At 44.4% G+C, this 144,179-nt stretch overlaps 3 protein-coding genes and 1 long non-coding RNA gene across 6 annotated transcripts; 2 read left to right on the top strand and 2 right to left on the bottom strand.

Moving 5' to 3' along the window:
• Positions 1 to 8,090: 8,090 nt before the first annotated feature.
• LOC146348512 (uncharacterized) lies at positions 8,091 to 33,892 on the bottom strand. 2 transcript variants are annotated; one of them, XM_084848338.1, is made up of 7 exons: positions 33,758 to 33,888; positions 24,432 to 24,605; positions 20,258 to 20,343; positions 18,655 to 18,755; positions 15,921 to 16,121; positions 11,543 to 11,583; positions 8,091 to 9,223 (listed from the first exon to the last, which is right to left on the bottom strand). In XM_084848338.1, exons 3-7 carry the CDS (start codon positions 20,275 to 20,277, stop codon positions 9,077 to 9,079), a joined length of 510 nt encoding a protein of 169 aa, XP_084704464.1. In that variant the 5' UTR covers positions 20,278 to 20,343; positions 24,432 to 24,605; positions 33,758 to 33,888; the 3' UTR covers positions 8,091 to 9,076. The 2 variants fall into 2 exon arrangements, with proteins under 2 accessions (XP_084704464.1, XP_084704465.1); XM_084848339.1 differs by lacking the exon at positions 24,432 to 24,605 and having other exon boundaries at positions 33,758 to 33,892.
• A 17,305-nt stretch (positions 33,893 to 51,197) lies between these two features.
• CTSE (cathepsin E) lies at positions 51,198 to 75,104 on the top strand. Of its 2 annotated transcripts, XR_014789929.1 has the most exons (10): positions 51,198 to 51,366; positions 52,740 to 52,896; positions 54,299 to 54,416; positions 56,000 to 56,118; positions 58,856 to 59,055; positions 59,903 to 60,025; positions 60,668 to 60,809; positions 61,789 to 61,887; positions 73,811 to 74,341; positions 74,379 to 74,951. XR_014789929.1 is itself a non-coding variant. In XM_084848336.1 (9 exons), the coding sequence occupies exons 1-9, from the start codon at positions 51,311 to 51,313 to the stop codon at positions 73,973 to 73,975; spliced, it is 1,179 nt and encodes a 392-aa protein (XP_084704462.1). In that variant the 5' UTR covers positions 51,283 to 51,310; the 3' UTR covers positions 73,976 to 75,104. The 2 variants fall into 2 exon arrangements, 1 of the variants encoding a protein (XP_084704462.1); XM_084848336.1 differs by having other exon boundaries at positions 51,283 to 51,366; positions 73,811 to 75,104.
• Positions 75,105 to 91,737: 16,633 nt separating this feature from the next.
• RAB7B (RAB7B, member RAS oncogene family) lies at positions 91,738 to 113,786 on the top strand. Its single transcript, XM_084853304.1, has 6 exons — positions 91,738 to 91,950; positions 100,835 to 100,896; positions 105,632 to 105,758; positions 106,548 to 106,763; positions 107,066 to 107,191; positions 111,502 to 113,786. Exons 2-6 carry the CDS (start codon positions 100,844 to 100,846, stop codon positions 111,580 to 111,582), a joined length of 603 nt encoding a protein of 200 aa, XP_084709430.1. The 5' UTR covers positions 91,738 to 91,950; positions 100,835 to 100,843; the 3' UTR covers positions 111,583 to 113,786.
• Positions 108,596 to 115,648, bottom strand: LOC146348509 (uncharacterized). Its single transcript, XR_014790655.1, has 3 exons — positions 115,543 to 115,648; positions 114,194 to 114,341; positions 108,596 to 110,390 (listed from the first exon to the last, which is right to left on the bottom strand). It is a non-coding gene; the product is annotated as an uncharacterized LOC146348509 (long non-coding RNA).
• Positions 115,649 to 144,179: the final 28,531 nt, after the last annotated feature.

Below are 144,179 nucleotides of genomic sequence, written 5' to 3'. Positions count from 1 at the left end.
AAAAATTCTCAAAGTGGCAGCTCTGCTAAATTTGTATGAAAGGAAAACAAAAATTCTCTTTAAGAAACTGCACATCACTTTACCTAGTTTTGTTTAAAAAATCATTCGCCTCGGGTGGGCTGGGGCTGGCTATCGGATTAGCATCCTTGGACAGCTGCTGAGCCTCTAGCACGGGTTGGCAACCTGGCTTTGTCCAGATGTTTTGGACCACAACTCCCAACTGCCCCAGCCAGCATGGCCCATGCTCAGGGGTTACGGGGGCTGTAATCCAAAATGTCTGGAGGGCGCTGGGCTGCCTACCCCTAGTCTAGCCCCTCAGGAGGGCCTGCCACCGTTGCCTTGGAGGACTGACAGCAGCACCCACCACTGTCGCTCGTCATCTCACCCTGCATGGGAGAAAGGGTTGTTTTGAAGGACTAGAGACTAGGGCCTCCTCCTTCTTGCCATGCCACGCCAATTCCTGCCCACCTGCTATACAGGAGGAAGAGGTGGCAGGGGCTGTTTGCCAGTGCTGCTCACTGGCGCTTCCTGCAAAGTGAGGGGTGATAACAGCAAAGAATGGTGGCGGCTGTTCCCATTGTCTGCCTGTGGCTCCTGTCACTGCTCCCTTGCCCATTTGGGATGCCAAAGGAGCTGAGACAGCTGCAAGGAGAAGGCACCCAGGACCTGCCTTCTCCATCCATGCAGTGTGCAGGGAGGGGATAGTCTTGGCTGAAAAGGATGAAAAACCTGATTTGGACTCCAGAGTAGGGCTGTGCACCGCTTTGGCCCAAGGCCTGAATCCCGAGTCGAAGCGGGCTGCTTTGGGTCACCTTCAGCCCCTTCTGAGGCAAAGTCGAGGGGGCACGAAGCGACCTGGAGCGGGTCAGGGGCTCTCCAAAGCACTTGGTGTGCTTCGGAGCTTCAGCCCCCCAGCCTAGCCCCCCCGGCACCTCCAGGTCCTTACCTGACCCGCCTTCTCCACCTTCCCCACCACTGCTGCCTTCTCCGCTGCCGCTGCCGCCACCTTCTCCTGAGGCCTGGACACGCGGCGACTTGTCTTCTTGCAGGGAGTTGCCATTTTAAAAATGGTGACTCCCTGCAAGAAGAGTCGCCACGCGTCCAGGCCTCAGGAGCTGGCAGCAGGGGCAGGCGGTGGTGGGTAGGGATGTTGGAGAATTCCGCCACGGACTCCAGTGAGGCCAGATTCTAAAGAATTCTCCCCCCCGCCACCCCCCAAAATCCCCCCCAGAACGGACCTACCTAGCGGCAGATGCGGCAGTGGAGGTGGATGTGGTGGCGGCGGTGGCTCCGGCTCGTCTTCCAGCCGCTGCTGGGCTGCTGCGGCCGTAAATGGCGGCCGCCATTTGCGTGCCTGCACTAGGCCATGATAGGCTACATAAATACTCACATAGCCTATCACAGCAAAGAGCAGGAGCACAAATGGCGGCCGCTACGCCATTTGCGCCTCCGCTCTTTGCCGTAATAGGCTACGTAAGTATTTACATAGCCTATCATGGCAAAAGGCAAGGACACAAATGGTGTAGCAGCCGCCATTTGCATCCCTGCCATTTGCCGTGGTAGGCTATGTAAATATTTACGTAGCCTATCATGGCCTAATGCCAGGATGCAAATGGCAGCCGGTATGATGGCTGCCATTTACAGCCGCAGCAGCCTGACAGCCGGCCAGCCCCAGCTGGAAGCTCCATGGCCTTGCCATGGAGCAGAGCCAGCTGGGGAGGATTCCGGGGGGAGGGACAGATCACCTCCCCCCCACCACGGATGCCCCGGACCAGAACAAGGTAAGGGATTCGTACATCCCTAGTGGTGGGCAATGGCGGCGCGTTGCACCTGCTTTCGCCGCTGCCGCCACTGCTGCCTTCTCCGTCGCCACCATCAGCTCCTGAGGCCTGGATGCGTGGCGACTCTTCTTGCAGGGAGTTGCCATTTTTAAAATGACAACTTCCTGGAACTTCCAGGGGCTGCAGGCGGCGAAGGAGAAGGTGGAGGCGATGGAAAAGGCGACCCAGGTAAGGAGCTGGGGGGTTGCGCGGGGGCATCGGGGGGCCAAAGCAGGCTTCGGTATCTGAATCCCGCTTTGGGTTCGGGGCTAAGTCAGTTCGGGGGGGGGGCAAATCAGCCCAAGGTGAATCAGGCCCGCCTCCGAAGCCGTGAAGCAGCTTCCGAGTTGGATCAGTGGGTCCCTGGACAGCCCTTCACTTCAGAGAAAGTTGCTCACTTGGCGCTTTCCAAGGTCCTGCATCTCCAGGCTTACCTGCTAGACTGCATCATCCACAGGTGAGCTGGGGTGCCCCCTGTGCTCCTGCTCAAACTCAGGACAGGCCAGCATGGAAGGGAGTTCTTTGGCTGGTGCAGCTTCTCCCACTATGGAAAAGTAGTGGCTGCACCATGACGCACTTACTTTACACATCTGTTAATTGCATAGAAGACTTCCGTCTGGTCATCTGAAAGAGGGGGCAGCCCTGCCTGCTTAACCCAGGAAAACGGCTCATTTAAAAGAGGAGTGCCAAATCCAGCCCATCTGGGGTCCCAAACCAGCCCTCTGGGGTTCTCCAGAAGGCCACATACCCCTCCCTGGCCCCGGCCCTTTCCCCCCTATTGCTGATAGTTTGATGGTTTCCCAGCTTTTGCACAGTTTTTTTCCATTCTAAATGGTTGAAATGCCTCTCCTAAGGCTTATTTACGGGCAGTAAGCATTTCAAGCTAAAAATATGCTGGTATTTTGAGGATTTCTTGGTATTCTGGCACCACCCCTTTTGCCTTCAGCCCTCCCACCACTCGAATGTGGCCCCTGAGATCTCTGAAATTAAATTTGGCCCTCAGGCTGAAAGAGGTTTGACACCCCTGATTTAAAAGAGGTCTGACACACCTGAATTCATTGTATTATTCCATGATGCCTCAAAGCATGACTGTTCTGTGCAGTCCCTTTTCCTTTTCCACCTGGATTTACCAATGTTTGTGACCAATTGGCCACCTGTACTATTTATCATGAGCTTCAGTTTTGCGTTCCACAACTTAACCCACATTTGGAAAGTTTGTGATGGCAGAACTGCAACAGATGCTTGTAACAACTGATTTAGACAACAGCCACATGCAGCCATTCAAACTTGGTACTCACGGAGGGGAACGGGAATGCACGCCGTACCCCTCCACCTGAAACCTTCCTCGGTTTACTGGGAAGGCCGGAAGGGGGAAAAGTGACTGCGTTGGGTGAACTCATTACAGAGCTCTGTGGGTTGGGAACCCTGAGGGTGAAGCCACAGTGCACATCCCTATTCCCATCCATGGATGCAAATTCTGGACACTTGCGTAGGACTAATGAGCTCGAGATTTTTCAAGAAAATCGGAGATATCAAGGGAACGTTTTGAGCAAAGACGGGCATGATAAAGGACAAAGAAGGCAGGGACCTAACAGAAGCAGATAAGATTAAGGAGGGGTGGAAAGAATATACAGAAGAACTATATAGGAAAGATCTTAATGTCCCTGATAGCCATGATAGTGCGCTCACTGAACTTGAGCCGGACATCCTAGAGAGTGAAGTTAAGTGGGCCTTAGGAAGCATTACTAACAACAAAGCTAGCGGAGATGACAGTATTCCAGCTGAGCTATTTAAAATCCTAAAAGATGCTGCTGCTAAAGTGCTGCACTCAATATGCCAACAAATTTGGAACACTCAACAGTGGCCACAAGACTGGAAAAGGTCAGTTTACATTCCAATTCCAAAGAAGGGCAATGCCAAAGAGTGTTCAAACTACTGAACAATTGCGCTCATTTCACATGCCGGCAAGGTTATGCTCAAAATCCTACAAGCTAGGCTTCAGCAGTATGTGAACCGAGAACTACTGGAAGTATCAGCTGGGTTTAGAAGAGACAGAGGAACTAGAGATCAAATCGCCAACATTCGCTGGATCATGGAGAAAGCAAGAGAATTCCAGAAAAACGTCTCTTTCTGCTTCATTGACTACGCTAAAGCCTTTGATTGTGTGGATCACCACAAACTGTGGCAAATTCTTAAAGAGAGGGGAGTACCAGACCACCTTACCTGTCTCCTGAGAAACCTGTATGAGGGTCAAGAAGCAACAGTAAGAATCAGACATGGAACAACCGATTGGTTCAAAATTGGGAAAGGAGTACGACAAGGCTGTATATTGTCGCCCTGCTTATTTAATTTATATGCAGAGTACATCATGAGAAACACCAGTTTGGATGAATCACAGGTCGGAATTAAGATTGCCGGGAGAATTACCTCAGATATACAGACAATACCACCCTAATGGCAGAAAGCGAAGAGGATCTAAAGGCCCTCTTGTTGAGGGTGAAAGTGGAGAGTGCAAAAGCTGGTTTGAGACTCAACATTAAAAAAACTAAGATCATGGCATCTGGCCCCACCACTTCCTGGCATATAGAAGGGGAAGAAATGGAAGCAGTGACAGATTTCATTTTCTTGGGCTCCAAGATCACCGCAGACAGTGACTGTAGCCATGAAATTAAAAGACACTTGCTCCTTGGGAGGAAAGCTATGGCAAACCTAGACAGCACAGTAAGAAGCAGAGACATCACCTTGCTGACAAAGGTTTATATAATCAAAGCTATGGTTTTCCCAGTAGTAACATATGGCTGTGAGAGCTGGAATATAAGGAAGGCTGAGCGCCGAAGAATTGATGCGTTCGAACTGTGGTGCTGGAGAAGACTCTTACGAGTCCCCTGGACCGCAAGGAGGTCCAGTCAGTCAATCCTAAAGGAAATCAACCCTGAGTGCTCATTGGAAGGACAGATACTGAAGCTGAAGGTCAAATATTTTGGCCACCTAATGCGAAGAGAAAACTCCCTGGAAAAGACCCTGATGCTGGGAAAGATTGAAGGAGAAGGGGACGGCAGAGGATGAGATGGCTAGATAGCATCACTGATGCAATGAATATGAACTTGAGCACTCTCCGGGAGAGAGCAGAGGACAGGAAGGCCTGGCGTGCTATGGTCCATGGGGTCACGAAGGGTCGGACATGACTGCACGACTGAACAACAACAATGAGCTCACTGAAAATCTGGGCAAAGAAGACAGAGCTTCTGACAAGCAAAATGATTGTGTAAGACATCAATAACTCCGGTCTGTTTTATCTTTCACACTCAACACCCCACCCCATCCCCACATATTCATTATATGGGAAATTTGCAGAAAGAACTCTACGGCCTGTTCTGTTTTTCCAGTCTCAAACACTAGATTTCCATCAAAAATCCACTGGCCAAATCAGTATGTGTCCAGTTCTTTCTTAACTAACACGATCTAGGCTTCAGATATTGGTCGGCATGCACTGCATCATGGATTTCAGTCTTCAAGCACTATGAACACTTACCTGTTTTCATGGGTGTATCTTCCATCCAATGTCATGCTGCATGTTAGGATTGGTAGTCTTAAAGCCAAGTCATTCTCCCACATGCAAATTTGGCCTTTCTGCATGATTTCCAGAAGACAGGGCAGTGTGGTGTATGGTTTAGGGACAGATGCTCCAGGAATGTATCTCAGTATGGGACCCACAAAGCCTTTACTCTGGTCCTGGTTAGAGGTCTTCTTCAACTCCCTGGCCCTGCTTGCAGTCATCAGCTTGCCCCCATATTCATGTTGGTATGGCCTAATGAGAATTAATTCTCACTCAAATTGACAGGTTTCCTTCCCTCACACAAGCTGGACTGCAAATGTTCCAACAGCCCCCCCCCCCCACGAGCAATTCAGAGGTTTATGAACATTCAAGGCATCACAGCAGCTCAATAAATTTGTGTCAGAGCTTCATTGCCACAAGCACAATGCAGCATTGATGAGCTGAGAATATTATGCACCACCTCAGTCCACATACCTTCCCCGATTTCAGTCATAGTTGCACCTGTTTGCAACAAGACACCACTTTGAAGGGCAAGATTCTGGCTCAGAAGCCAACTGCAGCAGGCTAGATACTGTTTTAGGCCAGTCATTCTTCACCCCAAAAAACATTTGGTCTGTCTCCTCATGAATATCAATTTAAAGTAAAGGAGAGAGATGCCAAGGAGAGAGCTGAGCGGTAGTGCTCTGGCCAGTGGATTTCAAACAGAATATTAAATGCTGGATCTGACTTCACAGTTGACGTTTCTAAGCCATCTCCTTGCTCTTTATAAATAAAAAAAGACAAGGGGAACAAGGACAAGATTCCAGGGAAAAGAAAAAAAGTGAATCAGCTACTAAGGTCTAGGGCATATTTGGAGAAAAGCTTAGGCATCAAAGAGAAGGGGGGTGGGAGGGATTTCAATTCTGTGAACTGTGAGCCTCAAGGTAAGTCAGATAAATAGCAACAAGTCAGATTTCAACTTCCCAAACCATAGCATGAAAATAATAAAACACTTTAGCCTAAGGTAAACTGTAACATGTGGATGGATGCTCTGAGTTGTTTCTAGAGAATGAAAGATACAAATATATGTGAGGTGATATTTTTACTGTCTAGATCAATCTCTATTGGTGTAAACTCCTTGTGCCTCGCTGTTTTCATGGCAGTGTGTTCTTCAGATAAAAATGCCATTCCCTTCAAGCCCCCTTGTAAGAAATCTAGCTGTGCTTGTGTCTGCCAGGGATGGTCTGTACCAGGGGTTTCCAACACAGTGCCCACGGACTTCTCCGATGGCACCCACAAAGCTCTCCACGCCCTGCTCCTCCAAATTTTTTTTTTTAAAATAAAAATCTTGGGAAACGTTAGAGTAGTCTTCTTTCTCTTTCTAGCTTCTAGCCTTGCTCTTGCTTTCCCCTCTACTCCTTACTCCCCTCTATTTTCCCCTCCCTCCCAGCCTCTGGACTCGCTATTCCTCCCCCCTTTTAACTCACTTTTGACTAGCCAGGCCCCCATAGCAGCCATTATGTGACCAGCCACATCCTCCATGGGAGGGGGAGCCATTTTGTGGTGGCTCCCTCAGCAATTTCTCAAATTCCCAGATGTGCCCACGGGTGCAAAAAAGGGTGCTACCTTGGACCAATGCTACCTTGGGTGTATAAAGGGGCTGCTGTCCTCCTATTCAGTCTCCCAAGTCCAGGCCGCCCCAACCTGGTGCTCTCCAGAGCTTTGGGACTTCAACTCCAATCAGCCTCAGCCACCATAGGCAATGATCAGGAATGCTGGGAGTTGTAGTCCAACACATCCAGACGAAAGCAGTCTGGGGAAGGCTGCCCTATTCAGTCTCCCAGTAAGGGTTCTTCTAGCTTTGCTTCCATGGCTTTCCTGGTTAAGCTGCTCCTACTTCCCCTTCCATGTCCCCATTCTTGCAGACAATATCCAGGCAGCACTTTCCCCAACCCGGAATCCTACACATGGCTTGGACTACAACTTCCATCATCCCCAGCCAGCACAACCATTGGCCATACTGGCTGGAATGGTGGCAGTCATAGTCCAAGACATCCTGAGGGCACCAGGCTGAGCAAGGGGCTCCACACCATCACGACCTCCGATACACAGCTGTTCCAGCTTCAGTGCAGATTCCCCCACCAACACATTCGGAGCAAGCAGCATTACGCAGGTCAAACAAAATGGCTTATTGGATGGCAGGGACTTTAAACATTTGCTTGACTCAAATAACCTGTATATATTTTTAAAACATCTGGATAGCCTGCCCTATCAAAGCCCATAATAACTATTATCAAAAGCAATGCAACACTTCACCTTTCATACAAGAAAGGTGTATACCTTTATACACCTTTCATACTTTATCTACTTGCCTTTTAGAAGGAACCCTAATTAACACCGCAACACTTACCTAGGAGTAAACCCCATTAAACTCAATGGGGCTTAGTTCTGAGTAGGCATGCATTGCTCTGAAAGACCCCAATCCCAATGCAAGGCAGCAAGTAGAGCAGAGCAGTCCATGCAGACTTTTCCACCCCTGTACCACAGCTGCTCTCTTCTGGGGCTGTTCTGAACTGTTAGAATGTGTTGAGTACAACCAGCCTCTTGCTACACACTGAGCATGCTCCTAGCAACTCACTGAAGGAGTCTATGGGCGGGAAGTGGGAGGGGCTCATAGTAGGAGTCCTTCTGCTGGTAATTGCAAGAAGGCTGCAATCTTATTAATGACAAATGTGGCATTTCTATTGATATTTATTTATATGGAACTTTTATGATAATAAATAATGAACAGATAATAAACAATTAATGATTTAAATAGGGTAGTCCCCCTAATGGATGAAAATAACCATTATTGCAACTAAACTACAAGAGTTAATTATCAACAAAAGTAGTTTAACTACTTAGTTTGAACTTCTTTCTGTAACATAGTTGTAAGTACTACATGAAAAGTAGTTTAACTAGTAGTTTACCTTCTTGTAGTTTAACTAATGCCCATCATTTTTCAATTAAGGCTTTCAACAAACCTTGTTGAATTGATCCAAGGGAAGCTTTTCCTAAAATCTATTTCCTCTAGTTTTATTTATTTATTTCAAATATTTATATTTTGCTGTGTATAAAAGTTCAAAACGGTTAGCAACAATAATCCTACAATACAATACAATACAATACAATACAAACACAAACTGTTGGCATGGATAACAATATCACATCATATTGGCCTTTATTATAAAACTAGATACATGCAATCAAAGATCTGGCTAGTTATTCTGAATGAATGTGTGAAATTCAGGTTTTCTTATCTTTCCACACCACTTCCTACCAATATCAAAGGGTCAATCCTTTCCTAAGCCCTTTGAGGCCCTTGGTACCATGCCAACCTGCTTAATCTTCAGCAGTCCATCAACAATCCTTTCCTTTCAGCACTTAGAATGTTTATGAATATTCTGTATCATCACAGCAGGTCTGCTAATGGCTGGGGTGGAAAGCAACAGCTAGATTGTAGCTTATTGCAATATATAAGGTATTACACTACCTGTCATTCACCACCAGGGGGTAGAAAATATATTACATAGAGAATTTGATACTTTCAGTTGCAATATTGGCTGGACTAAAAGATAAGATAGCAGGCTGAGAATAGGCTTTGGCAACTGTTACTGAAAATCTTTCATAGGTCCTTTGTTGTATAATCCCTTGAACCAGAAGCAACTAGACTAGAACATGGCTAGAAATCAACTTCCCTTTCCCAGGGAGACATGTTCTCATAATGATCCTTCACATTTAGCTCTTCATAGCCTCTCTCGGTGCTACTACCAGGCATGGGATCTTCAAACACAACCACTGTATAATTGACGTCTTCTGGCCCTGAATGCTGAAATATGGAGAAAACAAGCTAAAATCCAAACCTTCAGAGGCACGATCACTTCCAGTTCAAGAATACCAGGATACTAACACTAAAATTACAGTGCTAATGTATGACTATGCCAATCCACTACACTACGCAAGAGCACGTATAGTAGAGTGGGAAAGCATATGAAGTCTCAGGTTTGAATTTCACGTCAACCATCAACTCACTAGACTGCCTTAAGCAAGTTTTATCTCTCGGTATCCCGCCCCCATCCCATTTTCAATATGGGAATAGTCATACTGACCTATCTACCTTAGAGAGTTGTAAGGATTAGTGAGATAACCAGTATTGGGGAAAAGGTGGGATATAATAATAATAATAATAATAATAATAATAATAATAATAATGTATTAAGTGACTTTGATCACTGAAAAATGTTATATACATTCTACTGTTGTTACAGCATGCTTATGGAGAGAAAGGAAACCAATTAAAAATTGTATCATACAGCGCAAACTTATACATACTTACTGAGAACTTAGTACCGCTGTGTTCAATCAGGTTTACTCCCAGATAAGTGTGCACAGGATTGCACTTTCAGGCTGCAATCCAATATGTACTTACCTGGACATAAGACCCACTGAACCCAATGGGGATTATAATCAAGTAGACATGGTTTGCTAGATTCATAAAGACAAGCAAACTATATGGGGGAACAACAGTCCCTGTCCTGGTAGTTTAATTCACGTGGTCTAAGGAATTCCCTCATGTCAGCATTATTACACGACTATGCATTTTATTTTTGAATAGATAAAATAGCTGTAGAATTTGCTTTTTAAAACCCTTTTATTACTTATGATATGCACTTGCTTCCCAATAAAAAAAATCTATTTCACTGGCTTCCACTGCCCATTACTGTCACTCTGACAGGCTGTAGGTCTCCAAAATCTCAGGATGATACCTTTCCTGGCCCTTCTACTGAAGCTTCTAGCTGGGGATGCTACAGGTTGAACTTGGGACTTATGTATGCAAGGCATGTGCTCAAATGACTATGCTACAGGCCTTCTTAAGGGGCCATTTACATGTCACCAAAAAAGAGGATAAGAGAGGAATTGATCTGCATAAAATTTGTATATCCTAATTTATATGTACAGATGCACATATAAAAATGATTACTACAATTTCAACTGAAACGCAATACATCTACTCCTGTGACCAGATGAGCTGTGTGTGCCTGCCAAGTCTGCTGTCCAAGGGCTAACTTGATGGGCATCTTCAAGACCCCTCCTCTCCCTTCGAATGGTTCTTTATCTTTAAACCAGATTTAGACTGGAAAGCCTTCAAATATAGAATACTTTCAAATAGAGAATTGCCCTCTGACATCCCTTCATGTAGAGGACTGTCCTCTGTAAAGTAGGGCACTGGGCACCCTAGACCTTCTGCACAGCCCTCAGTAGCTTCCAGCAAAGGAGAGGGTAGAGTCTGACATGGGATAATTTATGCGTCATTAAAGAGAAGTAAAGGCTGTATCCATGACAGCCTCTTTCTTTCTGGGAGAAGGAAAGCCAAGCTTTTTAAATTACTTTGTTTTTTCCTTTCAAGTTCCTGTGCTGCTCTGGTCCACACATGCTAACAGGCTGTTTCAAATCACTGGGTGATCTCAATCATTCTGCTTGGGATGCGGTATAGACAGCAATAGCAGGTTCATATCCTGTGCACATTCTAGAACATATCCTGGGAAAACAACTAGGTTATAAATTCTCTGTTTTCCCTCAATGTCCCTGGCAATGCAGGTCTAGTGAGGAGGTCTGCAAGGATTATTCTAAGGTCTGGAAAAAGACATCACACTGATTCTCCATAATAAAGGGTAAGATACTGCCTAAAAATCCATGCATCAATTTCCTATAGCAAGTTAGCAGTCTCTTTCTGGTTCCATTTATTGTGCTTTTTCTAGCTTGAGTTATACGAGACTCCCATCAAGGTACACAGTAACATTTTGATTATCTGAACTTTGATGATCCACATCTCCAGATTACTTATACCCATTACTTATACTCACCATATACTTTAATGTTCGTACTAGGTAACCTTATTTATAAGTAGGTTTTTTTAAACAAATAGTTTGGGCTGCCCTTGAATTTATTTCACTGCTCTTTATCATACCTCTGGAGGATAGGACTATTCTTTTATCTTCATTTTAAAGAATAAAGGGGTGATTCAGAGTCAAAATCCTCACAAATTGCACTGAAGCCTCTAGGTTGTGGTATACTAGTGTAAGATTAACACTAGCGTAGCAGTTTCATTTGAATTCATGTGAGATAGTGGTGAAAGAAACTTCATTACCTGTCTGGTGAGGGAGTTCTTTGAGCCTCCTGATCTGCTACCTATGAGCAAAATAAATGTTATTTCTATAACAATTTGGGTATTTGAGATAAACAGAAGGAAGGAGACAAATGGAGAATAGATTTGGAAGTGGAGACAGACACTGCTAGGCCATGGGTGGATGAGGGCCAATAAACTGAAGCTGAATCTGGACAAGATGGAGGACCTATGGGTAGGTGGTTCTTGGGGTCTAATTAGTGCAAAATTTGACTCCCAGAATTTTAACTAGAACTGCCAGGTTAGTTCACATCAATCTTAAATGAATTGCACTCATTGCCTATTAGGCTCTGGGCCCAATTCAAGATGCTAGTGCTTACATTTAAAGCTCTAAATGGCTTTGGACCCAAATACTTGAAACAACACCTCTTCCTATTCCAGCCTACTCCATATTTTATGATCTCCCACCAAAGTCCTAGTCCAAGTGCTTTCTGTATCAGAAGTGTGCTATGCAATTACAAAGGAGGGGGCACCCTGGCTTTGGGATGGCCTCCCTGAAGAGGTACACCTGGCACTTAATTTACAATCTTTTTGGTGCCAGGTTATCATAGAATAGTAGGGTTGGAAGGGGCCTATAAGACCATCGAGTCCAACTCCCTGCTCAATGCAGGAATCTAAGTCAAAGAATCCCTGACAGATGGCTGTCCAGCTTCATCTTGAATGCCTCCAGTGTGGGAGAGCTCACCACCTCCCTAGGTAATTGGTTCCATTGTCGTATTGCTCTAACAGTCAGGAAATTTTTCCTGATGTTCAGCTGGAATCTGGCTTCCTGTAACTTGAGCCCATTATTCCATGTCCTGCACTCTGGGATGATCAAGAAGAGATCCTGGCCTTCCTCTCTGTGACAACCTTTCAAGGACTTGAAGAGCGCTATCATATCTCCCCTCAGTCTTCTCTTCTCAAGGCTAAACATGCCCAGTTCTTTCAGTCTCTCTTCATAGGGCTTTGTTTCCAGTCCCCTGATCATCTTTGTGGGCCTCCTCTGAACCCTCTCCAGTTTGTCTGCATCCTTCTTAAAGTGTGGCGCCCAGAACTGGACACAGTACTCAAGTTGAGGCCTAACCAGTGCTGAGTAGAGGGGAACTAAGATGTATCTTTTTAATTCAGGCCTTTTAATGTGTACAACTGCTCAGTCTGAATGTTTAATTGACATTTTAATTGCTGTTTCTTTATTATGAATCATACTTTGGTTGTATTGTGCCATATAGAGAGGGGGTGGTAGTATAAAATGACACAACAGCAAAGCAACAAGGAGGCTCTGGATCCACTGTTGGTGCTGTCAGTCTTAAGGTAAAATGTATAAGGAAGAAAGCAAGACTAACAGCAGAGTATTAAAAGTATATTTTAAGCTAAACATTTCAGCTTCTGCCACAGCTTCAGTAACTGCTGTTAACTGGTAGCAGGATATGTGTGTGTGTGTGTGTTGTGATAAAGGGTGGCATGGGAATGTTTTAAATAAATACATACATAAATGCAAGTAGGGAGATGTTCAGCTTGTGAAACAAGATGAGAGAGTTGTCCAGGCATGGATATGAGGTGGTGGGAAATGGAGGATACAAATTCCCCCAGCAGGATTGTGATGAACTGGCAGGGAATCAGTGGGGAATCCATGCAATGCATGTGTGAATTCATGTATAGGAGTGGAAGCTGGAACTGAAGTCCAAGGAGATTCAGCAGCAAGAAGGGCAGCAAGGATAAAGATTAAGAACAACAGGCCAACAGTCAAAGTGCGGTGAGGGAGGTTAGGTTTCTTGCCTGTGAGAGTGAGCAGAATGTTCAGAATGGGGACATCAAAGCCAAAATCAGCTCTGGGAGGTATGCTGTGTCTGTCTTGGGGCTATTGCTGACAGCCTCAGGGGCAGGATCCCAGAGAACATAGAGCCAACAAGGAGAGAACGTACGAAAAGAACAAAACTATCATTATAGCTCAGAAAAAAAAGAAGTCTGAGAGGCTGAGAAAGCAGCATCGGGAATGATTTTGTTAAACAGACATGGATTTTAAAACAACAACAACAGTATCCTGATACTTATACTTAGTCTGGCCAATCCAGAGATGTCTTACCACTTTCCTATCAAACTGGCTGACAAGCTCTTGTCCCTACTGGGCTTGAAAAGGACTCTGAGGAGTGTGATCCCAAACAAGATTACTAAGGAGTACGTTCTACAGGATATACTTCCTAGTGAGTGTGCTTAGGACTAGGGCTGTGCACAGACCCCACTTCACTTAGATCCCTGTTTTTGCGCCGTGGCTGCACCCATGAGTGGTGGATTCTTGATTTTTCTGGTTCAGTCCATAGAGGCAGATGTACTCTGTGACTGGACAGTGGTTTGGGGAATTTGCTCTGAAAAAAACATATGAAATCAAGAGGATCCCTGCCAAGGACCCATGTTTTTGTACCATGGTTGTGCCCACGAGTGGCGGATCTATGATTTTTCTGGTTCAGTCTGTGCAGGCTCTGTGATATGATGGTGGTTTTCTGGGTCTTCCCTTTAAAAATCATATGAAATCATGAGGATCCCTTTTTGATTTTATGAATCCTTGTGTTACCCAGTCCCATCGGCTGTCCCTGACAGCCAGCCAGGTAGGAGGAGAAGGAGGTGTGGCGCATGCCCCCCCCACCACTAGCCCTCTCCTGCTCACAAGGAGAAGACAGCTAGCAAGCAGCAGAGACGTGCGCCATGCCTCTTCCTCCTCCTGCCCCGCTTGCTGGTCCCTCCACCGCAATCACCACGCTTTAAAAAACATGGTGATTGGAAGTCTATGTGCACATAGACTTATACACAAAAAGCACCATGAATCTTGAATATATGGGCGATTCACAGTGCTTTTTGCATATAGGTCTGAACACACATAGACTTATATGCAAAAAGTGCTGTGAATTGCCCATATATTCAAGATTCATGGTGCTTTTTGTGTATAAATCTATGTGCACATAGACTTCCAATCACCATGTTTTTTAAAGCGTGGTGATTGCGGTGGAGGGACCAGCAAGCGGAGCAGGGGCTCGGGGGGGGGGCATCCAGAGAACCCGGACAGGGGAGGGTTCTCACATCCCTAAGTAACACCACTAGATTGATCTCTGTCTCTGAAACGCAGCCATTTTTCTCCAGTTATTCAGTCTTCCCCCCTCCTCCACCACTGTCACTGATTGGAGATTGCTGGGTTATGTTCAGCCCTGATTTGGCAACTAGAGTTTCCATTCTCGAAAGCTCCCTCCCTCCTCTTCCTCCTCCTCCCCCCTTCCCTCCTCCCTCTTCAACCCCTTGCTGAACTTTCTCAAGTTGATACTTTTGGAACCAGGCTGTTTGGGTTGCTTAGAATGAATCACCAAGTCAGACGACGCACTTCGTATACAAGCTGCTTCGCTTTGGCGTGCCTTTTGGAACCAGGCTGTTTGGGTTGCTTAGAAGGAATCACCAAGTCAGATGACGCACTTCATATACAAGCTGCTTCGCTTTGGCGTGCCTTGTTGTTATACTACTCCGCCTTGTATCACGTGGAGGCACCTCCAAAGCAGACCACTCTGACTCATTGTTTGGGCTTTGGACCGAAGTGGTGCACAGCCCTACTTAGGACTGTATCCACAGAGTCCTAGACAGCTCACCAAGCTTTATTCCCAGGCACAGTTCCTGAGGCCCCTACTTCTAGAAGAGAAAGAGCTTGTATAGATCTTAGCAACTCAAAGGAGCAACTCAAGATATCCTATAACCGTTGGATAAAATCCCAACATTTATTAAGCAGTTTAGTTTTTGTCTGGAAGACCATGACATATCCACAGGTATCACCGCTTGACTGTGGCCGAGGATAAGAGATATCACTGTATTTTTATTTCACTGTATTGTACTCATGTCAATGTATCCAATACATTTTCAGAGGCTACATAGCCATGTTAGTCCACTGCAGAAAAAACAACCAAGAGTATTGTGGCACCTGAAAGACTAACAATTCTATTATAATATAAACATAATCCATGAAAACTTCTACACCATAATAAATGTGTTACTCTTTAAAGAGCTACAAGACTCTTGGTTGTTTATGCCAATGTATGTTGGTGGTGTCAATGAGTACTTGCAGAGGGATGATTCTCAGAGAGCAAGCCACGTCTGGAAACATGTTGGAGAAGTACTGTTTCTCAGTGCAATCATCCTGTACTCACAAGTCATCCCTACTGAGTTCTATGGGGCTTACTCTGAAGTAACTGTGTATACAATTGCAGCTGTTGTCAGTGTGTCTATAGTTGGAGGTATCATACATTTTCAGACATGGAAACAACCATTTGGGGAGTGCTCCCATAATGTTAATTGTGATATAGGAAGCTAGTTTTCCAAGTGGAGGACTTACCTGTCATGAAGCTCTTGATTTGTACATTTGGCTCCTGCACCTGTTGGCCTTGGGTTTGCTCACTTAGCCACTGAGAGACAAACACCTGCTGAGAATCAGACATTTTCTCAGAACCTATTTCCTCTCCAGCTAGGGCACTCTCAGGCTTTTTTGCTTTGAGTCCACACTTTCTTCTTGCTGTATGATTACATGAGTGTTTCTCTGAAACAGAGGTGCAAGCCTAGTTAGCTCAATGTGCCAGTAAGAAACAAGCACTTCCCTTTATCATCTCCAACTTGTGAAGTCCACAGCTGCTTATCTTCTATGGTGGTCAGAATCAAATGAGGACAGGAACCCGTGCTTTTAATGGTGCTTGCATGACAAGCTACACCTGCTGAATTTTCCCCAAGACTTAGGGTGGCCATGTGTCCTCTTTTACAGAGTACTGTCCTCTACTTGAAGGCGTCCTCGATTTGAAGGGCTGTCCATCTGCCAAGGTTCCACTTATGACCGGGACCCCTTGAGCAACTCCTTAAGGAACTCTTGCCTCCTTAAGAGTCTCACCTTCCTTCTTTTACCTTCCCCTTTCCAGTAACATGAGCTTTAGGCTGTAGACATGGGGTGATTGACACCCACAACAGTTTACTCGTAAATTAAAGCTAGAAAATTACAGCTAACGGTATTTACATGATAGAGCTGAGTGATACAAAAGGCATTAAAGGAAAATAAAAGTTGCAAAATGCAAGTTCCTTTACCCTAGCTGTCCTTAGACTTTCCTAGGCTGCTTCTTCCTGCTCACTCTTCAGACTCTGCTCACTCTTCAGACTCTGGCTGTTTCTGCTCTTACTGGCTCTCACCCTCTCTTTATATACCTCCTCCCTCAAAACCAAAAGTACCACTTCAAACATGAAGAAATGAAACTTAAGTGGAGCAAAAAAATTGACACTTAACCAGAGAAATGAAACTACTCCTCTCTCAGAGTTACCCCCTCCCCTCCAATCCTGTCTTTTTTCCTTTTTGCCTCTGTAGGCCTCAAACCTTCACACCATCCAATTTCAGTTTAAAGATAAAGAGACTTAAGAACTGTTGCCCATCAATAGTTAGCAGCCAGACAGCAGGCAGGCATACAGGACAACTGGTCATGATTTCCCACACTATGGTGAGATGCACTGTATTTCTGTTTGAATTATAATAATAATTTCTAAATTTGTATATATACATAAAATTAGCATATGTACGTATGTCTGTCTGTTGGTCTGTCTGTATTTATTTAAGAACGCTACTGGCCAGCTGATGGAAAGCTAGCTCGCCCTCTTGTGGTGCAGCAGTGCAACAAAGACTAGCAGCTACCGGTGCCAGTATATCTACCATGTAAAAACACTGTAGACTCCCTGGCAATGTGTGCCATATGCTAAATAAAGCATATGTAAATATTATGCAAATCAGTTCCGTCTTTTGTCCTCCTTTTTGGTGATTCATAAGTGGCCACCCTACCTTCCACACTGCTGTTAAAGGTGCTGGAGGCTTGTCAGTGTCTGCATCTGGCCACCCTATCCAGCTCCCATCTCACCATGGCATAAGCATCAAGGGTTGGAATCACCAGGCCCACAGCCAGCCTCACAAGCCATCTGGCCATAGCTTCTGTAACTGCTCCTGCCTCTTACTGTTGTACCTGCTCACCTGCCAAGCTTGAGTGAGAGAGCAGCAGGGCCAGCCAAAGATATTTTGCTGCCTGAGGTTAAGGACAAGATGGCGTCCTCCCCATTTCGCATATAGAAGCTGACTGGACTGGCAGCTGAATCTTACTTCAACTTTGATGATGGAACAATATACCCCACTGCATGATCTGAGGGCAGAAGGCTAGCTTGGGGGACACAGGACAGGCTGCAAAGCACACACAGTTCTTTTGTCCTTCAACACCAGGCTGCTACTCTCTGCCCTCTTGTATCTGCTGCCTGAAGCGGTGGCATGAAACTGTCTCATGGCATGGCTAGCCCTAGTGTGCAGTGATGGGAGTGAGGAGAAGGACCATGGCCTCTGCTCACCTGCTCCTCTCCATAAGGGAGATGTGTGGATTGGGCCCAGTAGAGGAAGGCAAGTAAATGGACAGCAGTGCCAAAGTCTCTGGGGAGGAGCAGGACAGCCAACCCACAAAGGTGACCTCAAAGCCTGGGGCTAGCACTAAGCATAGCTGGCCAGGCATTGTTGAGTATTTCCTGATTGTCATCTCTCTAGCTAGGTTGGAGTGTTGACTTTCCCCAGAAGTAGTGAAGATTTTTCTCCAGCATTACTATTTGTTCCAAAATATGTTGATCCTGACCTACGACCGTCTTCTTATATCACCACCACCACCACCACCACCACCACCATGATTATTCCCTCAAACAGCTCTGCAATTGCAACTGCTTTCATATGCAGCTCTAGCCAGTGCAATTCTGTGCAATGTTCCTGGATGTCAGCTCCACTGAACTCAGGGACTCTTATGTCTGAGTAACATGTATGGAATCATCAGGCTTCCCCTGTTCATTCTTGGCATAAGTCGTACACACATGAATGGGAAAATGATAGTCTAAGTGCCGCTACTTATGGTATATAAAGACAACAAGCTGCTGAATTGCAGAGAGCTTTGGCTTGCCTTTCTGTAAAATGGGAAAGCTCAGTCTCATTAAAATGTCGTAGCTCAGGAATGCAGTAGAACAGACCGAGACCAAGACGGAACTCATTTTAAAGCAAAACGTGTAGGACAGCAAGTTACCTATTTTCTTGCAGAGTTTGCCATAGACCACTATTAGCAGAAGAAGAGAGAACATAGAAGTTATGGTCGATACGATGATGTCTTGCCACAGCTCGGTACATCTAAACGAGAAGAAAACACGCAGAAATATTAAGCCTCAAAAGTGCAGGCAGATTCACTGGTATATCTGTAGGCAAATTCACTGTCCTAATTCAATTGCACAAACACACACTGACCTGGTTTGCACTATCACTGCAGCCCACCGTGGCTTAAGCCATGGTGGGCTGCAGTGCATGCTGGGAGGCTTTTGAATATTCAAGCAGCAACTGTGGCTTGTTGTGTTGTCCAAACATTATTGGGCTGGGTTGTGTGAGGGTTAAATAATCCTCACATAATATAACCCATGGCTTGTAACAACCTACCCCTGCCGGGTTCAGAAGACATGACAAGCTGGCTGTGGCTTGAAATGGCTGTTGGTGCCACAGCGCACTGTGGCTTAAATAAACCATGGTGGCCTCTCTGTGTGAACCGACCCACCCTTTCTGTTTCAGAGAAGTATCTGAGCCAGCAGCTCACTCTTCAGAATATTGCCTGTTCTCTGTTGACACTGCTTCACATTGGCTTCAGCAAATCTCACAATATCTGGACAGTAAGTACATAGATACAGGGAAACATATCCTTCTGATTTGTTTCTGTTAGGATGTTGTTTTACTGTTTTATTGTGACATTGTTTTATTCTTTACATACCTTTTGTATAGTGCCTGGTATATATTGGGGTGAAGGGTGGATTAAAAATACTTTGAATAAATAAAACATATAAATTACATGCTTCCAGGGCATAGTCTGAAGGCACATGAGGCCTTGCTGAAGCTAGCAGTCTGGTCAATGCTTGGAGGGGAGATCACCTGGGAACCACATGTAGCCACTTGAGTTTCACAATGGAAGAAAGGTGGGATATAAATAAAATAAATAAATAATAAATATCTTTAAGCATGATCTACAACTTGGCCTCATTTATTTTCCTTATGATAATGGAGGTGCAGCCTGGCTTGGTCCCATGGGGTTTCCAGACCCTGGTAAAATGTACCCTTCCCCATGACCACCATGCATGGGCTCTGAAAGTATAGTAGACTTTGTTTGGGCTGTCATCCTGCCATATTTCAGAGGCTTGAGGCAGATTAGTTCTGATTGGTTGGCCTTTGTGGCAATCGCAAAGATACCAACACCAACACCCTATATTTTTAAAATGTTTTAAAACCCCCAAAGTGATTTCCTTCTTTTTAAAACAATGCTGCTAAATATACACTGTAATGGATAGATAAGCTAAATGCCTGGAAAAAAATTGTAACCTCCCCCCTCCCCCAAACCTTCAAAAGTCTGCTTGCAGCATGGGGGTGGAGAAAAAAAAATCCACAATGGCATTTGAGGAGGTATGTATGAAAGTAGAGAAGGGTATGGGACTCTCAGCAGAAAAACTGGCACCCACGCCTGGAAGATTTGCTTGCCTTGGTCCATTTGTCACTCACTAATGCGCTTAATGTGAATCTTTAACACAGTGGCAATAACAACCAAAGGGGATTGCCGTGACGGTCTGTGTGAAGCAGCTCCTTTATACAAAACTTACATGCTTACGCCTGTAGCCATTCTTTTGGCAAAGTGACTTGAATCAGCCCTTCAGCTTCTCCTGCAATTGCTGATTTGCTCCAAATCCTAGCAAGGGGTAAATATAAATCAAAACAGCCAACATGCTTGTAGATAATTATTCCTTAGACAGATAGAACTAATCCAAACTGTGATAGAGAAATTCATGGCTACTACCAATGGCTGCTGGCCTATGCCTCTGCATCCAAGTTGCTGGGGAACATGAGCAAGAGGGTGCTTTGGCATGTGTGCCCACCTTGTGGGTCTCCCAGAGGCAGCTGGTTAGCCACTGTGGGAAATGAATGCTGGACCAGATAGGCCTTCGATCAGATTCAGCATGACTCTTCTTACATTCTTATACGTGAGGTTGTGTCTAGCACTGTGCCAAAAAATTAATCCCACATTTTTTTTGACCATTCTCATTCAATTTGATGGAAGAGAAATTGCGTTCGAAAAGAAATTCAAAGGAAGAGAGATTTCAGAGAAATTCTCAAGGGTTGGGTTTGGGTTTCTGGGGCTTACCTTACTTAGGAGGTGGCCGAGGAATGAGCTCAAAAGCTCATTTTGTAAGCTCAAAACCCCACAAAAATAAATGATAAAACATCCTGAATTAGGCAGAACAACGGATGCCCCTTTCATGGGGGAAGAAAACTTTCTGGAAACTGGAGGACAGATTTTGGCAAAGCACTAACTCCACCTCATGCCTGGAGTCTGACACAACACTCAAGACACAGATGAAAGGATTTCTTTTCTTTTCAAAGCTTTAATCCTTTTACAACTTAATGACTCTTTCAAATGCTAATCACCAGCAACTAAAGCAAGGAGCAGCAGAGTGGCCTAAGCTTCAAGTAGGCAGTTGATCCCCGTTTGAAAGAGAGTCACTTGAAGACCCAGAACTTATGGGCTAGGGAGAGATCCTCCCTATTTCCCTCGGGTCCATGGGAGGCGGCCGTTGCTTGCGCGCCAAATGGGTGCTATGCCTCCTTTCCGCGCCCTCCATCGCTTGTCGCTCTTTGCGTCTGCGTCGAGCATCTAAGAAGCCCCCCTCCCGTACTCCCTCACTGCCAGGGTCACTATCTATCTTAGGAATGCTGGCAGGAGGAATCTCTGCCAGGTGCTGAGCCTGTGAGGGATGAGCTGGCCCCTCTCCCACAGATAACTGTTCCTCCTCAGAATCTGAACTGCTCTGAGGCTCTCTGGGCTCAGTTTCCACCCTGACAGCCTCTGAGGCAGCGTGGAAGTGGGGGGTGGTTGGTTCCTGGAAAACCAGATATCCTATGGCCGCCTAGCCGCTGTCTAGCAGCCGTAGGATTGCTCCCTAAATTTGTTAGTCCTTAAGGGCACAATCCTATCCATGCTTAGACAGAAAAAAAGTCTTACAACTCCCAGCATAGCCCAGCCACCATGGCTGGCTGCCGCATACTGGGAATTGTAGGACTTTTTCTTTTCTTTTTTTGCCTAATTGCATAGGATTGTGCCTTACGGACCAACAAGGTTTGTTAAGAAGAAGCTGGCTAGCTGTGCTAGATCCTAGTGATGCAATGAGAATAACACCTTATTGAGGCATATGATGTGAGTATGTCCTGTAGTAGCTTCCTTTTGTTTGGAAGTTATTGCTCATATAAATTTTGTTCTAGAAAAATCTGTGATAATCACAGATGTACATGTGCTTTTAAATTACATCCCTGTGATGTGAGGGTTAACAGATGGACAGATACTAGGCGGCCTTAGAGTTGCAAAGATACTTATACTCCAAGCCTGGAAGGAAAAGCACCCACTGCTGCCTTACTCAATGATCTCACTGCTCTTGCTACATTTGAGCGTATCTCCTACAACTGTCAAATTGTTGCCTGTTTAAATATATGGACTACTTATAACAACAAATATATATGAAATGGAAGTGTTCAATCCTTCTTTTCCCCTTTAAGGTTTTTCTTCTCCTTTCTTTTTCTCTTTCTGTATCAAGAGTGATGTTAATGATGACTGTTTATTGATATGTTTGATTATATAATTTTTTCTTTTTCCTTTTTTTGTTTTGTTTTTGCGCTTATTGCTATATTGCAAATAAAAAGATTTTTTTAAAAAGATGCCATAAGATTCTTTGTTGATTTGTTTGTCCAACTTCAGTTCTCAAACCTTGGCTGGAATAGTTGGACGCACTGAATAAAAGAGGCCTCTGGGAAGTGGCCAAGCTTTCTCATCACTTGTGAAAACCATATGTTGTTAATGTGGTTTGTGTGTTGTGCTCTTCTGTCTCCTGATCGATATGTATTTATCTGTTTATGTAAACAACTTATATACCACTTGATATCTTAATATCTAAGTGGTTTACATTAAAAATACAGAAAATGCAATATAAAAGGCCATGTAAAATCAATATAAAATAATAAATACATTAAAGGTACAATCCTATGCATGTTTAGACAGAAAAAGTCCTAAAATACCCACCATGCCCCAGCCAGCCATGTATAAGATTGCACCTCTAAATGCTACAAGAATAACAGAACATAGCAGTGTAATTACAAGTCAGGGAAAGCCTGAATAAACAGATGTGTCTTCAAGAGGCTCGCCTTCTTGGACCACATGTGGGAGAGCATTCCAGAAGGTGGGTGTCACTACTGAGAAGGCCAATTATGTGCCGTTACCAGATGACGCATTGTTGGTCTTTTGTCTGTTGTGATAAAATAGCTTTAAGGGAATTCAGAGTTCATCACATCTCAGTGTTTGATCCTTTATCCAGGATTTTGGAGAAAGCTGACACTTCTTATGTAGTTAAAAACCAGCACATGCTGTGCAGAATGGGAATGTTTTTACTGCCCACTGGAAAGAAATCCAGAAGTTCCAAGGGTGGGAAACTTGTGGCCCTCCAGATGTTTTGGCCTACAACTCCCATTAGCCCTAACCAGTATAGCCAATGGTGAGGGATGGTGGAAGTTGAAAGCCAAAACATCTGCAGGACTACAAGTTGCCCAGCCCTGGTTGTTAAGATAAACTTTTCTTCACTCGATTTTCCGGCACTTTGCATTTCTCCTTAACAAACAGAACATCTACCTGAAATGTTTCTGTCCAGCCTGGCCGTCCTGGTTTTGCTTGTACTCTGTCCCACTCCCATGACGCTCTGTGCTCTCTCTTCAGTAATACTGACTCAAGACAAACACTTCCACCCATCTGCCTGCATTATGTACCGATCCTACTTGCCAGACTTTCCAGAGAATATATGGGCATCATCTCCAAACATCCTTTTATGCTGTTGTTTTTTGCTGCCCGGGGGTCAACTGACTCACACCCTTATGCATATGCAATCCTCCTAAGCATATGTGCATACTAGTAAACCCCACTGAACATATTGGGACTTGCTTCGAAGTAAACATGAAGGATTGCACCGTTGAGCTGCAATCGTATACACACTTAGCTGTGTGTATACAAACCCGGCTGAACAGAGGGGGGCTTATTTCTGAATAAACATGCACAGGCTTGCCTTGTTTGAATGGAATCTTGCCAGCTGGCCCTTCTATCGGGTGAGAGGCTGTACTGAGGGAGATAGGAGGAGGAAGTGGGGCAATTCCAACAGCCCTGCTGAAAGAGTTAGGGTGCATCCCTATGCATGTGTAGACAGAAAAAAGGTTGTATAACTCCCAGCATTCCCTAGGCAGCAGTCTGGCTGAGGAATGCAGGGAGTTATAGGGCATGTTTCTGTCTAAACATGCATAGGACTGCATCCCTTTTCCCCCCTCTACCCTCCCAATTCCTTTTTCCTTGTGTGTTGAATCTTTTTAGATTGTAAAAAGTGGTTTTTCTGGGCAGTGGCTGTCTCTTTTTCACTGGTTATATGTAAGCTGCTCCAGGAAACGTTTTGGCTGAGGAGTGGGATAAAAATACTTAAAACAAAACAGACCAATGGTCTCACTCAGTGTAAGGCAACTTCCTATGGTCCCAGTCCTGCCCCAAAGGCTATCTCAATTATTCCATGACTATATAAATTGTGTAGTGATGGGTGAATGTATAAATAAATAACCTGATCAGCAATAACCTGACCAGTTTGTTTATTTATATTTCACATAAAGCTGGAAACTATTACAGCCAACATTGCTGCAGGGAGCATTTACATAGAAACCCATTTCCTTCCCTTTCAGCTCCATGCTCCTTATTCTACGTACCTGTTCAGATAGGAAACTTTCCCTCTAGAACGTCATTCTCTGTTAGGTGTGTATCATGAATAATCCTGTTTTGTAATGGTGCCTTCCCCCAAGGATCTTTCTTAAATGGCAGCCATTCTGGAATGATTCATTTCCTACTGCAGTGTGAAAGCTACTATTCTGGCTGATAGTGATCTGAAAAATGAGGAAAAGTGCAAGAGGAAACTGCAAAGACCACCTCCTACTATCTCCCACAAAACTCAGTTATAGGCAGATTTCTGTAGCTGCTTAACATTAGATAAAAACATGGGGGGGGTTGATAGCCAAATGAGGAGATGCTAAGAGCAAGGGCATTTGATTTTCTTATTGCTTATCATCAGCAGAACCATCTCTCCATTTGCTCATAGCTTTTTCCACTATATTTTTAAAACTCTGGGAAGCCATTTTGATTATGAAGCTTGATGTCTGGAGTAAGGAAAGAGGAGCTTACATGCATGTTTTGTAAATCAAAGTCATTTTTTTTTATTGGGGGGGATGATCAGTCTTGATTGAAAAACAAAACAAAACACAACCCCACAAGGTAAAAAGAGCCAGTATGATGTGATGGTTAAACTGCTGGACTGGGACTTGGGAGAGCTGGGTTTAAGTCCCCACACGGCCATGACATTCCTGGGTGACTTTGGGCCAGTCACTGACTCTCAACCTAAACTACCTCACAGGGTTGTTGTGTAGATAAAATGGAGAGGAGGAGGATTAGGTAAGCTACCTTGGGTTCCTCGAAGGTGGGATATAAATGTAGAAATAAATGAATGAATGAAAATGGAGCTAGTTAAAATAGTTTACAAATGCAAATATTTTATTATTTCTAGATATGATGCAGTAGCTAGAGACTTGGAAATGCATTTGGGATCCAGTCCCATTCCTCAGCTATCGATTTATTGGATGGACTTGGATAAACATGTAAACTTCCCCTAACTGGAATTTTCATCAGGAAAATGATGATGGTGGACAGGGTTAAACCCCTTTCCCAGTTCTGCAATCACAGTCTGATTTGGGGGTCCCAGCAACTATCGTTTGGTAAAATGTAAAGATGGGGAGATCAGGATCTCTGTCATCTTGTTAGCATTAGTAAAGGTCCCCTATCTGAAGACAGAAAGAATAGTGACTTCTCTCACAGGGATGTTGCAAAGGACCCATAAAACACTTTGCCCATATCTAGAAATAAATATTTTTTGCATACACCAGTTGCTGGGGAACATGGGTGGGAGGGTGCTGTTGCGCTCATGCCCTGGTTGTGGGTTCCTGGTCAACAGCTGGTTGGCCACTGTGTGAACAGAATGCTGGACCAGATGGACCCTTGATGTGATCCAGCATGGCGCTTCTTATGTTCTTATGCTTAGCTCCTCTTGTTATCATTATCTGAGCATGGAGTTGTCATCAGGAAGCACCAGGTTTAAGAATTCAGCCTGAAATATTAAGTGTGAACGCAAGCATACCAGTGCTAGTTGGCACACTTTTAAAGGGACAAAAAAGCATCTTGCGAGAGATTATGGAAACTGGAACAAATTTTGTAGGAAGTTCTTCGTCAATAATAGGAAACTAATTGCAAGTAGGTGTTGAGCAATGCATTAATAACTTCACCCCAAGACTCATTCTGGGCTCGTCCTGTAGCCAAAAGGCTCTGTGCTGCCTGGGCACCAGCATTTTTAATTTTGAGAGTTGGCAACCTTACCCAATTTGCTTGACAACAAATTCAGTTTTACTGTTTGAACTCTACATTTTAACTCAAGTATTTTTCACCACAATGTGATCATGGGCCATCAGCAATACCTTTTGCTACTGGAAAACTATTTCTCCTCCAACATGCAGTAAACATCAGGCTCAATCCAAGTATTTGAGCAAACTCCATTCCTTTCATTGGATCTCCCAGTGGCCTCTAGTAAGGTTGACCAACAAGTATGTGCTGCCTAAAACTCAGCTTGAGACCAGCAGGGCCTAAGAACTTTATGGGTGCAATCCTATGCATGTTTAGACAGAAAAAGGTCCTACAACCCCCAGCATGCCTTGGCCAGCATAGCTGGGAGTTGTAGGCTTTTTTCTGTCTAAACATGCATAGATCGCGCCCTAAAAGGCTTGCTCATTGCTGACCCTCTCAAAGAGCTTTGGAGGCAAGTTATAAAGAACAGATGTGTTGGTTATGTGTAAGGTAAAGGGAGAAAGCAAGCGGAGATATGTTTCGAAAGATATTTAAAGTCTGAATAATTTTAATAGGTGCTCTCTTCTGTGGCATGTAAAAAATCTGAGACCTTCTGATTAAAAAATAGGATAAAATGCCAATAATAATAAATGAAGACAGAACACCTCATTGCTACTTTTTCTCTTGTTTATATAATTCATCACACTGATCAAAGAGCTCAGTAGTCCACAAATGGGGGACTGAATCACGCTCATGAGAATTTAACATCGAAATTTAATTTTCTTAGGGTGTAAAGACAAGATGACACCATCACAGAAAAATAGGCAGAAGTTAGTAGACAAGACAATTCTCAAAAATATCTTAATGAACAGATCTAATGCTGTAGAGCATGGCTGGGAGATGCAGGGCACTGTGTTTTTTGTTTGTATTTTTGTAACAGATGTACTTTAGTTAAAAGGTTGAATAGGATATTAAATCAATACCAGCACTTTTGGCTGTTTATAGACCACGCATTATTAGTGTGTGATGACAGGAAGCAGAGGAAGGCATTTATCCAGCTTCCTTCTGTGCTGTCTGTTGAATCCTAATTACTAAATCCAGACTCTGCACAGGTGAAGGTAACATGTTTACAAACAGGGTAATGCACAGCTTCATGGAGGGACTCTTAAATACAGGCCAGCAGCAAGGCTTTTCCTAACCATAGGAAAACTGAGAAGGGGTAGGCTATGCAGTACTTAAGGGGACAATACACATTTAATTCACTATGCTTGAGTTTACAACACAGCTCCTTCTATGTGCAAGTTCACCCAACATACCAACCCATTGTGGATAACTAGCCACGCATTCTGGGATGTTTTGTGAACAACCTGCAGTGGGTGGTTTGCGTGCCTGACAGACAATCGGGTGCACCACCCGCAGTGCATTGGTTGTTTTCTCCCCCTTTTCCCTTGGTCCACCTAGCATCCCAGGGGACTTGGTGGCAGAACCCGTCCTGTCTGCTGCCAAGTGGCTCGCTGCCTGATGTCCTTTACCTATGATAGGTTGGCATGTCCAGGTTGAGATGACACACCAACCCATCATGGGTAAAACAACCCCTAGATTGTTTCTGAAAAACAACTCACCCTGATAAAACTGGTCTGGGTTCGCATGACACGCTAACCCACCATGGGTTGTTCAAGCAAGCAACCCATCTTGGATTAGTGTGTCATGAAAACGCAATCTATATAATGCCCGTTGCTCTGTGGGAAACAGTAGAATTGTGGGTCAACGTTCCCCTCATAACAAGAGCAGCAAGGTAAAACAGGATAATATTGCCTCAAAATATTATCAGAACCCTGTTTCTTTTAAAAAATAGTTATTAGTTTAACATGGTTTTTATTCTTTTATCCAATCTGCTGCTCACTGCTCCAAAATCTTGGACTGGTATACAAATATTGTAAATAAATAAATAAAGCCTATGTGGCAGGCACATATCTTACAGACTCACTAAAGTAGTTGCCACTGTAACAATATGTTATGGAGCTCAGAACTAAAAGTAGCAGGAAGGTGAAGTTTGAAGGAAGAACAGGAAGCGAGGAGAACACTGAAGCAGAGTGTTAGAGAAGTAAGGAGAGAACAGTAGGTCCTGTAATTGCTATGTAAGGAACCATTTTAATAGAGTACACTGTTTATATGAAGTTGGGGGAAAGTGCAGGAAAGAGCAACTAAAATGATCAAGGGGCTGGAGCAACTCCCCTATGAGGAAAGGTTACAACAACTGGGATCGTTTACCTTGGAGAAAAGGTGAATAAGGGGAAACATAACAGAGGTGTACAAAATTATGCATGGTGTGGAGAAAGTGGATAGGGACTAAATATAGCAGCTGGAAGAACCATGGAGGGTAGCTCTTCCACTAATCCTAGGCTAGATCTACACTACTGCTTTACAGCGGTATTGAAGTGTACTGATAACTGTTGGAGCACATTACACATTCGATATACTGCTTTTGTAGTGTTATTTCCTGCTTTTTATTCCACACTATCCAAAATACTGCAACAAATGTCATTGTGTGTCCTATGAGGTATAAATGCACAAGACGGATATAGCGTTACCATGATGAGATCGTAATGATATGACACAAGGTGCAGATCTGGCCATAATGTTGCACCTGGACAACTCCTCTAGCAATTGTACAGGAATCCTAAGTATTTTAGGATGAATGCAGGCTCTGCTAGATTGGGCCACAGGTCCATCTAGTCAACCACCATTCTGTTTATAATAGTGGCCACCAGAAGTCTCTAAGATGCTCTAACAGGGCATGAAGGAAAATGCTCCTCCCTGTTGTTGTTGGAGGGAGGTTATTTATGCATCACCAAAAAAAGAGGACAAAAGAGGGCACAGATTTGCATAAAATGTGCATGTGCTAATGCATATGTATGGGTGCATATTTAGAAATAATATCATTTCAATACAATACATCCCACCATAAGGGGAAGAATGTGACCAGGTGACCTGTGCGGTCTTGATGGGTAATTTCAGTGCCTCTTTTTATAGTTCTTTATATTTAAATGGGACTTGGACTGGACAACCCTTCAAATAGTGGGCAGCCCTTTAAATAGAGGACCATCCTCTCTAAAGCAGGACACATGGCCACTTTATGTCTGTTCCTGGCAACTGGGGTGTCCACTGCTTCAGGAACACGGAATCTCCATTTAGCTATTGCAATAGACCTATCCTACATGAATGTTTGTCTCTCTTCTGTTTTTAAATGCCATCTTACCTAATAACGACCATCACATGTTGGGGTAGAAAATTTTGCTGTTGCTGCTGCAGCATCATCAATTTGCATAGCATTTTATAAAATACAAAAGGACAGATCCCTGCTCCAAGGAGATTATAATATACAATTCAACTCAGGGTAGACAACAGAGGAAGGGGAAAGAAATGGAGGCAGGGCTGGTCCCTGCCGCTTTCCTGGAGTGGGGTCAGTAGAGAGGAGAAGGGGTGGTGAAGGAAGGATGGCACATTTCCTCCTGTGTTAGGTACTGCCCTTGAATGGAGGCAGGGCAAACAATGGAAGAATATGCATTTATTTCAGTTACATGTACTTAGCTTTGGATACAACAGTTGTTGTTGTTCAGTCATTAAGTCGTGTCTGACTCTTTGTGACCCCATGGACCATAGCACGCCAGAGTATGGTAAAAAGCAGTAGAGTGAATTATGCATTGGGTGAAGATATTCTTCCATTTGTTGCCTTGAATTTATTGCCAATCAGTTTCATAGGATGACTGAAAGTTCAAGTTCTAACACAGGAAGCTTCTTTAAAACTATTTCCATTCTAATACATAATGTAAACAGGTTCACTGCATATCTATGCTCTCATCCCATGACCTTTCAGTAATTGAGATGGCCTGGTTGGCTGTCTAGTCCAAAAGGCAGGATTAGGAACACAGGAAGCTGCCTTATACTTAGTTGATCCAGCTAGCTCAGGAGTGGGGAACTTTTTCATCCTGAGGGCCAAATTGAAAAATGGGAAAGCTCTTGGGGGCCACATTCCATCTGTGTGCTGGGCCAAAGACAGAGTGGGTGGAGCCAAAGGTGATTAGTATAATTTTAAGGGTGCTCAGAAGCAAGCAGGACAAGGCTTCTGTGTGTCTACCCAGAAGTAAGCAGGGCTGAATCACTCATCAGCACTTTCAGTAGCATCCCCAATACCAACCCTCTGCATGTCTCCTGACAACTAAGCAGGACTCCTGCATGCAAAATGCACAGCTCAAGCAAAAGCTTAATTCTTCGCAGAGTATTTAAAGGTGAATTCCCCTTAAATGCCCTCTCATCTCCAATCAGAGTTAACAGCAAAAGATGCTTGCGGGTGGAGGGCAGTATCCAATGGTAGTCCTTCTTAGAGTAGACCCATTGAAATGAATGGGTCTAGTCTAAGTAGGACTAACATTGGATATTGCTTGGAGGTTCCCCATGCTTGGTCTAGTTCACTGGTCCATCAAGCTCAGTATTGTCTACATTGACTGGCTACAGCTCTCTGGTGTTTTATTTCTGAGAGGAATCTTTCCCAGCACTACTTCCCCAGAAATGCCAGGGACTGAATTCAGGACCCTTTGCATGCAAAGTAAGTGCTTGACCACTGAGCCACAGCCCTTCTAGTTCTAGTATTGTGGGAGAGGAAAAATATTCCTCTGTTTGTTATATTGCTCTGTCTATCCCCCTCCACACCTTTCCTAGTTTTATCTGCGTTTATTATGGCCCTGTATTTGTCTCCCCACCTCCTGAACTAAAAGGTTCCAAACGTGTTAGATGTTCTCAGTACGGAAGGCGCTTCAGGACCTTGATCATTTTATTTGCCCTTTTCTAAGATGTTAGATGGATCAATAGTGTGACTCGGAACAAAACCGCCTCATGCATTTAGCTGCTTTCATTTCACACACACACCTTTGTCCTCTTTTCTACCAAGCTTTTGTTTCTAAAAGTGTTTGGTTACAATGTACTGGTGCAGATAAAATCAATCAATACAATTTATTTATTTTATTACATTTCTATACTGCCCAATAGCCAAAGCTCTCTGGGTGGTTCACAACAATTAAACCCATAAATGATAAAATACAACATAAATGTTTAAAAGTTTAAAACTACAGTATAAAATAAAAATAACCTAATAGAACCTAGCAGCAATCCAAAGATTTAACATACAATAACAGATTCAAAACAGAAACTGAAAAACTAAAACGCCTGGGAAAGTAAAAAGGACTTCACCTGACCCTGAAAAGAGCACAACATAGGCACCAGGCAAGCCTCTCTGGGAAGTTCATTCTACAACTGGGGTACCACAACATAAAAGGCCTTCTTTTTAGTAGCTACCCACCTCACTTCCTTTAGCAGGAGCTTCTGGAGGAGGATTGCTGAAGTCGATCTTTAGGTATATATGGGAGGAGGCAATCCTTCAGGTAACCTGGCCCCAAGCCATTTAGTGCTCTGACCATCACTTTGAATCAGGCCCAGAAACAGACTGGCAGTGAGTGCAGATGGAAAACTACTGGCATAATATCATCACATTAGCCAGTCCTTGTTAATAATTTCACAGCCCTATTTTGGACCAGCTGAAGTTTCCAGACCATTTTCAAAGGCAGCCCCACAATCCAGACAAGAGGTTAGGGCAGATGAACCACCCACTAAAAGTTCCTCCATCAAGTCTGGATTGAGTCTCAGTTTATTGGCCTTTATCCGGTCCATTATGGCATCCAGGCACTGGTTCAGAACACCCACTGCCTCACCTGGATTTGATGAAAAGGAGAGATAGAGCTGGGTGTCAACTGCATATTGGTGACACCTCGGTCCATATCTCTGGATAACCTCCCCCAGCTCTGTAAAAAAACAGAGGATAAAATAGGGGATAGGATAAAATAGGGGACAAAACAGAGCCCTGTGACACCCCACATTGCTCTATCCCATGGCATAGTGCCATGGATAGAGCAATAAACCCCAATACCACTTTCTGGGATTGGCCATCCAAGTAGGAGCAGAACATTGCAGTGCAGTACCTCCAACACTCAGCCCAAATAGCCTATGCAGAAGGATACCATGGTCAATGGCATCGAAAACCGCTGAGAGGTCCAAGAGAATCAACAGGTCATGCTCCCCCTGTCCTTCTCCTGGCAAGGTTATCCCACAGGGCAACAAAGGCAGTTTCTGAAAGGATCTAGATAATCCATTTCACTAACGAGTGCCTGGAGCTGGCCGGCAACCACCTGCTCAAGCAGCTTGTCCAGAAAGAGGATATTAGTAACTGGCTTATAGTCATTAACATCTATCTGGTCCATGTTACGCTTTTTCAGGAGTGGCCTAATAACTGCTTCCTTTAAAGCAGTTGGCACCACTCCTTCTCTCAAGGAGCTGACAACCTCATGGAGCCAGCTGGACATCCTCTCCCTATTAAACGTAATAGGCCATGACTGGTAAGGGTCAAGCACAGAGGTGATCAACCTGAGTTGGCCAAGTACCTTGCCCACATCTTCAGGCCTGAACCTCATCCAATAAAACTGAACCAGATAATACATCTACTAAGGGAACTGCATTAATTGCGGTGTCCAAGTTGTGATGAATGTGAGCAACTATCTTCAAAGAGTCATGCAAATTCATCAAAGCATGTTACCAATGGTTCCACCATCTCTGTCTCCTGCCCAGATTGCAAAAGGTCATGAACCAATTGGATAAGCTCCACTGGATGACACCGAGAAGATGCAATGCTAGTGGAAAGGCCACCCTCACCAATACAGAGTAGGCTTGATAATGAGCTCTAACCTGTGTTTGGTCAGACTTGGCACAAGTCTTCCTCCGCCTGTGTTCCACCCATCGTCCCTCTTGCTTCATTGCCTTCAGCTCAGGTATATACCAAGGACCTGCCTGGACTCTGCTAAGAGGGAAGGGCACTTGGGAGTGATCATATCAACTGTCCTAGTCATCTCTGCATTCCACAGAGTACAGGAGTGCCAGCCATACCAGCAGGAAAATCCCCCAGAGCCCTCTGGAATCCATCAGAATCTATTAGCCTCTGAGGGCAGACCATGTTAATGGGTCCCCCACCTTCCCAGAGGGGAAAGGCTGCTGAATAAATTTAGATTTATTGAGTCTAAATCTCAATAGGAAGTGATCCAACCATGACAAGGGGATAGATGTTCATTCCCCCACTTTCCGATCACCATCCTCCTGTCCAGTTGAGAAAACCAGCCCAACAACATGTTTGGAGAGCCCCATAGTTGTCATGGCAGCCATAAAGTCCTGCGTTGCCCCAGATCTGATGGCCTCAGCATGGAAGTTGAGGTCCCCCAGAACCATCCCCCTAGAGAAGGATTCCTCCCTTAAGATCTGGCCTCACTCCACTCCTACAGCTTTCCCTGTGGTAACTGCAACAGAAAATTATTCTCCAGTGGCACCTTGCCTGGAAATTTCAGGTGGCATTCACTCACTCACTCCTTGAACTCTTTCCCCAGCGGGCCTGGAGTTCTTCCTGTGGCCAGAACAGGCCGCCTGCTCTGCCACAGAATCCCTCCTGAAAGCCTTCCCTGTTCCTTCTCTCCCTACAAACTCTGTACCTGGGTCTACTTGGCCTGCCTGACCAATCTTATCTCTATTGCTGCCTGGCCATAAAGAAAGAGTTTACCTTGCCGTGATCACAGAATCAGTTGGAAGACCATCAAGTCCAAACCCCTGCTCAGTGCAGGAATCCAGGTCAAATGGGTGATGGGAAGACTCCCTTACATCTGGTTTGCAGGCCTAGCTAATAAGCAGGCCCCTCCCTTCCAGCTTCCCAAGGATGCATTTCATAGCCAGTTTAAGCCTCAAATTAGCATCTATTCTGTGTTATGCACAACTATGTAAATACTTACTTCGTCATGGCTGGGGACAGGTCCTATGATTTCACATGTTGAGATTTATCTTACACTCTAATATACCATTTCCTCTTTTTATGAAAACTTTAAACGAAATACCAAGAATTCTGGTGAGCAATGTGGCAGGGGCAGGGATCAATAGCACAAACAGGGATTAAGGTAGGAGTCCCCTTGCTTTGTGGGGGCCTGGGGCAAATTGCTCCAGTTGCCCCCACCCGCCTCTCTGAGCAGTTCTGCAGCTTTGCAATGTTACCAAGTTGTATAGCTTGTGCAGAATTCCAAATCATAGCTGTGAAACAAAATATCCATTATTTTTATGTTTGAAAATAATTAAAATGATAAATAAACAGGGTATCTAGCTGACCTCTTACAGCTTTATTTTAGTATTATTTATATAGTATTTATAGTGTTTATAGTAAGTGCTCAGTAATATTGCCTCTAAGTAAAGCTATGCCCCACTAGTGCAAATGACATCAAAACAGAAATGGAAAAAGATACTTTAAAGCTCATTGAAAGACCATTTTTGTAGTTAGTACAACCTGCTGAACCTTTAAAAAAGGTGACACACTTCCTTTTTGCCACCCTAACTCACTGCAGGCAGTACATTCAAAATGCAGCCCCCCTCAGCTCACCTTGGCACCCCACTCAGCTTGGTGCCCCCGGTGACTGCCCAGCTCACCCACCCCTAAGGCTGACCCTGCCTAGGGGTTGTCAACACCAAGTCTGAGACCATCTCCATCAGCTCAGGCAGGGAGACTGATGAGTAAGGGGGTGGGCAGTACACCAGCAGAATCCCCAATCTGTTCTGGGTACCCAACATAAGATGCAAACACGTAAGACTGGCATCTGAACACGTGCAGATTGTTGTTCTTTCTGGGAAATTATTGTTGATGTTTATTCATTCAGTCGCTTCCGACTCTTTGTGACTTCATGGACCAGCCCACGCCAGAGCTTCCTGTCGGCCATCGCCACCCCCAGCTCCCCCAAGGTCGAGCCCGTCACCTCCAGAATATCATTCATCCACCTTGCCCTTGGTTGGCCCCTCTTCCTTTTGCCTTCTGCTTTCCCTAGCATCAGCATCTTCTCCAGGGTATCCTGTCTTCTCATTATGTGGCCAAACTACTTCAGTTTTGCCTTTAATATCCTTCCCTCAAGTGAGCAGTCTGGCTTTATTTCCTGGAGTATGGACTGGTTTGATCTTCTTGCAGTCCAAGGCACTCTCAGAATTTTCCTCCAGCACCACAGTTCAAAAGCATCTATCTTCCTTCGCTCAGCCTTCCTTATGGTCCAGCTCTCGCAGCCATAGGTTACTACGGGGAATATATCCTGGCTTAAAATAACAGGACCTCTGGGTTAATACAAGCCAGGATGTTTGTGCCAAAGCCAGCATGTGATGGAAAGGGGGAGAGAGGAGCTCTTGCCCCAGGCTTGTCCAAACTTCATCATAAGAGCACAAGAACAGCCATGATGAATCAGAACAAAATCTTATGTAGACCAGCATTCTATTCACACAGTGGCCAACCAGCTGCCTCTGGGAAGCCCACAAGCAGGACGTGAGCCCAGTAGCACCCTCCTGCTCGTGTTCCCCAGCAACTGGGGTACATAGGCATACTGCCTCTGATGCTGGAGGTAGCATATAGCCATCCTGACTAGTAGCCACTGATGGCCTTATCTTCCATGAATTCCTCCAATCCCCTTTTAAAGCCATCGAAACTGGTGGCCATCAACACATCTTGTGGACGTGAATTCCATAGTTTAACTATGTATGCGCTGTGTGAAGAAGTATTTTTTGTATCCGTCCTGAATCTCCCAACAATCAGCTTCATGGGATGACCCCACTAGGTTCTAATAAATAGTATTATGAGAGAGGGAGAAAAATGTCTCCCTATCCACTTTTTCCACACCATGCATAATTTTGTACATCTCTATCATGTCTCCCCATAATAATCTATGGCTGGGGTGGGCCAATCTGTGTCCCTCCAGATATTTTGACCTACAAATCCCATCATCCCTTGCAATTCCATATGCTGACTAGGAATGATAGGAGTTGTAGGACAAAACATCTGGAGGGCCACAAGTTGCCCACCCCACTCTTGATCTATGGTTTATAAAGCCTCAAACAATAATTTAGATGGAGCCAATGACAGCAATAACAGAAGCAAAGGCCTCTCTGCATCAGAGTGTTCCTAATCTAGTTCCTTGTTATCAACGCAGCTCTTGCTTTTCCTGTTTGGCCTCATAATTTCCTTTGGTAATTGTTTTTCTGATACTGATGAGACTTAGTTGCCCACTAACATGCTATTTTAAGAATACTTTAAAAAAACTATGACTTTGTTGATAGTATCACAGAGTAGTAAAATACTTTAATAAAAAATTAGTTTGCCAAAGCCATGCTTGCAATATAAACACTTTAAAGAATCACTGTATCAAACTTATCAGTTACCAAAAATTGTCATAGTAAAGAGAGCAACATGTAGGCCAAACTTTTATCACTAAATTTGTCATTACAGTAAAGAAGTGTGAAGAAGTACTTCTGTTACTGATTTGGCCTTTGCTGTGTTTTCAAATTATAGTTCCAGTACTTAGGAAGCCTTTGGCTGCCAGTTATCTACCCGAAGCTGATCAGTACAGTTCACAGTAAGTGGACACCAAAATTGTTTTAGCTGGATTCAATTCTGGGTTTGTACTAAAAATTAGTACAGGAGAAATATATTTGATCCATTTTTCATTTTTATTAGAAATGTAGTTGTAATATTACACATCAAAACATAACTTACATAAAATGACGTAAAACATTTTTGTTGTTAAACAGAGCTTTGCTAAATATTCTTAGATATTAATAGCTTAACAAGAAATAGGATTTCTTAAACATTTCTTGTTCTTAGACTTCTAGTCCTAACAGCTTAAAGAGGAGAGATATCATTTAAGTACCTAGTTCCTCATTCAATACTGAAGAAGCTATTCAGCAGACAGGTAGGCCTGGCACAAAATCAGCACAAAGTTATAAATTTTTTTGTGCAGAAATTACTTCATAGCTAATATTATCTACTGTCTGATAAATTAGGGTTCACAGCCTTGATTATCTCATTGTTATTAAACATTCCTTAAAAAATTAGACATACAAAAAAGGCTTACACATACACCTTTCAGGCTAGATAAGATCAATTTTGAATTATACCTTTGAGAAGATAATTCCTCACTCAAAATTTGCCAATTAAACCTAAGTCTATATTTTTTTCTAGATATCTGTATATCAGACTTTTTGATGTGTAAATCTTACACAGTATTTTTTGCTCATTAATTGGTAAATGAAAACTTTAAGTACAGTTTTGACCTGTCTTGTACCTGTTCATTACTCAAATAACTTTTTGGTGCAAGTGATAGGACTTTTACACAGCATTTTCTCTTTGGATACCATCCAGATCAACGACCATTATTTTTAATGCCAGTTACCTAGAATTAATTATTAACCTCCTTGTGAACCTGCATCTTTCCTTTAATGCAATAACTACTTTTTACTTATTTATATTTTCAAATTCTTAATTATTTATCATTAACATTTGGCATTTGTGTTTCATAATAAGACATCTTATATTGTTTAAGAGAGGTAGATCAGCATTTTTTCAAAATCCCAATAAATGAAAATCAATAATTTCTTTAAACTCCAGGACACTTAATTTTGTTGATCCGACACGTCTACTGATCAGTTTTCTTGGATGACCCTCTTATGATGAAACCCCCCTTGCTCTCCACTTTATCCACATCATCTGTAAATGTATAAACCAGGATCATGTCTCCCTTTAGTCACCTTTTTTCTAAACAAAAAACATCCTGATTCTTGTTGTTAATCTGGTGGTCTAATTCGAGTTTGAATTTGTACCTTTGCAACCTAGAGGGTCAGGGGTTAAAGCATGGCAGTGTCAAGGACCACAGACTCCAGATTTGAACTGAAATGAATCAGTCAGGTTTATTGATACACAATGCTTCAAACAGAAATAATATAATTTTCATTCAGAAAATTAACTTGAATAAAGACATAGCGAAGTGTTTATAACATAATATAAATGAAATTATGTGAGAATGGCAATAGAATTTTGCTGACAAAGAAGTCAAAACAATTTGAATAGGAATCCTAGACCAGTTTCTCCTTCCTAAAATTCACTCCAGCCCATCTCATTAGTATTTTAGGTATTTATGGATCACTGCCTTGTTGTGGCGAAGGGGCTTGCGTAACTCAGTGAAGCCATAAGCTATGCTGTGCAGGGCCACCCAAGACGGACAGGTCATGCCAGAGAGTTCTGACAAAATGTGGTCCACTGGAGAAGGAAATGGCAACCCACTCCAGTATTCTTGCCAAGAAAACCCCATGGAACGTATCACAAGGCTAAAAGAGATGACGCCGGAAGATGAGCCCTCAGGCCGGAAGGTGTCCAATATAATACTGGGGAATAACAGAGGGAATTTCCAAGTAGCGCCAGAAAGAGTGAAGCGGCTGGGCCAAAGCCGAAAGGACACTCAGCTGTGGATGTGTCTGGTGGTGAAAAGAAAGTCCGATGCTGTAAAGAACAATATTGTTTAGGAACCTGGAATGTCAGATCAATGAATCAAGGTAAGCTGGAGGTGGTCAAACATGAGATGGCAAGACTGAACATTGACATCTTGGGAATCAGCGAACTAAAATGGACAAGCATGGGCGAATTTAATTCAGGTGACCATCATATCTACTACTGTGGGCAAGAATCCCTTAGAAGAAATGGAGTAGCACTCATAGTCAACAAAAGGGTGGGAAAAGCAGTACTGGGGTACAATCTCAAAAACAACAGAATGATCTCAGTACGAATCCAAGGCAAACCATTCAACATCACAGTAATTCAAGTCTATGCCCCAACCACTGATGCCGAAGAAGGTGAGGTGGATCGATTCTATGAAGACCTACAACACCTTCTAGAACTAACACCAAAAAAAGATGTCCTCTTCATCATAGGGGATTGGAATGCTCAAGTAGGAAGTCAAGAAATCACTGAGATAACAGGCAAGCATGGCCTTGGTGTACAAAATGAAGCAGGACAAAGGCTAATAGAGTTTTGCCAAGAGAACACGCTGATCGTAGCAAACACTCTTTTCCAACAGCACAAGAGGCGACTCTACAATGGACATCACCAGATGGTCAATATCGAAATCAGATTGATTATGTCCTTTGCAGCCAAAGATGGAGAAGCTCCATACAGTCAGTAAAAACAAGACCTGGAGCTGACTGTGGCTCAGATCATGAGCTGCTTGTTGCAAAATTTTGGCTTAAATTGAAGAATGTAGGGAAAACCACTAAACCATTCAGGTATGACCTAAATCATATCCCTTATGAATATACAGTGGAAGTGAGGAATAGATTTAAGGGATTAGACCTGTTAGACAGAGTGCCTGAGGAACTATGGATGGAGGTCCGTAACATTGTTCAGGAGGCAGCAACTAAATCCATTTCAAAGAAAAAGAAATGCAAGAAAGCAAAGTGGCTGTCTGATGAGGCTTTACAAGTAGCTGAGGAAAGAAGGGAAGCGAAAAGCAAGGGAGAAAGGGGAAGATATATCCAACTGAATGCAGAGTTCCAGAGAATAGCAAGGAGAGGCAAGAAGGCCTTCTTAAATGAACAATACAAAGAAATCGAGGAAAACAACAGAATGGGAAAGACTAGAGATCTCTTCAAGAAAATCGGAGATCTCAAGGGAAAGTTTTGTGCAAAGACGGGCATGATAAATGACAAAGAAGGCAGGAACCTAACAGAAGCAGATGACATTAAGAAGAGGTGGAAAGAATACACAGAAGAACTATACAGGAAATATCTGAATGTCCTTGATAGCCATGATAGTGCGGTCACTGAACTTGAGCCGGACATCCTAGAGAGTGAAGTTAAGTGGGCCTTAGGAAGCATTACAAACAACAAAGCTAGCGGAGATGACAGTATTCCAGCTGAGCTATTTAAAATCCTAAAAGATGATGCTGTTAAAGTGCTGCACTCAATATGCCAACAAATTTGGAACACTCAACAGTGGTCACAAGACTGGTAAAGGTCAGTTTACATTCCAATTCCAAAGAAGGGCAATGCCAAAGAGTGTTCAAACTACTGAACAATTGCGCTCATTTCACATGCCGGCAAGGTGATGCTCAAAATCCTACAAGCTAGGCTTCAGCAGTATGTGAACCGAGAACTACCGGAAGTACAAGCTGGGTTTCGAAGAGACAGAGGAACTAGAGATCAAATCGCCAACATTCGCTGGATCATGGAGAAAGCAAGAGAATTCCAGAAAAACGTCTATTTCTGCTTCATTGACTACGCTAAAGCCTTTGATTGTGTGGATCACAACAAACTGTGGCAAATTCTGAAAGAGATGTGGGTACCAGACCACCTTACCTGTCTCCTGAGAAACCTGTACGAGGGACAACAAGCAACAGTAAGAACCGGACATGGAACAACCGATTGGTTTGAAATTGGGAAAGGAGTACGACAAGGCTGCATATTGTCACCCTGCTTATTTAACTTATATGCAGAGTACATCATGAGAAATGCCGGGTTGGATGAATCACAGGTCGGAAGTAAGATTGCCGGGAGAATTATCAACAACCTCATATACGCAGACGATACCACTCTAATGGCAGAAAGCGAAGAGGATCTAAAGGCCCTCTTGTTTAGGGTGAAAGTGGAGAGTGCAAAAGCTGGTTTGAAACTCAACATTAAAAAAAACTAAGATCATGGCATCTGGCCCCACCACTTCCTGGCATACAGAAGGGGAAGAAATGGAAGCAGTGACAGATTTTATTTTCTTGGGCTCCAAGATCACCGCAGACGGTGACTGTAGCCATGAAATTAAAAGACGCTTGCTCCTTGGGAGGAAAGCTATGGCAAACCTAGACAGCATAGTAAGAAGCAGAGACATCACCTTGCCGACAAAGGTTTGTATAATGAAAGCTATGGTTTTCCTAGTAGCAACGTATGGCTGTGAGAGCTGGACTATAAGGAAGGCTGAGCGCCGAAGAATCGATGCCTTCGAACTGTGGTGCTAGAGAAGACTCTTACGAGTCCCCTGGACTGCAAGGAGGTCAAATCAGTCTATCCTAAAGGAAATCAACCCTGAGTGCTCATTGGAAGGACAGATACTGAAGCTGAAGCTCAAATATTTTGGCCACCTAATGCAAAGAGAAAACTCCCTGGAAAAGACCCTGATGCTGGGAAAGACTGAAGGCAAAAGGAGAAGGGGACGGCAGAGGATGAGATGGCTAGATAGCATCACCGATGCAATGAATATGAATTTGAGCACACTCCGGGAAAGAGCGGAGGACAGGAAGGCCTGGCGTGCTATGGTCCAAGGGGTCACGAAGAGTCGGACACGACTTAATGACTGAACAACAACAACAACAACAATTACAGGCTATAATATTGATTAAATATTGCCCAAATTCATATTCAACAACCTAGTGCAGTGGGCTACAGGTCTTTTGATCTCCATCAGAGTGGGAACAACAGAAAGAAAGGAAAATGCAAGGGAAAGGAAGAGGTAAACGAGGAGAAAAAATAGTAAGGAACAGAAATAGAGAGAAGTGGAGTGGGGTGAATTGAGAAGTATATCACTGCCAACTAAGTTGGAGAGCCAGTGTGGTGTAGTGGCTAGAGTGATGGTCTGGGAATTGGGAGATCTGGGTTCTAGTCCCCACTGAGCCACGGAAGCTCATTGGGTGACTTTGGGCCAGTCACAGACTCTCAGCCCAATCTACCTCACAAGGTTGTTGTTGTGGGGATAAAATGGAGAAGAGAAGGATTATGTACACTGCCTTGGTTTCTTAAGGAGGAAAAAGGGCCGGATATAAATAAATTAACTAAGTGGAACACCCTATGATTAGAGATGGGACCATATCATTTTTCATCATTTGCATCAAGTTAATAATGCGGCATGTACACAGACAAGTAGGTTATTCCACCTGACATAGCCCATCATCTTCCAAGGGGAGAAGACACCAGTGCTTCTTTCATTGTTTTTGTATTTCCATTGCTTTGTAAGCGTATTCCATATCCACAACTTCTTCCAAACAGGTCAAGTATTTCATCATCTACAGTGATGCCTGTTGCTTAGGGTGGCCAGGTATCCTCCTTTACATCCTCTATTTGAAAGCATCCACAATTGGAAGTGGTGCCCAGTTTGGTTTAAAGACAAAGGACTATAAGAAGGAAGAGGAGGGATTTTGAAGATGCCCATTAAGTTAGCCCCTGGACAGCAATCTTAGCAGGTGCACAAGTCACCTAGTCACAGGATGAGGTTATGTTAATTTAGATTATAGTAATTATTTTAACATTTGCATCTATAGAAATTAGCATACACAAATTTTATGCAAATCAGTGTCCTCTCTTTCAGTGATATATTTCTGGTGATGCATGAATTGTCACCCTACTGTTGCTGCTTTGGCATTTTAGTAGGTACAAAGGTTTCTTTGTCCTTCTGTTCAGTCCAGATGCCAAGGTCACACAGTGGCTATGTCACTCTGATTCAGCACAATTTCCAAGAAGCCTGCACAGAGCTGAAATTACCCATAGTTGCCATCCATCTTAGTCTGCTCTAGAGCTTGCAGAATTGTATGGTTCCTTGGGCCTAACAGAAGCAGACTGACAGTTGTAGCCTTTCTTCATAAAGAAGGTGTTTCCCCCAGTCATTTTGGTTGCAATTTCTTACACTTTTTCTAGCTCTGCAAAATTCCTTTTGAAGTGGCATGACAAGACCTGCCCTCACGGTATTCCAGGGGTTCTTATAGAATCATAGAATAGTAGGGTTGGAAGGGGCCTACAAGGCCATCGAGTCTAACCTCCTGCTCAATGCAGGAATCCAAGTCAGAGCATCCCTGACAGATGGCTGTCCAGCCTCATCTTGAATGCCTCCAGTGTGGGAGAGCCCACTACCTCCCTAGGTAATTGGTTCCATTGTCGTACTGCTCTAACAGCCAGGAAGTTTTTCCTGATGTTCAGCCGGAATCTGGCTTCCTGTAACTTGAGCCCATTATTCCGTGTCCTGCACTCTGGGATGATCAAGAAGAGATCCTGGCCTTCTTCTCTGTGACAACCTTTCAAGAACTTGAAGAGTGCTATCATATCTCCCCTCAGTCTTCTCTTCTCAAGGCTAAACATGCCCAGTTCTTTCAGTCTCTCTTCATAGGGCTTTGTTTCCAGTCCTCTGATCATCTTTGTTGCCCTCCTCTGAACCCTCTCCAGTTTGTCTGCATCCTTCTTCAAGTGTGGTGCCCAGAACTGGACACAGTACTCCAGAAGAGGCCTAACCAGTGCTGAGTAGAGGGGAACTAGTACTTCCCGGGATTTGGAAGCTATGCTTCTATTAATGCAGCCCAAAAGAGCATTTGCCTTTTTTGCAGCCACATCACATTGTTGGCTCATATTCAGCTTGTGATTGTCAACAATTCCAAGATCTTTCTCGCTTGTAGTGTTGTTGAGCCACATATCCCCCATCTTGTAACTGTGCATTTGGTTTCTTTTTCCTAGGTGCAGAACTTGGCATTTATCCCTATTAAATGTCATTCTGTTGTTTTCTACCCAGCGCTCTAGTCTATCAAGATCACTTTGAATTTTGTTTCTGTCTTCCAAAGTATTAGCTATCCCGCCCAATTTTGTTTCATCTGCAAATCTGATCAGCATTCCCTGCACCTCCTCCTCCAAGTCATTAATAAAAATGTTGAAGAGCCCTGGGCCCAGGACTGAGCCCTGCGATACCCCACTCGTTACCTCTCCCCAGTTTGAGAAGGTCCCATTGATAAGCACTCTTTGAGTCCGATTCTGTAGCCAACTGTGGATCCACTGGAACATTGTTTCATCTAGCCCACTTTGAGCTAGTTTGCTCATCAGGATATCATGGGGCACTTTGTCGAAAGCTTTGCTGAAGTCGAGGTATATGATGGCTACAGCATTCCCACAGTCCACAAGGGAGGTTACGTGATCAAAAAATGAGATCAGATTTGTCTGGCAGGACTTGTTTTTGACAAATCCATGTTGGCTTCGAGTAATCATGGCATTGTTTTCAAGGTGCTTCCAGATGGATTGCTTGATCAACTGCTCCAGAATTTTCCCTGGAATTGATGTCAGACTGACTGGTCTATAGTTCCCAGGTTCCTCCTTTTTACCCTTTTTGAAGATACACAGAAGAACTATACAGGAAAGATCTGAATGTCCCTGATAGCCATGATAGTGCGGTCACTGAACTTGAGCCGGACATCCTAGAGAGTGAAGTCAAGTGGGCCTTAGGAAGCATTAGTAACAACAAAGCTAGCGGAGATGACAGTATTCCAGCCGAGCTATTTAAAATCCTAAAAGATGATGCTGTTAAAGTGCTGCATTCAATATGCCAACAAATCTGGAACACTCAACAGTGGCCACAAGACTGGAAAAGGTCAGTTTACATTCCAATTCCAAAGAAGGGCAACGCCAAAGAGTGTTCAAACTACCGCACAATTGCGCTCATTTCACATGCCAGCAAGGTGATGCTCAAAATCCTACAAGCTAGGCTTCAGCAGTATGCGAACCGAGAACTACCGGAAGTACAAGCTGGGTTTCGAAGAGGCAGAGGAACTAGAGATCAAATCGCCAACATTCGCTGGATCATGGAGAAAGCAAGAGAATTCCAGAAAAACGTCTATTTCTGCTTCATTGACTACGCTAAAGCCTTTGATTGTGTGGATCACAACAAACTGTGGCAAATTCTTAAAGTGATGGGAGTACCAGACCACCTTACCTGTCTCCTGAGAAACCTGTACGAGGGACAACAAGCAACAGTAAGAACCGGACATGGAACAACCGATTGGTTCGAAATTGGGAAAGGAGTACAACAAGGCTGCATATTGTCACCCTGCTTATTTAATTTATATGCAGAGTACATCATGAGAAATGCCGGGTTGGATGAATCAGAGGTCGGAATTAAGATTGCCGGGAGAATTATCAACAACCTCCGATATGCAGACGATACCACCCTAATGGCAGAAAGCGAAGAGCCTCTTGTTGAGGGTGAAAGAGGAGAGTGCAAAATCTGGTTTGAATCTCAACATTAAAAAAACTAAGATCATGTCATCTGGCCCTATCACTTCCTGGCATATAGAAGGGGAAGAAATGGAAGCAGTGACAGATTTTACTTTCTTGGGCTCCAGGATCACCGCAGACGGTGACTGTAGCCATGAAATTAAAAGACGCTTGCTCCTTGGGAGGAAAGCTATGGCAAACCTAGAGAGCATAGTAAGAAGCAGAGACATCACCTTGCTGACAAAGGTCCGTCTAATCAAAGCTATGGTTTTCCCAGTAGTAATGTATGGCTGTGAGAGCTGGACTATAAGGAAGGCTGAGCGCCGAAGAATTGATGCTTTCGAACTGTGGTGCTGGAGAAGACTCTTACGAGTGCCCTGGACTGCAAGGAGGTCAAATCAGTCCATCCTAAAGGAAATCAACCCTGACTGCTCATTGGAAGGACAGATAATGAAGCTGAAGCTCCAATATTTTGGCCACCTAATGCGAAGAGAAAACTCCCTGGAAAAGACCCTGATGCTGGGAAAGACTGAAGGCAAAAGGAGAAGGGGACGGCAGAGGATGAGATGGCTAGATAGCATCACGGATGCAATGAATATGAACTTGAGCACGCTCCGGGAGAGAGCGCAGGACAGGAAGGCCTGGCGTGCTATGGTCCATGGGGTCACGAAGAGTCGGACACGACTGAACGACTGAACAACAACAACAACAACAACATTAGCCCTCCTCCAGTCATCTGGCACTTCCCCCGTCCTCCATGATTTCTCAAAGAGAATAGACAGTGGTTCTGAGAGTTCTTCTGCCAGTTCCTTTATTACTCTAGGATGCAGTTCATCTGGCCCTGGAGATTTGAACTCATTCAAAGTAATTAGGTGTTCCTTGACTGTATGCCTATCGATCTCAAGCTGCAATCCTGCCCCTTCAGCTTGCACTTCGCCTTTGCCAGGGGGTCATAGACCCTCTTTTGGGAGAAGACTGAGCCAAAGTAGGAATTGAGTACCTCTGCCTTTTCTTTGTCATCTGTTATCGTTTTGCCATCCTTATTTAACAGCTGAACAACCATTTCTTTCCTCTGCCTTTTACTATGCACGTAGCTGAAGAAAGCCTTTTTGCAGATGGCAGGGTTGTAGCACTAGCAGTCAGAAGGCATTGTGCAGCTATTCCATTGTTTTCTCTTTAATGGATTGTCCACAATAAAAAGACAAAAGGGGTGGTGGGAAAACACAGGAGAGTTACAAGTGGATGATGATGTCATCTGGACGCCACTTAAAGTTCCATGAATGAGGCAGTGTGATGGCACGATAAAAGCCTCATCTTGAAGTATCCTAAGAGGGGACCTACCATAGATTTGCCTAAGAATACTACAATCCTGGCAGTTTTATTTTCAATTCTTTCCTAATAATCCCTACTATGAAATTCCACTTTTTCCACTGCTGCACATTGGATTGATGTTTTAATTGAGCTATCCACTGCAACCCTAAAATCTCTTTCCTGGTTAGTCATCCCCAGTTCAGAGCCCATCGGGGTATATGTGGTGTTGGCCCCTCACTTTGAACTTACATTGAGCTTCATTTGTCGTTTTGTTGCCCCTTCACCCAATTTGAAGAGATCCTTTTGGAGGCCTTTGCAGGGCAGGCCTCTTGGGGTTTTAACCATCCTGAATAATTTGTATTATCAGCAAACTTGGCTGTTCATCCTTAACTCCAGACTATTTCGGAACAAGTTACAAAGTACCAGAGCAGGATTGCTCATTGCAATCAGTTTATTAAACTATTTGCTTTAATTGATCTGTTTGCTTTTACTTTAACTTTTGCTTTTAATGTGTTTTAATTTATTGTACACTGCTCCGATATCTCTCAATGTGGAGTGGTTTATAAATTTTATAATCAATCAATCAATCAATCAATCATAAATTTAACTGATGGAGTAGTTATGAATGTTTTCCCCTGCAGCTCCATCCACAGAAGTGGTGTTTTGTTTTGTTTTTTAGTGTTCGCAATGGGATATATGTCCAATGGAGACATGTGCGTCAACACGACGTTCCACACCTCAGTGGCCCAGTGAAGTAAAGTCCAGCATTTCTCACACAACCAGTTATCCCTCTGTGCAGCCAAATTTTTTAATCCTGAACTACCTAACAGACACGGTTTCACAAGGGTTCGAACAGACCTTAGTTTGATACAGCAAAGACTTCAGGCAAACTTACAGCTGTCAGAGTTGGATTCTGCTTGCCCTTTCTGAGTGAAGCCACATCCACTGCACCCCTAAGCATGGGCTCTGCCACTGTGTGCCCCTATAGTCCCCTGAGGGAGGAGTCTGTCCACTCCATTCCCCTGAGGGACAACCATATAACCTTGTTCCTCAGACTGCTCCCCCCCCCAGCTTCAAATTCTTGACTGCAAAGCTATGCACTGGTCAGGGAAACCTGCAACCTAGTGATGGAAGACATTATTGCAGGCTTCATACACACGTGTTTAAATAAATTACAGCGGAATCCTATGAGGATAGTCAGCCGCCTCCAAACTCAGAGGCGGCCGATTATCCAATACAGGGCGAGCAGAGCATGAAGGGGATCTTCTCCGTGCTCTGGCCCTCCTGCATTTGTGGCTAAATAGTTGATTTCGGCTGTCTAGCCGGGGAAGCTTGGAGCAGGGAGGGTGGAGGCCAGATGGCGCATCGTACTGGCGCTTCTGCTGTCCTCTCCCCACCCCCAGGAACGCCCCCTTTTCACCTGCTCTGCATTGCTCTTATGAGTGCGGAGCCGGGGATGAACTGTGTCACCTATGAGGCGGCGGCGGAGGGGGCAGGGAGGCAGTTCTCTGGGAACCACCTTTATTTCTGTTTCCAGCTTCCAGCTAATTGTGGAAGAGCAATGCCTCAGCAACACTCAAGGGTTCTAGTTTGGAAAGGACCTTACACAGAAGACATCTTTTATATCATACCTGAGGGTGGCAAGCTGGCTGAGTCAAAACACCCCTGGCGGAATAATATATTCATGAATTTGTTAGGGCTGCAGAGCTGGAACCTCCTTAATCTAGCAGCTCAAAGATTAGATCGGGGTCCCCAACCCAGCACCTGCAGGTACCTCCAATGGCACCCACAAAGCTCTCCCCACCCCCAGCCTCTATCTTTGCTCTTTCTCTCCCTTCTACCCCCTTGCCTTGCTGTTTCCCCCTCCCTCCTTAACCTCCAACTTCACTATTTCACTCCCTACCTCTTTACCTTGCTGTTTTTCCCCTCCTCTGCCTTGTTCTTTCTCCCTCCGTCCCAGGCACTAGCCTCACTATTTCTCCCAAACACACCACAACCACCTCTTTAGTTCGCTTTTGACTAGCTAGGCCCCCACAGCAGCCATTATGTGACTAGCCACATCCTCTGTGGGAGCCATTTTGTAGTGGTGCCCACAGCAGCTTCTCGAATTCCCAGATGTGCCCATGGGTTGGGGACCCCTGGATTAGGTTATCTCTAGCTATTGCCGGGCTTGGAGTAGACTATTCCCAGAATATTTCCAACATGTGTGTATTAGCCAAACAATAGAGCAATAGCACAATTCTCTACACGTCTACTCAGAAGTAGGGCCCATGGCATTCAGTGGGGCTTACTCTCAGGTAAATGTGCATAGGCTTGCAGCTGAAGCCCTCACTGAATCTGGCCTTAGCTTCCTCTTCAGGCCTTAGAATGGGTCATAGCTCAGAGGTAGAACACATGCTTTGCATACAAAAGTCTCAGATAGAGGGTAGTATTTAATGGGGTGCATCCACTAATGTAAATTATGTTGCGCTAGTGTGAATTATTCTAGTGTAATACCAATAGCTATCAGTGTTGCTCTAGAGTAGTTTATGCTACCGCAACATCATTTGCATTAGCGGTTGCACCCTGTTGTATGTTGCCCTTCATCCCCAGCATCTCCAGGTGGCACTGGGGAAATCTCCTGTCTGAGACTGAAACTCTGGAGAGTTGCTGCCAGTGACTGTAGGGCATGTCTGGCCAACCCTCAGACCACAAGCCATATTTGGCCCTACACCACGCTCTGTGTGGCCCATGAGCCCCACCCGTTTTCCCTGCAGCCTTAACCTCCCCCACCCAGGGATCCTAATGCAGCTGGGATTGCTGTTTCCCCACCACTAATGGCAGTGGGAAAACATAGATCCTGGAGAGGATCAGTTGGAGAAGGAAGAGGCTTTAACCTCCATGTCCAAGCAATCACGGTGCCCCTGAGATTGCCATTTCCCCACCCAGAAATCTCCATCAGGATCACTGGGGTGGTGGGAGGTTTAATCCTGTCTCCCCCAAGTGATCCCAATTCTACCAAGATCTCTGGGGAAAGAGCTATCTCAGAGGGGATAGCTGGGTTGGGTGGGACCTGGCCCCCAGTAATCTCATCTCAGGGGGCAGGAGGAGAGAGGTTTAAACCTCTCCATCTCTGGGGGCTGAGATGTGGGTGTGGGAGGGGATGAATGTGTGTGTGTGTCTCTGTATGCGGGCACACGTGCAGTCCCTGACCTGCCACCCAACACCACACGCAACCCACGGGGTGAAAAAGATTGTCCATCCCTGGTGGACCAAAGATCTGACTTGCTTTTAGGCAAGATCCTATGACCCTTATGTCAACCTCCAGAAAGTCCCCTCTGCTATGAGCCTGGTAGCTGGTTCACACTTTTGGGAAAGTCTCCTACTTGTTCCTTTTTTCAGAATTCCCTCCCTTTTCCAGCCCCTACCACCAACAGGAACAGGTCACCCAATAGTTTTCTCTAATGCATCATCCTCCATTGCTCATTTCCTGGGCTTGGGGAAAAACCAATTTTTTTTTCTCAGAATAATACTCATTAGCAGCAAACAAGAGTCACTGTGTGTGTTGACTGTACAGAAGTGAAACAGTTAACAATGACATGATTATGAGAGCAGACAGAGAAGTAAAAATTAGGTTCCAATTTTATTTTTATTTTTACTTTTTAAAGGGTCCATGTGAATGTAGCTTAGGATCCACTTTCTCACTGACTGTCTAGCAATCATAACAGCAATGAATGTGCCAAGTGGGATATAAGCTTTAATCAGTGGGAGGTAATAAATATAATAGTATCACATTTCTTAGGCACAAAATATTGTGCTCTGAGTCCTCAGAAAGTGCAACAATAGTGCTCCCTTGAGGGAAGAAGTACAGTGTGCAACAACAAATGGGAAACGAATGTGCATTTCTAGCATGGAAATGTGATCATGGGGGAGAGCCCTAACATGGGGGTAGGCAACCTTTTGGGCCCACGGACACATTAGGTAATTTGAGAAACCGTTGTGGACACCACCACTAAAGGCTGCCATGGGAGTTGTGGCAAGGACAAGTAACCTGCCTAAAAGTCTGAGTAGAAGGCAGAGATGGGGTTGGCGACCAAATACACTAAACCGAACTTTGAACCCACAGTTTTCAGTGCTGCAGAGGAAAATGTCAGCCTACAGCTACCCACCATATTAATTTCCCAAGAATTTCTCTGAGCTCCATGTGTGGCCCAGAGGAATTCTTAGGAAATGAAGATGTCGATGCTGGAGGCCCTCACTTTGCTGTGATGCAATCCCAACTGCCGGTGAGAAAATTTGTTAATTAGAAAAAAGTGAGAAGGGAGGGGTACCTCAGCAGGCCCCAAGAGAGGTATCTGAGGGTACACTGGAGCCTGTGGGCACCATATTGTCCACCTGTTCAAACACTAGCCATCAAGTATTTTTGGCTAATATCTGGACTTTTGAGCAAATCGCTGCCCAGCCTTCATTCCAAAAGTGACATTATGCCTTTGATCTACACCCATTTTGGATGAGTAGCTATGTTAGTGTGTGTGTTTTTAGCAAAAACAAAAAACAAAACAAACAGGAGCCCTGTGGCCCCATAAGGGCTGGTTCAGGCATATTCTATCCCAGAAAATCTGAATGCCCAGAAGAGCCAGTGAGTGAGCCTTGTACAAACTATAATTGCATGTGACTCGGGGTGTATGTGTCTATATCTGTACACACCTATAACCAATTCCTGCAATTTTTCTAACCCTTTCTGCTTCAACATAAAGGAAAAAGGGGGTCTAATCTCTAGTCACTGGAATGGCGCATATATAGAATGACTAATTTCTATTCCACAGATGCTGTATTGACATTAAGTGGCGTGGCTTTCACCCTGTATGCTTTTTCCTTCAGTTTTATCGCAATGGCTGGGTTGGGCATGTGGGTATAAAAACAAAGCTTTTGTTCAGTTTTTACAAGTCAAGGAGATCATAAGACCTGCACTGCCAGGATGAAGCGGTTGATCCTTTTAATGCTTTGTGTTTGGCTGGCCAGTGGATTGCACAGGTAAGTAAGTTTCCTTGGCTTTTTCTTTGGCTCCTTCAGTTGCATCGTTACAAGGCCTGGCTGCGAGACTCATCCTCTCGAAAGCCATAGGTGCATTGCACAGGCCCAGTATTGGTACAAGTGCACCAAGAATCCATCGTGGACAATACGCCAAAGGTTCATCATCATCAATTACACCCTGCAAAGAATGCTGCTAGTGGGAATTGCATAGTGGACAACAGGGGAATCCTGGCAAGGTGGAGGCCCTGTGGGTGAGTGGTTCCTGGGTCCGGGAGATAGGCTCATTGCCTGTTCTGGCTGGGGTGGCTCTCCCTCTGAAAGATCAGGTTCCTAGATCCATTACTGTTCCTGGAGGCCCAAGTGGCCACTGCAGCTCAGAGTGCCTTTTACCAGCTTTGGCTGGTTCACCAGCTACAGCCTCTCTTGGATAGGGACAGCTTGGCCATGGTGGTACAGGCATTAGTAACCTCAAGACTGGATTACTGCAATGCGCTCAATGTGGGGCTGCCCTTAAGGCTGCCTGAGAAATAGGAGCTAGTTTAGAACGCAGGAGCTTGGCTGTTGTCGGGATCTGCCCCTTTTCAGCATGTAACTCCTTTGCTAAGGGAACTGCACTGGCTGCCCATTCACTACCAGGCCAGGTTTAAGGTTTTGGTACTAGAGTATAAACCCCTAAAGAGCTTGGGACCAGGATACCTGAGAGAGCGCCTTCTCCCTTACCAACCTGCCTGGTCACTGATGTCATCAGAGGGCACACTCCTGGTGGTTCCTCATGCACCTATGACCCAACTGGAGTCCACCTGGAGAAGAGCCTTCAGTGTGGTGACTCCCTTTCTGTGGAACTCCCTGACTCTGGAGGTCAGGCAGGCACCAACACTGTATTGTTTTTGGTGCCTGCTGAAAACATATTTTCAAGAAGCCTTCATTGACTGACAAGCTACGGTTTTTATCAGTATTCTGTTTTTTTAAAAAACAAACCAACATATTTTTAATACGGTGTTTTATTCTTTTATCTTTTACTGTTCACCTCTCTGGATTTGTTTAGATGTGGAGCAGATTATAAATGTTGTAAATAAATAAATAAACAAACAGTAAATGTCACATGCATTATAAATCATAGATGATGTATTCACCACTTTGGTAGATTGGATTTCTATGAATATCATGCAATAAATACCTTATGGCAACAAAAAAGAGAGATGAACTCCACCCATAACAATTTTACTGTGTACAATGGACAGAGTTCTTAAGATACGAATGATCCATAAAGAGTGTAACCTGGTGGCAACTGTAGTACTGACTCATAGCCATTTCTGATCGTCTTACCTGAGCTATACAACGTTAACTGTATAGTCCTTTCCCCTACCCCTCAGAGTTACCCTGAAAAGACACAAATCTTTGCGGAAAACCATGAGGGAACGTGGACAACTGTCTCAATTCTGGAAGAGCCACAAAGTGGATACTATCCAGTACACCCAGGATTGCTCAGTTTTCCAGGAAACCAACGAGCCACTGCTTAACTATTTTGATGTAAGTTTTGGGCCAAAGCAGGGCTGTAACCATAGGGATCAGAAATGTGGCAGCAACAAAAGAGACAAACCTTGCAGCGTGATGATGATGATGATGCATGAAGGACCCCGAATGTGCTAAAGATAATCTGTCTCCACTTTCAACAGAGCAGATACAAATTCAGGAATTATATGGCAATATATCATATATTATCTATCTACTCTGCAAGATGTTGATTTATTACCTCCTTTTAATGGCACACTTAAAAATGCAGTTCTGGCCGTAGACAAAGGGCTCCATTCTGCATATGCACATACATCTGATGACACCTTTTCTTCCTACTTTCTGCTAAGATTAAGTTTTACGTGTTATGTTGGAAAAAAAGTAATGTTTGAAGCAGCCCCCATCCTTTGGCCATTGATGTGTCTGCATGCTGGCCATGAGAGAGAGCGACAGACAGAGAGACAGAGAGAGACAGAGGTCATACAGTTTACCTGTTCTCCATTTCCCCAAGCAATGATACATGTAACTTGTGGCCCTCCAGATACTTTGGCCTACAACTCCCATCACCCAAGCCAGCATAGCCAATGGAGAGGAATGATGGAATTGTAGGCCAAAGCAACTGGAGGGCCACAAGTTGCCCAACCCTGCCATTTTAGGTTCCTATAGAATAAAAAGTCCAGTAATTTGCACATGCAGCTATACAGGAATGCAGGCTTTAAAATAAAAAGATTGCGTGATTATTCACAGCTATCCAGCTGTGTAGGTTCACATTGAAATTAGCCTTAAAAAAGGCTGACCATCCACCCCTATCTCTGTGTCCACAAGCCCCTTCCCCTCCACCCGAGGTCAAAGGTGAAGGTGAGGGAAAATGTAGCAGAACAGGTTCTACAGCTTTGAAGTCACTGCCATGGTAGGAGGTATAATACCACTAGATTGGAACACACATAACACACAGAAACCGCAGTCAACAGGGGTGGGGGGCATCATAAAAATAGCCTGGGAAAAAACACAGAGTATTGAGGGAGAAATTGCATTGGAATAATGGGTTGGGAAGGGCGTTGTGTTCTGAGTGAATGGGCCGGATGTCTAGTGTAGATTGGATCCACTACCTCAAGCTGCCAGGCAGCCCTCAGATAACTCTCTTTGTGTCTTTCTATGTCTGTCTTTCATTACATCTCTGTCTGCTTCAAAAATGCACTTATGTACTGCTGGATCAAGACTAGCCCAAATATAGCACTGAAATCCGTTTCAGCCCTTTGGAACAGCCCCTAGTTCCCTCTGCCTGCACATACATGCATAATGCCAGTGCTGAATCTGGGCAAGGGTTGAATCTGGCACAATTTCCATTTGGGTTTGGAAAGGCTTTCTGCTTTGTGCCATAATGTATGGAAAATAAATGTTGCTCTCCTTTTCCTGTTAGGTGGAATATTTTGGACAGATCTCCATTGGGAATCCTCCTCAGAATTTCACGGTGCTTTTTGATACTGGTTCCTCCAACCTCTGGGTGCCTTCCGTCTACTGTGTCAGCAAGGCTTGTGGTATGGGATTGGGGCGGGGGAGGAATGAGAAAAATGGACTGTTTGTGTATTTTTTTTACATATAAAATGTTATTAATAAATGGTAACATGTACTAATAAACTGTAAAAACGTATAGTACTTGGGGCTCATCTCCTTTAAGGGATTTGTGGCTGAGGCAATGATATTATGGAGGCCTTGAAGAACCTGCTTTAAATTGTGCTCTGTGGCAGCTGTTACCATGCAGTGAGATTCTTGTGGAGTTGTTCATCATGCAGATTGTGCCATTTTCCCCTTGCCTCCCACAAATCTCTACCTGTGGCTGTTTGTGGCAGTTTAATTTCAGTGGCGAGCTACTGGACACAGATGGGTCATCATATAGCACAGTTGCCATGTGAAACTCGTTAAAGCCCCCCCCCCATGTAGTGGCTATAATGTATAAATTTCAGTTTATCCCATCTGTAAAATGAGAGTTTAATTTCCATTTCCCCAACTGGTTGCAAGTAACTCTCTTGTTGTTGGGAACTGGTTTGCACTTGATCTATGTCCAGCAACCAGGACAAAATGACCACAGGATGTACCTGTAACAGAAAATGAGGACCGGAGTATTATTAATTAGGGAAAGCTCATGTTCGTCTTATTTCTTCTCACTTTTCAGGGAGCAATATTGATCTTACCCATGGGGGCACATTCAGAAATGATGAAATAAGAATAAATTCTTAAGAAAGATTCACCATGCAAAATGGACAGGAAAAATCATTCTAGGGTGATTTTTTTCTATATAAAAATGATTGTGTAAACAGGTTCTTGGGAATAATAGTCTAACAGCACAATCCTGTATAATCTATGACTGACGTGCAGGTAAAGGTGCCCAGGATTGTTGCCTATGGTACATAGTGCAACTTACTTATGAGTAGGCATGTATATGGGAACAGGCTGTGCGTGGTGGACAAGATGCTATAATGTATGGTGAGCACCACATCACATGGATGAAAGAGAGTGAGTTCACACACACATTTTCATTACTTGATGACTGTCTGTGCCATCAGATTATGACATCCATGTGTGAAATGGCCAAATGGCCATCCTGGGACAAATGCTACAGACGTAATATTTATATTACCTGACTGACCTCACCTCAAAGATTATACTTTTCAGTGGAGTCAGTTCACATGATGAGAAAAAAATTCTGTATATGCCTGTGTGGACTCAGCATAAGGCTGCAATCTTGTGTGTGCTTACTTGAAAGCAAGCTCCACAGTGACATTTACTTCTGAGAGTGAGCATGCATAGGGCCATTGGAGGTTGGTGGCGCCGATGCCAGTGGGGCAGTGAATCGCCTCTGGATTTCAGTCAGAACTCTAAAGGAGTTATCCCAGGTGCAGAGCACATTGAGTAGCTCCTTTAGAGTTCTGACTGGTTCTGACTGAAACCCGGAGTGGATTCACTGCCCCACTGACATCAGAGCCACCAGCCTCCACTGCGAGGGTTGGGCAGCAAGAGTCAGTGCTAGAGTTCAATATGTTCTCTGTATGCTAGTTAAAAGGTATCACATTTCACTCAGATAAACATTCTGACCAAAGTTTGTTTGCCTTTTAAACTACAGATCAACATAACAAGTTTCACCCATCAGACTCCAGCACCTACAGCGCAGTGGGAACTTCTTTTTCAATTCATTATGGCACTGGTAGCTTGACAGGAATAATTGGAACTGATCAAGTGACTGTAAGTGGAAGGCCCAACTGCAATTCTTTAAAAATATATATATACTTCTCAGTGCTTTCTTTTTTAGCCTGATTTCTTAAAGAACATATGAACATAAGAAGAGCCATGCTGGATCAGACCAAGGGTCCATGTAGTCCAGCATTCTGTTCACGCAGCGGCCAACCAGGTGTCGACCAGAAACCCACAGACACGAGCGCAACAGCACATTCCCACCCATGTTCCCCAACAACTGGTGTACATAGGCTCACTGCCTCTGGCTCTGAAGGCAGCACATAGCCATCAAGACTAGATGCCATTGATAGCCTTCTCCTCCAGGAATTTGTCCAACCCCCTTTTAAAGCCATCCAAATTGGTGGCCGTCACTACATCCTGTGGTAGTGAATTCCATGGTTTAACTATGCGCTGTGTGAAAAGGTAGCTCCTTTTATCTGTCCTGAATCTCCCACCAATCAGCTTCATGGGATGATACCAGGTTCTAGGATTTCGAGAGAGGGAGAAAAATGTCTCCCTATCCACATTCTCCACACCATGCATAATTTTGCACACCTCTATCATGTCTCCTCATGTCTCCTCTTTGTTGTTGTTGTTGTTCAGTCATTAAGTCGTGTCCGACTTTCGTGATCCCATGGACCATAGCACGCCAGGCCTTCCTGTCCTCCACTCTCTCCCGGAGTGTGCTCAAGTTCATATTCATTGCATCGGTGATGCTATCTAGCCATCTCATCCTTTGCCGTCCCCTTCTCCTTTTGCCTTCAATCTTTCCCAGCATCAGGGTCTTTTCCAGGGAGTTTTCTCTTCGCATTAGGTGGCCAAAATATTTGAGCTTCAGCTTCAGTATCTGTCCTTCCAATGAGCACTCAGGGTTGATTTCCTTTAGGATTGACCGATTTGTCCTCCTTGCAGTCCAGGGGACTCGTAAGAGTCTTCTCCAGCACCACAGTTCGAAAGCATCGATTCTTCGGCACTCAGCCTTCCTTATAGTCCAGCTCTCACAGCCATACGTTACTACTGGGAAAACCATAGCTTTGATTATACTGACCTTTGTTGGCTGTCTCCTCTTACCCTCCTTTTTTCCAACCTAAACAATTCCAGCTGTTGAAAGCTTCTCTCATAGGGGCCAGCAGGGGGCCTTACATGAGCACCGTTTCTGGGCAGGGGACAGGACCACCCATAGTTTTCTCTGTATTCCAAATACAGAACCTTTTCTAGTTTCAAAGGGCCCAACTTTTGTTAGCACTCAGCATCCTTAGCTCATATAAATGAGACAGAGCCCAGGGTATTCAAGGGAAATCACCATCACCTTACAGAATTGGACCGTACGATATTCCCTATTGCCTCCACAAGCAAGCATCAAGACTAAATATTAATACTAATAATAAGAGATATATCACTGACATTCTATGTTACCTCCATTTCCTGAGCATGCCTGTATTCTTCATTAAAATAATCAAAGAACTGGGGTGAAATCCATCTTCTGCTTGCATGACGTGACAGGACTTCCTTCTCCTCTCCTTCCCACTGCAGGCCCCTGGAACCCCCAAGTCTGCTCAAGGTGTCCCCCAACCCTCCAGAGCAGATTTTGAGGGTATGCAGCAGGCTAAAGGGCAAGAGTGAATCACCCCCCACTCCATTCTGCTGGTGGAAGCAATTCCATCGGCAACGGGGGTAGGGGCTTACTATCCAGTAAGCCCCCTGCCCCCTTTGGATACAACTTTGTTGCCTAGTGTGTTCATTCTTCAGACTGGTCTGACTCATATTCTTTCCATTAATGCTTGTTTGTAGTCAAGGAAAGAACAACAGATTAACATTCTAGTTACCTCAATCAAGAGAAATCCATACACCAAGTCTGTACTGCACATTGAACATATAAATCTGCTTTACGCTAAGTTAGGCTATTGATCCATCTGCCTCAGTATGGTCTCTTCTAACTGGCTCCAGCTGTCCAAGGCCTTGGTTGAATCCCTATGGACATACACCAATTCATCTTTTTGCACAACCCATTATGACCCATCTTGGTACATAAAACACTAAATGTTTTCTAGGGTGGCCAGGTGTCCTACTTTATAGAGGACAGTCCTCTATTTCAAGGGCTGACACAGGATAGTCCCCTATTTGAAAGCATCCTCTGTTTGAAAGACTGTCCAGTCTAGGTCTGATTTAAAGATAAAGAACTATAAGAAGAGAGAGGCGCGAACCTGAGGTTACCCCTCCACAGTTAGTAGTGGAGGCTGGTGGCCCCTATGTCAGTGGGGCTGTAAATTTGCTCTGGGTTTCAGTAAGAACTCTAAAGGAACTATCTAAGGACCTATCTAAGGTGCTGAAACCATTTTGGGGATAGGGTCCAGCACTTCGGATAGCTCCTTTAGAGTTCTGAGTGGTTCTGACTGAAACCCAGGTTGGATTCACTGTCCCACTTAAATAGGAGCCACCAGCCTCCACAGACAGTTAGCTCCTGGACAGCAGACTTAGCAAGCACACAGGTCACCTGGTCACAGGATGAGATGTATTGCATTTCAATTGAAATGATAGTAATTATCTATAAATGTGCATCTAGGCAAATACATTCGTCTATACACATTTTATGCCAATCAGTGTCCTCTCTTGTCCTCTTTTTTGGTAATATATGGTCCTCTCTTTTGGTGATGTGTAAATGGCCACCCTATCTGAGGTGGCACCATAACCCATTTCTTGCATGATAATGGGATTACAATTATTTTGTGGGATTTTTGCCCTCTAGATTGAAGGACTCACTGTAGCCAATCAGCAGTTTGCAGAAAGTGTCACTGAGCCAGGCAACACCTTTGTGGATTCTGAATTCGATGGGATCCTTGGTCTGGCCTACCCAGCCCTGGCAGTGGATGGAGTCACCCCAGTCTTTGATAATATGATTGCCCAAAACCTGGTGGACTTGCCACTCTTCTCTGTGTACATGAACAGGTATGAGAATTTGATTCCTAATGGCTTGTTCGTTCTTCAAAGCCAGTCTGCCTGCTTTAACTCAAATCAATGAAAGCTGAGACCAAAAGTCAAGTGCACATGGTAGCTATTTAAAACATGCATAGTTCTAGAGCAGGGGCAGGGAACCGATTTCTGTTAAGGCTCACAGTACCTTGGGTGAAACTTTGTTGGACACCACATTCCAAAGTAGGTGGGACCAAAAGTGGGTGGCACGAGAGCCCAAAGTGGGCCAAGTTATGGATGTGACTCTTAACTTTGTAAAATATGCAATGGGGAAAATGACATTTGCATCCAAGCATTTTCCTTCCCCAACTTATGCAAGGTTCCCTCCGTCAGCCTTGTAGTTGTGGGGCAGAGCTGGAAGGAGAAAATCATATCAATAGCCCAGAGTGGGGCATTACCGAGGGACAATCTGGAGGTTTGAGTTGAGAGGCTTGGAAGTCTTTCTTTCTTTCTTTTTTTCTTTCTTTCTCTCTCTCTCTCTCTCTTTCTTTCTTTCTTTCATATCCCACCTCTTTTCCTCTTGCAAGGAACCCAAGGCGGCTTATATAGTCCTCCTCCTCCTCTCCATTTTATCTTCACAACAACCTTGTAAGGTAGGTTAGGCTGAGAGTCAGTAACTGGCCCAAAGTCTTCAGTGGGCTTCATAGCCGAGTGGGGACTAGAACCCAGGTTTACAGAGTCCCAGTCAAACACTCTAACCACTACTACACGGGAGGATGTGGGGAATTAATGATGTTCTTCTTGTTTAAAAATGTGGACAGAGTAAATAGAATTATACTGAGGGAAAGGCCCACATTAAATTAACACACATCCCTCTCTCTAGGAATCCTGATTCTTCTGTAGGAGGGGAACTGATTTTTGGTGGCTATGATCCTTCCCATTTCAGTGGAAATCTCAACTGGATTCCCATCACTAAGCAGGGATACTGGCAGATCCAACTGGATAAGTAAGTGTCTTGTTTGGTGGTGGAGGGGGATTCTCTGGAATGACAGATAAAGTCATTCTTTGAATCCTGTGCTGGGGATTGCCCAAATACGTGTTGTTGTTGTTGTTGTTAATTTGACTATTTTAAAAGTATTATTACCCAAAGCAGCCATGTTGCTCCTATTCCTGATCTGGATTGGGATTGTATGTGGAGTGAGGAAGTTTAACTCTTTCCCCTGCACCTTTTTCCCCACTGAAAGTCATCCAAAGCTGCTATTTGTCCCCCAGAAGTATAGTAACAGCGAATAGCATATTTGGGGGCAAATAGAAATTGTAGCCCCAGGAGAGTGATTCTCAGCAGGAAAATGGGGAAGAAGAAAGGGTTAAATGTCTTCCATTGTACCATAATCCTAGGAATTCAGAGATGTATTTGAAGTAACTACTGGACTGATTCTTTAAGAATTTTCTGATCTCTACCAGCCACCCAGGCCATAGACACAGTTGCAAAGGGGAGGAAGTAAAGGCGTGGCAAACATTAAAAATGAAAATAGGGAAGTAGTGTGAGAAGATGGGAGGGAGGGACACCACTTGAATTCTCCCAGAGCAGAAAAAATCCCCCCAAATATCCTTCCTCCAGTGCTTATTTCATTTTCTTCCTCTTCAGTATTCAGGTTGGTGGGACAATTGCATTCTGCGCAGAAGGATGCCAGGCTATAGTGGACACAGGGACCTCTCTCATCACAGGTCCTACTGAGGATATAAAACAAATGCAGAAACTAATTGGGGCAGAGCCTATGGATGGAGAGGTAGGTCCCAATTTGGAAACGCACCACAGCATCTCAGTTGGATGCTAGAACTGGTACTGATCTAGGACAAACGTTATACTTTTCTCTCTGCACTCCTATTTTATGCTATATTTTGTACTGTCTTTAGGTCTTCTGATATTCTTCTTTGGTTCCTCCTCCTTCATAATTTTCTAGTTTTTATACTTTGTGTGTTAAAATGCAGACAGAGTTGGCAAGCTTTACCAGAAGACTGTTGGAGAACAAACCACACATTACACCGAAACATACATAAGCCTTTGCCCCGCTGCGCAAAGCAATTTTGTTAAATGAAAATCAGCACTGGGTTGGGGAGGGGACATGACAGTTTGAGCAAAGAAGGGGTGAGGGACGAAAGGGGGTGCTTAATCTTTTCCTGATGGCTAATTTCCCAGTCCATATCGCCCCTTTCAAACTGCTTTTCCTTGGTGAGGTTCTAACTTCGTGTTTGAAGTTACCTTTAAATGCATATAATTTTAAATTTCACAAAGCAGTGAGAAAAAAATGCAGAACCTGTTTTATCTTCCCAGTTTCCAGACTTACCCCTCCCAAAATCACATGGTAGAAGTTTGTGGTTTCCAATTACGGAATTATCTCCCCAATGAGGCCCACCTAGCACCAACATTGTTATCTTTTCAGTGCCTGGTTAAGAACGTTCTCTTTTCTCAGAAATTTGCAGCATATGACGAGTTTTAATCTGGTTCTAGATTTGGTTTATTGTTGATTGCGTAAAGTTGTTTTTAGATATTGGTTGTCTCTATGTGTACTGTCCGTTTGTGTGTTCCTATGTAAATGGTTTTCAAACTTTGCATACTGTATCTTTAATGGTTTTTAAACTTTGTAAACCATCCAGGGACCTTCAGCTATGCTGTAGTATAGGAATGTAAATAATAATAATAATAATAACAGCAACTGAAAAATTTGTATTTACTCAAATTGCAAACATTTATCCATTGTTCTGTAGTACTCCATAGATTGCAGTGAACAGAATGTGATGCCTCTTGTCACTTTCACGCTCAATGGGATCCCTTATCCTCTGACCCCAGAGGCCTACACCCTTATGGTAAGTACTGTCTCTCAGTTCCTCCTCTACAGGGCTGCAGAACACATGGCATTCTTGGGGAAGCGTGTGCTACATTTGGAGAGAGATCTATCTTTAACTCTGCATTGGGTAAGGAGGAGGCATGCAGGCATTTCTGTTTTATGAATAATTGTTTCCACATTCAGGAGCTCAGCTGCTGTTTAGTGGTTCTGATTGAGAAAGGTCTGTACAGAGACCATACGGTACAGAGGTCAAAGCATAAAACTCTGTAGCAAAATTCCTAGGGCCTCCAAGCCCAGAGTACATAATGAGAATTAGTTACCTATTAACATCCTTTAATCATACTCCACAATAAAGAGAGTTAGAAGAAAGAGAAAAGGGCAGATTTCCTCTTTCCACTTTAATGCATACTTACCAATTATAAATCAAGTGGGAATTTTAAGCCGTACAAGTAAAGAAACACAGACACATAATTCACAAGAGTGTAGGTGTGTGTGCACAAATAATTCTCAGTGTATCTGTCCATAGCAAATCCCTCCCTGCTGCTGAAAGGATGTAGCTGGGGGAGGGGGGCGGTGATGTTGCTGGCCTGGGCATATGGGGCCTGCCCCTGACTCTCTTTCCCAAGAACCCAGATCTATTCTCCAGGGCCCTCAGAGTCCATTGATGCCAACTGAAGATTTCTTTCTTACCTTAAATGCCATACTGGGGGTGATTTTTAAGGAGGATTGCAGCTGGGGAGAGAAGGGTTAACCCTCTCTCTTCAGAAGATGGAACATCCCCCCACCCATCTCCTCCTTGCAATTAAATTTAGAAGGAAAAAAGCCTTCTGTTGGTGCAAACTGGAGTTTTGCTTCTAAATCAGGAGGGCAGAACCTCTTCCAGCTGGAGAGCTGAATTCCATTTCCGAGAGGCTCTGGGGGCCACATTCCATTTTGCCAAAGGCAAAAGGGGTGAGACCAAAAACCTAAACATGCTAGCGTATTTTAGCTCAAAGCTCTCACTGCCAGTAGCTAAGCCTGAGGAGAGGCGTTTCAACCTTTTAGAATGGGAGAAACATGCACAAAAGCCAGGAAACCACCAAACAATCCGTGGCTGGGGGAAAAGAGGTGGGAGCAGAGAAGGGGGCGTGGCCTTCTAGAAAACCCCAGGGGGCCATATTATAAATTAGAGATCGCAAATTAATTCCAATTGAAGAGGAACTACTGGGGTGGGGTACAAATTAAGAGTTTGTGTTATTTGAGGTGATTTGGATGAGAACTTAATTGCCCCTCCCGCCGTGAAATTGAAATAAATCCTAGTAATTGTTTTTAAAATTTGCATATATAGATATAAATCAGCATATGCATATTGTATGCAGGCTTGTGACCTGTGAGCCTGAACTCCAAATCTTTTAACTGCTGAGAAAGTAAACACCTGTATGGAGCTGAGCCTAGAGGAAGCGAGCTTCCCCTGGAACCTTTCAGCAATGAAGAGGGAATTTCACTTGCTAGTGAAAGGAGACTGGAAGGCTGAAGGGGGAAAAGCATCAGGCTGCTTACTTCCCTTCTGACAGGCAGGATAGAATGTTTTAATACTGCGCCTGCATTAAAGTTGTCTATTTTACTGAAGGCCATCCTCAATTTGAAGGGTGTTCAGAGGACAGTCCTTTAGTTGAAGGTGTCCTCTGTTTGAAGGGCTGCCCAGTCCAAGATAAAGAGCCCTAAGAAGGAAGAGCTGGGCCTTGCCTTCACCCTTCCACAGGGAACAGCTGGGCAGCATACTGAGTGAGCATACAGGTCTTCCCCACTTTATTTATTTATTTATTTATTCAATCAATCAATCAATCGCCCATTTGACTGGTCACCCAGCCACTCTGGGTGATGTACAACAATAAAAACAGTTTATACAATAAAATTCAACATTAAAAACATCACATTTCTAAAATTACCCTAGCCCACCCCAAATACCTGCCTGAACAACCATGTTTTTAATGCATGGCAGAAGCTCATTAAAGAGGGCACATGGCGGAGTTCCCTAGGGAGGGAGTTCCACAGAGTGGGGTCCACCACAGAGAAGGCCCTCTCCCTCATCCTCACCAGCCTAGCTGTCCTGGCTGATGGGACAGAGCGAAGGCCATCCGAGGCTGATCTTGTTGAGCGGCCTATCTGGTGTTGCTGGAGGCGCTCCTTGAGATAGGCTGGGCCAGAACCGTATAGGGTTTTTAAGGTCAAAACCAACAGCTTGAATTGGGCTGGGGAACAACTGGTAGCCAGTGATGTATGGGGTGATGTATCATATTTCTATTTAAATTATAGCAATTTTTTCTAAACTAGCATCTATAAATATAAATTAACACAGACCAACAACGTTATGCAAACCTGTGTCTCCTTTTTTGGTGATGCCTAGAAATAGACCTACAGTAGCCAGTGAAGCTGTTGTAACAAGGGAGTCATGTGCTCCGTGTAACCAGCCCCAGTCAACGGTCTGGGCACAGCCTTCTGCATCTGTTGAAGTTTCCAAACAGTTTTCAAAGGCAGCCACACATAGAGTGTGTTTCAGCAGTCCAAACGGGATGTAACTAAGGCATGGCTGACTGTGGCCAGGTCAGACATTTCTAGGAGCAGGTGAAGTTGGTGCCCTAGCCTCTGCTATGCAAATGCATTCCTGGCCGCCGCTGAAACCTGACCAACTAAGTCCAGGACCAGGACCAGGAATACACCCAAACTATGAGCTTGAGTACTCAGGGGGAGTGTAACCCCATCCAGCACAAGCTGAATCCCTTTTTCCTGATATGCCTTTCAATTAACCAGGAACACCTCTGTCTTGTCTGGATTAAGCTTCAATTTGTTCGTCCTCATCCAGTCTACCTTCCTTGGATTTGGGTGGAAAGGAGAGACAGAGCTGGGTGTCATCAGCATACTGGTGGCACCAAACCCCAAAACTCTACCATCGGCTTCATGCATATGTTAAATAACAGGGAGGATAAGATGGAACCCTGAGGGACACCACAGGCTAATGGCCATGGTGTTGAACTAGAATCCCCCAGCACCATCTTCTGAAATCATTCCTCCAAGAAGGACTGGAGCCACTGTATAACAGTGTCCCCCTGTTCTATCTCAGACAGATGTCTTAGAAGGATACCATGGTTGATGGTATTTATTTATTTACTTATTTATTTACAATATTTATATACCTCTCCACATCAAAGATCTCGGAGTGGTGAACAGCAAGATAAAAGAATAAAGCCCCATAATTAAAAACAGTTCAAACATTTTAAAAGAACAGATTCTGAACATAATAAACTTTCCCTGGTCACTCAGGGAAAGCCTCTCAAAATAATGTCTTCAGGAGGCGCCGAAAGCAACACAACGTTGGCGTCTGCCTGATCTCCAAAGGCAGGGAATTCCTCAGGAAGGGGCCACTACGCTGAAGGCTCTCTTCCTGGTGGACTCCAACTGGGCCGTAGCCTTATGTCCATGTGGAACCATGAGGAACAAGCTCTCTGATGACCTCAGTGACCAGGCAGGTTGGTAAAGAAGAAGGCACTCTCTCAGGTATCCTCATACAATTTATCATAGAATCATAGGGTTGGCAGGGGCCTAGAAGACTATTGAGTCCAACCCCCTGCTCAATGCAGGAAGCCTGATTCCCAGGCAGTCTCCCATCCAAGTACTAACCAGGGCTGACCCTGCTTAGCTTCCGAGATCAGACGAGATCAGGCGCACCTAGCCCTTTGCTTGCTCCTGGTCCCAAGTTGTTTAGGGCTTTGTACACTAATACTAATACCTTAACCTGGCCCGGTAGCAAATAGGCAGCCAGTGCAGTTCCCTCAGCCAAGGAGTTACATGCTGAAAAGAGGCAGCTCCTGACAACAGCATTCTGTACTAGCTCCAGCTTCCAAACCAGCCTCAACGGCAGCCCCACATAGAGCACCTTGCAGTACTCCAGTCTTGAGGTTACTAATGCCTGTACCACTGTGGCCAAACTATCCCTGTCCAGGAGAGGCCATAGCTGGTGAACCAGCCGAAGCTGGTGAAAGGCACTCTGAGCTGCAGCGGCCACTTGGGCCTCCAGCGACAATGATGGATCTAGGAGTACCCCCAGACCAGGGGCGTTGCTAGGTTCTTAAAAGATCTAGGGCACAGGCCCATAACACAAATTTGCATCTATCTATCTATCTATCTATCTATCTATCTATCTATCTATCTATCATCTATCTTTATAATATATCCAAGTCTAAGTGCACCTCTAATATATATATATATATATATATGTATGTATGTATGTATGTATGTGTGTGTGTGTGTGTGTGTATAGATTACATACATACATACATACATACATACGAAGTGAGCACTGACCCCCCCCCTTCAACTCAGACCCCAATTCAGCATTTTGGAAAACATCCCGCTTCTTCTCGGGCCAATTTGTAGTCAGACCATTTCAGCTCAGCACCAAACCTGAGTCAAAGTTTGGAAAAATGAGTCTTTATGCTTCCTGTTGACTACCATGGGATTTTTTTTTTAAACCTGTAACTTTTTTCTCTTGGTCAGAACTGGATGAGAATTTCAGGCATAGTAGCCCCCTAGAAGGGGATTACACCTTCCCAATGTCAGAAAAATAGGTGGACGGTTTATATTTTCATTTTCTTTTAAAGGGAATTGCCAATAAAAAAATTATTACTTGGAAGAATTGGATACACATTTCAGGTTTCATTGCCCCATCAGAGGACATCATGTCTCCAAATTTCAGAATGATATCCACAAGGATTTTTGTGCAAGGGTGGCTTTGACATTTTGAGGTCTCCAAAAGAGGACATATTAATCTCCTTATTTTCTTTGTGGACCATTCTTCTAAAAATTACAGACAGCCTAGAGCTGTGTCTAAGTAAGAAACCAGCAAAGTTTCAGAAGGATAACTGTAGCAGTTCATGTGGAAGGGGAATTCTCCAGTTTGGGGCACGGAGTGATTTGCTTTCCCTTCACCCCTTCCCCAATAGTTTTTTGGGTACATTTGTATGAAAATGCATAGGTCATTAGAGGTGCCTCCCCAGGCAAGAAACCTGCAAAGTTTCTGAAGGATATATACACAGGCAAATTGAGAATGACTAGAATGTATTTACATTTCACCAATATTAGCAGCAGGGGAACATGGGTGAGAAGGTGCTACTGCACTCATGTTCTACTTGTGGGTTTCCCATGGGCATCTGATTGGCCACTGTGTGAACAGAATGCTGGACTAGATGGACCTTGGGCTGATGCAGCATGGCTCTTATTATGTTCTTAAATACAGAGTGCCTCTGAGCACATGCAGAATGCTTTTCTTTCACCACTAAGCACTTTCTCCCTACCAATTCTATTCCCCTCCATGCAACCATCCCTCCTCATCCTACCATCCTCCAGCAACTCTTCATAAAAACAGATGTCTTGTTTTGTGCAACTCCTCTCTGCCTCCTCCTAGTTATGCACAAGCTCTCATTGTATGTTCCTCCCCATAACTTCGTTTGTACCAAGACTTCACCAGGATTCAGCCAATGAGTCTGTTTTCAAAACTAGGGCTAAGTTACGGAGAAACTCTGAGCATGTACTAAGTGCCTTTCCCTCACCACTGAAGCTAGAGTTCATGCAAAAAAACAAAAACAAAAACAAAAAGCAACCAAACCCACAAGTAACAAAACATGCATAGGACTGAGCTGAAAGGGTAGTCAATTCATTAGGTGGAATTGGGTAGGCACTGTCTTAAGCCTGCAATACCATGCTCACAACTCAGGACTTATTTCTGAGTAAACATCCAGAACATCAAAGTGCAAAAGTCCCTGCAAAAGTAACTCGTGCTGCAATCCTATGCACACCTTCCTGAAGGTAAGCCTCATTAAACATAATGGGGCTTCTGAGTAGGCATACACAGGACAGTATAAATGAGCAGCATTTATCTCCCCTCCACTTAAAAAACAAACCAAACACTCCTATTTTTATTAAAGCTTTCTGTTCATAGGAACAGAGGAAGCTGCCTTATACTGAGTCAGACCCGGGGGCCATCTAGCGTACTATTGTTGACACTGACTGGCAGCAGCAGCTCTCCAGGGTTTCAGGCAGGATTCTTTCCTAGCCCTACCTGGAGATGCTGGGGATTGAACCCGGGACCTTCTGATTGCCAAGCATGCGCTCTGTCACTGAGCTACAGCCCTTCCTATTGCTGGATAATGGCAACTGACAAACAAAACAGCCCCAGATTTGTTTCTCAGCAACCATGTGAACCCACTCTTCTCAAAGACTTGAGTGAGAAGGAGAAACCCAACCCTCTTGCCTGTATAAAGTCAAATACAGTTCAGAACTTCTCTTGTCCACTGAAGATAATCCTGTTTAAGAATTCCCCAAGATATGCTGTGGGTGGAATAAAGAAGAGAAAGAAAGAACAGGATAGGGGAGGGAAGGGAAGGGAAGAAGAAAAGAAGAATGGTGACTGGAAATGCGTGTGGGTGGGTTGGGGTTTAGAGAGAATTCCCTAAGCCAAGTGGCTCCTTTCAGAGAGGTAGTACTTCAGGAGGCTATGGAGGGTTTGTAAGGATTGCACGTACTTAAATGAATTTTATGAGGTGAGGTGGCTGAGGGATTTTTCTAGCTTTTTTTAAACTGTAGAACCTGTTTAAAGGCTTTAGCAGGTCCTCAGTCATGATGCCACATAGTCCTAATCCTCCTTTTGAAATAATTTGAGTCCTACAGCTATTTAGAAGAAATTAAAGTGGAGGGGGAGAAACAAATTTGTGGAGGCTGATTGGATCCTTTGCTGTACTGAAGCTACTAAACTTCTGGGTTCCAGTTTGGGGCAGTAAAATCAGGTGCTGTGTGAAATACCAGTATTTCACATGAAGCTCTTTCTTCTCTTCCTTCTCCCTCTTCAGAATTTCATTGCAAGCAAGCTCCCAACAGTGGGCATGTAAGAGCAGAAAAGTAAAGGGAGAGAGGTTTTTTGCACCTCAGAAAAACCTACACCAGAGATTAGGGATAGTGACCTCCTAATGGTCACTTTAAATACCTTCTGATTAGGATTTCTAATCCCCTGTGTAGCTTGGCAGTTTTTACTTTTTGTTTTAGTCTGAGAAAAGGAAACTTTATGCATGGCTAGTACAAAAGCCACTGGACCAAACTGTCTGAAATATGGCAGGTTCAGTCAGCTCCATAGGGGCTGCCAGATCCCCAAATTCCATGCATGTATGTGGAAGCACCCCAAAAATATAGCTCTTTGCTTTGACAGATTTTCTTGAAAATAGATTTTACCTGTGACTAGCATAAAAGCCACTGCACCTAACTGAAAATGTAAAAAAAAAAAAAAAAGGCAATTAGGACAGCTCAAAAGATCTGGGGCACAGCGCAAAAAAGATCCAGGGCCCGTGCCCAGGTGAACCCTCCGCTAATGACGCCCCTGCCCCAGACTATGAACCTGATCTTTCAGGGGGAGCACAACCCCATCCAGAACTGGCAATGTGCCTATCTCTTGGACTCGGGAACCACTCAGCCACAGGTTTTCTGTCTTGCCAGGATTCAGCTTCAGTTTATTGGCCCTCATCCGGCCCATTACTGAGTTCAGGCACTGATCCAGGACTTGCACAGCCTCTCCTGATTCAGATGTCACAGGTAGATAGAGCTGCATGTCATCAGCATACTGATGGCATTTAGCTCCAAATCCCCTAATGACCGCTCCCAGCGGCTTCATACAGACATTAAACAACACTGGGGACAAGATGGTGCCCTGTGGCACCCCATAGCTCAATTGCCAAGGGGCCAGGGAGTAATTACGCAATGTTATTCTGAAATCGTCCCCATAGGTAGTACTGGAAATACTGTAACACAGTGTCTCCGATACCCTTCCCACCAAGTTGATCCAGGAGGATACCATGGTCGATGGTATCAAAAGCCGGTAAGAAATCGAGCAGAATTAACACGGTTGCACTCCCCCTGTCTCTCTCTCAATAAAGGTCATCCATCAGGGCGACCAAGGCTGATTCAGTCCCATAACCAGATCGAAACCCAGACTGGAATGGGTCTAGATAATCAGTATCCTCCAAGAGTGCCTCCAGTTGCTCTGCCACAATGGTCTCAAGCACCTTCCCTAAGAAAGGGGTATTTGCGACTGGGTGGTAGTTCTTTAGTACCATTGGGTCCATAGTGGGCTTCTTCAGGAGTGGCTGCACTACCGCCTCCTGAAGGACAGCAGGGACCACCCCTTCCCGCAGGGAAGCATTTATCACTCCCTGAACCCACCCAGTCATACTTTCTCAGCTAGCTTTTATTAGTCAAGAGGGGCAGGGATGAAGAGGGCATGTGGTTGGTCACATTACTGCAAGCACCTTGTCCACATCATCAGGCCACAGGAACTGGAACTGATCCCACAAAATCAGGCAGATGGTGGCATCAGACACCTTGACTGGAACTGCGATAACAACAGCATCAAGTTTGCTGCGTAGACAAGCAATTTTGTCCTCAAAGTGCGATGCAAAAAAGTCACAGTGGGTCCCCAATGGGGCCAGGGCCCCATTTGCTGGGGAGGGTGTTGACAACCACTGGACCACCCAGAAGAGTTCTGCTGGATGGCTACTCAAACATGCAATGGAAGCAGCAAAATAGGCTTTCTTTGCTGCCCGTACTACCACGCAGTAGGCACGATTATGTGCTCTAGAGCAGGGGTCCCTAACCCCCGGTCCGCGGACCGGTCCCGGTCCATAGCCTGTCAGCAACCGGGCCGCAGGGATGTGCGAAACCTCCTCACCTTGGGTCTGCGGGGGTCCGTGGGGGGGGGAGGCGATCCATCCCTCCCCCCCCGGAATCCTTGCCAGCCAGCTCCAGCCACTGGCGGACTTCCAGCTGCTGGGACGCAAATGGTGTTTGCTACGCAGACGCCATTTGCGTCCCTGTTCTACAAGTAATAGGCTACGTAAATCTTTACGTAGCTGATTACAGCAAAGAATAGGGATGCAAATGGCGTCCACTACACGGACACCATTTGCATCCCAGCGGCCGGAAGTCCGCCAGCAGAACCCTCCCCCCAGTCCATGGACAAATTGGACTGGTCCCTGGTGCCAAAAAGGTTGGGGACCACTGCTCTAGAGCATGCTCGGTCATCTTCACTTCGAGTCTTACACCATTCACACTCTAGCTGATGTCCGGCCTGTTTCACTGACCACAGCTCCCCAGTATACCGAGGAGCGGAGCAGACTCCACATTGCTGGAGAGGGCACTCAAGTCCAGTCGAGGCAATGGCCTTCCATATCTCACTGTTGCACAGTGAGACTGGGGCCTCAGCTGGATCACCAGCTCTCTCCATGGGAAAATCCCCAAGAGCATTCAGAAATCCACTGGATTCCATCAGTCTCCTGGGGCAGACCATCCAAATGGGACTCCCACCCCTGCAGGAGAGAAGTAACACTGTGAGTTCAAACCTCACCAGGAAATGGTCTGACTATGACAATGGGGTTACTTGGACCCTACCGCCCAATCTTCAGGCCACCCAACTCACAACTTGGAGCAAAAACCAAATCAAGGGTGTGCCCAGCTTCATGTGTTGGGCTGATGACAACCTGAGACAGCTCCATGGCTGTCATAGAGGCCATGAAGTCCCGAGCTGGAACTCTAGAGAGCCTCAGCATGGAAGTGGAAGTCAACCGGAACCACCATCCTGGGTTCCTCCAACACCACACTCGAGACTACCTCTGCCAGCTCAGTCAGGGAAGATGCTGGGCAGCAGGTGGGCAGTATACCAGCAGCATCCGCAATCTGTCTCTATGGCCCAACAGGAGGTGCAGCCCCTCAAGGCCTGCTCCAAGGTGGGGTGGTTTCCTGGTGATGGAGATGGAGGTTCTATGATCCACAGCAACCCCCCACCCCTGGCCCTCCAACCTATCTTGGAGCTGCACCAAGTACCCAGGTGGGCAGAGCTGAGTCAGGCCAACTCCACCCAGCTTACCCACCCAAGGCTCAGTATTACATGCCAGGTCAGCCTTTTCATCCACAATTAAATTATGAATGAGTGCAGTGTTATTGCAGACTGACCTGGCATTAAATAGCAGCACCACAAGACATTGAAAGCCACAGAGAGGTCCAGCAGAACCAAGAGGGACATACTCCCCCTGTCCAGTTCCCAGTGTGGATCATCCACTGAGGTGACCAAACCAGTTCCCATAACCAGACCTAAAGCCAGATTGAAACGGATCTAGATCATCCACTTCATCCAGTAATCCCCGGAGCTGAGAAACCACCACATGCTCCAGCATCTCGCTCAAGAATGGGGTATTGGAGACAGGCTGGAAATTATCCAATACAGTGGGGTTCAGGGAGGGTTTGGGTTTTTTAAAAACACACACACAAAGGTCTTACCACTGCTTCTTTTAGGCAAGAAGAAATCACACCTTGCAGTAAAGAGGTGTTTACCACTACTCTTACCCACTGCACCAGTCCTCCACCACCACCCCCTGGCTGCTTTTATAAGCCAGGAAGGGCAAGGGTCCAGCACATAAGTGGTAAGCCTCACCTGTCCAAGGAGCCTGTCCACATCCTTGGGCTGTAAAAATGGAGAAGAATCCATTATAATTGGACAAGCATAGGCCAAAGTTACATCCACTGGAGCTGTATCAGCTATGGCATCCAAGTTGACCCAGATATGATCACTTTTATCTGCAAAGTGTTATACAAATCAGTCACAACAGGCTACTGAGTGGTCCACCTCTTCTTCTTGCAGGCCAGAGCATAATAGTCCTTTAACCACCCAAAAAAGCTCCATAGGGTGATTCTGTGAGGATGCAATGGTGGCGAAGAAGTGCAAATTCTTCGCTGTTCACACCGCCACGGAGTAGGCTTTCAAATGAGCTCTAGCCTGTGTTCAGCTAGACTTGTTCTGAGTTTTCCACCAACATTGCTCTAGTTGACCTTCCACTTGTTTCATCATTTGCAGCTACCTGGAAAACTAGGGAGCTCATTTGGCTTCATTCCATAGGACAGGGAGCGATCATGTCAACCGCCTGGTCCATTTCTCCATTTCAGAAATCAACCAAGGCTTTGACAAAATTTCCTGCTGAAGTGACAGGAGGCCCCTAGAAAACCACCTGGATCCACCACTCTCCTGGGGCAGACCATCTTAATTGCCCCCCTGCCTCTGCAGAGGCTCAGAGTTCCACCAGGTCTAAATCCCACAAGGTAGTGATCTTTCCATGACAACAGAACTATAGAAAGTTCCTCCATGCCCAGTTCACCATTATCTCACCCTATGCAGAAAACCAGATCCAAAATGTGTCCTGTTGAATGAATGGGGCCAAAACTAACTGAGACAGACCCATGGAGTCCATGAACCCCTGAGGCAATCCCGACAAGGCAGCCTCATCATGTACGTTGAAGTCCCTCAGCACAACAAGCCGAGGAGACTCCAAGACCAACCCAAGACCACCCAGGCTAGCTCAGGATGGGAGACTGTTGGGCAGTGCAGTGGGCAGTATCCCTATTTTGTCCCAAACACCCACCTTCAGCTACACACACTCAAAACTGGAAGACTGCAGGATGAGACACCTGGACAGAAGGATAGAATCACAATAGACCACTGCAATTCCTCTTCACCACTACCCAGGTCTTGCCTGCTGCAACACAGAGAACTCTGCTGAGCAACACTGGGGAGAGACCAGGTCTCCATGATACAGGCCATGTTGGCTCACTCATCCAGGACTAAGTCCTGGATGGTAGTTGTTTTCTCATTCTCTAGTGCCTAAGTGGCCGCCCTAGAATTGCACATACATAGTATACACAGTCCATTCCAGTGTGGCGCAGGGGTTAGCAGGGAGGCAGGTGTGAGGAAATAATTTCAGACGCGACTGTCTTTTTCTAGGGAGTTACTTAAATGCCTGAACATGCTGGCACGTAGGATTGCACTCAAGTGAATTCATACTGTTTGCTTTGACATCCACTATTCCTCTTCCCGCTAGGACAACAGCGATGGGATGGCGCTGTGCACCAGCGGCTTCCAGGGTTTAGACATGCCGCCCCCAACTGGGCCACTCTGGATTCTGGGAGATGTCTTCATCGGCCAGTACTACTCTGTCTTTGACCGTGGGAATAACAGAGTGGGGCTGGCTCCTGCTGTCTCTTAAAGCACTTGGATTGCACAGGAGTCTATGCACCAGGCTCTATTCCTCTCTCTCTCTCTCTCTCTCTCTCTCTCTCTCTGAGCAGTCCAGGTACAGTCATGTCCCCCGCCCCTGTGCCTCAGTTTCCCTTAGGAGTATGATGGGGATAATGACACTCATCTACATATGCAGATGCCTTAAGATCATTGGCAGAAGTCTTTTTAGATACATCCATTTCCAGTATAGAGCATTGTGTTGGACATTTTAGTAAAGTTATTTGCAGATTTGTTTTCTTTCTCTTCTCTTTTTACATAAAACTTTGATCAATACTGGGCTATGATAACTTCAACATTCAGATGATTGGGCCACAATCACACATAGGGTGGCCATGTGTCCTCTTATACAAAGGACAGCCCTCTATTTGAAGGGCTGTCCTCTATTTTGAAAGAGCCTCGTGTGGCGCAGAGTGGTAGGCGGCAGTATTGCAACCGAAACTCTCCCCACAACCTGAGTTCGATCCCAGCGGAAGCTGGGTCCCAGGTAGCCGGCTCAGGTTGACTCAGCCTTCCATCCTTCTGAGGTCGGTAAAATGAGTACCCAGCTTACTGGGGGAAAGGTAGTCACAACTGGGGAAGGCAATGGCAAACCACCCCGCTATAGTCTGCCATGAAAACGCCAGCAAAAGCAGCATTCGTCTAGGGGTCAGTAATGACCCGGTGCTTGCACAGGAGGAACCTTTCCTTCCTTTCCTCTGTTTTGAAGGCGTCCTCTATTTGAAGGGCTGTCCAGTCCAAGTCTGGTTAAAGATAAAGAATATCAGAAAGAAGAGCTGGGCCTTGAAGCTGCCCATCCACAGCACTTGGACAACAGACTGAGCAAGGCACACGGGACACATGGTCACACTCTTCCCTGCTATGGTGAGATGTACTGCGTTTCTTTTTAAATTATTACAATTATTTCTAAATTTGCATCTATAGAAATAAATTAGCATATGCAAATCAATGTCCTCTTTGGTCCTCTTTTCTGATGATGCATTTCCGCTTTTCCGGCCATTCATAAGCAGCCACCCAAATCACACATTGACCTTTTAATGTGAGAAGGTTTTTCTCCCCTTCTCATGGGCTGAATTAAAGAGCTGCACCTTTGTTTGTCTGAATTGGCATACTCCTTTATGTTTTTTTTTGTGTTCTGGTTAAAAAGGGTTAAAGAGTTTAATAGGAGACAAGGAGTATTTAACTAGGAGCATTGTGTTTACCACACTGTAAGCTGTTTTGTATATTCAAAATTTCAAAAAAGCACCTTATATTAAGGTTTTCATGATAGGCTAATGTATGTAAATTAAATCAATGAAGTAAAAGGCAGGTGATTGATTAACTAAGGGAGCAATCCTAAGGCCCCTAGACAGAGTCTGGGGGGGCCACAGCATAATTCAAATTCCTGGATCCAATGTCAGAGCCAGCGCTCCGGCCGCAGATCCAGGAATCCCCGCTCCCCTCCCCCTTGGAGCTGGCATTGAGAGAACCATACCGGTGACCTTGGAGAGGGGGAAAAGGGGGGTGCCAGTGGATGGGGAGGGAAGGGGCCTGGGAAATCCAGGACACGATGTATCCTGAGGCCTCCCCAGGCTCCTTTCCTCCTGCTCCGACACACCCCAGCTAGATGGGCAAAACACCCCAACTAGCCAAAGGCAGAGTGGCAGGAGTGCAGAGGTGAAGATCACCTCTGCCTCTCCTCCCAATCTGCACAGGATGCCCATAAGCCCCCGAATTTGGAGGCTTATGGGCATTGCCAGAGGACTGCCCCCTAAGAATTCTTTAATCAGCTGAGACTGTTGTCACCGCCACTTCCAATATCTACTGCCTGAGGCAACCCCCTCACTATGCAAAGGTGAGGCTGGCCTTGTGAAGAAGGCCTGTTATCCCTTCCTATTCCAGAATGTTCCAGTGCAGCTCTTTACGAATTTACAGCCCATACATGCAAAGAACAGCAAAGAAATGACACATGAATAAATAAAATCAACAGTCTCGTTGCATTTTAAAGACAAATACATATACAAATACATATACAAATACATTTATGATGGCACTAGCAAATGGACCTGGTGTCACACAGTGAAGGCTGCAAGCAAATTAATGCAGCTGTCAGAGATGGACACATTGCACTCATCCTGTCTAAGGGAAGCCATACCCACTGCCAGGTGGATCCCTGTAACTCCTTGAGGGAGAGGTCTGTCCATTCCATTCCCCTGAGAGGGTGCTGCCTCACAGCACATGGGGAAGGGAAGGCCTATAGCTCTGTATAATAACAGTAGTAGCTGTATAATAACAGAGCTATAATAATAGCTCTGTATATTAACAGTAGTCCCTGTTAATCCCTCCTGGCTTCAAACTGTGTGGATTACAACATTAAATGTTCTGTTTAAGAAAGTGTGCCCCTAATGGCCAAAGATGCTATTGCAGGCTTCAACTGCATGGACATATTAAAATTAATTAGGGTGCAATCCTATTGGGATAGGCGGCCACCTCCGAACTCAGAGGTGACTGCCTATCCAACGCAGGGCGGGAGCAGTGTGGAGTGGACCTTCCTCTCTGCACTTCAGCCATCCTGCATTCATGGCTAGACAGCCGGAGTGGGAGGGATGGATGCCAGAAGATGCATAGGAAGCATTGGAACGCCACTTCCACCCACCCTAGCCTTCATCCAGGAACGCCCCGTTTTCACTGCTCCACGCTCCTCTTACGAGCGCGGAGCACGGGGCCGATCCACACTGCCTATGAGGCAGCGTGGGAGGGGGTGGAGGTCGGTTCTCAGGGAACCGACCTTGGAGCGCGGGCTCCAAGGTCAGTTCCCAGGAACTGATGTATCCTATGGTCATGTAGCCACTGACTAGCGGCCATAGGATTGCGCCCTTAATGTGCTTTAAAAGCAAAATAACTGAGAGGTGCACACCCCTCGGGTGCCTTTAGTATGCATGCCAAGTTTCATGGTCCTGATGCTATGCCAGTGATGAACGGACAATAAAACAGGCACACATCCTCTTTTATTGTTATAGATAAGTTTTTGTGTGCTAGAGTTCACTTCATCAGATGCCTCTAGAAATTGTTACATGAGTAAATGCCATTCATGAATGGATATCCTGAAAGGGATCTGGCAGGTAATGTATTCTAAAGGTTTAATTCTTACAGTATAGTGAGTGATTCACGCTACGCCCAGGGGAAGGCATTCTGTCTCAGCAGATTACAAACAGGAGCTGGTTCAAGAACAAGCCCAGATACACCTAAGGATGGTGCATTTTTAATACATTGTGCTCAAAGTGAATAAATGTGTTTTCTTATGATTGGTCTCTTCTTGAAGAAGACAACACATAGCAAGGGTTCACATTCCAAGAGTTATATCAGAGTCTTAACCGGCAAGCAAACCCACTGATGGGGTGGGGTGTTCAGCTTGTTGTGGCAAGAGGCATGCTAGAGCCCTTTCCCACCAGGAAAACTGCTAGTCACAAAAAGGCTTTTTAGCATAATAATCATACTGCTAAAATGAAGAAAGCTTGGGGAGAAACCAGGGCATTTTTGTGTCAAAGGACTGTAGAGCTCAGTTCTGGTGCTGAAAACAAATTCCTGGGTTAAGACTGCACCTTGTTCCTTACGCTAAATGTATGTCAACCCCCCCCACCCCGAGCCAGTATTTTGCACCTGTAAAAAACAAAGTTGATCCCGCAGGCCTGACGTCTGCCATGCAGACAATTGCTTTTTAGAGTTCAATCTGATACCATAATCAAGGCTTAGAGAGCAGTCCTATGCAGCCAGAGTGAAGCCTGTGATATGTGAAGTTAAGCTTTCCCATACCCTGTTGGCTCTTGCCAGCAGGGTGGAAGTCAGGTGGGAGGTGGGGTTACTGTTTCACCTGTTGACAGAAGAAAAATCAGTCTGTTTATGGGAGAGAAATACTTAGATAGGCTTTTGAGCACATCTAAATCTTTTCCTGGGTTGGGGGCATGGTCAACGGCTGGCAGAGTTTAGGATCTCTCGAATTGTCAGCCATTCCCTTCCTACATACCGGAACACCCAGTTTCCTCCCTCTGCAAGGTTGGATTTTCTATCTCATAGAGGAAGCCACTATGAAATATTTGTAGTGGCTAGAAGGAACCAGGAGGGGAGCTCCAACACTGTGGAAAAAACTGCCAAGTTCGTAGCTGTCTACAGCCTCTGATGCTTTTTTCTGAACAATCCTATGGCTCCTGGGACGTGGCCAAGGGTAGGGATGGTGAGGATGCCTGACTGGGTCGGGGAATCCGTCAGACTCCCCTCCGCCTGGCTGTGCCCGCCAAGCCTCTGGTCTTGCTCTCCCCCGCTCGTGTCCTCCCGGGCATTACCCATGCTCACCTAGACCCATCCATGAGCACCCGCCATTTTGCCGAGTATGTTTTTACAGGAAAAAAGGAGGCAATTAAAAATGCGCATATTTAAATATGCACACATTCGGGCGGGGAACGGCTAATCTAGGCAATATTAGAGGCATAAATGGCCCATTTGTGCCTCTAATATTGCGTATATCAACATTTCCCAGCTCAAATGAGCACATATTTAAATATGCATATTTTAAAGACCTCCTTTTTCCCCGTAAAAATAAGCTCGGCAAAATGGCAGATGCTCATGGATGGGATCCAGGGTGAGTGCGGGTGGCTCGGCGACGTTGTGAGGGTCAAGCCCGGGTCCGGGGGTCTCAAGCAGGGGCAGCACTTCAGTGGGCGCCCACTGATACCGGACACAGTGGGTTTGTCCATCCCTAGACAAGGGACCATTGGATTGCTCTCTTACTCTGTGTTTGACCTAAGGAAGTACACGTGACCAAATGCTTGCATGCTACACAGAAGCCAGACCAGGAACTGAAATTTGGAAATTGGTAGGCTCACAACTTGAATCTTTATTCCAAGATGTTTTTACTTTTATATAGCACGGCGAGTTTTACATTCAGTCTTTCCAGATGATTCATCTTCCAGAAACGGATCATACATAAAGCTCAGCTCTGAAGAACAGCATGCCCAGCTTCAATTGCACCACCTACTTAATAGCAATGGCACCTATTTTTTTACTCCATGTGCACAAGCTATTGTGTTCTGAGTTTGCTGCTGATACTTGGTCTTAGCTGCCAGTTGAGTTTTGACTGTGTCAGTATGGTCTGATGTTACCACATTAAATGTTAACCTTCACCAAACATTTTTGGTGCATTTAACTGCTAACATGAGTGCCAGTCTACTCATATATATTAAGCAACATCATGGCGGAAGAGAACTCATGGAAGACTGCAGTTCAACTTCTGGAGAGGTCCCATACTTGAAAATTCATCGTGAGAAAACTGAATTGCAATCTTCCATGGTACACTGCTCATAGGAGTAGACCACTCACATGAGCAGTTAAATAAGCAAGAGAAGTGCACCTGAGGTCCTTCACTTCATTACAGAGGATTTTTGAGTGTACCTTTCCAAGAATGCAGTATCAACATTTGGGAGGACAAAATGTCTTTTGTCAGCCATGTTCCTTCTGGGAGCAGGGGCTGCATTCTCCCATGTAACGTGGATCTTACCTTAAAATGTCTGGGAGAAAGGAGAGCCATCGCAACTGTCTTTTGTCACACCATCTTGCCAGGGTGGGATCTGAGACAAGTGGTTCGCCTAGCAGCATGTGTGCCAAGATAAAATAGCAGTGTGCTCAGACAGAGCTTTCTGTGTAGGAACTTAGCACCATGTAGGCCAAAATCTTTTCACTTGCAGTTAGCAGATGCATATTGCAGGTGGAAATCATATGTGTATGGAAGTTTGCAAATCACCTAGGAGACATTCTCACACACATCCAGGATGATGAATATGGGACACTTTGCAAAATGGCCCCAGGGAGTTTCCAGACAGAGGACTCCTAGTGCTACAAATCCATCTTTTCATTCTTAATGGATTTTTTGTGGTGGGAGAAAAGACGGAAATAGTGATGGGAAAACATAGGAAGGCAGGGACATTGGTAGACCTGGGCCCATGGGGTCCTGGCCCCGAATCTATTCCCCAGAGCTCTCAGTGCCCATTGATGCCAATGAAAGTTCTTTTGCTTAGCTTAATTGCCATGCTGGGGGGGGGGGTCCAAAGGGGATCACAGCTGAGCAGGGAACACTCCCCTTCTCACATGCTTCAACACCCCCCCTTCCCCTGCAGGGCAATTAAGCTTAAGGGGGAAAATCCATTGGTTGGGGAGGATCTGGGGCAGGGTGCAAATTCACTGGAGAATTTATTTTATTTGAGATGATGTGGATGAGAAGTTAATTGGCTGGGCTGTGCCTCCTGTGAAATTGAAATAAATCCTACTCATTCTTTCTACATCTGTATATATAGATATAAATTGACACATGTGGGCCTCGAATTTTTCTGGGCCTAGCGACACCCTGCAGGAGGGCTATGAGCTGAAGAAGATGACTTCTGGACTCTCCCCCCCCCCCAATTAATTTGGTGAATGAGTCTGGGCAATGGCATCATAAAAGCTTCATCTGGAATCACTTTAAGTATGGAAATTTCCTCAGGAGGTCCTGGAGCCTATTCATTGCTCTGCAGAACAAAATATGTCTCACTTCATCCTTCCAAAGTAGCCCCTGATAAACACAATATGGATTTTTCAAATTTAATTTGCTAGAAAGATACGTACAGCCATCTTTGTGTCCAAAAGACAATCACTGCACAAAAGCATCAATGAAAGGCTGCACTGTTCAGCAAAATGCCCTGTCTTTAACTTTGCCAAACAATCATGAAATAATCGCAATATCACCATAACAGTACAATCTTATGTATGTCTATTCAGAAGTACACCTCATTGTGTTCAGTGGCACTTACTCCCAAGTAAGTGTGTGCAGGATTGTATTAGGCTTATTTTCTCTAAATGTGTGTCCATGGATGATTTTGGCAACTGCCTGATTTGCTCTGTCTGGGGTGTGCTAGACAGCATGGTAGTTGGGAGTGAATTATTTTGTCCCTACTTGGGCCCCATCTATACAGCACCACTTTGACTCCCCACCCTGTCACAACTGCACAGCAATGCAGCTTTGAGTCAACATGCCCTGCGATACACTCACGATGTACTGCGTGCTTCCCTAACAGACTCGCCGTGCTCCCTTTTTTTTTTTTGCCATTTTACTGAAATGCACAGCTGTGCAGTCCTGTGAGTGTAGGGGTGCAACACTTCAGTGGCTGTTTTGTATTTGAGGGGTCCTGCTGTGTCTTTCCATTCCGTTTTTTTAGGTAAAAAGTGGGTGTTTTGAGCTCCTTAATTTCCACACCATCAGTTTGACAGTTCCCCAGCCCGAGACTCTCGTGATGGCTCACACTCACAAGCGTGAGCACTACGTGCCTAGCCATCACTCCAAAATGGTGGCTGGGGCGATGTTGGTCCTTCCCCAAGACCCCCACCCCACCCCCGGCCCTTGGGTACTGTCCACAACTGTTGCGAAGATATGAAGCTGCAAAACTGTGCGAAAGTGTGATTAAATAGATGAAAACGCCCCTCTTTGCCTCTGAAACTGCGCAGGTGTGAAGGTATGGGGGAAGCAAAGGGGCATCACAGAGTAACGCAGGCACTATGCACTCCTACAACATGCCCACTGCAAAATGCAAAGTCAGTTTGGGGAAGGATCAGGAGGCCAGCAACCGAGGGGAAACCCGCAGCAAATCCCAACAATCGCAGTAAAACGACTCCTTAGAACTCTGCATTTTCCAGGCGGAAAACATGGATGGCTGCAAGTCGTGACTGCGTCATCTATCATGAGGGACCTTGACTCGCCCCCACCCTGGAGTAAAAGCCTGATGTAGATGGGGCCAAGGTGGAAAGCTCCTGCAAAAGCATGCTGTTGCATTTGGGGGCCTGATGCTACTTTATGATAACTTCTGTCTGCTCAGCTAATGCATTTGTGGATAAACAATTCATTACAAAAAGTAAGTGTAAGGCTCCAGTACTTGCTCCTCAAACATGACTCAGTAAATGGCTATTTTGCAACTTCCTACCTCTTACGGAAGTGGGGAATGTGAAGGGGCATATTTACAAGGAAATGGAAGTCGGGCTATTGCAGATCACATCTGGTTCTTTCTTTAATCAACCTCACGAAAAACTTAAAAGAAGAAATGATATTTAGGGCTTTCAGTAATCCCATCGACGAACATGTCACTACAGTGAGTGATCTGCCAACATCTGCTTGCTCAGCAAACTATGGTAAAACATGTGATATCACAGGCCTAGAGCTGATTCAAAGGTTCAGAAAATCTCATTGTATATTCCTGTACTAGTTTAGTTGTAAGATAGCTGTGTTTTTGGTTTGGGGTATGTTTAGACAGTGACCTGGTTCACACAACACAACAAGCCAGAGTATGGGTTGAGTATGGCTTGAGTGTGAGTTGTCATTGAGCCGTGGGTTGTCAATGAATCATGTATTGTGTTGTGCGAACCCAGCCGCACTAACAAACCATGATTTATTCACCATGAACAACCTACATTTTACAACCCAACAACAAACCATGGGTTCTTGTCATGGTTTGTTTGTGGTTAACAAACTATGGTTTGTTAGCTCAGCTGGGTTCACACAATACAACAACCCACAATTCAACAACTCACACTCAAACCATACTCAACCTATTGTGGCCTATCGTGTTGTGTGAACCCAGTAATATGAAATATGCCCTGATATATCAGGGCAAAGGCTAAGTTTTTTTTTTAAAAAAAATGCTGATGCTGCTTATTCCTTTTATAGTTGTCTTTTAATTGTGTTTCTAATTATTTGTTTTTATGCTAGGTTTTAATTTAGATTTTGTTTTAATCTCAATGTTATCGCTGAGTGCAACTTTTGGTGGAAAGGCGGGATATAAATTTAATAAATAAAAATAAATCGCATTGTCAGAAGATCAGAAAAATGAAAATGGCCTGGCCTGGGATCCTTGGTATCATGTTCAGTGTTCTGGACCCTCCTTCCGGCTCAGAGGATGACTAGGCATGGCCTTTCCACTCCCTTACTTGGTCCCTCCAGACTAGAAGACACAACTTTACCTGACTCATCAGCTTCGGAGGACTCTCTCCTTGACCCTTAGCAAGCAATAAGGATGGTCACCTAGCAACTGTAACAATACAATAGACTTCCCTTTTCATACCGTATGAGTCTCCAATTCCTATAGATTTATGGATAGGATTGGTCAAGCATGACAGCCAGTAGCATGTAAGTTCCCTCTTTTAACTCACTATTTTGAACTCAAGTGGAAATCATAGCTCACTCTTGCCTCAGTCAGGTGTTTTAAGGACAAAGACAGACCAAATTAGGTTCCCAGAAGCAATGACATTGATGACAAAGCCAGATAAAGATGAAGATAGAAATATTTATTTTAGAAACCGATCTTATGATTTTGCAATTCTGACTCATCATTCTTTGGTGCACTTTACTACTCCTTAGTATGAGAATCACATGTCAGCACTGTGCTTACTTTTCCAGTTCCTCCTTATTTGTATGAAAATCCCAAACAGAGCTTTATCAGTAAACCGACTAAAGGATTAAAGTTTATATGTGCCTGCACCCCAAAATAAGCTTTGGGCTATCCCATTTTATATAACTCCATGACTGAGGGACCAACCTTTTCGAGATCCACAAACATTTTCTCCAAGCAGTAATTTATGCACAATGCTCATTAATGCAGGATAGCCCCATATGACAAGTACAAATAAGGGGCTATACACCTCACAGTAAGCTTTAGAAGATCCCAAATCATACACCCACACCTCCAGGAGAGGGTGCTCTGCAAGATCGCATTGAATCATAACCAGCCAAATGCTTCATTTGGGCACAGGACACTGTTCAAGCATGGCACTCCTATGCCAATAATAGGCAAAACATGTAGGAAGAAATAAAGAACTGGGGGATGTACCCCCAAATAAGCTTTGGAGGCCCCCAAATCATAGATCCAAATGTCCCAAAGAGTGTCCTCCACACGATGGCATAGAAACATGTCCAGGCCATGCTTTCTTTCCAAGGCACTGTAATCTGGAATCATTAGGCATTAATGATAATTATGCATCTGAAATCATTATGTATCTAGGAGCATTATGCATCCCTTTGAGATCCACAACAATTCTCTGCAACCAAAACTTTTGTCTTTGTGCAAGGCTCATTAAGGCTTGGTGTTCCCAGATAATGATTACAAACGAGGAGCTGGGGATATGCACCAGTCATAGAGATATATGATATGGGCTAGTCCAACGATTGTTTTGCAGAGCAGGGGCATATAAATGTTGGTTCTTCATTGTCAGCCACATGTAACAGAGGTATATAGCTAACAGAAGACTTTGCAAAAACTCAACAGCCCCTGCAATGCATATGGAGGAATGAGGAGAAATGGTTTCCATTAACTGGGCACAGTCTGTTGGGAGAAGCATTTAGGGGTTCAACTGGACATTAAACAGAGGGGGTATCTACATGGGGCTTTTACACCAGTTTTTCTGCACCCCCAAGTTGATCATGTCAGATGACGCATGCCCTTCTCCAGCATGGTTTCTAGCCCTATAATCCAGTGGTTTTGAAACTGCTTTTCTGACAGATTTTTTCATCGCAGCAGCTCCAGCATGCTTTAGGAGTCTGTGTGATGTTAACAGCCCTGGGCGGGGATTGCTGGGAGCAGTGCTGATTGGCAGAAGGGAAAACTGGGGTGAGGAGCAGAAGGCTAAACATCTCTACCGGGAAGTAACTTAATTGCACTTTGCCGAGTACAGCAGAGGGGTCGGGAGAATTCCTTTGCCCATTGTATTCAGTATTCACTGACCTCGGGAGTGGGGAGGGGGCAGGCAGCCTGCCCTGTTCCTTTGAAACTGCATCATTGCGAATGTGCCCTGGAGAAATGTAATTACTCGGGAGTAACTCCAAGTGCACATCAATGACTGTGGAGTGGGGAGTGATGCTCTCCAACTGTACTGCACTGACAGCGGTGGGGGTGGGGGAAGCAGCCTCATGCCTGTCGTTTTAAAACTACGCTGGAAGTGCGCGGGTATGCCCTTATGGAGATGCGCAGGTATGCAGAACTTTATTGATTTTAAGAGCTGATGGCCCCCAAATGATCCCTAATCCCACTGAGAAGGGCTAGACATGGAGGACAGCTGCCTGCTACACATGCTAACTTGGAAGTAACTCATCCTGCATTGACCTCACTGAGCATGGGTGGGGAGAGGTGTGGGGAGCAAGCCTCCGCTCATTTGCTGTCCCACACCTATGCAGGTGATGACGTTCAGCTCTACTTGTGGGACTCCACCCACCCAACCCCGAACTAATATGGTTTCAGGTGCCGTTTGCCGTGTGTGTGTGTGTGTGTGTGTGTGTGTGTGTGTGTGTGTGTTTAATGTATACACTGCATTACTGGCTACCATTTACCCTGGGAGGAGCTAATCCAATTTCATGAAAATCTGAATTTAAATGGAATCACCTCAAAACCATCTCCATGTATATTCGGCCAGAGAAAATTCCCTACTGGATCACACCCATGGTTGATGTAGAAGAGTAAGTTTGCCTCCTTTTTCTGTCTTAGCTCTTGTGCCTTTAACAACTATGTGAGGCTGAAATCCAACCCATGAAGCTTTTTTACCACTGTGTCTTCCATAAGAGAAGATACCACAGCTGCTGAATTTCACATGCAGAAATTCAAAGCACAAAAAACATGGCACAATGTATTAGGGATAGGTGAGAATTTTGTTTGTTTTTGATAAGAATTTACTATACTTCACAAAGTTCTCCATAGTTGGGACAAAAAGAACTGGAGATTTTAAAAATATGAATATGGAAGAAACTGACAGATTCGTCCATCCAGGCCCAGGGCCTGCCCCCTCCCCACTCCCGAGGTCAGTGAATACTGAATACAATGGGCAAAGGAATTCCTCTTAAAAGTCAGGGTTTGAATCTATGCACATTCAACCATGTTAGTGCTGAATTAGGGTTGCCATCTTGTTTTCTGATAAGCTCCTCATTGTTAACAGCAATATAGCAGGTACGTACGTCATGGTCCTCTCCGTGGTGGGGATAGCTGTTCCTATTGAATTTGGCTGGGGCAGATAGGTGAGAGTTTCATTTCACTTAATTTTTTATAAGAATTTACCAAAATTCGCAAGGTTCATATTTGGGAGAGGAAGAACTTGAGATCTTAAAAATTCAAATGTGAGCGAAAGCAAACCTGATGGATTTACCTATCTCTACAATATATGCAGCTTTTCTTTCTTTCTTTCTTTCTTTCTTTCTTTCTTTCTTTCTTTCTTTCCTTCCTTCCTTCCTTCCTTCCCTGAATCATCTTTCTGGGCAAAATAAGCTGACAAAACAAAGTTCCCCAAAGCCCAGGAACATGGGTGAGGCATTTGGGCAGGTGCCAGTAACTTGCCCAGGTACAAAACCATTTATGGAATTTGCTTGTAATTTTGGTATTAATCAAGTGCCTCTGGCATGAAGCCACTCCCTTCTCAGCTAAGCACTGAAGTAGAAACCTGCAATACTTGTTTGTTATCGCCTGTTCATGGCATCTGTGTTTGGGGCTGCGGGTTAACAAACAGCAGTGGTATATTTCAAAGTAAACGATGGCATGTATGCACACACAAAGAGCAGCAATATATAGCAGAATGCTCAGTTTATTAGGATCAGCATGATTGCAACCGTATGCAGTTACCTGGAAGAAATCACCACTGAACTCAGTGGCGCCTCCTTCTGACTGCATAGGGTTAGCTTGCAAAAAAACACACATTGAGCTTTAAGAAAAGAGCATCAGCCAGGTGAAAAGCAACCTTGCGAAGAAGGTGTTACTACTGCTAGAGTGAAGCAGGAAGCCCAGAAAAAGGAAGACATTTCTAGCCTCTGCTTAATGATTTTCCTCATTCGCTGACTTCCTCTATGCTAATCTATCACAAACAATAGTAAAACGTGAAAGCCTCATTATCACTTTATTCACTTGCCAGAACGAGGAGGATCCGTCAATGACCCTGGCACTCCGGCAGATTGTGATCTCTCAAGTTTCTCCTCCACTACACCTCTGCTAATTAGAAAAAAAATTGATCCTGTGCCGTTAATAGATGTTGGATAAGCAGAAATCAGCAGGTGGAGCTTTGCATGGCACATAGCTATACATGATCACCTGCTAATTGCTGCATCAGATGACAAATTGGGGTCATCCTTGGTGGATGATATGAGGAGGGCTCTGGATAGGGGTGAATGCTCCTTCCTTGTTCTCCTCGACCTCTCAGCGGCTTTTGATACCGTTGACCACGGTATCCTCCTGGACCGCCTGGAGGGGTTGGGCATTGGAGACACTGTATTGCGGTGGTTCAGGTCCTTCCTCTCCGGCAGGTACCAGAGGGTAGCACTGGGAGAGGAGGTTTCGGACCCGTGGCCACTTACTTGTGGGGTGCCACAGGGTTCCATCCTCTCCCCAATGCTATTTAACATCTATGTGAAGCCGCTGGGGGCTATCATCAGGAGGTTTGGGGTGCAGTGTCATCAATATGCGGATGACACGCAGCTCTACCTCTCATTCAAATCTTCACCAAGGTTGGCCGTAGAATCCCTGTCCAAATGTCTGGAGACGGTGAGTGGCTGGATGGGGAGGAATAAGCTGAAGCTGAACCCTGACAAGACGGAGGTACTTTTGGTGGGAGACAAGAGGAGGCTGGGGGATGATGACCTGGTGTTGAATGGGGTACGGCTACCCTTGAAAGACCAGGTCCGCAGCCTGGGGGTCATTTTGGACTCCCAGCTGTCCATGGAGGCTCAGGTGTCAGCTGTGAGCCGGACAGCGCTGTATCAACTCCATCTGATACGGCGGCTGCGCCTTCCTTCCCGACCATCTGCTCCCATCGGTAGTACATGCCCTGGTCTCCTCTCGTTTAGACTACTGTAATGCGCTCTACGTGGGGTTACCCTTGAAGACGGTTCGGAAGCTGCAGCTGGTACAGAACGCGGCGGCTCGCGTGATTAAAGGCAGCCGCCGGCGAGATCACATCACTCCAGTGCTGAAGGAGTTGCACTGGTTACCAGTTGTTTTCCGGGCCAAATTCAAGGTGTTGGTTTTGACCTTTAAAACCCTATATGGTTCCGGCCCAGCCTATCTTAAGGAGCGCCTCCAGCAACACCAGATAGGCCGCTTAACAAGATCAGCCTCGGATGGCCTTCTCTCTGTCCCATCAGCCAGGACAGCTAGACTGGTGGGGACGAGGGAGAGGGCCTTTTCTGTGGTGGCCCCCACTCTGTGGAACTCCCTCCCTAGGGAACTCCGTCATGCCCCCTCTTTAATGAGCTTCCGTCGTGCACTAAAAACATGGTTGTTCAGGCAGGCATTTGGGGTGGGTTAGGGTATTTTTTAAAAAAATTTATGGTAGAATTTTATTGTTTTAAATTGTTTTATGGTATGTTGTACATCGCCCAGAGTGGCTGGGTGACCAGCCAGATGGGCGATTAATAAATTTAATAATAAATAAATAAATAAAAGGACAGCCAGCAGGGCCAGTTCAGAAAGTGGTAGCCCTGTTTGCTGTACCTGACTTTGTCTTCAGAATTTCTTTTATAGGCAGAAATTTTACACAGAAGAATACCCAAGTGTGCCATAAAACACAGAATATTCAGGGCATAGTTTGAGTCTAGACCATCGGGCCTATGGGATCAGTCCCAAACCTGCTTTTAGGGTCAGACCATGTCCCTGAAAAATGTTAAAGGACAGTAAAGATGAGTACCCTTGAGTATGTTCAGAAGGCGTTTCCTACATTACTGAATGACCACCTTTAATCCCAGATATATGGACCCATAATAACACCAGTGTCAGATCCCTGAGAGTGCTTCCTGTTCCTTTAACAGCTATGCAGGATTAACAGAGCTGGAACAAAATGTACATTGAGAGCTGTATTTGGGGACAAAGGGAGTAACAGGGAGAAGAATGGAGTGAACGGAATTATTGTTATTAGTCTGTCTTCCTTTTTTTTCTTCAAGCCAGTACTAAGGGCACAATAATTGGAAGAGTGGATCTCCCATTGTCTTTGACAAGTTTAATAGCAGTCATGGTGTTCCCCAGATTTGATCAGAACAGTGGCACTGGGGCAGGGGATTAAGTCTCCCCCCCCCCCGTGCAGTATTCCTGATTAAAATTGCACCCCCTGTGAGGCAAACAGCAGCAGGGCCCAATTTTATTCAGGAAATGTATTGCACAGGGGAGAGGGGTTTTGTTTTTATAACCTCCCCCAGTGCTGTGGTCTCAAATCAGACCACATGCCCCCATCCCTGCTCCGGTTGCTTTTGAAAAGCAGTTTTTTCTAGGTTGGCTCTTGGATCGAAAGCCATGCTTTTACCATGGTAAATACAGATAAGATTGCCATAAACCCATCCTGTGGACAGCTTCTAAGGTCCTGGAAGAGAAGCCCCCTGAGTGACCTCATTAGTATTTAGGTTAACCTTCTGCTATATGACCACTACAGTTCCTTGCGTTTCTCAGAATTATATATTGACAGTGGAGCTTAAGGCCCCTTCCAGTTTTATATTACGCATATATGCATATGCCTTTGCATGTATGTTTCTTATTTTTGATTTTGCAAGTTCCTGGACTGGCTCAGGCATGAATTTGTGCCTGAATTGGTGGTGGAGACACTGCAGTACTAGATATTGTTAATAGGTGTGAGAAGCTTGGATTGGTCTTTCTATATCCCTTTTCATATCCCTTTTTACATATTAGACCACTGAAGACCTATGGCTGTAATGTGTTTGGTTATTTCTTGTATTGGTTATTTCTGGTACTGAATGATATGATGGCACCATTTGTCTTTGCTCTCTTCTATTGTTCGATGGCTGTGTGCTTGTAGCTTGTGTGGAGAAAGTCATGTTATCAGGCTTTTGGGGTATTATTCATCTTCACCAATTTATCCCAATTGTTTTATTGCTACAGAGCTGGAAGAAACCATAGCACATCTGCTAGAATTTTCTATGCTGTTCTTTCCTTCCTCCCTTCAAGGAGCCCAAGGCAGCATACATGTCTCTCCCCCTCCACTACTACTTTATCTTCACAACAACCCTGCAAGGAAAGTTATTCTGAGAGACTGGACCAAGGTATTCCAGTGAGTTTAATAGATGAGTGGGATTTGAACCTAGGCCCTAGTCTGATACTCTGACCCAGCCTTCCCCAAGCAGGTGCCCTCCAGATGTTTTGGACTTCAACTCCCATCAGCTCCAGCCAACATGGACAGGAATGTGGGGGTGTAGTCCAAAACATCTGGAGGGTACTAGGCTGGGGGGAGATTCTGTAGCCACTATACCATACTGCTCCTCATTTGGTGCAACTCCTAAAGATACAGAACCCCTAGTCAATATGCCTTGGATTAGAAAGCAGGACTACCCTTTCGGTAGGGTTGGGTCCCAGTCCTAGAATCTTGTTATCTAGAAATTAACTGCTGAGTCTCCATCAGCAAATTGCTGGTCAGGGGATCTTTGTTTTCATGCTGACCTCCTGAGCTAAGAGTAGCATTGCCAGCTATTTTCTGGCAGTGCTCCTGTGACTTCACAGCAGCCTGACACTCAGAAATGCAGCAGGTCAAAGTCAATTTTTTACTGAATAAGTCTTAAGACCATTTCAAACACCACACATTAAAAACAAACAGTAAATACATGAACCTTGACACATAAAACTAACTTAAAAGAATCTAAGATTGAGGTAATAAAATATTAAAATAATGAGGTTTTATGAACCCATTAAGACCCAACATGATTTAAAAGCTGTCACATGGCTCATTTAATCAGACATTTCCCCCTTTTCTGTCTTCCTTAAACGGGTTCCCTTCACCGCAAAGAGGGCAACCCTCTGAGTCACAAACTGGCTAGATCCTCACAAGAGAAAATTCAGCTTGTCCTCAATGGCCCCGTTTCTCATGTGGCTAACACATGGAGATAAATAGTGTTCCCTACAACTGCAATATAACCTGCATTCCAGTAAATGGTGGGCCAGATCTTCCACTTCAGATGCACCACGTATACAAAGTCTGTCTTGCACTGGAATGCCCCAAAGCCTTCCATGTTGTATCATTGAGTCCATTTGCTTGAAATGAAGACAAGACAAGGCTGTGCGTTGACCCCTTTTCACTGGGAGGAAGAGATATTCTTCTGAAATTGGGTTTTAGCCCCTGCTAATCATTTCATAGACCTTGTGTTTGACAGAGCAGCTATGTCCATCCGTGCTCTGGTAATCTTCATTTAAAACACAGAAATGCAGCAGGTGAAACAATGTACAGGGCTTAAATACTCAAAGATAAACTAGACTATTCTGGAGTGAGGTTTGCAGCACTGTTTAGCTTAGGGTCAAAACCGACATTACTTCAAAAGTGTGTCTAGCGGCTACATCTTTCCCCCCTCTGTTTTTATTCTAGAGTAGGCACAGGAGCCCCAATCCAGATCAGGATCCTAGTGTGGGAAATAGACAGGCTTTTAAGATCCAGATCAGCAGCCCTGCTAGACACGCTATTAAAGTAATTGGCCCTTATTCAGCCCCCAGGCAAGTTTCCTTTCAACTTGGTTTCCTCCTAAGCATATTGACCAAGAAAGTATGCAAGGCACAAGGAATTTAGTGGGACACACTTCTAAGTAAACATGCTTATGGTTGGGCTACTAAAGTCTTACTTCCTCTTTGTTTTGCACACTGTAGAAATCTGCCTGCATGGAACTATCTCAACGCTCCCTGAGTGATGTCATTTTTGGACAGCCTCTTTAGCAGCCCTCCCACTCCGAATACTGGGGGAGAGATACAAACAGAAAAGAAAATCTGTGCTTGTAGTATCTGCCACCACGGGGCGGGATCTCACTCCAAATTCTTTTCTTCTTAAGGCTTTTATTTTCCTTGGAGCGCTGTTGGGAGCAGGCACGCAGGAGCTGTCAGAAGTTTGTTTGGCCAGCTTGCTGCACAGAACTTGCAGCTCAGAAGAAAGCCGGATCACACAGGAGTACCAGTAAGTCTTTTTTTTTTTTGTCTATGCCCTTCTTTGGCCAGGTTTATCCTGCAAGTGGAGCAGGTGTGACAGGTGACAGAAGACTGTCGCAGAGCAGGCAGCAGGGGGCTGGGACTAACTGCTGGGCAGGCAGATCAGTTTGCACCTTTGAACTTTGGCACGAAGAACAAGTGTGATTTCCAGACGTAGCAAGATTGGTGGCTGAACGGGCAGATAACAGGAGTAGAGCTAGTTGGCTGGAGCGTCTCGAAAAGTTGGTGTAGAGATCAAGCAAGACTTCATAGGGGTATCTACACCAGTCAGTGTGTGAAATATGAGTCTTTGGAATATAGAATCGCTTTCTTTTCTCCCATTTCTCCGCTGGTCATTGCAGAAAAAAACAAATGGAGGGGGGCCCCTAGGGATGAAGGGAGCAGACACCAAAGGGCCTCCCAATAATACAAGCACTACTAGCTGCTTTGACAAGCATGTGAATGTTTCAGAAAAATCTTCTGTTCTGAATTGCTGCTTAAAGGGGCCTGAACACAGCCGGGCCTGTTGCTCTTTCAAGCTGTAACTAACACAAGGCAATTTTAGGGGAAAAAATGAGCGGGGGGGGGGGGGGATGTAGGAATGTGAGCCCATTGATAAACAATACCATCTGGTGTTCTGGGCTGAGTGCAGGCTGAGCTGCTTCTTTCCCCAGGCATAGCAGTTGGCTGAGCAGATTCAGAGCTATTTCTAGGCACTCTTTGGATAGGGATCAATTATAATGCAAAGACAAGATGGCACCCAGACTCTGCCAGAGGAGTTACAGTGAGAAGATGCTAACAAGCAAAAAAGAAGCTAGCTGCTTAGAAAGTCTTCACTCAAGAGTACAGGTGAGGGAGGAGAAATGGGTTATGAGACTGCAGCCTTGGAAGCTTGTTCTCAAAGGTCTGTCGTTGGTTTCCCCTGCCCCAATCTGATGCACGTAGGACTGCCACATGGCTGGCTAGGGAATGCTGGGAGTTGCAGGATTTTTTCTGTCTAAACATGCGTAGGATTGCACCTTAAATAGATCCGGTGCTGTTTTTCTAGGCATGGGAATTTAGTGCTAGGAAAACATTCCTTCATCATCAGTGTTGTTGTTGTTGTTGTTACATTTCTTTACTGCACCATAGCCTACAAAGATTAAAAACATTAAAAATACAATATGCAAAATTTAAAAGCATGAAAAGCACACCAACACTATACACAGAGACAACATATATCTAAAAAAAACCCTTTGAGCAATCAGCCAAACCATAAAATAAATCCGAGATCAATTAAAACTCATCACATGCTGCCAAATGCCTGGGAAAAGAGAAAAGTGTTGACCTGGTGCTGTAAAGATAACAATGTTGGTGCCGGGTGAGCCTCATCGGGGAAATCATTCCATAATTGGGGGGCCACCACTGAGAAGGCCCTCTCCCTTGTTGCTGTCTTCCGAGCCTTCCTTGGAGCGTGTCAGGAATGAATCTGAGCATGTGGAGATATCTAGCATCTCAGATTCAGAATAGGAACAGCCAGAACAGGGGGCAGCTCCCTCCCTAGTGGGCTAAGATATGGCAAGGCCTTCTTCCCAAGACCTTGCCTCCCCCTTCCTCCTCCATGAAAACCCAGGTTTCAAGGAGGAGGAGAGTGCAGGGCATGACTTGAGGGATGCTAGGGTCCACTGCAGGATGAAGTGGGAAAAGTCAGAGGCAGAGCTCAAGATGCTCCCCCAGGTTGGCTATGCGTGATATCCTATGTAGGAGGCAGCCACTGTAAGGGAGGGGCATCCCCCCAAGCTAGTCTGGCCAAGAAGTTCTTGTTCAAACTGCTGGCAACTTGTCTAACTTCCACTTTGACTCCTCTATTGATATTCATAATTGTGTGGAGTAGCTGTTTCCATTGTAGTCTGAGAGTTTCCTAGAATTTGCATTTGTAAGGAAGCTAGTCATTAACTAATAAAGTAGTGAGCCTGAAGCCTGGTATCCTAGAGTGTGTTGATTGGGAAGGGGGAGGACAAAAGAACATGACAGAGTGGGTACCCTCTCTCTGTTAGATGTTGAGTGTAGTGTATGGGTATGTTTGAGCCAGGAGAGGGGCTCCATCAGGTATTGCGGTCCCGAGCCGTGTAAGGATTTCTAGGTTAAAAAGAGCACCTTACATAGGGGTCGGAAACATATAGGCCTGTTGTAATTCTGCCTGTTGTAATTTCCCTGTTGTGCCTCTGCCTGTTTTGAAGTTGTTAGGAGCCAATTGCACATTGCATGCAAATATTTGCAACTAAGCCCCCATGCTATGTTCTTCTTTTTTTATAATGAAAAGCCACTGTGGGAGGGTGTGATTCAGAGAAATGGATACTCCAACTTCTGAACGTCAGGGATGGGACAGAATAAGGGATGTCACACTTTCCATTATGGTATTTCCAGTATATTCCCTTACATTAGAAGATAAATGTTTCTAGTTCTCATATCACTGTCCAGAACAAAATTTAAAAACCCAACATTTAATTGTGTTTTTAAAACTGTGTGATAGTAAATTAAATAGCAGTGTTTTGCAAGGACCTGACTTAAGGGTTTTGAGCATTTGGAAGCTGCAGAACTTACCATTCCCAGGTGGCTTAAAATCTCAGTTCATGAAAAACTTCTCATAATTTCATCATAATTGGCATACTAATGGTGGTCATCCAGATTGTAAGAAGTCGCCAATATGGGCAATGAAGGGCCAATCTACACTTACGGGTTTTTTCTCTTCCAGTGAGGTTTCACCACCCATCTTTCACACTATGTAGTACCCGCCTCGAATTGGAACCGGAATTTCCCGCTTCCGTGCTCCCACTTTCAATACCCTGATATCCCAGTATTTCCCCTTAATGTGCTCTGATTTTCTGCCTTTCCTACCATATCTGGTCGTAGTCCCCTCCCCTGCCTGTCCATATTCGGCGGTGTTTGTATTTCCCTCCTGTCCGATCACAGCTCTCGATGACCCCATGTCGTCTTTCGGCTACTGATCGCATAGCTTCCTCAGCACTCAATGTTTCCTCGGCAACAAGCAAAGGGCTGGATGTGCGTCTGATGTCGGAAGCTAAGTAGGGTTGGCCCCGGTCAGTAGTTGGATGGGCGACTGCCTGGGAATCAGGCTTCCTGCATTGAGCAGGGGGTTGTTCTATCCCTTCAAATGAGACTAAGTTTTACCCCTTTCTATCTCCCGCTTCGGCTTGTTGTTGTTTTTAATTACGGCGTTAACTTCGAAGAATTGTGGCTTCTCCGCGATTTTTTCTTTCCTAATTCAGGCAAGATCTTTGAAGATTTGAAGATGTGAAGCTTCACAGCAACAGATGTGAAGCTTCACACAACTACCACAAATTATGCAGTCCACGTTCCCGCATTTGGGGAAATCGCAGGGGTCAACAACAACAAAACACCCATGCATAACACCCACAGAGATGAATGAATTTTCCTCTTCCTCTCTAGCTTCATTCTTGAACCTGCCTTGTGCAGCCATGCAGAAAGAGAGAACAATATTACTACACAGGATTCTGAATATGCAGAAACTTCCTTGTTCAGCTTAGCTGTTACATTTCTTGTTAGGTTGGATGGTTGAGAAGCCTGAACCCTTAGTTTAGTTTGCAGCATCTTGAATCACTGGGGTTTTGGAATCTTAATCCACGCTTGAATTGCTACTACCCCCAACTAGGGTTAATATCTTTTTTCCTGCTGGGGCTCCTCTTCCTTGGAACTTGCATCAGGGCCAGAAATTCAATAGTCAAAGCTTCTCCCATCACCTGATTTATCTATTTATATAGCATCATCTGTATGCACAGCAGTTTACACAATCCAAGAGGTCCCTGCTGCAAGGAGCTTACAATCTAAAGGTTGACACAGGGGAAACAGCTGAGCAGGGGTACACAAAGTGCAGTCCCCAAGCCCGACAAGGGGGGAAATGTGGGGAAATGCTCTAAAAATGGGCTGTATGGTTCCTGCCATAGAAGCCTCATTCTTAGAGCATCCTAGAAAGTGTTATTTGAAAAATCCCTCTTAGAACATTCTAGGAATGGGCTTCTGTGGCAGGAGCCATCAATTCTGTTCCTAGCAGAGAACAGGCTGGTATTTCTGGACAGGCAGGGCACCAAACACCCATCTGTGGCCAAGTTCCTGCTCCCCTCTGCTTTGAGCTCATGCTCTAGTTGGCTCCACCTACCGGAACTCCTTGAGTGAGCCTCAGTTTCACTGCACCAGCCACCACTGGTTCTAGAGCAGCCCCCCCCCATCTGCGTCGAGCGTCTAGCAAGCCCCCTCCCACACTCTCTCACTGCCCGGGTCACTATCTATCTCAGGAATGCTGGCAGGAGGAATCTCTGCCAGCTGCTGTGCCTGTGAGGGATGAGCTGGCTCCTCTCCCACAGATTGCTGATCCTCCTCAGAATCAAAACTGCTCTGGGGTTCTGTTGGCTCTGTTTCCACCCTGACAGCTAGTTACAAGCCGAGCTACAGTAAGGCATGGAAACTTGAGGGTTGTGCCAGAAACTTCATGGACAAAAGGAAAACCTTAATTTTCTGCTTGTCACATGGTTGTTAAAGGCACAAAAGCCTCTCTTTAAAAAAAGAGAGATGGTAACCCTACATGGAACTGGCCTAAATGAAAGGGAGGCATGTCCCATGCGACAAAGCTAACTGCTGCCTTTCGGTTTCTTCACACAGATGAACTCGGTGTAACGCCCATTGCTAGCCACTGCGATCTTGGTGGATCACAGTCTTGGGGAATATTGGTAAATCCACCCACCCAGTGAATGACTGGAACATCATTGCCAAATGTTGTTCACTTCAGCCGGGTGGTGGGTGAAATCTGAACAATGCCTGAACAACAAGGTTGCTATGGTAGTTATTTTTGTCAGTCTAGCCCCATCAGCTAGTAATGGGAATGTAGATTTCTACATAATTAAATAATAATAAAGGTGTTCCCCTTTACAGCCAGTATGAGTCTTCTTTCAAAAATGAGTCAGCTGCTTGTGCTTGCTCATCATGAGATCTGCCAATTTGGTTCTTTAGTCTTGTTGGTTTGTGGCGTCAGTAGTCTTGAATGGTGTTATGATCTAAGGTAACTGGTTAATTGAGTTTCCCTTTAAATAAAGGTGATATTCACTGCAACTCCTCTAAAAGTCAAGTTACCCTTACCCATACTGGCCCAGGTTTTCCTCCCCACTAGCCAAGTACATGATTAGCACTGTGATAATGCGACCTTGGAGAGGAAGTGGCAAGGTTCTCTCTGCGCCAGCAGGGAGAGGGCTGGGAGCTTGGACTCCTTGATCCAAGGTTGGAGCGCTGTCTCTGACCTCGGATCCAGGAATCCAAACTAGCTTAGGGCCCCCCAGATGCTGTCTAGCGGCCACAGGATTGCTCTCTTACTCACTAGAGTGTCTTTCCAATAATCTCTAATGTGTGCTTTTTTAAAAGAAAGGAAAAGAATGACAAGACATCATACTCTGTGTTTCCCCATCCCTTGCAAGCAACAACCAACGAACTGGAGCATGGAAGGGAAACGCTGAGTATGATGTAACCGTGTGCTTTTAAAAAAATGTTACAAGAGAGATGTGTGTCACTGTGAGCAGCCTCATACTGTATTTTTAGGCCTTTGCTATGCAAATTTGGTGGTGGAGGATAGGGATTTCTTATTTATTTATGTAATTTATGCCCTGCCTTTCTACTAGGAAATGGAGTTCAAGGCAGCTAACAACGATAAAAATCAAAAAATAAAATGAAAAGCATAATTAAAACAATCAATGTACATGAATTTTACACCACTCAGAGAACTTTGGTTATAGGGCACTTTAAAAGTACAGCAAACAAACAAAACAGATACATCAAAAACACAATTTAAAGCGCACCAATGAAAGAATAAAAACAGCACCCAACCTGGCAAACCAGCTTACATGTCAAAAGATCTTTAGCTATTGGGTGGTACAGAAATGTAATAAATAAATAGCCTGCTTGAATGGAAATACAAGAAATATTTATTGAATACAAATAGAAAGGGCTGAGCAAATTTGCCGGTTTGAGTGTGTGAGCGGTGTGTGTGTGAGTGGTTTGTTTACATTCTCATTTTCCCAACCATATGTTTCTTTCATCCTGTTTCTGTATCAGAATTCGGCAAAAAACAATATGCACGAAAATCTGTATGCATTTCCATGCGCATTTCTCCTAATGTATGCAATTTTTTCACAGTTTTCCTACTGTGCACACTTTTTGGAAGTGACTTCCCCATATATATGCATCTTTGAGTGCACTTTTCCTTAATGTATTCCTTAATATATTTTGTTAATATAGTCATTTTTGCATGTATTGTTTGAGTTGCAAACTGCACCGAAAAATGCTGGAGAGTGCAGATTTTGACATGCAAGTGCATTCCAGTTCATGTAAAGGTTTCTGAGGTGCAAATTTGAGAAGTTCATTTGAACCTTTGGACCAAACAAATTTCTCTTCCATCCCCAGAGGAGGGTATGTGTTTGAGACAGCATCCAGATGTCATGAAGGCATATATTTTGAAAAAATCGGGGGATTAGTTCAGTGCAGGCAAGCTAGAAACGTTTGGGACACTTCACACTGTACTGTTTTAAGGAAGAGTTCCCTACCCGTACTTTGCTGGAAGGGATGTGGGAGTGTTGGGACACTGGTCTGTATGTGGTCAGACTGTCCCCGGGTTCAACACTTCTTGTCTGGAGTATTTGGGGTGATTTCAGATATTGTTGGTTGCATCATTGTGCCAGAGCCCCTCTTAGCACTGCTATCTCTAATGGATAATTTGAAGAAATTTGCCACACTGTGGGGTAGTCCTGTTTTTGCTGCTAGCAGCACGTCTAGAAATAGTACAACATTGGAAAACAGGTGCCAGCTGCACAATGCAGGACTGGTTCACCAATATCTGGAAAACAGCACTTTTAGAGAGACTAACCCACCATGGCAGAGTTCTGAGAAGGGTGATGAAACATGACCACTTCATGGAAATCTGGTTTCCCTTCATTGCGTTTGTCAACAAACAGATGGTGGCCTATAAGCCCCTGATACCCCAAACTTCATTTTGGAGGGATCTAATTAAATGAGGAGTGCTCTAAGAACACTCTACTGTTAATATAACTCAGACAAGAATGGGAACATGGCTTCTTTTTATTTTTGTTTGAATAGTTGAATAGTTATTGTATTTGTTGACTGTAAGCTCATTGTACTATGCACAAATAATTAAATAAAATGAAGGTTTTGTTGTTGTTTTAAAAGGAAGAGTAAACCATAGCAGGGAAATTTACCCAAGACGCAGAAAGATGTGGTCAGAAATTGTTTTTAGACCCAGACATCACCAGTAATAATAAAAAAAACCTTCCTGACTGATAGAGCAATACAACAATGGAACCAACTACCTAGGGAGGTAGCGGGCTGTCCCATACTGGAGGCATTCAAGAGGAGGCTGGACAGCCATCTGTCAGGGATGCTCTGACTTGGATTCCTGCATTGAGCAGGGGCTTGGACTCGATGGCCTTGTAGGCCCCTTCCAACCCTCCTATTCTGTGATTCCGTGAAAAAGGTGCAATTTACATTTTTAATGGAATACAAACTTGTGATTATATATTAATGATACTAGGCTCCAAAGATTAACCCACATTTGCTCAGTTCAGATCATGAAATGAGCAGCAGTGCCCAATACTGCACTAGGTGACCTCTAAGGCCATTCTTTACTTGGGCTTTAAATTACCTTCCTAATTACAAAGAGAACACAAAATAGAGCTTTAGGTGACAGGCAAACAAATAGCAGGCAAGGCCCATGAAGACAAAAGCGTGTAGTTTTTCACAGAGCAGTGACGCATCAACAGAGGAAGCCTTGGCTAAAAGACGCCGCGTGGTGCTGTCTCTTGCATGCAGCAGCAACACTAACAGGTTTGTTCAGAACCATTTTAGTGACAATCGTCTTCTTGTGAGCTGTATGTAGAAGATGCTCCCAGTCCTCTCTCCTTTCACTGCTCCAGAAAGTACAGCACAAATGTGGGAATTGGGGGGAGGGGGGGAGGCAAGTGAGAGCAAAGACACAGTTGTACCTTATTTATTGACATAATGTATATGCTGCCCCTAAGGTTCTCTGGGCAGCTTACAGCCTAAAGATTTTAAAAAAGAGAAAATGAAAATACAATGATGAACAATATGGCAGCAGAAGCAGAGAATAAAATCAGCAAAACAGATTATCAGGCCAGCGCAGACTAAAAAAAAATAAACAGATTTCAAAAGGCATGAGAAAATGAAAATGCATTTCCTTGGTGCCAAAATGATCATAAAGTCGGCACCAGATGAGCCTCTCTGGAAAGAACATTCCGCAACGGGGTGCCAACATGGAAAAGGCCCTCTTGCAACCTGGCACACTGTTCTTGGCGGGAGCACTTGGTGAATTTCTTGGGCTTTGCCAATCTAGAACCCTTTAGGGAATAAAAATATGTGTTTGGGATAATTGTGTCAAGGTGAGATTTGAGTTGGAAGTCGTGCATAATATTGAAGCTCAGCAAGCAAGAGAAGCTAGTCTTTGCTAGGTTGTAAAACAGATTTAGATTTGTCAAGCAGATTATAGAAAACTGACGGAAGTGTTGAGTCCTTCAACACCTACAAGCTTCCACTGAGCTGCTTAGGAGAATGGCTCTCAAAGTCTGTAGATGGGCACAATATTTGGGGGGCATCCTTTCCTCCAAGAAGAGCCAAAAGTACTTCATTCACGATGACACACACTGAAAGGCAGGTAGCAAATTAGATGTCTGGGCTTTTGGGCTAGCGCCTGCTATGCTGTCTATATGTGAATATTGGCAGACTTCTGTCATTCTGATGATTTAAGATACAATATGTTAATTTCTCTCTCCCTCTCCCTGCAGGTTCCATTCATGAGTTCGAGTAAAAGAGTGGATTTGAAAATCATTATTATTGGAGCTTTGGGGTAAGCAGTATTCTTTGCTTTTCGAGTTTGAAAGGTCTGTTTGGAGAGACTTTCCTCTCCTTTGCATAGCCAGGGTAATGGCTTTTTCTCCTTTGATTGATAATGAGAGAGCCACTGTGGTGCAGTGGTTAGTGAATGGGACTGGGACTTGAGAGATCCGGGTTCTAGTCCCCACTTGGCCATGAAGCTCACTGGGTGACTTTGAGCCAGTCACTGACTTTCAGCCTAACCTACCTCACAGGGTTGTTGTGAGGATAAAATGGAGAGGAGGACTATGTAGGCCACCTTGGGTTCCTTGCAAGAGGAAAAAAGGCAGGATATAAATGTAATAATATTTTTTTTTAAATACTGTTGTGTTGTGTTTATTGATTGCATTTATATCCTACCCAACCCCCAAGTTGCCCGGGTTTCTCTTTTCCCCCACTCACTGCCCCATTTTATCCTCACAATCACCAGGCTAGGCTGTGAGAGTAGAGTAGAGAAAGAGGAGCTGTTCACACAACATGCTAACCCACATTCAGTGGTTAAGTGTGGGTTGTTGTTGAACCATGGGGTTGTTTCCTGAACCATGGGTTAGTATGTTTTCTGAACCCAGGACATTTTCTGCAGGGTGGCTTGTTAACCATGCAATGCAGCTCGCTACCCACCCTGAACAACCCAGCAACAAACCATGGGTTCTCAAGGTGGCTTATTTGAGGGGAAAAAAACCCACACTGCATGGTTAACAAGCCACCCTGTGGGAAATGTCCTGGGTTCAGATAACACACTAACCCACGGTTCAACAAACAACCTACAGCTCAACAAACAACCCACACTCAACCACCGAGACTGGGTTTGCACAGTCATGGAGGGGAAATAAGCCACAGTGGCTTACTCCATCCTGCACCCCCACCCCCTGCATGTGTGCTGGTTGTGTGCAGGGGGGATTAGCATAATTACCCTAGTGGCTGGTCGTGTGAACCCAGCCAGAGTGACTTGTTGCTTGGGTAACAAGCTGCCCAGAACCCAGGGGCTGCTGTAGGTGTGAAGTGGCCAGAGAGAGAGACTGAACCCATAGGGATCAGCACCTGGATAGCTCTTTTAGAGTTCTGGATGGTTTTGACTGAAACCCAAAATAGATTTACAGCCCCACTGAAATCAGGGCCACCAGCCTCCACTGCTTGGAAAGAAGCAACACAACTCTTGAGTGTAAATAAACTCTTATGTTTATTTACATAAGGAAAAGGAGTACAAAGGCATACAAGAATCAGAGCAATCTTTGGAAACAACACTTCAGGCAAAAAATAACAAACGTCACCTAAACTTGCCCTTTAATTTACCTAAGAAGTGGTCTTCCAATAGGCCCAATCCAGGATCCAGAGAATCACAAGCCCAAAAGCAATATGAAATATGAAGAAGAAGACAATGGGCGGCAACAGCCCTCTCTTTTCATGCTCAAGCCCCAAGAAGAACTTTGTTAGCCAATCACGGGCTGGCTGGAACAGCCTTCCCAACCCTCTAAGGGGGCCATGATAAAAAGTTTTCATGGGAACACAGCTGAGATCTTTCAGTCTAATTAACTGACTCTTGCTCTGGCCTTGAATCTAGAGACATTTTGAGATAATGGCCACACAGGTGGTTGCATCACTGCATGCAACTTCAGCGTGGCCAAATAGAGTCTTACAAACAGCAAAAAAAACAGAATGGGGTTCTTGACAATGAGGTTCAAGTGACACGCTGTTAATCATTGAGGGTTGGACTTGATGGTCTTATAGGCCCCTCCCAACCCCACTATTCTATGATTCTATGAGTCTATGATGTGTGTGTGTGTGTGTCCCACCCATTTTTTCCTATCTAAAACAGCTACCTAAGCTATAATCTCCAACTGGAGACCTGCAGGGAAGAGCATCTGAACTCTTTCCTTTCTGCCTATTTTCCACATCCAAGTTGCCTCCCCCAAGCTGCTTTTAACCCAGTGACAGGATGGGGGAAGGTATGGTTACCCAGTTCTTTTCTTCCATGGGGATAAAAGCAGCCCAGAGGGTGATGTGGAGGTGGAAAATGGTCAGAGAGGAAAGTATTAAGGTGCCTGCCCCATCCCCACCACCATACCAGTCTCCTGTTGGAGATTGCAGTCTGGGTGGCTGCTTTAGATTTTAGAAAGAAAGAAAATGTGGAGGTGAGGAAGAAAACTACACATGACTGATGTTAGCTTAGTTTGAGCTGGAGAGAGAGCATGCACAAAAGAAAGAAAGCATAAAGGCTGCGTACAAAATTACAGGACTGGTTTTTCACTCATGAACAGGACTTTCTCTTTCTTTCCCTGTGCACCCCCAAAATCTGCTCTGGAAGGTTATCCAACCCTCCAGAGCAGATTGCAAGGTGTGGGGAGATGGATTCTGCTAGCTGAGAATGGAAAGTAATGTTTCCACTTGAGAGGAGAAGTAGCTTCACAATTATTGACTTAGGATCATTCAGTGGGACAAGAGGTTATGCCCTAGAGAATCTATTTCAGTCAGATGAGGGCAGAACTACACATTTTATGGTAAACATGGGGTTCACAGGCCTGTGCCGACTGCATAATGACAATGAGGGGACAGGGAAGCATCTGCACTCATTTCATTTCCCCCTACAATTCTTCCCTTCTGATTGTTTCCACCCCTTGTTTTTCTCCCCAGCTGGGTTCTTCTAGTCCAGAATTGTACCCAGATAGTGGAAAAGGGAAGGCTTAGGGGGTGGGATTGTAAAGGAGAATTGGCATGTGAGGGTTAAGTACGGCACTGCTTGCTTACCAGTTCTCCCCTTCATATGTCCCTCAGCCCCTGAATTACTGTTGAGCAACAAGCCAAACATTCAAAGAAAGACATGTGTTTTCTAAGTTAAACTGTTCTTCACCCTTTGACAATGGAACTTCATGGCAACAAAAAACCTGTCTGCTTAATTGGCCGTTTTGGAATTATTTCTCTCTGGGGAAACTGTAGTAGCTGCTAAACAAGAAGTAAAAAAATAAGATCTGTCATACTTTCAGACAATGCGATCTGACAGTGACAGCCAATCATAAAATGGCCATCTGGCTTTGTACAATCAAGTCCAACAATTTCTGAGAGGTAAGTGTCATAACCACAATCAAGCTTAATCATGGCTATGACATGTGTCTCTTGGAAATCGATAAGAGTTTTTTTTTCAGAAGAGTTTTTACTGTTCTTAAATATCAACTAATACCATTGGATGTATTTGTTGACAAGTTTAGGAAAAATCCCTATGACCTAAGGCACTGCATTTGTCCTATTTATGAAAACGTCCGATAAAGGTACTTATCTCAACTTCTCATGGAGGTAGCGGCTATCCAGTCCAGCAGAAAATTGAATTTCTACCTCATGACTGTAACAGAAATGCCACATTACAAGTGTCTATCTTTGCTATTGCTGTGACCAAATTTGCATCAGAAATTTATTGTTGATAATATGATAGATTGTCAACAGGATAAATAATGAACCTCCTTTTAAAAAAACTTTTTTAGAGATGACATTTAAGATTTTTTTTCTGAGAATGTTTGTATTTCCTTGCCTTTTTTAGGCACACCATCTGGATCCAACAGTAAATTGATTGACAAAATAACACTCTGTGTGTATGTGTGTGCGCGTGCACGTATATACTCTGTGTGTATGTGTGTGCACGTACGCGTGCACGTGTATGTGTATATATATGCGCGCTTTGGATTTGGAAATGAATTCCACACTTACACTGCCATCTTATGTACATGTAACTGGGAATAAACATGCCTAGGGTTGCACTGTTCAATCACATTTTAGATGTCATGTCAATGATTGCAACTCTTTATCATATCATACTTGGGAATTCCCATATTTTTCCCCACAGGTGGGAAAGTTGCAAGTGGGGGATTCTGATCACAAAACAGCTGCTGGGGAATGGTTAAGCTCCCTCACCCCCAACATCACTGCTGCAATCGAATTTGGATTCCCCTCAGCCTTTAAACAATGCTTGGAGATTGATCAGAGATCTCCCAATGTCTTCCAATTGGCCTTCAATTAAACACGGCAGTCAGAATGTGCCAGGCATCTAATATTACCTGCTCCAGGCTAGGAATAACCAAATGCTTCAGTTTAATTTCTGCCACATACAATTTGTTTAAATTTTACATTCTTTCTTTCTTGTTTGTGGATTTTTAGACTTCCTTATGGCAACACGAACTGAACAAAGTTCAGATGCATGATTGTGCTTGTTGGACACACAAATTATAACATGTTACCAGAATGGTAGTACCCCCAATCACCAGACCATCATATTTTTAGCTCCAACAGAAGATACCTACAACTTATTCCAAAAGGAGAAAGGGGAAATGCAGGCTAAAGCATTTATGCCAGAACGGAGGCAGGAGAGGAGTCTAGATCATCCTGCAGGACAAACTGCAAAAATCAATACAGACATGGAGACAGTGCCATGCTGATGAATCATAGAATCATAGAATAAGTAGGGTTGGAAGGGGCCTACAAGGCCATCGAGTCCAACCCCCTGTACACTGACTGTACACAAACATTTGTTTAGGCCTGCTTGATAATATCCATTAGTTATAAGTCTTTGGTTTGACACAGGGTTATATTAAATTAATGACAGCCTCCAGCTTCATCTGTTTAAGTGAATCAGAACACAAACAGGCATCTTCACCTACTTCTGGCCTGCAGTCCAACTTTCTAAAAATAAAACTGTTTTGAATATGTTTCTTCCTTCACTCCAGTGTAGGAAAAACCTCTCTTCTCCACCAGTATGTTCACAAGAAGTTTTATGAAGACTATCGAACCACTCTGGGAGCCAGCATCCTGTCTAAAGTGATGGTTGTGGACCACACACCGCTGAAACTGCAGGTGAGCAATATTGTAACATATCAGATCTCCTGTCCCATGTTCAGGCAGAAGTTTATAGTTGAGCCGCATGCACTGTTCTGAAATGACAGCTATTGTGAGATACTTACCCTGGCTCGTATTGCTGTTGACAGAAAATTTCCAAGAGATGTCAAGGCTTCAATCTGTTGCATCAAAATTATGCTCCTCACTAAAATAAGGGTTTTCTTGTCTTGTTAGTTAGTGAATATATTGTTATGTGCATGTCTCTGAGTGATGGGAGTTCCAAGAAGTGCTCACCTGTGTTTGGTTCCCTTTGGAAAGAGGTCATTGGCAGCTTATTGGTATTTGTAATACATAGTTTGTTTACAGATATAAAGGCTGAGTATTGGGAAAGGCCCAGCATAAATCCCCCAAACTGATAGACCTTGCCCCCATGTCACATCTCCAAGGAGACAGCCAGCATCCCAAAATGCTGTTAGCTTTTTCAGAGACCAAAACTCATCTCCCTCTATTCTCAACTCAGACTACAGTCTCTTTTTTTTTCCTCCTTACAAACAGACACCTGGTTCCCATCTGCCTAAGCTGAGGGAGGAGGGGAGAGACTACCCTTTCCAAGAGTATGAACTTCTCTCGCTGTGGGAATTTGTAGGGGCTGTGGCTGCCACTGCTGGCTCACAGAGGCTTTGGGGTGCTGTAGGCACACACGTAACATGTGAACAGGCCCATAGTTGAAGCTATAGGAACGTGTTGTCTTCCAGTACATCAGTACTGGTTGCCAATACTAATACCTGTATGCTCATCCTCCTTTAGATCTGGGACACTGGAGGGCAAGAACGATTTCGGTCCATGGTATCCACATTCTACAAGGGCTCTGATGGCTGCATGCTGACCTTTGACGTCACAGACATGGATTCCTTTGAGTCCTTGAATGATTGGAGGGAAGACTTTCTGCAGAAGGTCGTTCCTACAGAGCAAGGCTTCCCCATAGTTGTGCTGGGGAATAAAATAGATTTGAAGGACCGACAGGTAAGAGAAGGAAGTATGAGATGCTGGGAAGTATGAGAGTTCCTTCAACTATTCCTGATAGGACATGGTTCCCCTCCTGTGGTGCAACATGCCTGCAGAAATACAACTGTGTGTTGCTTTTCAAAGGGATACACCACACAAAGCTATCCCCTTACAACAAGGGTAGCTAGCTCTCCTTCCATTCTGTGGGGTTGGCAGACAGAACTATCGCATTCATTGCTGGAAGAAATATCCTTCCCATAAAGGACCTTACATTTGTTACAAAATTTGGGTCCCCTAAACCATTTCCTTTTATCTTGCAGGTGTCTAAGGAGGCAGCTTCATCCTGGTGCAAAGAAAAGGACATTGCATATTTTGAAGTTAGCGCCAAGAATGATATTAATGTAGTGCAGGCCTTTGAGACCTTAGCAAGACAAGCACTTTCAAGGGTAAGTAGCAGTGTTGCCCCTAAGAAACAGCTGATCTTGTCTCTCCTGTACAGTAAAAACATACCTGTAGCTCAGGATCAGTCCACTTCATGCATCTGATGAAGTGGACTGTAGTCCACAAAAGCACATCCCATAATAAATACGTTAGTCCTTAAGATGCCACAGGACTCTTTGTTTGTGCTCCAAAACTAACACAGCAACCCCTAGAAAAACAATACCAGAGGTTCAAAATGTGAAGGCTGATGTCACTTCCTGAACCCTATGGTAGTTCCAGGTAAGTTATCCTGCAATTGCTCTCCCTCAAATCTAGAATTTCATGGGGGATCCAAATGACATCTTCATTTTGTAACCCTCCTGTGTTTTCCCAGCACTTCTTCCATCTTTTTTCTTCTCACAAAAAAATCCATTAAGGAGGAAAAGACAGAGGTGCTCAGTGCCTCTGTCTGGAAGCATCTGTAGCCTCTTGGCAAATACCATCCAGGAAGCGGTGGGGGTGGCGGTGGGTCTCTTAGTGAAAGTCTAGTGCCATTTAAATATTCTTAAAATAATCCTAAATCTTAAAGATTTTGTCATACCATAGAACGTTGGACTCTGGACCCTTTCCTCAACTCTTTATTTTTAAAAGGTTTATCCCATCACACAGCACTAAAAAAGCCCTTGTGACACCTGTCCAGAGTTTTGTCTTTGAGTACAATAAATATTGTATTGACAGGGCACAATCCTATGGCCACTAGTTAGTGGCTAGACAGCCACAGGATTGGTTGGTTCGCAGTAACTGACCTCATAGCCTATGCTCCGAGGTCGGTTCTTGGTGAACTGACCTGCACCCCCTCCCACACCACCTCATAGGCAGTGTGGATCAGCCCCGTGCTCCATGCTTGGAAGAGCAGTGCGGAGTGGGGGAAATGGGACGTTCCTGGGGGCAGGCCAGGGCATGGAGGTCGGAAGTGCCAGTATGACACTTCCTATTTGTCGTCTGGCCTCCCCACCCCGAGCTTCAAGATCCTGCAGCTAGACAGCCGAAATCGGCTGTCTAGCCACGAAAGCAGGGTGGCGGAAGCGTGGAGGAGATGTGCTCCTCACCACTCCTCCCGCTCTGCAGAGGTCGCCCACGGGTTCAGAGGCAATCATCAGTCCCCATAGGATTGCTCTCTCCATGTGTGATTGCCCGTTTAAGAAGCAAGCTTCAGAGCAAACAAGGAAATTTAGAAAAGGGAGGGGGGAAAGCAATCTCTTTTTCAAGTATAGATTTTGGTGACTGTGACTGGGAACCTGTTCAGGCTTTTTGCAGAGCTGCATGGTGTCTTTTTGACAAATAAACGCTGGATTTTGCTCGATCATCCTAGTCTAGAGTGTAATGCCTTCAGGGTGTCTGACAGTATATAACAATAAATACAACTTCCAGTAAAAAAAGACAGTTCATTAAAAGCAGAGATAACACAACAGATTTTTTTTTTTTTAAGAAATTCTAACCAGAAGCTATCTGTCTGCTGCAGTGTCTCAAAGCTGTTCCTCCTGTGATGGAGAACTCTGCAGTTTGATTTTTAGGGGATGCACCACCCCAGTCACAAAAGTGGATTGCAAGGTGGAAGAATCCAGGGATGTTCAAGCTCGCTCAAATTCTCCGGACTTCACTTGGAATGTCGGTTCAGCTTGCTCCTGTTGTTGTTTACGACCAGCTTTTCAGTTTGTTCCAACAGGGAAAGTCCACATTTCAAACACGTGCATTTTTCAAAAGTGCACACTTCCCGCATTGACTCAAGTGTGACAATGTGTATTGTTTGAAAAATATGCATTTCAAATAGCATTTTAAAAGAAATACACATTTTTTGAGAGCAATAACATGTTTGGGAATGTACAAACATTTTTTGAAAAACTGCGCCCCTGTACATGTTCGGGGTTGCGCGAACAGGGCAAGTTTGGATGATGGACAAACTAAAACGAAATTGTAACACATCGCTATCCCAAAAGTCTAAGTTGCAACATGTGAAGGAAATAGCACCCTCTTGTGAACATTTCAGTAAAATCAAAGGTGAAGCAAAGCTTTGGTTCTGACTGTGATTTAGTTAGGGTGAACCCTTACAAATCACCAAAATAGAGGAAATGTATCACCAAAAAAGAGCACAGAAGAGGACACAGATTTGTATACAATTTACATAAGCTAATTCAGATTTTAGATGCAGATTTAGAAATAATTATTATCTAAATAGAAATAGAGGAATCACCATACTCTGAAATATTGTGACCAGGTGACCTGTGTGCCCTGCCTGTTCAGTCCGGTGTTCAGGTGCTAACTGTTGATGGGCAATGGTTCTTTATCTTTAAACCAGAATTGGACCAGACAGCCCTTCAAATTAATAAGGACAGTCCTCTGCAGCTCTTCAAATAGAGGACTGTGCCCTGTAAAAGAGGACACATGGCCACCCTGGTATCTTTTTATATTTTTGGCTTGCATATTTGTACCTGAAAGTCAACTGAACATGTGCAGTTCAGTCAATTTTTTTTCACAGAGTGTCTGATACTTTGAAGGAATCAAGGTCGACAGAATAAGAACTCTTTGACAATTACTGCATAGGTGTTTTTTTTTTTTTAAATGCACACATTTTTAGGATACTGAAGATTACACAATAGAAGCCATGATGAAGTTCCAGTTCCATATTATATAGTATGGAATTTTTGAGATAGGAATTGGTATTAGCATATGGTAGTAGATGATACGTGCTTTTGTAAATAGGTTTGTAAGTAAGTAAATATGGCACTGCAAAAGGATTTTGAAAACCTGAGATTGAAGTCTAGAGATTACTAGCCAATAGCCATAGAACTTGTGCAAAAGAAAAACACTGCATTAAACCCATTTTCTGCCCATATAAGAGAGTGGGGTTTGAAAGAGTTCTCTGAGTTTGATTGATCTTGGAGCGTGCTGAGTGAGATTACTGTCTCTCACCACAAGGGGTTGCCATCTGCTCAGGCTGTTGTACAAAATAAGGCAAAATCCGAGGATTTTCATTCTGAGGGCTCCTTCACACAGAGCTTTTATCCTGCGATTAAGATTGCTCCTTCACGGAAGTGTGCGGGCTCTTTACGTGAGGCCGTGTCCCTCCAGGGCATCTCCTGCACTAAATGCCCTTTGTTCTGTTTTTAAATAATTCGCAAGTAATGAGCTATCAAATTACCCCGTTGTGTTCCGCTTGAGTTCCCTCTGCGAAAAGAGGAAAAATGGCAAGAAGAGAAGAGAGATCAATGAAAGATAATGGAAGACTCAGATGCAGGGAGGAGAAGGGGGAAAGGGAAGGGCGGAAAGGATGAAAAGGGGAGTCAGTTGTGATCCTGCATTTAAAACAGGAGCAGAAAGCCCCGTTTTAAATGCAGGATTTTAGGCTGGTGTAGAAATGCCCTGAGATTTGTTTCTGAAGTTCCTCTCTGACCAGGACAGGCCCCACCATGCAGCAAGGCAAAGCAGGCTGCTCCAGGTGGCAGAATTTCTAAAGCCAGGAACTGATGCCTGAATGGTGCCGTGAGATGTTTGCAAGGGTTAGCTGTGGAGCAGGGGGGATTGGGGGTGCATTTGCTCTTCAGGCAGCAAAATGTCTCTCTCTGACCCCATTGCCAAAGAATGTGAGCTAAAGTGCCAAGTTTCCTTTTCCTGAACCAGCACGTCTTATTCCTTGTGTATTGTTAAGCAGCTCAGCTCATTTTGCCTTTTGTTTTGCCCTGTTTCACACCGAGTTGCGATCTTCTTAGATTCTCCTAAAACGTAGATGACGATACATTTTTTGTCCAATTTTTCCTCAAAGGCTTGTGTGTGGCCTATGGACCTAGCTCTTGCTTCCCTTGGCTATTAAACACATGGGTGGGGAGGGATTAACCTTGTCCCCCCCCTTCTCTCCATCTGTGTGCCAACCTTCTGAGCATGCAAGCTACAGAGTTGTCCTCCTTAGTTTAGCTGACCTGCCTTTAAATACCTTCAGGGAAGTTTTGCTTCCTCCCATGTCCTGTCCCATCTTTCCCACAGTCTCTGATTGGTGTGGGGCCAGGTGGCACGTGTTGTATAACACGTATTGCTTCTTCCTGCTGGCTTTACTGACCTCACCTGTTGTTTTTCTCCCACCAATGGTCAGGGATTTCAGGCAAGCAGCTTCTGGATCGATCATGCCCTGCTTAGCTTCTCATGGAAGCTGGCTGGACACAGCTGGAGTGTTGCACTAGATGAACCTCTGGTCTAATCCCAGCACAGTAGTTCTTGTGTTCTCCTAACTTGGGAGCCTTGGGACTCCGATCCAAATTCATATTGCTTTATCTTTTTCTTTTAGTACAATGGGATAATTGAGAACTACCTAACAGATTCTGTAAAGCTCACTCCTGAAGACCAGCCCAAGACGAAATGCTGCTGAGATGTCATCTGCAAAGTTGTGACATTTCCACTCAGTTGCTGTGTGGAACAGACATAACTGCTGAAAGGCCCTTCATGAATCTGGTCCATCAGGGGCTGGAGGAATAACTGAAGCCATCTCATTGCTATATGGCAACAAAGATGGAGAAGACTGCAGGTGATCACTGAACATGCAGATGGGAATCAGCCTGAAGCATCTGGATGATAGTAAACAAGCTACATCCCATTGTGGTTCTGATCCTTACTGCTTCATTCCCAAATTTCTAAGATGTCATTTTGAAGCTCAGCCCTGGCTCTTCAAAACAGGCCCTTCAAAATCCTTCAAAAGACCCGTATGAAATGACTTTATTCATTGGCTTGTTGTGATCTCATTTTGATGCCGTCTGTTGTCATTTTGTTATGGTCTGTTGATAACACAGGTAAACCACAGTAGATAGTTCAGCCTCTGGTGCTTGACATGCATATACAGTACATTCCTGAATGATAGCCCAACATGGCATGACATGAGTTTAGGCACAGCTCTTTGTGCCCTCCCTTGAAAACATAATCTGTGCAGATGGATTTGTCATCAAAAATGCAAAACGTTAATGTTTGTTGACCAAATGTATAATAAGAACGTAAGGCCCATGCTGAATCAGAAGAAGGGTACATCTAATCCAGCATTTTATTCATACAGTGGCCAACCAGCTGCCTGTGGGAAACCTACAAGTAGGACATGAGTGCAATAGTACCTTCCTGGTCATGACACTGGGTAGAATGTACATTCAGTTTCATTTCTGTGTCATCTTCCCTGCAAGAAAACGCTAAAACGTTTGGGACTTTCTAGTTTAGAAAAAAATATGCATAGTACAGAAAGTGTGGATAGTTTTTTCTCCCTCCATCGTTATTCCAGAAGTCATGCTAACTAATTTTATGGATTGGCAGTAGGTCTGATAAAAAGGAAGTACTGTTTCACAAATGCATAATTAAGAAGTGCCCACAGGGTGTAATGATTACTATTAACACAGAGGCTTTTAAAATAGGTTAGACAAATTATTGGAAGATAGATTTGTCAATGGCCATGACCATCACAGTTGAAACGTGGAACTTCCCTGTTCAGAGACAGTTACCACAATATATGATAGTTACTAAGGACAAGCAATGGGGCAGGAATGTTGTCTGCATGACCTACTTGTAGGCTTTCAGAAGGAGTCTCGGCCACAGTTGGAAATAGGGTGCAGTAATACATGGACGCTTGGTCTGATCCACCAGGGATGTTCTTCCGCATTTTGTCCTGCATTAACAACTTATGTTGCACAAATAGTACAATAGATGCTGAACTGTACTTTTTCATGTCACATCTGAACATTTGGGCTGGAATTACTTGTGAATTCTAGTAAGGTGGGATAGGCAAAGACTCTATTCAGAAACAATCCTCTCACGTTGAATCAATATGGGAGGTGGGAGCAGCACATGATGTTGATGTGGCCCTGCCCATTCCCTGCTCATACATTGATTGGATGCATGAGCTTTTTTTCTAAATAGGGCTCGAATATATATATTTTTTAATCAACTATATAGCCAATGTAGATGCAGGAAATTCAAGAAAGAGGATTAATGTCTGCGGTCACCTTGCAGGGAGATCTCGTGTAGATTCCAGTCTTGTAAAAGGACTAACAGTGTGAGTTGGTATCCACTGCAAACCAGCATGAACTGGCCAGGGCAATATGATCTTGTGAATTTGCACTTTAGGGATATTTTGTGGAGTATACTTCTTGAACACTTTGAAATTCAGCTTTGGCTCATGAGGACAGGGTCAAATTGGTTTTGGATATCATAGTGCCATTTGATTATATTGTGCTTCTTCTGGACCACAGCAGAGAAGGAGCCACTTCCATAGAACTCTCCTGATTAGCTCAGTCATGCATGGGATGGTTCACTCCAAAATTCCTCACATGCAGTCCATGGAAATCATCCACAGACTTCTACTAACTCCTGTGAGCTAGAGACTTGGTGAGCAGCTGAGTATGAGCCAGAAAGTAGATGATGTTATACATTCAATCTGGTGTTTACAAATCTGTGTTAGATTATGTACAGAAGTTTATAAAAAGTTCTTTAAAAAGATTTTGTGAAAAATGCCCATTGTGTGAGTCTTCCCTTGTATGCTGCTGCAGAGCACGGGGTGAACACTAGCTCAGCAGCTCATAAAGTTGATGTATCTGGTTTTATGCCTTTGTTTTGGCACCAATTCCCTTGGACAGCTATTTCCTGTGTATTCAGTGGGAATATATCAACTTGCCAACTTGCCAGAGCACAGACCCCCATAGGCTTGAGTTTGTAGCACAGCCCAATACAACCCCAATTTGGGGGAAGGTGGCAAAATTGGCCTTTCTTAAACCCGAAATATTTTAAGCCACATACATGTTTATTTAGTTAATGCATTTCTTAGACACCTTTCAAGATTGCAGTCTTCCCAAGGCAGCTTACAATGTAAGACATACCTAGGGATGTCAGAGAATTCCGCCATGGATCTCGGGGAGGCCGAATGCCAGTGCATTCGGCCCCCCGAAATCTGTGGCGGAACGGTGTGCCCCCCCGCCCCCCCCCACGGATCCCCCCGGGACGAGACTTACCTGGGGCGGATCTTCCGGGTGGCGGCGGCTCTGGTGGCGGCTGCAGCGGCGCGGCGGCTGCGGCCGGTCTTCCGACCAGCTGCCGCCACTGCCATTTCCTGTGTAAAAAAAAAAAAGACGTGATAGGCTATGTAAAGATTTACGTAGCCTATCACGGCTAGGTTTTAAAAAAAAAAGTGATAGGCTATGTAAATCTTTACGTAGCCTATCATGTCTGACTTAAAAATAAAACCACACGTGCATACGAAAATGGCGGCGGCTACGGCTGCCGCCATTTGCATTCTTTATTTTGGCCCGTCTTAGTCTACGTAAATATTTACGTAGACTAAGACAGCGAAAATAAGGGGAACGCAAATAGCGTCCACTATGCTATTTGCGTTCCCCTTATTTTTGCAGTCTTAGTCTACATAAATATTTACATAGACTAAGACGGGCCAAAATAAAGAACGCAAATGGCGGCAGCCGTAGCCGCCGCCATTTGCGTACGCGCGTGTTTTTTTTTTTTTTTAAGTCAGATGTGATAGGCTACGTAAAGATTTACGTAGCCTATCATGGCTGACTACAGGGACACTAACGGCGGCAGCTACGGCCGCCGCCATTTGCGTCCCTGCTAGCCAGCGTCCGGATGTCCGGCTGCTGGCGGAGCCGGCTGGCGGCTCCGCAGAATTTCTGTGGAGCACAGCTGGCCAGCCAGGATTCCGGGGGGAGGGACGGAGCGCCTCCCCCCCCCACCATCAACATAATCCGCGAAAGGTAAGTCCCTTTCGTACATCCCTAGACATACCATTCTTTTTCAGTATAGACACGTTCATAAAATCATAAATTAATTTAAAAATCAATTGAAAAATGAAGCAGTGACAAGAGCAGCAGATATAATTAAAACATGTTAATTGACTGTCCCCCCCAAAACCAAATAGGTTTTAAAAACCCTCTTAAAAACAGCAACAGAGAACTAGTTGTGTACCTCTTGGGAGGGAGTTCCATAATGCAGGTGCCACATCTGCAAAGCCCCTGTTTCTAGTGCCTGGTCCCCATGCTAGCTGGAGCATGCTGAGAACTGTAGGACTTTTTTCTGTCTAAACATTCTGTCAGGAGCGCCCTAGCTGCCTCTTACAGTCCCCTCCAATAGCCAACTCAAAACACAGACGAAAAGGATTCTTTCCAAGGCTGTATTCCTTTTACAACTTAATGACTCTTTCAGATGCTGATCACCAGCGACTAAGCAAGGAACTGCACTGGGGTAGTTAGCAGAGTAGCCTAAGCTCCAGGTAAGGCAGTTGGTCCCCGTTTGAAGGAGAAGGGCAGGAAAACTCTGAACTTAGGGGCTATGGAGAGGTCCTCCCTCTTACCCTTGGGTCCTCGAGACGCGACCGTTGTTTTAGCGCCAAGCGAGCAGAGCGTCTCTTCTCAGCACCCTCCAACTGGCGCCGCTCTCTGTGTCTGCGCTGAGCATCCAACAAGGCCCCATCCCCCACTCTCGCTGCCAAGGTCACCCTCTCAGGAATGCAGGCAGGAGGAAACTCCCTGCCGCTGTGCCTGTGAGAGAGGAGCGAGCTCCTCTCCCACGGGTTGTTGCTCTTCCTGAGAATCAGAACTGCTCTGGGGCTCTATGGGCTCAGTTTCCGCCCTGACACATGCATAGGATTGCACCTTTAAAAAGGCTCAGAAACAGCCTTCTCACTGCTTTCTGAGTCTCAGCATGTCCATTGGGGTCACAGCCCCATTTAATTGGGGCACTTTTAAAAACCAGCCTGCAAAACATTGTTTAATGAGTTTGATTAATTGATTAACCTTGTGCCCAACTTACTGCAAAAGAAAAGCCAATTGGGGATGAGCTCCCAGCCAGGCCATGGCAAATGCAAAATAAGTGTCCCGGTTTGGTACAGCTGGGTTATGGGACAGAATCCAAACAAGAATGCAGCAACATCTGCCGGCCTGCCTGCCGTACCAGCTGTTGGGCAGACATAACATGCCTTTGCAGCACTGAGATCTTGAGCAAGATCCTTAGAAATTTGGCAGCAGAGGGCTGGGTGTTTGGAGAGGGATGAACAATAATATTTTCAGTACTGGGTTTCTAACCTGAGCTATCCATCAGGGTCAACCTAGGCAACAATGAGTTTAAAACAGTATGTATGCTGCACAGACACTGCTAAAATAATATACAACTAAAATAACCCCACACTTATCCCCAACCACTAAATGCCTGCTAAATTCAAACTCCTTGCATCACTTCTGGAAGGCATCCAAGCCTAGGCTTTGGTAGCTCTATGACAGGCGTGGGGAACCTTTTTGCTCTTAAGGGCCACCATCCCCCCAGGTAATGTCAGGGGCCGTGTGCTCACAGTGGGTGGGCCAGAGAGGGTGAGGCCACCCCTTTTCTCTCTCTGCCATACCCCTTTTATCTCTTTTCTCTCTTGCTCGCTATTCTTCCCTGCCCTGCCAGGAAGGGACACATCACTCTTTCCAGAAATATGAACTGATAGCATGCAGGGGGCTTTTGAAATTAGTCCAAGGGCCACATGAACTTAGGCTGAGGGCCTCAGGTTGCCCACCCCAGCTCTATGGTGAAATGAAGTTAGGGCCAACTTACAGCACTGTGTATCTGTGAAGCCCAAGCCAGATCAGCACTATGATCTAGTGGTTGGGGGATGTTAGCCCTTCACCCCCCACAGCTGCTCAGGTCCAGAATGGGCCCTGCCCACCTGCTATTTATATTTGGGAAAAAGCTCTCATTGGAGCAAGTGGTACTTCCACCCCACCCCCTGCCAATACCAATAGCAGGTGCATGGTTATCACCCCCTTCCTCCATGACACCATCCTGATCCCACATTGCCCCCTCCCCGCTATTGGTTACAAAAAAAGCAGCTACACAACCATTGCCCACTCATAGTTAATTAACCAATTGCCATTCACAAATTGGCACTTAGGCGCCTAATTTCCACTATGAGCTAATAGGATTCAGGATGCTTCCACACAGCCCTCCTTTTCTGTTGTAGTTGTTCAACAAAGTTGTAACAATGGTTGCATGGTGGTGTGATCCTGTTTTTGCCCTCTGGGTACAGATCAGAATGATTTCAGTCCTCCTGGGTGCTTCCATTTTTTCTCTGTTTCCCTCCTCCCTTTTCCTGCCATTATCAGGGGAAATGGAACCTTCACAAGGTGCAGACAAACTCTTGAGCCCCTCAGCAAAATCCATTTAAGGTGCCCATGTGGGAAGGAGTGAATTGGGGCCTCTAGCACCCTGCGTCCTATACCACCAGTGCTCTGGGAGCTTTGACCAGCCAACCAGACCAGGATCCATAGGCCAAGGGCACCCTCTGGGACAGCTTCCTCCAACCTGAGGCTCTCCAGATGTTTTGGGCTACAACTCCCAGGATTTCTGACCATGGGCCATGTCGACTGGGTCTGATGGAAGTTGGTCTGAAGAAGGCTGTTCTAGGCTGAATTCTGTCAGTTGACCTTGCAGGCCATTACAGAGGCACCATAAAACTCTTCCTGCTGGTTTGGTCTGGCTGTCTGAGTAACCTGTCCCACTTAGTAACAATATATTCTCTTTCTTTCAAGTCCAATTTCACCTCCAGTCTGTCTGTGACTAATTCTCCTGCCTCTGGTCCATGTGCCCATCACCCCATCTCAGATGCAAACTGGCAGCTTGTTGCAAGCTAGATTCCAGTCCTGACACCCATTTAGGCATGGAAATATTGGTTCTTGCTTTTAGCATTGTTGAGGACCCAGGAGGACCAGGGCCAGACCTGCAATGCATCAGGGTAAAGCAACATGTTTCTGGCAGCATTAGGGAGTATAGATGCAGAGAGTAATTGGTGTCTGAATGGTACAGCAAGAGGTTTTAAAGTGTTGGCTGGCATGGGGGATGCCACTTAGGTTCTGCTTTCGGCAGTGGAACATCTTAGGCTGGCACTGAGGAGGAACTCCCATGGATGGTCACCGCTGGCCTGTTCTTGAGACGTTAGTGGAACAAAGTAGCTTAGGGTAGCCAGTTATGCGTCACCAAAAAGAGGACACACTTTTTCAAAGCATTTGCTTATGTTAATTTAGATAGATAGAGATACACATTTAGAAACGATTACTATAATTTAAATAGAAATACATTACGTTTCACCATAGGGGGGAAGACTGTGGCCAGGGACCTGTGTGCCTTCTCAATCTGTTGCCCAGGTGCTAGATTTTGGCAGCTTCAAGGCCCCTGCACTCTCTTCTGATGGGTCTTGTATCTTTAAACCAGATTTGGACTGGACAGCCATTCAAACAGAGGACTCCTACAGACTGCCCTGCAGATTATTGTACATCGGCAGCATTAGAACATGTATTGTAGAATATAGCTCTAAGCTTAAAAGGAGAGTTGTGGACGCACCTTTCGTATATCATTTCACTGAACGTTCTGATCAATATACTGACTTCAAGTTATGAATATGCATAATACTATGTATACAGGACATACGCAGTATATCCTCTGTAAAGTAGGACACATGGCCACCTCAGTAGCAGACAAGAAAACCTGGCCTCAAATGCTGACCCCCAAATCATAGAGAGCAGTGAGGTAATGGCTTGTTTGTTCTTTCTCCGGGTTAAAGCAGGGTATTTCCCTTCAGAATTCCTTATGTCACAGTTCTGGCAACAAGAGTGACCTGTCTGCACTTCTAAACTGGAAAAGCTAATGCGGGAAAGTCCCCAGCTGAATCCCAAGAAAGTATTTCATCTTCCCACTCTTTTCTATTTTGGGTTTCTACTATATTGCCAGAAGGAAAGAATGAGAGATTTAAATGAGTGACGCTAGGTTTGAATGCTCAACCGAGAATCAAATTTCACAAGTGCCTGGTGTATTTCCTGACAAGGAAAAGCCAAGGATAATAAGGAAGTACGCAAGCACACTTCTGAGAAAGCAAGAGGCAGATTGCTTGGTCATTGCAAATTAGGTCACTACTACCTCCGAAGCTTTTCAGCGTCAGTAACTTTCACCTTTTATTGGGAATCTCAGGATAATGGTTGGTGTTTCTGAAGAATCACTTAGTCATGTTACCATGTAGAAGGTGTAAATAAGACTGCCTGTCACACCCACATAATAAAAATAATTTCTTCTATGATGCTGCTTTCATTCCAGAAGCCCAGTCAATGAAATTAGTTAACTGATTGGTTGATTGATTTTTAAATTACATTTATATCCCGCCTTTTTTCTTCTTGCAAGGAACCCAAGGTGGTCCTCCTCCTCCCCAATTCATTTTCACAACAACCCTGCGAGGTAGGTTAGGCTGTGAGTTAATGACTGAGCCAAAGTCACCCAGTGAGTTACATGGCTGAGGGGGGGACTAGAACCTGAGTCTTAGTCCCACACTCTAACCACTACACCACACCGGCCCTCAGTTACATTAGTTGTGTCCAATTCTGGACTTGGTCCTGAAATGTGCAATTGTTGATGCTTTCTAGAAAGTGCTCTCCATTGACTTCCAAGGCCAAGGAGGGTTACTCCCAATAAATCCTCCCCCACCGCCCCATCCCCATTACCATCATACAGGCTTGCAAACTGCAAGGTAATATTTATGTGTTTGTTTATTTATGACATTTCTATACTGCCCAATAGCTAAAGCTCTCTGGGCAGTACACAACAAAATATGAAAGAGCAGAGTGTCTCTGATCATATGCAGGGTGTTTTCTCCACACCACTAAATAACTAATAAGGCCCAGCATATCTGGCATTAAAGAAGATGGCTTTTGGATGAGATGATTTTGTTTCTCAGCAGACTTGAACTCTCTAATTGTTTTAGAAATTAAATCCCAGATGTCAGATCTCTCTTCCAACATAGTCCCCCGTTTTCTGTTTTTAAGGTCTCTGCTGTTGTTTATTTTTTGGTCATTTTCCTACAGTTTCAAGCATGACATAATGTCTTTGCATAGTTTCCCTTTGTCTGTGAATTCTAGTCTTGAATGGTTGTGTTGACCAGGTGTCTGCAAGATGTTTGGTGCTGGTGGGGTGGATATTGCCAGCTGAACTCTGAAAATAGCAGAGCTCTGAAAAAAGCAGAGATTTTACATGTGCATTACAGCAGTTATTTAAGAATTCGCATGCCACCTTTCAGAGTGAACCCTCTCAAGGCAGCTCACATCAAAAGAGAACTTAAAAACAATACTACAAAATTAATAATACATTATCATTTTTATCAGTCAAAAACCTTAAAACCTTAACACATTGAAACAGCAGCAGTTGAAACTATACACATTAATCAAAAACTGCTTAAAATAAAAGGGTCACCAATGTCCGTTTAAAAGCCAATAAACCAGGGACATACCCCCCTCCCTAGGGAGGGAATTCCACAGGCACAGAGCCACCATAAAAAAGGCCCTGTCTGTAATGTACACCAATCTCATAGGTCTTGATGGTGTGCCCACAAGTAGGGCCTCTGAGGCTGATCTTTATGCCTGGGCAGGTTTATATGGGTGCAGATGGTCCTTCAGATAACCTAGTCCCAAACCATTTGAAGCTTTAAAGTTTACCACTAGCACTTTAAGTTGAGCTCAGAAACAAACTGGGCAGTCAATGCAGCTGGTAGAGTGTATACATTATATGCTCTGCCCCCTGGCCACCATAAGTATCCAAGCAGCTGCATTCTGTACCAGCTGAAATGTCCAAACCATCTTTAAAGGCAGCCCCATGTAGAGTGCATTACAATATTCTAGTCTGGGTGTACCCAACACATTTTTAATTGAGGCTAAACAGCTAATTCATGAGGAGTCATCATAAGCACTTGCTAGCAGTCCATCTGTATTGTTGGTGTATTGGATTGACTGTAGATGGCACCATAGGTTACCTTCCTGCTAATTCTAGTTTTGATTCCCTACATATTGACAAGAAATAAATCTGTTCCATGCTGCACTGTTGGATTTCTGGGGCGTACAGAATAGGAAATTACTTATGGCCTGATCCTTTGAGCTTCCACATGTAGAGAACAGCCTCAGTTGTGAATTTTGTATCCTAAAATAAGCAGTTTTAAGTTCTTCTGTAAGAAGCTGTGTCTGTTTATGGTGGAAGCCAGAGGAACACCTCTGAGGGCTCCTTCACACAGCTTTTATCCTGCGATTGAGATTGCTCCTTCACGGAAGTTTGTGGGCTCTTTACGTGATGCTGTGATCATTCAAAGCATCTCCTGCACTAAATGCCCTTTGTTCCATTTTTAAATAGATTGCAGATAATGAGCTATCAAATTACCTCGTTGTGTTCCGCTTGAGTTCCCTCCGTGAAGAGAGGAAAAGCGGCAAGAAGAGGAGCAAGATCAATGAAAGAGATGGAAGATGCAGATACAGGGAGAAGGAGGGGGAAGGGGGTGGGGGGGAAGGAAGCATGTGAAAAAGGGAGTCATGATCCTGCATTTAAAACGGAAGCAGAAAGCCCCATTTTAAATGCAGGATTTTATGCTGGGGTAGAGATGCCCTGAATCTCTATTACCACATCACCTTGACCAATAAATGGTTAGGATGGACAAAATGTCTGTACCCAAATCACCACCTCTGGCATTGTGATGGCCCAGAATGTCCACAAGCATAGCAGCAGCTGCTACCCACTCATGAGCAACCATTTGCTTGGGCTGTACCTGCAGGGGAGAGACAGATTGCCAGAAAAGCCAAGGGCAAAGGGGTAGAAAGAACGATGTTTAATGCAATAAAAGAACGCCGACATGTTTCAGACCCCCAGGTCCTTCTTCAGGTTACTCTAAAAAGACAACATCTAATGTTTATACATTCAAATAAACACCATTGTATATCACATAAATCATACAAATGTGCATCATCATACAGATTTATAATTTTTTTTTAAAGGTTAATACTAGACCTGTGCTGAAAATTTCTCCCACATTTTTTTACCATTCTCATTCAACTGGATAGAAATTGCTTTTGAAAAGAAATTCAAAGGAGGAGAAATTTTGGAGAAATTCTCATGGGTTGGCTTTGGGTTTCTTGTGCTTACCTTACATACGAGGTCACTGAGGAATGTGCATGTGTCCTGTCTGTCATTGTACAATAACCTCTGTGGCAGCCTGTAGCCTCCTCGGCTTCCCACATTCAGTTAAAGCCATCATGAGGAAGGCATCATGAGGAAATTCTTCCCATGGGGCTTTTTCAGTTCAGAAAGTGCAGGGGGCCTGGGAGGCTACAGAGAATGGAAAGTTGTGTAATAGAGAGAAAAAACACACACAGTGCCCTCAGCCACCTCATAGTGATTAGGTAAGCTCAAAAATACCACCAAAAGAAATTCAAACTTCTATGGTTCTACCTCAGAAAAGTGGAGGGCTCAACACTGTTGCCACTTACACAAGCAGTGCAACAAACTGAAAACCCTGAGGAAAAAAAGAAAGAACCTGTGCTACAACCTCTGCCAATGATGAGCCCTATCTGTGAGAAAATGTTGGAGAATTTCTCCCCCCAGTTTCTCTGCCCACAAATAGGCTGGAGAATTTTCAGAGGCCATTTACTTACAGTTCTAGTTAATACATAGGGAACATTATCTATTTCCCCTGAAGAAGGACCTGAGGGTCTGAAATGCGTCAAAGTTATTTTATTGCATTAAACATCCTTTTTTCTACCCCTTTGCCTTTTTCTACCCCTTTGCCTTTTTCTACCCCTTTTTTTCTACCCCTTTGCTTTTCTGGCAGTTCTTGTGGGGTTTTCCCTTTTTGTTGGCTTTGGGTGGAGGCAGATGCCTAGAACTAGTTTGATGAAGCGTGTCTAGGGACAGCTCACCTGCATGGCATCATTCATAAGCCTCTTCAGCCACCATGACGGCAACTAAATTGATGCCTCCAGAATTTATATTTGGTAGCAACCAGAACTTTCATTAACTTGCATAGCAGGACCAACTTGCTCCATTCGACTTGCAGAGGCTACTCCTAGGGCTACGTCATACATTCCAATTAGTTCTGTTTAACCTATTTTCCCACTATGTCTTCGAAGGTGGCTAGGTGTCCTCTTTTACAGAGTACAGTCTTCTATTTAAAGGAATGCCAGAAGGCCATCCTCTATTTGAAGGACCGTTCTTCCAATTCCAGTTTAAAGATAATGAACCATAAGAACTGTTGCCCAACAACACTTAGCACCTGGGATTTAGACTGAACAGGCAGGCAAAGATTCACCTGGTCACAGTCTTCCACAGTGTGGTATTAAACTTATAAAAAGATAAATGGCAGGCCCAGCTCTAGGACTGCATGCAGCCTCCCCACCCATACCCCTCCATGCTAAGGGCAACAGGAGGCTGCAGATCATCTCTCTCATCCTTTCACCCCTTCACCGTATAAAAATACACTATCGGCAGAGAGGCAGATGGGTGGGACCTCCCTGCAAACAGTCGGGAGAGGAGGAGCTTGCAGCATGACTGCAAAAAGATGACTCAGTGGCAGTCACTCCATCAATGGAGAAGGAAGGGGAATGGCTAGGAGGCAGTGCTAGGTTGTTGGCAGGGTCTGCTATATTTGCAGTAATCCAGCAGTAGATAGTGTTGATGCATCTGTCCTGCTGGTGGCACAGGAAATGTCAATGACTGCAGGAACACAGAAAGCTGCCTGATACTGGGTCAGACCCTTGGTCCATCTAGCCCAATATTGTCGACACTGACTGGCAGCGGCTCTCCAGACTTTCAGGCAGGAATTTCTCCAGCCCTGTCTGGAGACACTGGAGACTGAACATGAGATGTTCTGTATGCAAAGCATGTGCTCTATCACACAGAGACATGGCCCTTCCCAGACAAATTTACACAGAAGAACCAGCCCAAAGTCATATACATTCATACTTGTATATACAGTCATATACAAGTCATATGTTTTTGTAGTCAAAAAGAGCTAGTTTGCAAGTCAGCATCTGGGGGAATTACGAGACCAGTAATCCACAGGTCCAGAACCCATGCAACACTGGAATCAAAGGATCTGGAGATTCCTCAAATAGACTTAACTCCCCCCCATCAGAGACTAGTGGTTCCTTATTGGATTAATATTGCCAGTTGGCAGAATAAAATACAGGACAGGAAGTAGCTTGCATAATTTGATCTAGTTTTTCTTCAAGAGACATTTCCTCTAGAGATCGATGATCTATTAAACTTGGCCAGTTTTAAATCTTTGTTAAATCCTGGTATTAAATATGTTATGCATGGCAGAGTAGTATCAGGTATAGCAGTGTTAATCAACATGACTCTTAGAGTTGAAGTTAGTCACTGAAGTGGCCCGTGCTTATTCTCCACTGTTTTCTTTGGCTCTGGATATGAAACAGAATTGGTTGTGATAAGTGCATGTTATAAACCTGAATTGTGGTTCCAATGAATTACTTTAATAGAGAGAAAAATAGCCCAATTGCAGAACTTCAATTTTTAATTAACTATTACTTTTTTAATAAACTGAATTGCAATATACAGTACTGTGCAAAAGTCTTAGGCCACCACCAGCTTTGTTGTTTTAGCAAAGTTTTAATGACCATCCATGATTATTTTTCGGTCTCTGTATTAAGATACAAACAGAAAATACAGGAAATATGTACAGACAAAAGTCAGTATTTAGTGTGACCTCCCTTGGCTCTAAGCACATCTTGAACTCTTTTGGGGAGACTGTCCTGAAGTTTTCTGAAGTAATCTTCTGGTATATTATACCAGGCTTCTTTCAGCACTTCCCAGGGTTCTTCTTTAGATGTAGGTTGTCTTTTATTTCTTTCTCTGTCCAGGTGATCCCATACTGCCTCTATAATATTCAGGTCTGGACTCTTGGAGGCCACTCCATGACTGTCGGTGTTTTATCAGCTGTTTTCCTTGCTAAATATGATTTCACTGCATTAGCAGTGTGCTTGGGATTGTTATCATGCTGAAAAATGAAACCATTCCCAATCAGGTGCTTTCCAGAAGGAATGGCATGATGAATTAAAACCTGTCTGTACTTTTCAGCATTCATGATCCCATCAATACGGACAAGATCGCCAACACCACTGGCAGAAATGCAGCCTCAAACCAGGACAGACCCTCCACCATGTTTCACTGAAGGCTGCAAGCACTCATTCGTCCATCTCTCTCCAACGCTTCTTCTCACATATTGTCGATGATTGGACCTCAAAATGTCAAACTTGGATTCATCACTCCATAGTACTCTTTTCCACTGATCCTCATTCCAATCTTTGTGAGCTTTAGCATACCTTAGTCTTTTCACCCTGTTCCCTTTCCACAAAAGTCGTTTCTTGGCTGCTACCCTTCCACGAAGACTATTCCTGGCCAGGCGCCTGCTGTTACTCTAGTGTAAGGGGAGGTCACACTAAATACTTGCCACTTTAGCCTGTGGAAGCTGTTTTTTCTTATTTTTTTCTATTGTTGAATACTGCATACAAATTTCCTGTATTTTCTGGTTGTATTCTAATGAAGAGCCTGAGAAATAATTATATATGGTCATTATACCATTGCTAAAACAACAAATCTAATGGTGGCCTAAGACTTTTGCACAGTACTATAAATTGAATGATGTTTTGTACCCCTGGGAGTAATTTGAAATAGTCAGGCTGGATGGATGCCTTATTAGTTTGGTAGCAAAGGAAAAAAAAACAAGAAAACAAGAAAACTGTCCATCCAATATACATAAAGCAGGGGTACATAACTCAGAGCCTGTGGGTGTCAGGAATGAATCTGAGCACGTGGGGATATGTAGCAGCTCAGATTCAGAATGGGAACAGCCAGAACAGGAGGAGGCTCCCTCCCTAGTGAGCTCAGATATGGCAAGGTCTTCTTCCCAAGATCTTGGCGCACAGATGGCTCAGCCTGAAGGCCCCCCTCTTTCCTCCTCCATGAGAATCCAGGTTTCAGGGGAGGAGGAGAGTGAGGGGCATGACTTGAGGGATGCTAGGGTCCATCGCAGAGTGAAGTGGGAAAAGTCAGAGGCGGAGCTCAGACGCTCCACCAGGTTGGTGATGCGTGATAGCCTATGTAGGAGGGAGCCATTATAAGAGAGGGGCATTCTCCCTAAGCTAGTCTGGCTGAGAAGTTCTTGTTCAAAATGCTGGCAACTTCTCTAACTTCCACTTTTGCTCCTCTACTGATATTTGTAATTGTGTGGAATAGCTGTTTCCATTGCAGTCTGAGAGTTTCCTAGAATTTGCATTTGTGAGGAAGCTGGTCATTAACTAATAAAGTAGTGAGCCTGAAGCCTGGTATCCTGGAGTGTGTTGATTGCGAAGGGGGAGGACTAGGGATGGGCAGATTCCCTACCTGCTGGTCCGTAGGGAATCTGCCTGTGGAGGGGAGGCGATCCGTTCCTCCCCCTGGAATCCTCTTTGGCCGGCTCCGCTCCGCGGCAATTCCGCGGAGCCACCGGCCAGCTCCAAAGCACCAACAATATGGCCACCATGCTGTATCGCTGGCTGAAGGGGACATGACTGACTACAGATGCAAATGGCATCCAGGATGCCATTTGCATCCACAGTCAGTCCCCTTCAGCCAGCGATACGGCATGGCGGCTATATCGCTGGCAATCTGGAGCCAGAGGATCCAGCCAAAGAGGATTCCACGGGGAGGCAGAGGTAAGTGTTCCGTTCCACCACGGACTCCGGGGGGCCAGATTCTTTAGAATCCGGCTTCATTGGAGTCCGTGGCGGAATTCTCCACCATCCCTAGGGAGGATGAAGAAACATGACAGTTTGCACCTCCAATGGCCCCCATGAAGGGGTCCCCAATGTGGCACCTGCAGGCACCTGCAAAACTTTTTTTAAAAAAATTATGTTTAATATATGTACATGGATTTAAATATGTCCATAGCAATGAATGCATAACAAATGCATGCAACATTCTAGCAATAAGACATAGACTTCAACAAAAGTGGACGAAATATCCAAATAAGTATCCATTTGAAGGTAGCATCTATATGGCACCCATTCCAATATTGAAAGCATTGTAAGGTCCTCAGATCCATTGCATTACAGGAAGTGAGTGTTTATCCTTCCAGTTTTGTAATGTCAGGCTTTTAGCTGTCAAAAGGGTGCAGAGAATCCATTTACACTGACCATTTGTTCATTTCCATGAAACAAGTATAAAATTTAAAAGAGTGTGTACGTCAGTAAATATTAAAGACTGTTCCAGTACAAAATTTATCTGTGTAATAACTTCCTCCCAAAAAGAAGCAACTACTGGGCATTGCCAAAATGTATATTTAAAATAAGAACTAGCTGTATTGCGCAGAATTAGACAATCCCTCACTAAAGAGACATTGCAGTGTCCAACAGACACAAAACAAAACGTTTTGCTGAATAAGACGCAGCCTAAGATTGATAGATGTGACAGGTAGACGTCAAAGTGGCGGTTGACTGTTTAGGCATTTTGTGGTGGTGCCCACAGCAGCTTCTCAAATTCCCAAATGTGCCCACAGGTCCAAAGAGATTGGGGACCCCAACGTAAAGTAGAGCATTGAAACATTTCTGTAGTGGTGCAGTATAAACTGATAGAGTCCGATGAGGACTATCCCATGTACATTTAATCAACAGTTAGCATAAAGGCAGTTAAGTGTTGTGTGACAGCAGAAACATAACTTAGGAGATCTAAATGTGCTTTCTTTCTTTGAGGGAAATCTATCTTTATACGTTAATTCTTCAGACGTTATTTGGCAGGGTAGGCGATATGAAATTATGTGCTCATACTATATATGTCCCCTTGTGGTTTACTTACTGCCAGTGCTGGTGCCAGGTTTTGGTGGAGCCTTGGTCAAGGCACTCTCAGTTGGCGTCCTCTCTCATTCTCACTGTCATTATTGCCAGTTGCTATCGCTTCTCATTCTTTCTCACATCATTGCTGCCACTTGCTTGCTTGGCAGGCAGAGCGCCAGTGAGCAAGCAGGCAGGGGCATCTACTGCTCTTCTTCACTACCACTATTGTCTGGCCCAAAGCAAGAGGCAAGTAAACAAGTGAGTTGCAATGGTAAGGAGGAAAAGCAAGTCCAGGGGCTCTTGTCAGTGGGACCCTGCTGAGCTATGGGCCTTTGGCAGGTGCCACAACACACCAACCCTAGAGGCCAGCCCTGGTTATTATAATTATAACATTTCCACTGCCAAATGTTGCAGCATATTAAAATATCTTGAGCCGTTCCAGTTTCATGTTGCTCTCAGTGGGCCTTGCTTTCTGCATGCATCCACCTCCTCCTTCTTGCCTCTGGCTTACCTCTCTGTCTGGGCCCAACCTGCATCACCTCCCAGAAGAAGAGGAGGATGAAGCATGTGGGGGGGAGAGCAGATGAACAGAAAAACTCCATCTCAAAAGAATGTAATAGTAATTCCAAAAGGCAGGAAGCCACTCTTGGAATGGTTCCAACAATGTACGAGTGGCTTATAAAGGATTAATATATGCTTACCAGATGCTTCACTAATTTGTTAATCCACTTATGAATTTTTTACATAGAACTCTACACCGTAATACCTTTGTCAAAAGCCCAACTTCCACTGGGCTCTGATGCTCACACACTTTCACAGAAGCAGAGGCTGCTCCATTTTCTTCGGTGCTGGGGAACATTTGATGTGCAGTTATATCTACACAGTGCCTCTTTATAGCAAGGGATTCTGACTCTTTTGATGGAAGTTACATGGGAGCATAACCATGCTCATGCAGTTCGACTTTCAGGGTGCAATCCTATGCATGTTTAGGCAGAAAAAAGTCCTACAACTCCCAGCATTCCTCAGCCAGCATGCTGGGAGTTGTAGGCCTTTTTTCTGTATAAACATGCAAAGGATTGTGCTTTAAACCTTTTAAAACCCATCTAAACAGTTGTATCCCCTTCATGGATCACTGCCTTGTTGTGGCGAAGGGGCTTGCGTAATTCAGTGAAGCCATAAGCTATGCTGTGCAGGGCCACCCAGGACGGACAGGTCATGGCAGAGAGTTCTGACAAAATGTGGTCCACTGGAGAAGGAAATGGCAACCCACTCCAGTATTCTTGCCAAGAAAACCCCATGGAACGTATCACAAGGCTAAAAGAGATGATGTCGGAAGATGAGCCTCTCAGGTCGGAAGGTGTCCAATATACTACTGGGGAAGAGCAGAGGGTATTTCCAAGTAGCGCCAGAAAGAGTGAAGCGGCTGGGCCAAAGCCGAAAGGACACTCAGCTGTGGATGTGTCTGGTGGGAAAAAGAAAATCTAATGCTGTAAAGAACAAAATTGTTTAGGTACCTGGAAGGTAAGATCAATGAATCAAGGTAAGTAGGAGGTGGTCAAACATGAGATGGCAAGATTGAACATCGACATCTTGGGAATCAGCGAACTAAAATGGACAAGCATGGGCGAATTTAATTCAGGTGATCATCATATCTACTACTGCGGGCAAGAATCCCTTAGAAGAAATGGAGTAGCGCTCATAGTCAACAAAAGGGTGGGGAAAGCAGTTGTTGTTGTTGTTGTGATAGAATGATTTCAGTACGAATCCAAGGCAAACCATTCAACATCACAGTAATTCAAGTCTATGCCCCAACCACTGATGCTGAAGAAGCTGAGGTTGATTGGTTCTATGAAGACCTACAAGACCTTCTAGAACTAACACCAAAAAAAGATGTCCTCTTTATCATAGGGGATTGGAATGCTAAAGTAGGAAGTCAAGAAATCACCAGGATAACAGGCAGGCATGGCCTTGGTGTACAAAATGAAGCAGGACAAAAGCTAATAGAGTTTTGCCAAGAGAACACGCTGTTCATAGCAAACACTCTTTTCCAACAGCACAAGAGATGACTCTACACATGGACATCACCAGATGGTCAATATCGAAAGCAGATTGATTATGTCCTTTGCAGCCAAAGATGGAGAAGTTCTATACAGTCAGTCAAAACAAGACCTGGAGCTGACTGTGGCTCAGATCATGAGCTTCTTGTTGCAAAATTTCGGCTTAAATTGAAGAACATAGGGAAAACAACTAAACCATTCAGGTATGACCTAAATCATATCCCTTATGAATGTACAGTGGAGGTGAGGAATAGATTTAAGGGATTAGACCTGATAGACAGAGTGCCTGAGGAACTGTGGACGGAGGTCCGTAACATTGTTCAGGAGGCAGCAACGAAATCCATCCCAAAGAAAAAGAAATGCAAGAAAGCAAAGTGGCTGTCTGATGAGGCTTTACAAGTAGCTGAGGAAAGAAGGGAAGTGAAAAACAAGGGAGAAAGGGGAAGATATATCCAACTGAATGCAGAGATCCAGAGAATAGCAAGGAGAGACAAGAAGGCCTTCTTAAATGAACAATGCAAAGAAATCGAGGAAAACAACAGAATGGGAAAGACTAGAGATCTCTTCAAGAAAATTGGAGATCTCAAGGGAAAGTTTTGTGCAAAGACAGGCATGATAAAGGACAAAGAAGGCAGGGACCTAACAGAAGCAGATGAGATTAAGAAGAGGTGGAAAGAATACACAGAAGAACTATACAGGAAAGATCTTAATGTCCCTAATAGCCATGATAGTGCGGTCACTGAACTTGAGCCGGACATCCTAGAGAGTGAAGTCAAGTGGGCCTTAGGAAGCATTACTAACAACAAAGCTAGTGGAGATGACAGTCTTCCAGCTGAGCTATTTAAAATCCTAAAAGATGATGCTGTTAAAGTGCTGCACTCAATATGCCAACAAATTTGGAACACTCAACAGTGGCCGCAAGACTGGAAAAGGTCAGTTTACATTCCAGTTCCAAAGAAGGGCAACGCCAAAGAGGGTTCAAACTACCGCACAATTGCGCTCATTTCACATGCCAGCAAGGTGATGCTCAAAATCCTACAAGCTAGGCTTCAGCAGTATGCGAACCGAGAACTATCAGAAGTACAAGCTGGGTTTTGAAGAGGCAGAGGAACTAGAGATCAAATCGCCAACATTTGCTGGATCATGGAGAAAGCAAGAGAATTCCAGAAAAACGTCTATTTCTGCTTCATTGACTATGCTAAAGCCTTTGATTGTGTGGATCACAACAAACTCTGGCAAATTCTGAAAGTGATGGGAGTACCAGACCACCTTACCTGTCTCCTGAGAAACCTGTACGAGGGTCAAGAAGCAACAGTAAGAACCAGACATGGAACAACCGATTGGTTCAAAATTGGGAAAGGAGTACGACAAGGCTGCATATTGTCACCCTGCTTATTTAACTTATATGCAGAGTACATCATGAGAAATGCCGGGTTGGATGAATCACAGGTCGGAATTAAGAATGCCAGGAGAAATATCAACAACCTCCGATATGCAGACGATACCACCCTAATGGCAGAAAGCGAATAAGATCTAAAGAGCCTCTTGTTGAGGGTGAAAGAGGAGAGTGCAAAAGCTGGTTTGAAACTCAACATTAAAAAAACGAAGATCATGGCATCTGGCCCCATCACTTCCTGGCATATAGAAGGGGAAGAAATGGAAGCTGTGACAGATTTTATTTTCTTGGGCTCCAAGATCACCGCAGATGATGACTGTAGCCATGAAATTAAAAGACGCTTGCTCCTTGGGAGGAAAGCTATGGCAAACCTAGACAGCATGGTAAGAAGCAGAGACATCACCTTGCCGACAAAGGTCTAATCAAAAGTCTAATCAAAGCTATGTTTTCCCAGTAGTAATGTATGGCTGTGAGAGCTGGACTATAAGGAAGGCTGAGCACCAAAGAATTGATGCTTTCGAACTGTGGTGCTGGAGAAGACTCTTACAAGTCCCCTGGGCTGCAAGGAGGTCAAAAATCAGTCAATCCTAAAGGAAATCAACCCTGAGTGCTCATTGGAAGGACAGATACTGAAGCTGAAGCTCATATATTTTGGTCACCTAATGCGAAGAGAAAACTCTCTGGAAAAGACCCTGATGCTGGGAAAGATTGAAGGCAAAAGGAGAAGGGGACGGCAGAGGATGAGATGGCTAGATAGCATCAGCGATGCAATGAAGATGAACTTGAGCATGCTCCGGGAGAGAGCGCAGGACAGGAAGGCCTGGCGTGCTATGGTCCATGGGGTCACGAAGAGTCGGACACGACTGAACAACTGAACAACAACAACAGCAACAATGAACAGTTGTATAATGGAACTTGATGGTAACCTGAAGGCCTAGAACAGAGGTGCAGAAACTCTTCCAGCCCAAAGGCCAAAGGCCATTTTGGAAAACACTCAGGGGCCACATTCCAGTGGTGGGCGGAGCCAAAGGCAAAAGGCGCAGGGCCAAAATACCAAATATATTAGCATATTTTAGCTTCAAGCTCTCACTTAGAGGAACGAAGCCTGAGGAGAGGCATTTCAGCCTTTAGAATGAGGAAAAAACTGCACAAAATCTGAGAAACCACCAGACAATTGGTGGTTGAGGAAAAGGCTGTGTGGCCTGGGGAAGGGGGGTGTGCCCTTCTGGGGAGCCCTGGAGAACAACAGTGCCAATAGGTTCCAGAAAAAAGAGCTGTAAGGCTGGAAACCAAAGTAAAAAAAGAAACAGTTGCACCAATTGAATTCCCAATGTGTTTCGACACTTGGTCTTTGTCAAGGGAAAAACTCTTGGAGATTCTTTTGGAGGATTCCCTCTCCCTTGCTTCTTCCAAGGAAGACTTCCAAAGAAGCAAGGGAGAAGGAATCCTCCAAAAGAATCTCCAAGAGTGTTTCCCATGACAAAGACCAAGTGTCAAAACGCACTGGGAATTCAATTGGTGCAGCTGTTTCTTTTTTGACTGTGGAACCCTGGAGAGCCAGAATGGGACTCCTGGAAGGCTGGTTTTGAGCCCTGGGACTGAGGTTCTGCACCTGAGGTTCTGCACCCCTGGCCTAGAATAATCCAGCTATAATTGTCAGGAATGAATCTGAGCATGTGGAGATAGCAGCTCAGACTCAGAATGGGAACAGCCAGAACCAGGGGAGGCTCCCTCCCTAGTGAGCTCAGATATGGCAAGGAACGTGACAATAACGCTTAAAGCACTTCAGCCTATATTACGGAAATATAGCCTTAAAGGAGACAAACAGGCCCTCCAACTCTGCTCCACAAAAGTCCAGCACAAAGCCCTTACTATACAGTGATGGTGGAAGGATTTAAGTGCTTGGCATCCCAAACCAGAGGTCCAGAGTTCAGTCTTGTCCAGTTTTGTTGGATGAGGTCCAGTTGGTAGAACTCGAGGACGTTGACAAGATGCTTGGACAGGTTCATGCAACCACTTCCATTTTGGATCCTTGCCCTTGTCACTTGATAAATCTGGCAGGGGTTGAACCATTGGCTTGGCCAGGGAGGTGATTAATGCCTCCTTGTAACAGGGAATGGACCCAGGCCATCTGAAAGAGGTGGCAGTGAGAACACTTCTGAAGAAATTTTCCCGGGACACAGAAGATCTTAACATCTGTCTGAGCTGGAAGTGGGGAGTACTGCATAGCAGTGTTTCTGCTCCTACTTGGATGGATGGCTCCAGAAGGTGGTGCTTGGGGATATTGCTTGGCCCTTTAGATTCTCCAGCATATGGCTCTGTAGGGGTCGGGTTTGTCCCCCATGCTTTTTAACATCTACATGAACAGCTAAGTGGGTTCATCTGGAGTTCTGGAGTACATTGCCATCTGCCTGCTGATGACATGTATTTCTACTTCTCCTTTTCATCTTTACCAGTTGAAGCTGTGGAAGTGCTTGGCTGTGACAATTGACTGAATGAGGGCTAATAAACTGATGCTCAATCCAGACAAGACTGAAATGCTGCTAGAGGATAGTTGGTTCTTCTGATGGGATGTAGGGTATTCATCCTGTTCTGGATGGTTTGCATTCCACCTGAAGGGACAGGTTCATAGCTTGGACGTTTTCCTGGAGTGATGTTATTGTCACTTGAGGCTCAGGTGGCCTCAGTGACATGGAGTACCTCTTAGCAGCTTGGGCTGGTGGCCCAGCTACAACCCTATCTAGACAGGAATAATCTGGCTTCAGTTGTCTATGCTCTGGTGATGTCCAAGTTAGATTACTGCAGTGTGGTCTACGTGGGGCTGCCCTTGAAGACTGTTTTTATTTTTTTATTTATTGCATTTCTATACTGCCCAACAGCTGAAGCAATCTGAGCAGTTCACAACAAGGTTCGGAAGCTGCAGCTTCTGCAAAATGCAGCAGCCAGATTGATAGCAGAAGGTCTGAGCATATAACACCAATTCTGGCCTGCTTGCACTGGCTCCCTGTATGTTTCTTAGCTCAATTCAAGGTGCTGGTTTAAACCTATAAAGTCTTACATAGCTTGTGACTGCAGTTCCTGATGGAGCACCTCTCCTGCTATGAATCGACTCAGACACTACAATCAACATCTGAGGCCCTCCTCTGAGGCAGGCTCCCTGATTGTGGAATACTCTCCTCACTCAAGTCCACCTGGCATCAATGTTGTTATCGTGTTGGTGCCAGGTTAAGACTTTCCTCTGCTCCCAGGTATTTGACAGTATATGTTGGGACCTTTAATGTCAGTTGGTCCTGGTATCATTTTGTAACTGTTTTTCAGTTGTTTTAAATTGTTTTTAAATTTTGTATACTAAATGTTTTATATTATATTTTCATTCTGTTGTATTTTGGGGTTGTCATTTTTGTGAACTACCCAGGGAGCTTTGACTATTGGGCGGTACATGAATGAATGAATGAATGAATGAATGAATGAAATTGCATGCAATAAATCAGGGATGGGGAAGATGTAACCTTCCAGATGTTGCCCGGCTGGAGCTCCCATCCAACAACATCTGGAGGTCCACGCATGCCCCATCTCTGCAATAAATGTAAGTCTGCCCTCCCCCTATGTAGCTGGAGAGCAAGCAATATTTTGTCCCATTTCCATAGAATATCAGAATAGCCATACTGAAAGGACCAGTGGACACAATAAAGGACATTTTAAATGTTTACATTTAAATATAAATATCCAAAACCAATATTTATATCAAAATCAATACACTCAATCAGTATCCAATCCAATTAAAACAATTCAATGTTAAATCAGTATTTGATTTTGCTGTCCTATGGATAAGGAGTTCTAGGGAGGACATCCTGCTTCTGCACATAGGGAGCAGGTGCTTACATTCAGCTGAATTTACCATTACTTGCCTTGTTTACATGGTGCTTTCAGCGTTATCCCAGCCCAACATCCATCAAAGAGCAAGGGTGCATGATTCATAAGAGAACTGGTATCCTAGGGGACATGCAAAAGTAGCCCATTTCCAAGACAAAATAGGAAAGATGGCACGTATAACCCACACCCCACTGAAATATTCTCATGTTTGCAATAAATATTTATGCTTCCACTTAAGGCCCATATCTATTGAATTCACAATGACTTTTCTAATTACCTTTCTAGTCAAGCACCCAGCTGGGATGATCACTCTCCCGTCACTGTGCCTAAGCAGAATGGCCGTTGCACCGAAAGATTAATGAGAAATAAATTGATTTCATCCCATGTGTTTTAAATTACAGGGACGTGTGGTGTTGATGATTCTGTCCTTTAATTCTGTTTTGACATCTGTGTAAGGACTTCTCTAGGTCAACAATTTCTAATCATTAATCAATTACAGCAGAACATCCATTATCCCAACATCCAGATTTCCTGAAGTCATCTTCTTCATCACTCTCATGTAGATCCTCATCAAGTGAACCATTGCTAAGAAGAATTCCAGTTTATGCAAACTATTTATGATCTGATTATTTGGATGCCTCCTGGGCCTATCAAGTAGAGAAGGGTATACTATAGATAGATAGATAGATAGATAGATAGATAGATAGATAGATAGATAGAGCTATTTATTTAGCCCTGAAGGGAAAGCTTGTATATTGCAAGGACCCCAGGAGGTGCAGGACATCTCTGTGCTCTATGCAGACACACATTGTGCACTAAAGCAGGACATGATTCCTTTCTAGCTGTGGAATGTGCAAAGAACTAGTCTGCACTAACCCCACACATTTACACACTGTTTCTGCAAATCAGCACGTAATAAGGATTACAAGGATGTGGCAGCTCCTCCGGCCAAGTTAGGGATTTGCTGAAGTCAGCAGTAAGTGCTAGCCTCAAGTGCAGCATTGACCTTTACATAAATATTCTCTACAGGGAGCAATAAAGCCCCCATGGAATCTTGCTTTGGTTTTCTACAGCCAAGGGCAAGTAGTCTTTTTGAACTTCAAGATGGTCGTATTTAGTTAGCCATGTTGCTGGGGCATAGGGGTGGCGGTCGTCTGCTATTAGTTTCCACAGTCTGCTGAAACCTGTAAACCCCTGCTTGAGTACAATATTATTTCTTTCTTGCTCTTGTCATCATCTTCTGAGAGAACATGCGTTAACTCTAGAGCTGCTCCCAGTATCTCATAATAGATGCATTTTCTCTCAAAGATGAAAAGGAGCCAGTGTGGTGTAGTGGCAAGAGTGTTGGACTAGGAGCTGGGAGATCCGGATTCTAGTCCTCACTCGGCCATGGAAGCTCACTGGGCGACTTTGGGCCAGTCACAGACTCTCAGCCCAACCCACCTCACAGGGTTGTTGTTGTGAGGATAAAATGGAGAGGAGGAGGATAATGTAAGCCGCCTTGGGTTCCTTGCAAGAGGAAAAAAGGTGGGGTATAAATGCAATAAATAAATGAATGAATGAATGAATGAATGAAATGAAATGAAAGCTGTGGAAAATCTTGCACAGGGCGTAGAGACAAGAAAATGCATGCTCGTGGAGAGGAAAAGGACTGATCAGGAATTTGGAGTGGGTTCAGGAAGTGAATGAGCACTTAATTTAATGCAGTCATTAATAACCAACCAAATGCCTGGCTGAAGTTGCCAGTATTCTCTGAATTGCTGAAAGGACTCAGAATCTGACTCATAGCTGCAATACACACACACGCACACACACACCCTGCTCTTTGCCCTAAGAACTCAAGGTGGGACATATGGTTTCCCCAATTTTATCCCCACAACAGTCTCGTGAGATAGGCTAGGCTGAGAGATACTAACTGGCTGAAGTTAGTGTCAGTGAGCTCCATGAGTGAGGATTTGAGCCCAGCTTGCCCAAGTCCTAGCCCAATGTCCTATAGTCACTACACCACCCTGGCTGTCACTATGATGTGATGTAACGTATAAAAGAGGAATTCTGCATGGGACATCACCAATGGATCACTGACCTCATATTAACAGCCACTTCCGCACATCACCGGAAAGCCTAGCTCTGATTTGTCCATGCTGTGTCTCCATATGGCCACTGTAATGAACTCAAGAAACAAACCAGAAAAAAACAAGAACTCAGATGTTCCCATAAGCAGTCCTCAGAATGCTTCAAAACAGAGGGAATTTATCAGTGTCAGATGTTTGCTCATTCAATACACAAGGCATCCACAAACCATGGGGTCTGTGCCAGTCCCTATGTCGATGGCATCCCATCCAAATAACAGCTGGGAGGCTAACAGAATCTGTGCAAGTGATCTGGTCCGTAACAGGCAATGCATTATAGGGCCCCTACATTTGTTGGTACTTTGTAAGCCAACCTTTCCCCTCACATTTGACTGGTACTTCACTGCTAAATCAACCACTGGGGAAGCTTCTATTTGGATAAAGCATTAATCAGACGCATAATACAGGACTACCAGTTTTCACAACCAGGCCCAAATTTTTCCATTATAAATAGTGTTGATTTTATTAGTATTTGAAATCAAGGAAATGTGTGATTTTGTACCAATACAAGCTAAGTGGACTTACTAAAAACAACTGAATGGAGATCAATAGATTTCAAAAAGGTCAAATTCAATCATTGTGCTGTTATTTACATTGTGCAGATGTCTTGGTCAGCATTCCTGGAGACAAAAATCAGTGCATGTATCAGGATCAGTCTATCTCCTGTTCACATCACATTGGATTATTTTTGGGCAGGAGGTGAGATGTCTATAAAAAGAACTAAGGGCCATAATCTCAGATTTCAAATCTCCTTGTAATCTGAGATCTAATATTGGCCGCTTAGGCCTTGTGTGACATACAGAGAAGATTTCATGTTGATATATACCAGGAGTAGTCAACCTAGTACCCTCCAGATGTTTTGGACTATAGCTCTCATAAGCCTTGGCCATTGGCCATGCTGGCTGAGTCTGTTGGGAGTTGTAGTCCAAAAATCTGGAGGTCACCAGGTTGACTATCCCCATATATATAGGGCTGGCCCAAGACATTGTGCTGCCTGAAGAAAAGGACAAGATGGCACCCCCTTAATTCCACTCACAGAAGCTGACCAGACTGGCAATTGAATATTAGTTCAACATTGGTGATGGGACAGCATCTTTCACTGCATCTGCAAACCAGAGACTAGCTTAGGGGGCATTGGGCAACACATACAGCTCTGACCTCCAGCAGAGAGAATGGCCAGGAGGGTATAAGAGGAACAGATAGGGTGGATGCTGATAATGCCCCCCCCCCCCGGCAAGCCCTCCATCATCTGCCACCTGTGGTGGCTGACTCACTCTGCCTTATGGACTAGATCTACACTACTGCTCTATAGCAGTATTGAAGTGCACTGAGAACTGTTGGGGCACATTACGCATTCAAAATACCACTTTTGTAGTGTTATTTCCCACTTTTTAATTTCACATTATCCAATATACTGCAACAAAATGCCATTGTGTATCCTATGATGTATAAATACACAAGTGGGATGTAGCATTACCATGATGGGATCGTGGTGAAATGACACAAGGTATAGACCTGGCCCATGGTAAGGCCAGCTCCGCAGTAGCAATGTATGAGACAGGGATTTCTGCTAGCACCAGCCCCTGATTCCACAGGCTTCCTGACTTTTGCAGTATGGAAGCTCTTTGCAGTGAACAAGCCTTATCTTATCATGAGCCTGCACAGAAGCTGGCTAATCTGTAGTCTGCACAGAAGCTGGCTAATCATGGTGTGTAAAAATGACATCATAAACCACCTCTGTGCCATATAATTATGCATCTCCCGAAATACTCTAGAACCAAAATAACAGAGGTCAGCTTACTTCCACAAACTCGACGTTTTTTAGTTGAGCTGAAGTCAATGACATGGGCGCTTGGCAGACCTGGTTTCAGCTGGGATTCTTTTCAAGCAGAGGAGGGTTGCACTGCAAGCACAGAATGGTTTACACCTGTGTTTGTCAGACATTCAATAACTGGGTATAGGGTTTTTTCTGGATTAAAATTGAAGGCCCGCTGCACTCTGACACCAAAAAGATATACAGGTGTTATATCAGGGTCAAACGAGACGTGACATTGATCATCGCGTTTGGCCTTGTACAGCTGATTTTGTTTTTAAAAAGTCACCAATCTAGAGCTGGATTGGAACAGTGTCATTGGGGCCTGATTTTTTTATTTTATTTTTTTACTCTTTGCCATCAGCTGCAGTCCCAATCCAAATGGGGCCTTACACTCATGAATCACAATGGAAGAAAAGCTCCCATTGGCACAAGGGGGTCTGATTTGGATACAGGAGGAGCAAAGCCCCCCCCCCATACCATGGTCCCAATCTGATCCCCACCCTGCCCACACCAGCTATTTGTTTTTTAAAAATCAGCCATGCATGGCCAAACAATGTGAATAACGTCGTGTGTGATTTGGCCCTAAATCAGACCCGAAATGACAGACACAGATATCCTTTGCACCTTCAAGATAATCCAGTTAATATTACTTCCTAGTATCCTGACATCCCCTTTGCCTAATCAAGCAGAGCTCAGGGATGGGGCTGAACATTCTGGAAAATGGAGGTGCTTCTGGGTTTCCCTCTTAAGTGTCAGTTGTAGTGTGGGCTGCATTCGGGAACCCTGCTGTGTCTTTACTCTCCCCTGCCCCCTCAGGACATCACTGCCGACAGAGAAAGGAGGCCTATTCATCCTAAGGGATATAAAGTAGTAGATAAATCCAATACAGTGGCTTGATTTTTCAAAACACATTTCAGACCTTCTAGTGTGCCCTGTGATCAGTAAGCTTGGGAAGTTAGTTACGATCCTATCATCACAGGTTCATAAGAGGGATGTCTATTGGATTTGGCTGAAGTCTGAGCCAAATTGGGCCCCTTCAGACTGCTTCTGGTGCTTCCTGAGGCAAAGTGGACTTCCTTCTGAAGCAACTCAAACTGACGTTGGATCCGCACAAGGCTTTGTGGCATAAGTGAAGTGGAAACACAGACCTGATCATTTTCCTGACCAATTAAAACCAAAGAAAACAGGAAAGAACCATACATTTTAAAAAGGAGATCAGGACTATACAATTCAAATAATTTATAAAACATAGTTAAAACTTCACAACAAAAGGTACAAACTAAATTGGTAAACAAAAAAATGAACTAGTTTCAAAATTCACAATAATATATAAACCTTGTTGAAGGATAGATAAAGCATATCATAACCCTGTTACACATTTTCATTCTCAGATTACAAGGGCAAACTATTAAAGTTAATATTGTTCTTTGCCAAATGCATTTCAACTGGATAGTCTTCTTCAGTGGTTGATTTACAAAACTTCAAATGGCTGCTTCAGCATGGATCCAAAGAACCCAATATCCAAACTAGTACCACTCAGGATAGATGCATATAGTTAGCGTGGGTACTGTGAAATACTCTTCTACTCAGACGTGTAGGGTCTGAATGAAAATTTTACATTCAAATGTTGAAGCAGCAAGCATCACTTAGATTTCCATCAACCTTCAGGGAAATTATCTCCACTATCAATCCTCCTGCTGTTCTGATCATTTCCCTGAAGGTGGATGAAAATCTAAGTGATGCTTGCTGCTAAAACATTTGAATATAAAATTTTCATTCATTTGAAGACTTTCCTTCTGCATAAATCACTGCACCTATCCTTCTGAAACCTTGCAGTTTTCTTACTTAGGGCCACCTCTGGGTTCTCTGCCATTTTCAGAACCATGGTCCACAACAAATATAGGGGGATAAGCGTGTCCTGTTTGGATATGTGCAAAATATAAAGTCTGCTCTTGCACAAAACCCCTTGGCCTATTCAGCTGAAATTAGGCAAGCTTGATATTCTCAGATACTCCCTACACATTTCATCCAAATCAGCCAAGAAATTAAAAGTTATAGGCAGTTTCCTATAACAAACATTAAAACATAAAGGTGCACACACAAAAACACCCTGCACCTATTTTCCTGAGATTTGGCATGCATAATCCCCCCTGCCACTTTAAGGGGATACTATGCCTGAAAATTTAATCCAGTTCTGACAAAGATAAAACATTACAGCTGTTTTTTTTTTTATTTCCTATGATAGTCAGTGGGAGGCATGAAGCCTTGGATTTCCAAATCTCGACTCTGGTTTGGTACCTAAGTCAAAGCAGATGGTCTCTGAATCAGCCTGAGACAAATTGGGCCATTTTTCAAAGCACCAAATTGGACTCCGAGTCAAATCTTGTGGTCAGTGCACACCTCTAGTTAATAGTAAGCACTGCACCAGCATGGCCATCTCATTCTCCATACTAGCTAGAATAGTTTCAGGATGATTATGTAGAATAGATGAATTGACCCATTTCCACTTCAGTCCTGTCCCCCACTAAATCATTTCTGTGCCACAGAACCCCTCTGCACATTGCCACTATGCTCCATCTGGTGAGAATGAGCATGGAGCTTTGTATCATCATAAGATGGCTTCTGGCTCAAGCACAGTGCCACATTTCTTGACATTGTGCACTGCCACTGCAGTTTTTGCACTCTGTCCTAAGCACTTATTCACCATTGCCAAAGCCCCTTAGATCAACCACTACCCACACCCGTTGCATGGACAAAAGCTCTATGTGTAATTGCAACTCCCAGGTGAACAAGCAGCCCCTGAATCAGCCACACTTCGATCAAGCTGTCATTCATCTATGTTCAGGGTAAACTATTTCAAAATGTAATCGTCTTACTGCAAGCAATCTATTAAGATTCGGAAGGTGTCCATTATAGGCCATTCATGGTAATGTGGTTTTGTGGATTCAAAAGGACTAAACTTATGTAATGTTTAGTCCTTTAATGACTAGAGCATTATAAAGTCAACAAGCCAGTATTAAGCATATTGAAAAGACATGCTTTGTACTCCAGATATGACTTTATTTATATATATACACACACACACACACACACACACACACGCATCTCCCTACACACAGTCATTCACTCTCCGGGTGTGTGTGCGTGTGTGTGTGTGTGTGTGTGCGCACACACGCGTGTGTGTCTAATTAAACAAAAACTAAAGATTTCGCAAATGAGCTGAAAGTCTACTTATATATGTGACCCCTGCAGGCAAAAATCTTGGCTCAAAGATTTAATCTCTCTCCAAGTGCCTTTTCTATTGAAAAGGAATGATAAGAATCCACAGAGATAGAATATTTGGTGAAGGGGTGATATAAATCCTCTTGTTTCTCTGATATATGGGGAATTGAAGTGTACCATAACTAAATTATGCATGGTGTGGGAAATGTGGATAGGGAGACATTTTGCTCCCTCTCTCACAATACTAGAACCTGGAGTCAGCCCATGAAGCTGATTGGTGGGAGATTCAGGACAGATAAAAGGAAGTACTTCTTCACACAGTGCATACTTAAACTATGGAATTTGCTACCACAACATGTAGAGATGGCCATCAATTTGGATGGATTTAAAAGGGGGTTAGATAAATTCCTGGAGGAGAAGGCTATCAATGGCTCCTAGTCTTGATGGCTATGTGCTACCTCCAGTATCAGAGGCAGTATGCCTATGTACACCAGTTGCTGGGGAACATGGGCAGGAGAGTGCTCTTGCACTCATGTCCTGCTTGTGGTTTCCTGGTTGACAGCTCATTGGCCACTGTGTGAACAGAATGCTGGACTAGATGGACCTTTGGTCCGATCCAGCATGGCTCTTCGTATGTTCTTATGCCTCCCGAGAGTACGCTACTGTAACCTTACCATGAAACATAAGGTTCTGGCACCTACCAGTGACAGAATACTGTGTTATGGCATCATGACACCATATGACCATTCTACTGTTTACCAGTCTATCTATCTGTGAATCTAAGATCCATGTGATATTTCAAATGAGTATCATGTCATGTCCACCCAGTTCCAACTTTTAATCTATATTACAAATATTTACATTGCCAACCATCAGAGTACCCCGTGCACACCTCTACCTTAGGCCCAGACATTTAAGATCAATTTTTGCATTATGTAGATATGCCAATGACTATAAACCAAAATAGTCTGCAATTTTTACCCTTCATGTCATCCTCAGTTCTCCAGTTGCCAGAAACTAGGAATGAATAGTACAGGTGGGAGCAATACACAGCTGTGGTTTTCTTTTCTTTTGCTCCTCCTCTGAAGCATTCAATATTTGCCATACCCAAGAGATGGGATAGGCCACTTGTCTAATCTAATATGGTGGCTCTTATTTTTTAGAGTTTGAACTTGATTAATGGTATATAGTCTGAAAAACGCATATTTTGTACAGTGCTTAGGGATTTTTTAGGCCCGTAATAAAAACGTTATAATGTTAATACTATAGCTTATAGACATAAGTCTTCTGGATACTTACAGTTCAGAGGTATAGGGTGCTTCCAGATGACGCTTGTGCTGTGCAATCACACTGCCTCATTCATGGAAGTTTACAGGCAACAACATCTTCTATTTGTAGTCCTCTTATTTCCCACCACTTCTTCCATCCTTTTTTCTTACCAGAAGAAAAGCCACAATGCCTTTTGAGTGTTAGCGCTAGTGGTCCTTTGTCTGGAAGCACCCATAGACTTTCTCCCTCTGTCATGCCTGCGTAACAATGATGCACCTGTCAAAATTGCCTCTTCTATACAACTATTAAAAATACAGGGGCTCTGGCCTCCTTTACATATGATCACCCTATTCACTAGGATTGTCAGCATTTCAACCAGCCTCTATCTGTACCACAACACCTGCTGAAATTCCCTCTTCTACATAACTATTAAAGGTGTAGAGGCCCTGTCCTCTTTTGCATCTGGCCACCCTAACATGCTGTGAAAGACTTGGCCTGTTGACATCTGAAGATCAAATTGCTGTTACAAACACAAGAGCAGAGCAGTTTCTGGTCAGTAGTCAATCCT

The sequence above is a fragment of the Heloderma suspectum genome, chromosome 4 (assembly GCF_057233095.1).
Source record: "Heloderma suspectum isolate Gila_16-S chromosome 4, 16-S_ref, whole genome shotgun sequence".
Taxonomy (NCBI): Eukaryota; Metazoa; Chordata; class Lepidosauria; order Squamata; family Helodermatidae; genus Heloderma; species Heloderma suspectum.
This window is presented reverse-complemented; position numbering and strand designations above follow the sequence as displayed.

Bases quoted from the DNA above. Each gene is read 5' to 3' on its own strand.
- CTSE (XM_084848336.1), top strand. From the start codon at position 51,311: ATGAAGCGGTTGATCCTTTTAATGCTTTGTGTTTGGCTGGCCAGTGGA. The intron at 52,897-54,298 runs GTAAGTTTTGGG...TTTTCCTGTTAG, and splicing joins CACTGCTTAACTATTTTGAT to GTGGAATATTTTGGACAGAT. The intron at 54,417-55,999 runs GTATGGGATTGG...TTTAAACTACAG, and splicing joins CTGTGTCAGCAAGGCTTGTG to ATCAACATAACAAGTTTCAC.
- LOC146348512 (XM_084848339.1), bottom strand. From the start codon at position 20,277: ATGGCTACAGGCGTAAGCAT. The intron at 18,756-20,257 runs GTAAGTTTTGTA...CTTCTCGTTTAG, and splicing joins ATGGCTACAGGCGTAAGCAT to ATGTACCGAGCTGTGGCAAG. The intron at 9,224-11,542 runs GTAATGAAGTTT...TCCATATTTCAG, and splicing joins AGAACTCCCTCACCAGACAG to CATTCAGGGCCAGAAGACGT.
- RAB7B (XM_084853304.1), top strand. From the start codon at position 100,844: ATGAGTTCGAGTAAAAGAGTGGATTTGAAAATCATTATTATTGGAGCT. The intron at 105,759-106,547 runs GTGAGCAATATT...ATCCTCCTTTAG, and splicing joins ACACACCGCTGAAACTGCAG to ATCTGGGACACTGGAGGGCA. The intron at 106,764-107,065 runs GTAAGAGAAGGA...TTTATCTTGCAG, and splicing joins TAGATTTGAAGGACCGACAG to GTGTCTAAGGAGGCAGCTTC.